The sequence below is a fragment of the Acipenser ruthenus genome, chromosome 23, assembly GCF_902713425.1.
Source record: "Acipenser ruthenus chromosome 23, fAciRut3.2 maternal haplotype, whole genome shotgun sequence".
In the NCBI taxonomy this organism is placed as follows: Eukaryota; Metazoa; Chordata; class Actinopteri; order Acipenseriformes; family Acipenseridae; genus Acipenser; species Acipenser ruthenus.
Genome location: NC_081211.1, coordinates 20,318,337 through 20,456,935, shown reverse-complemented (window position 1 = coordinate 20,456,935; position 138,599 = coordinate 20,318,337). Strand labels below are relative to the sequence as shown.

At 37.9% G+C, this 138,599-nt stretch overlaps 5 protein-coding genes and 4 non-coding genes across 10 annotated transcripts in view; 2 read left to right on the top strand and 7 right to left on the bottom strand.

Annotated features, from left to right (window-relative positions):
• The window catches only part of trnav-aac (transfer RNA valine (anticodon AAC)), a 73-nt gene extending 11 nt beyond the window's left edge, over positions 1–62 (top strand). Inside the window, exon 1 of the tRNA in view lies at positions 1–62. This exon is cut by the window's left edge and continues 11 nt beyond it. This is a non-coding gene — a tRNA (tRNA-Val).
• A 21,801-nt stretch (positions 63–21,863) lies between these two features.
• Positions 21,864–34,944, top strand: LOC117412733 (butyrophilin subfamily 3 member A2-like). Its single transcript, XM_034021284.3, has 12 exons — positions 21,864–22,015; positions 25,646–25,709; positions 25,816–26,157; positions 26,873–27,154; positions 27,719–27,838; positions 28,426–28,452; positions 28,693–28,719; positions 29,441–29,467; positions 29,701–29,727; positions 30,056–30,082; positions 30,742–30,768; positions 32,076–34,944. The coding sequence occupies exons 1-12, from the start codon at positions 21,893–21,895 to the stop codon at positions 32,441–32,443; spliced, it is 1,461 nt and encodes a 486-aa protein (XP_033877175.3). The 5' UTR covers positions 21,864–21,892; the 3' UTR covers positions 32,444–34,944.
• A 2,285-nt stretch (positions 34,945–37,229) lies between these two features.
• On the bottom strand, positions 37,230–37,302 carry trnav-cac (transfer RNA valine (anticodon CAC)). The gene has a single exon. It is a non-coding gene; the product is annotated as a tRNA-Val (tRNA).
• Positions 37,303–38,037: 735 nt separating this feature from the next.
• Positions 38,038–38,110, bottom strand: trnav-aac (transfer RNA valine (anticodon AAC)). Its single transcript has one exon. It is a non-coding gene; the product is annotated as a tRNA-Val (tRNA).
• Positions 38,111–39,253: 1,143 nt separating this feature from the next.
• trnav-cac (transfer RNA valine (anticodon CAC)) lies at positions 39,254–39,326 on the bottom strand. Its single transcript has one exon. It is a non-coding gene; the product is annotated as a tRNA-Val (tRNA).
• A 14,068-nt stretch (positions 39,327–53,394) lies between these two features.
• On the bottom strand, positions 53,395–56,253 carry LOC117431763 (protein Wnt-8-like). The gene is made up of 6 exons (XM_034053066.3): positions 56,183–56,253; positions 56,030–56,063; positions 55,724–55,862; positions 54,744–54,869; positions 54,414–54,556; positions 53,395–53,961 (listed from the first exon to the last, which is right to left on the bottom strand). Exons 1-6 carry the CDS (start codon positions 56,251–56,253, stop codon positions 53,395–53,397), a joined length of 1,080 nt encoding a protein of 359 aa, XP_033908957.3.
• Positions 56,254–58,710: 2,457 nt separating this feature from the next.
• On the bottom strand, positions 58,711–61,035 carry LOC131699627 (protein Wnt-8a-like). Its single transcript, XM_058996784.1, has 6 exons — positions 60,965–61,035; positions 60,808–60,841; positions 60,124–60,262; positions 59,892–60,017; positions 59,458–59,600; positions 58,711–59,265 (listed from the first exon to the last, which is right to left on the bottom strand). The coding sequence occupies exons 1-6, from the start codon at positions 61,033–61,035 to the stop codon at positions 58,717–58,719; spliced, it is 1,062 nt and encodes a 353-aa protein (XP_058852767.1). The 3' UTR covers positions 58,711–58,716.
• A 2,297-nt stretch (positions 61,036–63,332) lies between these two features.
• Positions 63,333–72,815, bottom strand: LOC117412759 (protein Wnt-8-like). 2 transcript variants are annotated; one of them, XM_034021322.3, is made up of 7 exons: positions 72,624–72,815; positions 66,126–66,258; positions 65,935–65,968; positions 65,626–65,764; positions 65,307–65,432; positions 64,720–64,862; positions 63,333–64,416 (listed from the first exon to the last, which is right to left on the bottom strand). In XM_034021322.3, exons 2-7 carry the CDS (start codon positions 66,194–66,196, stop codon positions 63,850–63,852), a joined length of 1,080 nt encoding a protein of 359 aa, XP_033877213.3. In that variant the 5' UTR covers positions 66,197–66,258; positions 72,624–72,815; the 3' UTR covers positions 63,333–63,849. The 2 variants fall into 2 exon arrangements, with proteins under 2 accessions (XP_033877213.3, XP_058852765.1); XM_058996782.1 differs by lacking the exon at positions 66,126–66,258.
• Positions 72,816–77,296: 4,481 nt separating this feature from the next.
• Positions 77,297–82,198, bottom strand: LOC117413066 (thymosin beta-12-like). Its single transcript, XM_034021802.3, has 3 exons — positions 82,061–82,198; positions 80,087–80,191; positions 77,297–77,589 (listed from the first exon to the last, which is right to left on the bottom strand). The coding sequence occupies exons 2-3, from the start codon at positions 80,184–80,186 to the stop codon at positions 77,552–77,554; spliced, it is 138 nt and encodes a 45-aa protein (XP_033877693.1). The 5' UTR covers positions 80,187–80,191; positions 82,061–82,198; the 3' UTR covers positions 77,297–77,551.
• Between the last annotated feature and the right edge of the window lie 56,401 nt (positions 82,199–138,599).

Below are 138,599 nucleotides of genomic sequence, written 5' to 3'. Positions count from 1 at the left end.
GTAGTGGTTATCACGTTCGCCTAACACGCGAAAGGTCCCCGGTTCGAGACCGGGCGGAAACATGTTTTTTTTTTTTTTTTTTTTTTCTCCCTCCGTCTCAAAAATTAATAATTTTACGTTGATCTATGTTGTTTCAATTAATCAGAAATGAATATCGATGTATACATTTTAGTAGAAATAGCCCGAATAAAACATAAAATAAAAACAAAAGGAGCTTAATTTGATGAGCAGTACACTTCATTAAACAAACAGTATATTTGTTATTTAAAAGCAGGATTTGCAGTATATGTGTTCTAAAGTCCTCCAGCTCTGTACTGTCAGTACTGTATTGGATGTGTACTTAGATTGAAGAAGTCACCCCACCTGCTCCGTATCGAGTCGTGTAATGACGACTCGATACGGAGCAGGTGAGAGACTGATTATAACATTGATGCCATCTTTAGTTATGGGTATTCCATGACAATTAAAAATAAAGAAATTAATGAGTAAGTAAATAAATATCCAAATAAATAAATAGACATTTCTTTATGTGTGTATTTATTTATGTATTTATTTATTTCACATTTTCCACTTTTTACATTTCACTCTGCGCTTTTCCATTTCCGCGAACGCATTTCCTTTTCTGCTTTGCTTTTTCCATTTCGAAGTCATCTTCTCGTTTTCTTCCATTTCACGTTGACAAAAGCACTTCTGTCAATCAGAACCAGTGGGCGGTATCAATTACACCATTGGCAGGCAGAGATTGGTCCACCCCGCTCCAGGCAAATACAATCGATGTCGATCTGACCCGTTTTCTCGAGGTATGACACAGGCCCGGTTTTTGGGATGGAACCGCATAACAGTCTCGCGTTTTGATTGGTCCATGTCTGTCACATGAATACGTCGTCACACGGGTGGAAAAGCGGGCAGGCATTTTTAACATTGTGATCAGATAGAGAGAGTGTTCTGCTTCCCACAACCTTACCATTAAAATATGTGGTATTACACTGTACTGATATTACAAACTATGAGGAATTACTTTATATAAATTATCATGTTATGCACGAATGTAAGAATTGGCTTTCTGTGGTGGTGTACTTATTTCTTTCAAGTAGCATATATCTATAATCGTTTTTTGCGATATATTTTAATATAAAACATATACGCTATTGCAGTTTTGTTACAGGATACATTAGTTTATCTCTAATGTGATCACAGTTTTACATATAGACTGCCCCTGTTTTCATTTACGTCGCAAATTCTGGGCCGCTTTACTTTTCAGATAATGTCCCAAATTCTGGGCCGATTTGGTTTGCAGATAACATCCCAAATTCTGGGCCGCTTTGGTTTTTAGATAATGTCCCAAATTCTGGGCCGCTTTGGTTTTTAGATAACGTCCCAAATTCTGGGCCGCTTTGATAACATCCCAATTTCTGGGCTGCTCTGGTTTTCAGATAACGTTCCGAAATCTGCATTTTCGAATTCAGGCCAGTTTTTGAGATATTCTGCTTAGCTGACAGCCGAGTTTCTAAGTCATGCATGCACAGTTTACCATAAACTAGACCGTTAATTCATTTAAGAGTACATGAATCAAAGTTAATGTATTTTTTACTCTCCTCAGAAAACATTTAGGAACATGGTATACCAAAAAAAAAAAAAGGTAATCTCATTTGCTTATGTAATGTCCATCAATATATAGTGAGGCATAGGGGTTTATCAGAACTTCTGGGTTTAAGAGACCAGTGCCCTTCAACAACTTCAAATAAATCCTATTGTATTGTATTAGTCAGCATTTCCCTTATCTATTCCTGATCATTTATACTGTAGGTCAGGGGTTTTCAACCTTTTTTTGAAACTGTACCCCTTCTATCTGGAGGTTTCAGCTCGAGTACCCCTTTACATTTTTCGCTCAACTGAACGGTACCTCAGTTACAATAAGAATTGTTAGAATAATCTGATGACCCCCCCCCCCCCCCCCTGTTTATTTAATAAATCTGGGTGACAAACTGCTGGTTTAGGACAGAACAACAAACAGTAAGCTTAATTCTTAAAACTTTTAACTACAATTATTTGGATGCACAGAATTAAAAAGACAAGTATTGGGTTAGGAGCACACCTATTTTTTTGTAACTTTGACGGCCTTTTGTAAAAGTTTGAAGGCCTTTTGATACCCAGCATACACTGCAATACCCAGCAAAGTTATACACTGATATTCTGATAGCACAGCAATTCAAATGAAGTTTGTAATTGGTTGTGTTCCTCAAATACACAATAAAAAGTGATATTTACAGGGTATACAGTTATACAGCGATACAGTGGTTTCGGACATCTAAGAACAGGTACTGCGAGCATCTGGATTTATACTCAGAGGTACTCTGTAGCCTCCTGGGACATTCACAGCTTGTTTGACACCCTCTTGTAGTTGCCCGTTTATGCATATAAAGCAAAATGCTGTTTGTCAATCTCTCTTTTTTCTTATAAATCAGTCTTTGCAAGAATCATTCCAAAAACACTTGAATCAGTTAGGCACTACCAGTCTGACACTACAGGCCTTTAAATTGCAGTACCAATTTGCAAGTTGCTAAGTGGTTGCGTTCCTCAAATTTGCACTGCAAAGTGATATCTTAAAGAATAGGGTATATAGTGCTTTTTTTCGCCTCCCCTCGCTTTTGGTGCAAAACTGTGCTCCGATACACTCAGGCTGATACTGTGATCACAAAACACTTGGAATGGACTTAAATTGGTGCTTCTGTACTCTTTTTTAGATGCACAACAATCTTAGCTAAAGAAAATGGGTTCCTTCGAGTTCGTAAGACCCACGACCGACATTAGCTGAGCCTTACCCCGATGGTATTTTTATAATGGGATTTGCCATAGGGAAGGGGGTGGTCTCTTATCGTACCCGTATCTCCACGACCCCTAGGCCAACAAACTCAGAAGGACATTCTTTGCGTGCACAAGAGTCTTAGCTAAAGAACGACATCAGCCACGGGTTCAAACGACACCCCACCGCCAGATGGTGGGCGTTGCCCCAAAGGGGTTTTATAATGGGATTTCCCATAGACATTTTTCAGGGTGCTGTATCTCGGGTTCCGGGGGTCCCCAAGACTTGAAAATCGGTACGGAGGTCCACCTCTGGGCCCCTGTCGATCCCTCCAAGTGACGTGTCCCCAGCTAGAAAGGACACCAGTTTAGACTTTTTTTTGCCAACCTGGAGCTCAAAAGCTATTGGAAATGCAACCTTGACATGCCATCATGCTGAAAATGTGAAAATTTGTTGAAAATGTAGCATTTGAAAACGGGTGGCTCCCTGTGAAAGAGGGCCCCCAGACATGACCCTAAGAAGTTCAACCCGGTTTCTAGGCCTCGGGGTCATGGAGATATGACCCCGAAAAGGGTAGTTTTTGGACATTTTTGACAGGGCGTATCTCTGGTTCTGTGGGGGTTAGGAACTTGATTTTTTTTTGCGTTGGGGCCCCATAGGGCCCCGCACAAGGAGTCACCGTTTTCATGGTTCAAATGCCAGGACGGCTTGGCAAAGTGAATTTTTTCGTCATGACATGAGTTTTTGGGTGAACCACCACACCTTTTTAGGGGGTGGTTTGGGGTGCTCCCCTGAGTCTATATCACTTTGAATGGTGGTTCTACGTGCTCGGGTTCGAGAGATATGCCTGAAAATGTGTTTTATAACACTGCCATAGACATGAATGGGGCTGAATACCCGAAAATATATTTTGCAAAGAATTGCTACGGTGGGTGTATGCGTGCAAGGGTTGCATGGTGGTGTGTGCGTGCAGGGGTTGCATGGTGGTGTGTGCGTGCAGGGGTTGCATGGTGGGTGTATGCGTGCAGGGGTTGCATGGTGGTGTGTGCGTGCCAGGGTTGCATGGTGGTACACGTGTGTGGAGGGGAATTGGAGTTCAGGTTTTGCGCACAAGAGGGGCGGGGAAAAGTCTGGGAAGGGTAGGGTAAAAGAAAAATTACTACAATCATTTTTTTTCACTTTCGACTCCCAGTCTCCTTTCCCTCACTTTATGATTTTATTTTGTGATTATTTAATTATTGTCAAAATAAACGGCCTTCATCTACTCACAGTTGCAGTCTCATTTCTGTCCAAAAAGAACCTGAAACACTACAATATATTGATGGACGTTACATAAGAAAACGAGATGTCCTTTTTTCGGAATACCATGTTCCTTCCCAAAAATGTGTTTTAATATTAGCCTTTAATAAAGGAAAACGACTGCTTAAATTAATTTTCATGTATCTATTTCAGTGCAATGTAGTTTCTTCATGTAATAAGGAATACGTTTTTTAACATTTACATTTTTGTTTTTTTCATTAAAAAAAAAAAAAAAAGATTTCTGGGGAGAGTAAAAAATACATGAACTTTGATTAATGTACTAAGGGTTACTCTCAAATGAATTCACGATCCAGTTTATGGTAAACTCTGCATGCATGCCTTAGAAACTCGGCTGTCAGCTGATTCCCCAAAACTGGGTTGAATTCGGAAATGCAAAGCGGCGCAGAATTTGGGATGTTATCTAAAAACCAAGGCTGCCCAGAATTTGGGACGTTATCTAAAAACCAAAGCGGCCCAGAATTTGGGATGTTATCTGCAAACCAAATCGGCCCAGAATTTGGGACATTATCTGAAAAGTAAAGCGGCCCAGAATTTGCGACGTAAATGAAAACAGGGGCAGTCTATATGTAAAACTGTGATTACATTAGAGATAAACTAATGTATCCTGTAACAAAACTGCAATAGCGTATATGTTTTATATTAAAATATATCGCAAAAACGATTATAGATATATGCTACTTGAAAGAAAAAAGTACACCACCACAGAAAGCCAATTCTTACATTCGTGCATAACATGATAATTTATATAAAGTAATTCCTCATAGTTTGTAATATCAGTACAGTGTAATACCACATATTTTAATGGTAAGGTTGTGGGAAGCAGAACACTCTCTCTATCTGATCACAATGTTAAAAATGCCTGCCCGCTTTTCCACCCGTGTGACGACGTATTCATGTGACAGACATGGACCAATCAAAACGCGAGACTGTTATGCGGTTCCATCCCAAAAACCGGGCCTGTGTCATACCTCGTTTTCTCAGCCAGCCGTGTGTGAGCGGTGTTGCCATTTCTGGGAATTTGTCCCAAGATCTGGCGACTTTGTAAACCCGATGGATTTTATAAATGAGAATGCGACGTATAGATAATTAAGGTACTCTGAATAAAACCTGGTGACATTCTAGCGACTTTCTATTGCAATAAATAATAATAAAATAACAACTAGAAAATACTTTACATTGTTGTTTTTTTGTTTGTTTGTTTTTTTTAAAAAAAAGCTTTGCACACAAGTGAAAACTGTCAAATTTAACTTAAATACTCAAATAAACTCCATGCCGCTGTTTTCATATCACACTAACACTACACTAAATGGGCAGAGATTTGTGACGCATGCCGGAATGAAATTTCATCAGAATGATGGCCACTCATTTGACTTGTTCCTCATTAGGTTGCCAAAAAAAAAAAAAAACCTGTAGATAGTGGCAACGTTGTCAGTTGTCTAATTTGGTATCCCCTGTGTTTCTCACTGTAAACACACCCAATATCAATCAAACCCTTTGTGTGTGATAACGGGGCACAGGCAGACACACTGTGCAAGTTTTACATTTCCAGGAGCTCCACTGCCTGAAATGCACAGGGGACACCAAATAATACAGCCATAGACTATGCTATTTTGGTATCCCCGGTTTCTCACTGTAAATACCAATCTGGTGTGTACTGTATATAAAAGAAATATATGGACAAATATCTGTAAACAATAACGTTATACGTGATACATTATGCATTTTTTATATCATTACACCACTCGTGTTTATTCCAGACATAACAGCACAAGCCACAGAGCAACAACATGAAATCAAGTTTTGAAATAATTTTACGCATGCGCAATGCGCCAGGAGATACAGATAGCTGAGGAGGTACTGAATTGGTGATAACACCTGCCCTGCCAAGGCGACTTACAGTTATTACAAAATATCACAATACAAATTATCACCTTACAAAATGTAAAGGTGTATTGGTTGTCTTTGAAAAGGGATCTGACTACTGATAAGAACTTTGACAATATTATTGTCAAATATTGTTGTTGTTGTTGTTGTTGTTATTATTATTATTATTATTATTATTATTATTATTATAGCAGTATACATATGACAATGAAAAATTAGTTACATATTATTTATTTTTCAAATATATTTTCAAATAGTTTAATAACATTTATATTATTCGTGTGTGTGTGTGTGTGTGTGTGTGTGTGTGTGTGTGTAAACACTACAATAACGTCCTGCTTCGGCTCTCAATGATGAACTTTGCTCCATCTCACATTTAGCAATTTCTTCAGTCCATGTGACTGACATATAACCTGACCAATAAAAGCAGGACAAGCGCCGCCCCTGCATGGAGCGGAGAATTACATTTGTATGCTTGATTCTCGAGGGTGTGTAATAATATAATACGGAGAACCTTTCGGCAGCCTGCACTGCGCACAATACTCTATTGGACCAAACGGCAGTCACAGCGCTTCGGTTCGGTTTGGCTCGGCTCGGAAACAGGTACAGTACATGGGAAAACCGATTCACTGACTTTTCAGATAGTCGGCTATCTGTCTCTTACTCTCCTTACGACAGAAGAAAATAAGATTCTAAGAATCTATAATACTTTCACTTGCGATTCTACATTTTCATACACCTCGCATTATTTTGCAGTTTGGTCAGTTATTGTATTAAAACTGGATACATTCTACATTAATATTCGTTCATTGATTTTTTTTTTTTGTTTGTTTTTTTTATTAAAATGTTTTGTCATTTCTCGTTTTCCAACAAGCTTGCTCGTAAGTAAAAGTGAAAGTAAAGTAAGCGTAGGGCGCGGCTCACTCTGAAATGATCATAAATGATAAACGTTGTTTTTTTTGTCGTGAATTACTGCTTTGGTATAGTATGGTCACTTTATAATTTGTTATTTTAATAGAGGATTGGACTTGATAAGCTGTGTGCATCACAATTATGAGTCGAGTCCGTTATGTTCTATTATTAGAAATGTCATGATGGCAGAAATGAGGGGAATTCCTAAAATGCTTAACGTGGCTTAATGTGCTTACATTCAAACGAACCCCCTAGAAACCTTTACAGATAACAGGCTTAACTCTTAACGTTAAGCCCTCCCTAAACAACCCTGCTTAGGTGAAATGCGCTCAACGTGAAAAACGCTTAATGTGGCTCGTGCTTAAATTCAAACCACACCCTATAACGATGTTGTAAGTAGCCTAATACAGTTTAGTACTTCTCAGTACTATCCGAAAATAAATCTGAACTGCGCTCTTACTGTGAACTGCTTCCATAACTTCGAAAACTTAACTTGCAGTGCACTGTAGAAATAAGTCGGGCACAGTGCTGGTGACGTAACACAACACCTGCAACTTATCCCCCATTTTATGGGACCGGAGCAAAAAACATTTGCCAAATGAAGATAGGGAATCGTTTTTGTGTTGGTCTAGTTTTGTCTGGGTCCGGATTTCACACACTTCACCCAGTTGTGTAAATTTAGGTTACCATTAGGTGCTAAAATGTATTCGCGGAAGTAATACTGTTTTTGTAAGTTTTAGTAATTAAAAATATCTTGGAGACTACATGTTAGTGCTGATCATACTGTTTGTTCAGTAACTTGTTCACAGTGTGTTGATAAAGTGTATTCAAAGTAATCAGTCTGCATCCATTTGTTTGATTTCTATAACTTGTCATTCAAACCAAAGACTAGTTGCTATTCCTTAATTTCCGGTACTGCCGCTGACGTTGGCACTGACAATATTCAGAGGGTGTATGTGTGTGTATATCTCTTTTGATGTTTACATAAAGCTGTGTGGAGTAGTGGTTAGGGCTCTGGACTCCTGACTGGAGGGTTGTGGGTTCAGTCCCAGGTGGGGGACACTGCTGCTGTACCCTTGAGCAAAGTAAGGTATTTCACCTAGATTGCTCTAGTAAAAACCCAGAGTGTATAAATGGAAAATTGTATGTAAAAAATAATGTAATTGTATGTAAAAATAATGTGATATCTTGTAACAATTGTAAGTTGCCCTGGATAAGGGTGTCTGCTAAGAAATAAATAATAATACATGAAATGTTAAATAGAAGTTTCAATATTAGGTGTTCCAATGTTCATCCTTCTGTGATACCAGTGTCACATATTGAAGCAGATTACTCAATTCTATTTGCCATCTGAGCATAACCTTTACAAAATGCTTGGGAGTGAGCTGTGTGGGTGTTTAAGAAGAGGTGAGGGGCAGTGTTAACGCTGACCGTAAGAACGGGCGCAGTGTAGGGGTGAGACGATGCACCAAGGTGCCATACGTATCGCGATACTAATGAAAAACACAAAGTTGTAAACCACTAGTTTGAATGTACAGACAAAGCAGTATGTCAACTAGCGTTCCTGGGATATTCATTTTAGTTGAATTAACCAAATCTCACCACATTAATGAGAGAGAAAAAAAAACAAGCAATGTATTTGATCACTATTAAAGTACAAACTTTGTTCATCAAGTTTTTCAGCATTAAGTTGTGATGTCTAATCAATAACAATTTCAATATTTTTAAAAAGTACATTATCATTTTTGCTTGCATCATACTTAACTAACTCAGTAGATTATTGTAAGACTTAGAATAATAATAATAATAATAATAATAATAATAATTATTATTATTATTATTATTATTATTATTATTATTATTATTATTATACCATACATGTTATCACTAAGTATTTGTATTTTTGAAGTTAAGGTTGAGTATATTACTTTATTTTGTATACTATTCTACACTGTGCTGTTTTTAAATGTGGTTATGACCTCCGACACTGCAGCTCTTGGGTGGCTGCATGGCACACGCTTCGGAGGACAGCGTGTGTTCGTCTTCGCCCTCCCGAGTCAGCGCAGGGGTGGTAGCAGTGAGCTGAGCCTAAAAAATAATTGGCCATTCTAAATTGGGAGGAAAAAAAAATGGCAACGACTAAATTAAAACAAAAAAAAAACAACAGTCATAGCAGCGAGTTTGTACAGACATGCTCGCTTCCTGATTCCTCTCTGTCCACAACAAACAAGGCAGGCTGCTACACGAAGGTGTATCGTATCGTGTTGTAAAGTAAACGATACACAATGAATCGTCTCACCCCTAGTGCAGTGTGGAGGGTGCTGTATGTAGAGTGCAGTGTGAACTTACAACTTTAACTAGTAGGTGGTTCCAAGCCCTTGTAAAAGCAGAGGAGAAATTTTGAAAATATTTAAGCCTGTGCTCTTAGTTCAAACCATAGCACTTCTGTGGTGTAATTGGTGCACACATTGGCCCTTTGGGTGGAAGATCGAGGTTCAAGTCCAGGTTGGAGTAAACACTGGTTTGAAATAGCGATGGCTTTAAACACTTCTAAATTATGTACATATAAATAATTCATTTTAAAATAGGGTATTAGCAAATAATGACTGGATTACAAGTAGCACAGCTAATACACTTAGAGGTACTGTGTTGTTTTTAACACATTGCTGAGTTTGATAAAGGTCAACACATTTTGTATTATTTTGTTGCACAGTCTGTGTTGGATAAAGCACTGTTCTGTATTTTCACCTGATATTTCAACAGAGTGTGTTAGAATTAACACACAATATGTGTTGTCCCTAATCACACTCAGTAATGTGTTAAAATAAAAATTCATGGAAGAGTGTATTACCTGATAGCATAAGTATTTTAGTCTAATTCTTGAGAATTTAAGTAATTTTTAAGGACGAAGCATGTTTTTAATTTCATGTTGTATTGTTGCATATCATGGTAGCACAATAGAGACTAATAGGTGATTTCCTGGCTAAAGCCACAATAAAAGCGGATCAAATGCATGAAAAACACAAGCCAAGTTTGTGTGTGTATGTATGTATATATATGAAAATGTGTTTTAGTAGCTATGAGACACTGCACTCATGAAGGTGTTTTAGTAGCTGAGGTACTGCATCCCCGAAGAATATGCGTATGCATCAAATATAATACATATCCTAACCCCTCTCACAGCACACTGTGCAGAGATAAACAAAATCACCTTCACCTGATTTGTTTAATGAAGTGCCTCCCACGTGGAAGGTTGCCGGTTCAAAACCGGCCGGTAATAAAGTTACGGTATATATTTTTTTTAGAATCTATAATCTGAATAGCCATGTGTCCATCTGCTAATCATGATACAGTTATATTAATTGATTTAGTAAAACCGTTATTTTGAACAGCTACAGTCTGGAACAAGTAAATGGTAACTATGTTTTTACCCTTGTGATCCTAGGATGGGCTGTGTTCCCATTTAAAGAGAGCTTGCTATATTTAAGGCCATGTAAAAACCGAGGACATTTTCTTTAAAATTCACGGCTGTGTCGCGGGTAAAGTATTATTATTTTTTTAAACAGCAAATATACATATAAATGCACCCGACATCAAAATGAACATTAAAGTTATTCAAACACTTTACAATAGCTTGTGAAGTGGTGTTGTAATTAACAGCCTGTTTGTAAAGTGTATCTGCAAGGACAGCTTTCAGTTCTAGTTCATCAGGTGCATGTTCACCATTTAGGTCTTGCAAAACAAATACAATGTGTAACCATACTGATTTTGTGCATCAGTCGACTCGTCAGTGTGACCACTGACAAGCAACCAGACTGTTTGACCAATTCCATAATCTTCTGCTTGTGATACTCGGCATCTTTAGGTAACGTCTCAGCTGGGCTGATGAAGGAACCGCTCCACCATTTGCTATACTCTGTCTGAAGAATTTCCGTAACTTATGGTTGTCCAATTTTTCCAAATGAATATTTGTGCAAACAAACGCCTCTGTCAGGTCAAAATTTAATAAGTGGACTTTTGGAATATGGAAGTCACCGTTTTTTGTTTCTTTGCAAGTAAAGCAGTTGCAGTACTGCTCTGGATTTCCCCGACTTGCTCTTTTGGTGAACCTATAGTAATGCCTGTCATCTGACGGTAGTGATCTACAGTAACGTTGCAGGACATACAGAAGAGCTTACCTCCATCGCTGTGTACAACTCCTGCTGGATACTGCTTTACGTGATCTGCTGCAGAGACATCCTTTCTCTTGTTAGCAGTGTGTGTAGTATTTTAATTTCCCGCTTAGATTGCATATTCATATAGTCACATGACATCACTGCACAGCACTGTGTGCATGGCTAATATTACATGCAGGCACATATCGCTGTACAGTTTCGTTAATGGGATTTATTTTTTTGTAATGAAATACAAATAATTATGATTTCTTTTTTTTATTTCTTAAAAATATTGTAAAAATTACGGTATTAGGCTAATTTCACGATTTGCGCGCAGCCCGTGAAATCGCTGTTTTCACTGGGCCTTAGCTATGGCTCTTTTTTAGTGACTGCAAAACCTCAGTTGTCTGTCACAGTGCCAATGTCAGCGGAAATACAGTAAGGCCAAGAGGAATAGCAACTCGTGTCCGGTTTGAATCACAAACTCTACAATCAAACAACTAGATGCATTACTTTGAATAAACTTTAGCTCACCCTAGGTTTGAACATATTCGTATACAATACACCGAGTATCATGCGGACACATTGCTATTCACATTATAGATTAAACATATTAATAACTGTTTTCGGACGGGGGATCTTTCCGGTAGGAGGTGTACACTACACTACTATCGATGTATACATTTTAGTAGAAATAGCCCGAATAAAACATAAAATAAAAACAAAAGGAGCTTAATTTGATGAGCAGTACACTTCATTAAACAAACAGTATATTTGTTATTTAAAAGCAGGATTTGCAGTATATGTGTTCTAAAGTCCTCCAGCTCTGTACTGTCAGTACTGTATTGGATGTGTACTTAGATTGAAGAAGTCACCCCACCTGCTCCGTATCGAGTCGTGTAATGACGACTCGATACGGAGCAGGTGAGAGACTGATTATAACATTGATGCCATCTTTAGTTATGGGTATTCCATGCCAAAATTTAAAATAAAGAAATTAATGAGTAAGTAAATAAATATCGAAATAAATAAATAGACATTTCTTTATGTGTGTATTTATTTATGTATTTATTTATTTCACATTTTCCACTTTTTACATTTCACTTTGCGCTTTTCCATTTCCGCGAACGCATTTCCTTTTCTGCTTTGCTTTTTCCATTTCGAAGTCATCTTCTCGTTTTCTTCCATTTCACGTTGACAAAAGCACTTCTGTCAATCAGAACCAGTGGGCGGTATCAATTACACCATTGGCAGGCAGAGATTGGTCCACCCCGCTCCAGGCAAATACAATCGATGTCGATCTGACCCATTTTCTCAGCCAGCCGTGTGTGAGCGGTGTTGCCATTTCTGGGAATTTGTCCCAAGATCTGGCGACTTTGTAAACCCGATGGATTTTATAAATGAGAATACGACGTATAGATAATTAAGCTACTCTGAATAAAACCTGGTGACATTCTAGCGACTTTCTATTGCAATAAATAATAATAAAATAACAACTAGAAAATACTTTACATTTAAAGCCCCCCCTAACCACCCCCATCATACTTTGATTACCTTTTACTCCCAAACCGCGAGCCCCCTGCTGTTCTGTAGGCTGTAAGGACTTTCTGTTGGTAGTCAGGATGGGACCAGCCAATCAGATGCTAGTTACCACCTACGCAGGAAAAGAAGAACACGCCCACTACTTGTCTTTGAAATACTTAAATAGCAAGGCATAATGTTATTAACTGTGCACGTTACAAAAATGTAATTATTTAATCGACTATCCGGTATTTATGTCGCTGTATATAATGAGGAATGATATCGAGTTTCGAATTTGGTGTTTAGCAAGATTAAAAAAAAAAAAAAAAAGCTCTGACACCAGGTCAAACGTAATAGGTTAATCATTTATCTAACTATACAATACCTAAGCTAATGTACGTTGCTAACGTATTTAAATTAAATGCATACAAAAACTACTTTCACACTCATGTTCCAATCACATGCTGCACAATTCCACGCTAAATCTAGCGAAATTAAAGCGATTTTCCAATACTATTTATCCTAAAACTATGTGTAAAACTGTAATATTCCAGAGAAGGTTGTGAAGGCTTTATTTTGCTCAACTGAATTAACTATAAAGCAGAGGATGTCAAAAACTCAAAATTATGCCATTGTAGTTTCTTCGCAATAAACAAAGTGGCAAATGACACATTTCCACGTAATAGCGTTACTGTTTTTTTTGTTTGTTTGTTTTTTAAAAAAAAAGCTTTGCACACAAGTGAAAACTGTCAAATTTAACTTAAATACTCAAATAAACTCCATACCGCTGTTTTCATATCACACTAACACTACACTAAATGGGCAGAGATTTGTGACGCATGCCGGAATGAAATTTCATCAGAATGATGGCCACTCATTTGACTTGTTCCTAATTAGGTTGCCAAAAAAAAAAAAAAAACCCTGTAGATAGTGGCAATGTTGTCAGTTGTCTAATTTGGTATCCCCTGTGTTTCTCACTGTAAACACACCCAATATCAATCAAACCCTTTGTGTGTGATAACGGGGCACAGGCAGACACACTGTGCAAGTTTTACATTTCCAGGAGCTCCACTGCCTGAAATGCACAGGGGACACCAAATAATACAACCATAGACTATGCTATTTTGGTATCCCCGGTTTCTCACTGTAAATACCAATCTGGTGTGTACTGTATATAAAAGAAATATATGGACAAATATCTGTAAACAATAACGTTATACGTGATACATTATGCATTTTTAATATCATTACACCACTCGTGTTTATTCCAGACATAACAGCACAAGCCACAGAGCAACAACATGAAATCAAGTTTTGAAATCATTTTACGCATGCGCAATGCGCCAGGAGCTACAGATAGCTGAGGAGGTACTGAATTGGTGATAACACCTGCCCTGCCAAGGCGACTTACAGTTATTACAAAATATCACAATACAAATTATCACCTTACAAAATGTAAAGGTGCATTGGTTGTCTTTGAAAAGGGATCTGACTACTGATAAGAACTTTGACAATATTATTGTCAAATATTGTTGTTGTTGTTGTTGTTGTTGTTGTTGTTGTTGTTGTTGTTGTTGTTGTTGTTGTTGTTGTTATTATTATTATTATTATTATTATTATTATTATTATTATAGCAGTATACATATGACAATGAAAAATTAGTTACATATTATTTATTTTTCAAATATATTTTCAAATAGTTTAATAACATTTATATTATTCGTGTGTGTGTGTGTGTGTGTGTGTGTGTGTGTGTGTGTGTGTGTGTGTGTGTAAACACTACAATAACGTCCTGCTTCGGCTCTCAATGATGAACTTTGCTCCATCTCACATTTAGCAATTTCTTCAGTCCATGTGACTGACATATAACCTGACCAATAAAAGCAGGACAAGCGCCGCCCCTGCATGGAGCGGAGAATTACATTTGTATGCTTGATTCTCGAGGTTGTGTAATAATATAATACGGAGAACCTTTCGGCAGCCTGCACTGCGCACAATACTCTATTGGACCAAACGGCAGTCACAGCGCTTCGGTTCGGTTTGGCTCGGCTCGGAAACAGGTACAGTACATGGGAAAACCGATTCACTGACTTTTCAGATAGTCGACTATCTGTCTATTACTCTCCTTACGACAGAAGAAAATAAGATTCTAAGAATCTATAATACTTTCACTTGCGATTCTACATTTTCATACACCTCGCATTATTTTGCAGTTTGGTCAGTTATTGTATTAAAACTGGATACATTCTACATTAATATTAGTTCATTGATTTTTTTTTGTTTGTTTGTTTTTTTTATTAAAATGTTTTGTCATTTCTCGTTTTCCAACAAGCTTGCTCGTAAGTAAAAGTGAAAGTAAAGTAAGCGTAGGGCGCGGCTCACTCTGAAATGATCATAAATGATAAACGTTGTTTTTTTTTTGTCGTGAATTACTGCTTTGGTATAGTATGGTCACTTTATAATTTGTTATTTTAATAGAGGATTGGACTTGATAAGCTGTGTGCATCACAATTAAGAGTCGAGTCCGTTATGTTCTATTATTAGAAATGTCATGATGGCAGAAATGAGGGGAATTCCTAAAATGCTTAACGTGGCTTAATGTGCTTACATTCAAACGAACCCCCTAGAAACCTTTACAGATAACAGGCTTAACCCTTAACGTTAAGCCCTCCCTAAACAACCCTGCTTAGGTGAAATGCGCTCAACGTGAAAAACGCTTAATGTGGCTCGTGCTTAAATTCAAACCACACCCCATAACGATGTTGTAAGTAGCCTAATACAGCTTAGTACTTCTCAGTACTATCCGAAAATAAATCTGAACTGCGCTCTTACTGTGAACTGCTTCCATAACTTCGAAAACTTAACTTGCAGTGCACTGTAGAAATAAGTCGGTCACAGTGCTGGTGACGTAACACAACACCTGCAACTTATCCCCCATTTTATGGGACCGGAGCAAAAAACATTTGCCAAATGAAGATAGGGAATCGTTTTTGTGTTGGTCTAGTTTTGTCTGGGTCCGGATTTCACACACTTCACCCAGTTGTGTAAATTTAGGTTACCATTAGGTGCTAAAATGTATTCGCGGAAGTAATACTGTTTTTGTAAGTTTTAGTAATTACAAATATCTTGGAGACTACATGTTAGTGCTGATCATACTGTTTGTTCAGTAACTTGTTCACAGTGTGTTGATAAAGTGTATTCAAAGTAATCAGTCTGCATCCATTTGTTTGATTTCTATAACTTGTCATTCAAACCAAAGACTAGTTGCTATTCCTTAATTTCCGGTACTGCCGCTGACGTTGGCACTGACAATATTCAGAGGGTGTATGTGTGTGTATATCTCTTTTGATGTTTACATAAAGCTGTGTGGAGTAGTGGTTAGGGCTCTGGACTCCTGACTGGAGGGTTGTGGGTTCAGTCCCAGGTGGGGGACACTGCTGCTGTACCCTTTAGCAAAGTAAGGTATTTTACCTAGATTGCTCTAGTAAAAACCCAGAGTGTATAAATGGAAAATTGTATGTAAAAAATAATGTAATTGTATGTAAAAATAATGTGATATCTTGTAACAATTGTAAGTTGCCCTGGATAAGGGTGTCTGCTAAGAAATAAATAATATTACATGAAATGTTAAATAGAAGTTTCAATATTAGGTGTTCCAATGTTCATCCTTCTGTGATACCAGTGTCACATATTGAAGCAGATTACTCAATTCTATTTGCCATCTGAGCATAACCTTTACAAAATGCTTGGGAGCGAGCTGTGTGGGTGTTTAAGAAGAGGTGAGGGGCAGTGTTAACGCTGACCGTAAGAACGGGCGCAGTGTAGGGGTGAGACGATGCACCAAGGTGCCATACGTATCGCGATACTAATGAAAAACACAAAGTTGTAAACCACTAGTTTGAATGTACAGACAAAGCAGTATGTCAACTAGCGTTCCTGGGATATTCATTTTAGTTGAATTAACCAAATCTCACCACATTAATGAGAGAGAAAAAAAAACAAGCAATGTATTTGATCACTATTAAAGTACAAACTTTGTTCATCAAGTTTTTCAGCATTAAGTTGTGATGTCTAATCAATAACAATTTCAATATTTTTAAAAAGTACATTATCATTTTTGCTTGCATCATACTTAACTAACTCAGTAGATTATTGTAAGACTTAGAATAATAATAATAATAATAATAATAATAATAATAATAATAATTATTATTATTATTATTATTATTATTATTATTATTATTATTATTATTATTATTATACCATACATGTTATCACTAAGTATTTGTATTTTTGAAGTTAAGGTTGAGTATATTACTTTATTTTGTATACTATTCTACACTGTGCTGTTTTTAAATGTGGTTATGACCTCCGACACTGCAGCTCTTGGGTGGCTGCATGGCACACGCTTCGGAGGACAGCGTGTGTTCGTCTTCGCCCTCCCGAGTCAGCGCAGGGGTGGTAGCAGTGAGCTGAGCCTAAAAAATAATTGGCCATTCTAAATTGGGAGGAAAAAAAAATGGCAACGACTAAATTAAAACAAAAAAAAAACAACAGTCATAGCAGCGAGTTTGTACAGACATGCTCGCTTCCTGATTCCTCTCTGTCCACAACAAACAAGGCAGGCTGCTACACGAAGGTGTATCGTATCGTGTTGTAAAGTAAACGATACACAATGAATCGTCTCACCCCTAGTGCAGTGTGGAGGGTGCTGTATGTAGAGTGCAGTGTGAACTTACAACTTTAACTAGTAGGTGGTTCCAAGCCCTTGTAAAAGCAGAGGAGAAATTTTGAAAATATTTAAGCCTGTGCTCTTAGTTCAAACCATAGCACTTCTGTGGTGTAATTGGTGCACACATTGGCCCTTTGGGTGGAAGATCGAGGTTCAAGTCCAGGTTGGAGTAAACACTGGTTTGAAATAGCGATGGCTTTAAACACTTCTAAATTATGTACATATAAATAATTCATTTTAAAATAGGGTATTAGCAAATAATGACTGGATTACAAGTAGCACAGCTAATACACTTAGAGGTACTGTGTTGTTTTTAACACATTGCTGAGTTTGATAAAGGTCAACACATTTTGTATTATTTTGTTGCACAGTCTGTGTTGGATAAAGCACTGTTCTGTATTTTCACCTGATATTTCAACAGAGTGTGTTAGAATTAACACACAATATGTGTTGTCCCTAATCACACTCAGTAATGTGTTAAAATAAAAATTCATGGAAGAGTGTATTACCTGATAGCATAAGTATTTTAGTCTAATTCTTGAGAATTTAAGTAATTTTTAAGGACGAAGCATGTTTTTAATTTCATGTTGTATTGTTGCATATCATGGTAGCACAATAGAGACTAATAGGTGATTTCCTGGCTAAAGCCACAATAAAAGCAGATCAAATGCATGAAAAACACAAGCCAAGTTTGTGTGTGTATGTATGTATATATATGAAAAGGTGTTTTAATAGCTATGAGACACTGCACCCCCGTAGAAAATGTGTTTTAGTAGCTATGAGACACTGCACTCGTGAAGGTGTTTTAGTAGCTGAGGTACTGCATCCCCGAAGAATATGCGTATGCATCAAATATAATGCATATACTAACCCCTCTCACAGCACACCGTGCAGAGATAAACAAAATCACCTTCACCTGATTTGTTTAATGAAGTGCCTCCCACGCGGAAGGTCGCCGGTTCAAAACCGGCCGGTAATAAAGTTACGGTATATATTTTTTTTAGAATCTATAATCTGAATAGCCATGTGTCCATCTGCTAATCATGATACAGTTATATTAATTGATTTAGTAAAACCGTTATTTTGAACAGCTACAGTCTGGAACAAGTAAATGGCAACTATGTTTTTACCCTTGTGATCCTAGGATGGGCTGTGTTCCCATTTAAAGAGAGCTTGCTATATTTAAGGCCATGTAAAAACCGAGGACATTCTCTTTAAAATTCACGGCTGTGTCGCGGGTAAAGTATTATTATTTTTTTAAACAGCAAATATACATATAAATGCACCGACATCAAAATGAACATTAAAGTTATTCAAACACTTTACAATAGCTTGTGAAGTGGTGTTGTAATTAACAGCCTGTTTGTAAAGTGTATCTGCAAGGACAGCTTTCAGTTCTAGTTCATCAGGTGCATGTTCACCATTTAGGTCTTGCAAAACAAATACAATGTGTAACCTATACTGATTTTGTGCATCAGTCGACTCGTCAGTGTGACCACTGACAAGCAACCAGACTGTTTGACCAATTCCATAATCTCCTGCTTGTGATACTCGGCATCTTTAGGTAACGTCTCAGCTGGGCTGATGAAGGAACCGCTCCACCATTTGCTATACTCTGTCTGAAGAATTTCCGTAACTTATGGTTGTCCAATTTTTCCAAATGAATATTTGTGCAAACAAACGCCTCTGTCAGGTCAAAATTTAATAAGTGGACTTTTGGAATATGGAAGTCACCGTTTTTTGTTTCTTTGCAAGTAAAGCAGTTGCAGTACTGCTCTGGATTTCCCCGACTTGCTCTTTTGGTGAACCTATAGTAATGCCTGTCATCTGACGGTAGTGATCTACAGTAACGTTGCAGGACATACAGAAGAGCTTACCTCCATCGCTGTGTACAACTCCTGCTGGATACTGCTTTACGTGATCTGCTGCAGAGACATCCTTTCTCTTGTTAGCAGTGTGTGTAGTATTTTAATTTCCCGCTTAGATTGCATATTCATATAGTCACATGACATCACTGCACAGCACTGTGTGCATGGCGAATATTACATGCAGGCACATATCGCTGTACAGTTTCGTTAATGGGATTTATTTTTTTGTAATGAAATACAAATAATTATGATTTCTTTTTTTTATTTCTTAAAAATATTGTAAAAATTACGGTATTAGGCTAATTTCACGATTTCCGCGCAGCCCGTGAAATCGCTGTTTTCACTGGGCCTTAGCTATGGCTCTTTTTATTTTAGTGACTGCAAAACCTCAGTTGTCTGTCACAGTGCCAATGTCAGCGGAAATACAGTAAGGCCAAGAGGAATAGCAACTCATGTCCGGTTTGAATCACAAACTCTACAATCAAACAACTAGATGCATTACTTTGAATAAACTTTAGCTCACCCTAGGTTTGAACATATTCGTATACAATACACCGAGTATCATGCGGACACATTGCTATTCACATTATAGATTAAACATATTAATAACTGTTTTCGGACGGGGGATCTTTCCGGTAGGAGGTGTACGCTACACTACTATCGATGTATACATTTTAGTAGAAATAGCCCGAATAAAACATAAAATAAAAACAAAAGGAGCTTAATTTGATGAGCAGTACACTTCATTAAACAAACAGTATATTTGTTATTTAAAAGCAGGATTTGCAGTATATGTGTTCTAAAGTCCTCCAGCTCTGTACTGTCAGTACTGTATTGGATGTGTACTTAGATTGAAGAAGTCACCCCACCTGCTCCGTATCGAGTCGTCTAATGACGACTCGATACGGAGCAGGTGAGAGACTGATTATAACATTGATGCCATCTTTAGTTATGGGTATTCCATGCCAAAATTTAAAATAAAGAAATTAATGAGTAAGTAAATAAATATCGAAATGAATAAATGGACATTTCTTTATGTGTGTATTTATTTATGTATTTATTTATTTCACATTTTCCACTTTTTACATTTCACTCTGCGCTTTTCCATTTCCGCGAACGCATTTCCTTTTCTGCTTTGCTTTTTCCATTTCGAAGTCATCTTCTCGTTTTCTTCCATTTCACGTTGACAAAAGCACTTCTGTCAATCAGAACCAGTGGGCGGTATCAATTACACCATTGGCAGGCAGAGATTGGTCCACCCCGCTCCAGGCAAATACAATCGATGTCGATCTGACCCGTTTTCTCAGCCAGCCGTGTGTGAGCGGTGTTGCCATTTCTGGGAATTTGTCCCAAGATCTGGCGACTTTGTAAACCCGATGGATTTTATAAATGAGAATGCGACGTATAGATAATTAAGCTACTCTGAATAAAACCTGGTGACATTCTAGCGACTTTCTATTGCAATAAATAATAATAAAATAACAACTAGAAAATACTTTACATTGTTTTTTTTTTTGTTTGTTTGTTTTTTTTAAAAAAAAGCTTTGCACACAAGTGAAAACTGTCAAATTTAACTTAAATACTCAAATAAACTCCATGCCGCTGTTTTCATATCACACTAACACTACACTAAATGGGCAGAGATTTGTGACGCATGCCGGAATGAAATTTCATCAGAATGATGGCCACTCATTTGACTTGTTCCTCATTAGGTTGCCAAAAAAAAAAAAAACCTGTAGATAGTGGCAACGTTGTCAGTTGTCTAATTTGGTATCCCCTGTGTTTCTCACTGTAAACACACCCAATATCAATCAAACCCTTTGTGTGTGATAACGGGGCACAGGCAGACACACTGTGCAAGTTTTACATTTCCAGGAGCTCCACTGCCTGAAATGCACAGGGGACACCAAATAATACAGCCATAGACTATGCTATTTTGGTATCCCCGGTTTCTCACTGTAAATACCAATCTGGTGTGTACTGTATATAAAAGAAATATATGGACAAATATCTGTAAACAATAACGTTATACGTGATACATTATGCATTTTTAATATCATTACACCACTCGTGTTTATTCCAGACATAACAGCACAAGCCACAGAGCAACAACATGAAATCAAGTTTTGAAATAATTTTACGCATGCGCAATGCGCCAGGAGATACAGATAGCTGAGGAGGTACTGAATTGGTGATAACACCTGCCCTGCCAAGGCGACTTACAGTTATTACAAAATATCACAATACAAATTATCACCTTACAAAATGTAAAGGTGTATTGGTTGTCTTTGAAAAGGGATCTGACTACTGATAAGAACTTTGACAATATTATTGTCAAATGTCGTTGTTGTTGTTGTTGTTGTTGTTGTTGTTGTTGTTGTTGTTGTTATTATTATTATTATAGCAGTATACATATGACAATGAAAATATAGTTACATATTATTTATTTTTCAAATATATTTTCAAATAGTTTAATAATATTTATATTATTCGTGTGTGTGTGTGTGTGTGTGTGTGTGTGTGTGTGTGTGTGTGTGTGTGTGTAAACACTACAATAACGTCCTGCTTCGGCTCTCAATGATGAACTTTGCTCCATCTCACATTTAGCAATTTCTTCAGTCCATGTGATTGACATATAACCTGACCAATAAAAGCAGGACAAGCGCCGCCCCTGCATGGAGCGGAGAATTACATTTGTATGCTTGATTCTCGAGGGTGTGTAATAGGAGAACCTTTCGGCAGCCTGCACTGCGCACAATACTCTATTGGACCAAACGGCAGTCACAGCGCTTCGGTTCGGTTTGGCTCGGCTCGGAAACAGGTACAGTACATGGGAAAACCGATTCACTGACTTTTCAGATAGTCGGCTATCTGTCTGTTACTCTCCTTACGACAGAAGAAAATAAGATTCTAAGAATCTATAATACTTTCACTTTCGATTCTACATTTTCATACACCTCGCATTATTTTGCAGTTTGGTCAGTTATTGTATTAAAACTGGATACATTCTACATTAATATTCGTTCATTGTTTTTTTTTTTTTTGTTTGTTTGTTTTTTTATTAAAATGTTTTGTCATTTCTCGTTTTCCAGCAAGCTTGCTCGTAAGTAAAAGTGAAAGTAAAGTAAGCGTAGGGCGCGGCTCACTCTGAAATGATCATAAATGATAAACGTTGTTTTTTTTTTGTCGTGAATTACTGCTTTGGTATAGTATGGTCACTTTATAATTTGTTATTTTAATAGAGGATTGGACTTGATAAGCTGTGTGCATCACAATTAAGAGTCGAGTCCGTTATGTTCTATTATTAGAAATGTCATGATGGCAGAAATGAGGGGAATTCCTAAAATGCTTAACGTGGCTTAATGTGCTTACATTCAAACGAACCCCCTAGAAACCTTTACAGATAACAGGCTTAAACCTTAACGTTAAGCCCTCCCTAAACAACCCTGCTTAGGTGAAATGCGCTCAACGTGAAAAACGCTTAATGTGGCTCGTGCTTAAATTCAAACCACACCCCATAACGATGTTGTAAGTAGCCTAATACAGCTTAGTACTTCTCAGTACTATCCGAAAATAAATCTGAACTGCGCTCTTACTGTGAACTGCTTCCATAACTTCGAAAACTTAACTTGCAGTGCACTGTAGAAATAAGTCGGGCACAGTGCTGGTGACGTAACACAACACGTGCAACCAGTGTCCCCCATTTTATGGGACCGGAGCAAAAAACATTTGCCAAATGAAGATAGGGAATCGATTTTGTGTTGGTCTAGTTTTGTCTGGGTCCGGATTTCACACACTTCACCCAGTTTTGTAAAGTTAGGTTACCATTAGGTGCTAAAATGTATTCGCGGAAGTAATACTGTTTTTGTAAGTTTTAGTAATTACAAATATCTTGGAGACTACATGTTAGTGCTGATCATACTGTTTGTTCAGTAACTTGTTCACAGTGTGTTGATAAAGTGTATTCAAAGTAATCAGTCTGCATCCAGTTGTTTGATTTCTATAACTTGTCATTCAAACCAAAGACTAGTTGCTATTCCTTAATTTCCGGTACTGCCGCTGACGTTGGCACTGACAATATTCAGAGGGTGTATGTGTGTGTATATCTCTTTTGATGTTTACAGAAAGCTGTGTGGAGTAGTGGTTAGGGCTCTGGACTCCTGACTGGGGGGTTGTGGGTTCAGTCCCAGGTGGGGGACACTGCTGCTGTACCCTTTAGCAAAGTAAGGTACTTTACCTAGATTGCTCTAGTAAAAACCCAGAGTGTATAAATGGAAAATTGTATGTAAAAATAATGTGTAAAAAAATAATGTAATTGTATGTAAAAATAATGTGATATCTTGTAACAATTGTAAGTTGCCCTGAATAAGGGTGTCTGCTAAGAAATAAATAATAATACATGAAATGTTAAATAGAAGTTACAATATTAGGCGTTCCAATGTTCATCCTTCTGTGATACCAGTGTCACATATTGAAGCAGATTACTCAATTCTATTTGCCATCTGAGCATAACCTTTACAAAATGCTTGGGAGCGAGCTGTGTGGGTGTTTAAGAAGAGGTGAGGGGCAGTGTTAACGCTGACTGTAAGAACAGGCACAGTGTGCTGGGTGCAGTGTAGGGGTGAGATGATGCACCAAGGTGCCATACGTATCGCGATACTAATGAAAAACACAAAGTTGTAAACCACTATTTTGAATGTACAGACAAAGCAGTATGTCAACTAGCGTTCCTGGGATATCCATTTTAGTTGAATTAACCATATCTCCTTACCACATTTCTGAGAGAGAAAAAAAAAAAACAAGCAATGTATTTGATCACTATTAAAGTACAAACTTTGTTCATCAAGTTTTTCAGCATTAAGTTGTGATGTCTAATCAATAACAATTTCAATATTTTTAAAAAGTACATCATCATTTTTGCTTGCATCATACTTAACTAACTCAGTAGATTATTGTAAGACTTAGAATAATAATAATAATAATAATAATAATAATAATAATAATAATTATTATTATTATTATTATTATTATTATTATTATTATTATTATTATACCATACATGTTATTACCAAGTATTTGTATTTTTGAAGTTAAGGTTGAGTATATTACTTTATTTTGTATACTATTCTACACTGTGCTGTTTTTAAATGTGGTTATGACCTCCGACACTGCAGCTCTTGGGTGGCTACATGGCACACGCTTCGGAGGACAGCGTGTGTTCGTCTTCGCCCTCCCGAGTCAGCGCAGGGGTGGTAGCGGTGAGCTGAGCCTAAAAAATAATTGGCCATTCTAAATTGGGAGAAAAAAAAAAATTGGTAATGACTAAATTAAAACAAAAAAAAAGCAAAGTCATAGCAGCGAGTTTGTACAGACATGCTCGCTTCCTGATTCCTCTCTGTCCACAACAAACAAGGCAGGCTGCTACACGAAGGTGTATCGTATCGTGTTGTAAAGTAAACGATACACAATGAATCGTCTCACCCCTAGTGCAGTGTGGAGGGTGCTGTATGTAGAGTGCAGTGTGGAGGGTGCAGTGTGTAGAGTGCAGTGTGTTGTGTGGAGGGTGCAGTATGTTGGGTGCAGTGTGGAGGGTGCAGTGTGTAGAGTGCAGTGTGTTGTGTGGAGGGTGCAGTGTGGAAGGTGCAGTATGTTGGGTGCAGTGTGGAGGGTGCAGTATGTTGGGTGCAGTGTGGAGGGTGCAGTATGTTGGGTGCAGTGTGGAGGTTGCAGTATGTTGGGTGCAGTGTGGAGGTTGCAGTATGTTGGGTGCAGTGTGGAGGGTGCAGTATGTTGGGTGCAGTGTGGAGGGTGCAGTATGTTGGGTGCAGTGTGGAGGGTGCAGTATGTTGGGTGCAGTGTGCAGGGTGCAGTATGTTGGGTGCAGTGTGCAGGGTGCAGTATGTTGGGTGCAGTGTGCAGGGTGCAGTATGTTGGGTGCAGTGTGGAGGGTGCAGTATGTTGGGTGCAGTGTGGAGGGTGCAGTATGTTGGGTGCAGTGTGGAGGGTGCAGTATGTTGGGTGCAGTGTGGAGGGTGCAGTATGTTGGGTGCAGTGTGCAGGGTGCAGTATGTTGGGTGCAGTGTGGAGGGTGCAGTATGTTGGGTGCAGTGTGGAGGGTGCAGTATGTTGGGTGCAGTGTGTAGAGTGCAGTGTGGAGGGTGCAGTATGTTGTGTGCAGTGTGGAGGGTGCAGTATGTTGGGTGCAGTGTGGAGGGTGCAGTATGTTGGGTGCAGTGTGGAGGGTGCAGTATGTTGGGTGCAGTGTGGAGGGTGCAGTATGTTGGGTGCAGTGTGGAGGGTGCAGTATGTTGGGTGCAGTGTGTAGAGTGCAGTGTGGAGGGTGCAGTATGTTGTGTGCAGTGTGGAGGGTGCAGTATGTTGGGTGCAGTGTGGAGGGTGCAGTGTGTTGGATGCAGAGTTTGTATTGATTCCGTATCGCTTTCTCTCTCAGGTCCTCACAATGAAACAGTGGATGCTCCTCCTGTGTTTCTCTGTCTTGCACAGCACTGCGGAGGGTAAGATTATTGTTCATGAAACTGAATTGCACTTCATTCTGCTTCCCTCTTCCCTCTCTCCTATTCCCTCTTCTGTCACCTATATTAACCTAATTCTCTCTCTCAGCCACCTCTTTGAAGACGTCAGACTCTCCAGTGAAGGGCATGCTCTCTGAAGAGGTCTCTCTCCCCTGCTCCATCTCCCCCATCTCCGATGCAACGCCCCTGAATATTTCCTGGCTTAAAAAACCAAATGACTTGCTGGTCTACTCGTACCATCTGGGGTCTAGCAGGGCAGGATCCAGTTTCGAGGGGGGGCGTGCTAACATTGACCTCAGCAAGCTGACCCGTGGTGACCTTACCCTGACTCTACTCAACCTCACTTTTGCTGATGAGGGGACTTACTTGTGCCAGACCACAGACAGCAAACGGGAAAAAGTGGAGAAGACCGTGGAGCTGGAAGTGTGGAGTAGGTATCCATTTCTCTCTCTCTCTCACACTCACTCCCATCTTTCTCCCTCACACTCTCTCCCCCTCACTCCCCTCTTTGTCCCTCGCTCTCCCTCACTCCCCTTTCCTCTTTCCCCTCTCACTCCCCTCTCTCCCTCACTCCCCTCTCTCCCTTACACTCACTTCTCTTTCTCTACCATCTCCCCATCTCCCCATCTCTCTCCCCTCACACACACACTCCGCTATCTCTCACTTCACCCACTCACTCCCCTCTCGCTCCCCTCACTCTCTCCCTCACACACTCTCTCCCCTCTCTCCCTCACACACTCACTCCCCTCTCTTCCCCATCTCCCTCACAGTCTCCCCTGTCTCCCTCACACACAGCATGTTAAAAGTATGCATGTTATTATGCATATTATATATAAAAATAACAGAAAGTGCATTGTTTTTAAATTCTGTCTCTTATGCTGTCCCAGTAATGCGTCCATATTTTTTCATCTTTGAGTTGCATGAAGTTTTTAATCCAGCTGCTGAATTTGTGGAGGAATGTGTCCCTTACTACAGGACAGAACACAATGCATCTCAGTCTGTCTCTACCATCTTTCACAGGCCTTATTTTGTCTGTCAATCTGTTTGGATCGCCAGGCTGTGCTCAATATGCCTGTACTTGGTCAAGATTTGTCTTTGCTTTTTTTTTAGTATAGTTTCACACTCTCTTTCTTCCTGTCTCACAGGTGTAGGTCAACGCCCTTTGATCTTACTCTCCTCCCTCCCCACCGCTCTCTCGATCTCTCTCTCCTGTCAGTCCTCTGGGTGGGCCCCCGCTCCTCAGGTCTCGTGGATTGGAGGCGATGGCAGCTTGCTGGGACGGGGGGAATCGGAGGCCATGGGTCAGGGCAAGCCGATAAAGGTGATAAACAAGGTGACCATCAATGCAAAAGACGAGCAGAAAGTGAGCTGCAGCCTGAGGAACACACTGCTGGATAAAGAGATGCGTGAGACTGTGATCATTACAGGTGAGACCAAGGGAGGGAAGCAGAGGGAGAGAGAGAGGGAGGGGCCTGACCTGCACACTGAGCAACACACTGCTGGGGAAAGAGACATACAAGACAACATTACAGGTGAGACAGAGGGAGGGAGAGAGAGAGTGAGAGGAAGAGAGAAGCAGAGGGAGAGAGAGAGGGAGGGGCCTAACCTGCACACTGAGCAACACACTGCTGGGGAAAGAGACATACAAGACAACATTACAGGTGAGACAGAGGGAGGGAGGGAGAGAGTGAGAGGAAGAGGGAAGCAGAGGGGGGGAGAGAGAGAGAGAGAGAGAGAGAGAGGGGCCTGACCTGCACACTGAGCAAGACACTGCTGGGGAAAGAGACATACGAAACTGAGCATTACAAGTGAGATGGAGGGAGCAAGTGAAGGAGAGAGAAAGGAAGGAGAAGAGCGTCAGTGTGTGGTCTACGCACTGCGCAACCCTGTACTGAACAGAGACCGCTCTCCCTCGCCTTGTCTGTCCTCTCCCCTCTATCCTTCCTCCCTCCCATCTATCCTCTCCTGCCCTCCGCTCTCCTCTCCCCCAGGTGATTTCCCTCCCAGTGTCTCTCCCTGGCTTATTGTGTTCATCGTTCTGTTGCTGATTCTCGGTGTGATCGCCGGGGTTGTGTTCTGGCAGTACAGCAAGAAGAGAGAAGCCATCCGAGGTGAGGACCCGAGGAGATGGACAAACATACAGACAGTTAGAGAGTCAGACAGAGAGACAGATAAACACATACACATACAAACAGACAGTCTCCCAATATGGGCAAAATATTGTATCAGGATGAAATCACCTGGCAGTTCAGACTGCTTAAACAGAGACCTAGGAGGACAAAACACAAGATCCAAACTGCTTGTGAGGTTAAGGAGCCAGGTTAAGAAAAGAACGAACCAGAGGTGGAGTGTCAGACAAGAATCCAAACTGAAAACATGCATGTGCCCTTTATTATACAGTGAGGCCATATATGCATTGAGAAAAGCATTATTTAAAAAACAAAAAAAATCATGCTTCACAACAGCCTTCAGATACAACTGAAATATGCATGTTCTAGTAATATATAATATATAAGGCTCCAAACAGGGTGCCAGAGCCATTAGTCAATCAATGAAGGTTCAGATAATACTGTAAAAGCCATGGTAATCAGTAATTAGCAGACAGATACAGCTGGTTGAAACACTGATAGATACCTGTAGATAGAGAGGTGCATTTGGATTTGAGTTATGTTTCATCTCTCTTTTTTTCTCTCTCCAGTGAAGGAACGCCAAGCTGCTGAAGCAGGTGAGTGTGAGAGAGAGGGACAGAGGGAGCTTACTGTAAAAAATATTCTTGAAAAATGTAATGTTGATCCCATGTCAAAACACAACTTGTAGAGGACAAAGTAAAAAAAAGAAAAAAAAAACTCAAATAGGTAATGTTCAAATGGTGGTGAATGTTCCATGCACGAGATGACATCATCACTGGGATTTAGAACTGTGTCAGTCTCATAATAATCTCTGTGAATCTCCCTTTGTCTTTCAGAACGAGAGCCTCTTCTGGAGCAGTATGGTGAGAATGTGTTTTCTTATACCACTCCTGTGACTAAATATCCAGGAGTTGTTTTTATGCTATGTCATTAAGTGAGGATGGGAGGGGTGAGTTTAGGGTGCCTCTGAGTGTGTGTGTCTGTTTTTTTTTCATTTTCATTGTGACTTGCTGCACCATTTTACAAATAGTGTTGATAATCACAAAATAGCACATTTTTTAAAAGATGGAAGTCGAAAAGTTCAAAAAGACTGAATAATTCACTAACCTCAGCCCTAACACAACCCTGTATTCTTATTGCTGGAAAATGTAATCATTCGTGGTATAAATACGTGTAATGAAAGCACATGACATACAGTGCTCCTTGCAGGTTTACATGATCCTCTCCATACACTCAAACTAAAGAAACCTGGTGCCCTTCACCACTGCAATCCTTAGTTCATACCAAATCAAGCCGTCAATAGTATGAGATTCAACACCCTTGGTATCTGTTGGATAAATGAAATGAAATCTCTGCAATGCAGCTTCATTTCTCTTCATTCTCTCTTTCTTTGCCTTTTGAAAATCACCATTTTGTTCATGTCACTCTGGGACATTGATGCAGCCAAATTCTGTTTCTAAATATCTCTATTACTAAAATATTACTAAAACAAGGTTATTTTAAGATTCTCTTCTCACTGCTCATGATGACTAAACTGTACAGTCCTTGAGCTGAAATCTAAAACTGTTTTCTCTAAATCCACAGAAAAGGAAAAGAAGAATGCTAAAGAAGGTAATACAATCCTAAGACTGCTGTCTGTCAGCCTTCTCACCAATGGAATAGAAGTGAATCTAGCCAGTCCACCCTTTTCCCTGTCTCTTGTGGTTCAAGACTACTGTCATCTCTTTCCAATACAAACTGATAGAAATGATAACATGGCAGTATTGTAGCAGGAGTCACTCAAATGAAAACTTTATTAAAACATCCTGTATGTGATTCTAATATGTGTGTATCTTTTTTTTTAGAATATGACAAACTGAAGAGTGAACTTTGTAAGTGAAATCTAAATATACACTATATCTTTCTGTTTCACTGGAATATCTACCAGTCTGTCTGTCCGTCCATTTCACTCAGGTATCTATAGGATTCGCACAGGACAATTGCTGGGTAACATTTAAGCTCAGGCATGGAGCAGGTGTTGTATGTAAACTAATACAGAACCAAGATGGACAGTGCAGGGAGGCAGTTTCCTCAGTAATTTTTAATATCCTTTAATTGTGTGGAACAGTGCTTCTATCCACCCCTATATCTGTCTAGCTATCTGTCTGTCTGTCTGTCTCAGTAGAATAACAGCCTTTTGTTTTCCCTTTTTTTCCACAGCTAAAGCCAGGGTTGTCAACAAGTCAGGTATTGATTGATATGCGCTTTTATGATTTTCCAAAGATCTGCAGTGCGAGACTGTACAAGCAATACTGGCACCTAGTGGCAGGGTCTTGCACGTACACGTTGTAAAAAAACACTTGCTTTTTTAACAAAAAAAAATCTATTAAAAAATATAACAAAAAAGAAAGAAATATATATATATATATATATATATATATATATATATATATATATATATATATATATTTGGACTAGACACCTAACCATATCATAACTCTACCCCCAAAAAATGTGTTTTCAAAAACATTCTACATTTGGCTAACAATTAATTTCTTACTTTTTATTTAGTAAGTTATTGCGTGTGTTCTCTCTCCTAATAAAAGTTGCAATTTACAGCAGCATGCCCCTGATGGTGATTTCTAAAAGCACGGGCGCACTGCATTTTATTTAGCTTGTATTAGGAGTCTTGTTTTCAGAAGCAGTGCCCCTAGTGTTGAGTGTGGCTGGTGAATATCAATGTGAGCAGCTGAAACCGCAGTAGAGAATGATACAGTCAGAACACACACACAATAGCATATTAAACTGGTAGGAACATCTACAACATATAAAGCACATGATTAGCCCAAGCACAGAACTGAGGAATAGTTTTTGAATATGAATTTATTTCAATTTGTTTTTTTCAGAATGGGCACGGGTCACAAAGAACACAAGTAAGTGTCACATCTCTGCATTTCTTTACAAACCTGTCTGGAGAAATATTACAAAGAGCTGCCAGACTAAAAGACAGCTTAAGGAAAGTGAATGCATCAGCCTAGAACAAAGAAGAAAGCAGGGGTGACTCAGGTGTTGAGAATCTTAAAAGCAGTTTGTAAAGCTAACCCTATAGCCATTACTTTAAGAGCAGCACAGAAACTAGGACCGGGGGGCCCCGTTGGAAGGTAAGTGGAGACTGTTCTTCACACGGGGGTGAGGGCATGGCATGGGTTTCCTACTGATGCTGAGTTACTGGAGTCTTTTAAAGGCAAGCGCTCCATTAGAGTTTTAACTTGTTTTCAATCTTTCCAGGAAAGACCCTTTGGGTTTGAATATAAAGCAAACACGTTTATTTCTTAGCCACACATTAATCAATATAGAGCACAAAGTTTGCTGTATAGAAAAATCATTGGCAAATGTAATGAAAAACCATCGGTCCATTCAATAAGCTAATATAATGTACAAGCTAATATATAGTACATAATCAGAAAGATTGACATCTTTAGTTTTTAACTACATGATCGCTTTAACAAAACTGATTTAACCTCTAACCTACAAAACTACAAGCACCAGCGTGTGATCAGACAGGAGTGAACGTGCCTTGTATCCTGGCACACATGTACAGCAGTTGTCTCTTTATTTGCCAGATGGAGGTCTGTATGTTCTAAATTCAAATGAGAATGTGTACTGAATATTTGAAGTGTTTTCTAAATAATGTGTTTTTGACACAAGTGGCCTTCCATAGAGCACCGACAAATAACGCGATTGTCTTTAAAAGACAAGAGGAAAAGGTTTTGAGGTCAGTCAGCTACTGGGAACCAGACGAGCACTGATAGGCCAAATTTGCACTGGACTGAAACAAAACATTGAGACTTTCACCATACAAAAGGGGCTGCAGATTTCCACCCTGTGTACAATACAATACAATACAATACAATACAATACAATACAATACAATACAATACAATACAACACAACACAATGCAGTACAGTACAGTACAATACAATACAACACAGCACAGTACAGTACAACACAGTACAGAACAACACAATACAGAACTTCAATCAGTGCCGTCCTGACTGCCCATGGTAACCCTACACCTCATTGACAGTGTTATGGCAGGTGCATTAGGAGTGCTAATATTAATGTTTCTCGCACCGAGACAAGCAATCAAAGCCTGGGTCAGCAGTCTTTTAAAAGAGAGCCAATGATAATGTTGCTAGTGTAAAAGGAGATCCTGTCTTTTGTCTCACACCTCTTCAGCCGCACCAGGCATGAAGGAAGGCTTCAGCTCTGGTAATCCGTACTGGGAGGTGGCTGTGCGGGAGAAAGACTGGATAGTAGGTGTGATTGAGGATGGAATGGATATCAAGACTGCGGTGGGAGGGAAGGACGGCTCCAGCGCGTGTCCTGAGAAGGGGGTGTGTGCTTTGAGTATGAAGGGCAGTTCAGAGCTCCGTGCCCTCCTCTCCTCCCCCTTCCCCATCACCCCCTCCGAGCCCCCACGCAAACTGGGCTTCCTGCTGGACTGGGAGGAGAAGCAGCTCTCTGTGTACGATGCCGAGAGGAAACAGAGGCTCTACACCTTCAACACCGAGTTCAAAAACAAAGCTGTACCCTTCTGTCTGTGAGGGGGAGGGGGGGGGGGTAGGAGGAGGAGGGAGAGTCTCAGAGGAGGGGGGTGGGGGGCAGTGGTCGCTGAAATGATTTTGGGGTCACCGTTTCATTCAGAAATCAGCAGAACTGTGCGGGATGGTGGTGGATTACTCCTTCCCACTCTGGTGCACGCTGTTTGTAGTTTCCAGTTGTGCTGTATGTTCTGTCCAAGGGGATAACATTAAATGAAGTTTGACAAATTGTTCACAGTGGTTGATTGCTTAACCACAGTCACAATGGGTATACCGGGAGTGTCTGACTGGATCTGCTGGTTTGGGATGGAACAACCCTTTTAAAGCTTTGTTCTTGTAAAGTAAAACTGTAAGAAGCGTTCAGCAAGTGCTTTCTTTGATATTCCTGTTAAATATACAGGACTAAAGGCATCACGACTGGTCAAAACATTTGCCTACTTGACTTCCTTTCTTACAGTTTTACCTGAACTCTGATGAAGCGTTTTGAAGTTCTGGATGATAACTTCTATCTTTTGCCTTCGGGGAGGATAGCTCAGACAATCTTAACTGCTGAGCTATTCCAACTATTCCGTAGACAATATTAAAAGCCGTTTGTTTTCAGGGATAGCGGGGCGTGCGTTGTGTTGCATTAACAAACAAAGCCATATGTCAATGCAACACAACGCACAAGCCCTGGAGCATGTTATCCCGCTTATAAAATACATTTTATTATATATCCTTCCGCTTTGGAGAAAAAAATAGTCCCTCAAACGAGGTTCTATTTGTTGTAAACATTAAACTGGAGGTTTTCAACGTTTCCATTTATTGTAATTAATTCAAATGAATGAAGCCTCCGTGCTGGTCTCAATCGCTCCGTAAACAGAGCTGACATAACCTGCAGTGTTAGCCTTGTTAGTGACTCATCATGTATTTTTGTTGATAATGAAAAGATACAGAAAAGGAGGCAAAGACAAAGTTCGCTCTCCACGCATTACTACTGCTGACCTGGAGAAGCTAATACAAAAATACATGACGGGCATTTTTAAATGCTTGGTCACTAATGGGCTATCATTGTGGTTTATGTCAGCACCGATGTAAAGTTGGTTTGAAGTTCGATATTCATTTTATATTCACATTATCACCTAGACTTTTCAAACCAGCTTCATTGGGAAGCTTATCAGTTGTGAATCTGTGCACAGCCTTTCCGAATCCTATACTGCAGGATGCTCAGAGTTTGATGCATTCTTTTGAAATATCTAGGCTTGATTATTGCAACGCCCTATTTTCAGGTATCGTAAGCTATGTTTTATCCCGATTACAGCTTGTACAAAATGCTGCGGCCAGGGTTCTAACAAGAACACACAAATGTGAACATATTTCCTGTGTGCTAGCAGCCCTACATTGGCTCCCGGGGCGGTCTAGAATTGATTTTAAGGTCCTACGCTTAACCTATAAAGCCCTTAATGGTCTGGCCCCATCATACTTAAGGGATCTTTTAGTCCCTTATATTCCTGTCCCAAGGGCTTTTAAGAGAAACACAGGTGGCCCCTGACTGTGGAACGCTCTGCCTGGCTCAATATAAGAGGCATCTACCGTTGCAATTTTTAAGTCAAGTTTGAAAATCTGTTTTTATAATCTATCACTTCCATTTTAATCATTTTGCTTTTGCTTCCTAACTGTTTTTATTTCTCGATGCACTAGAGTTTTATTACTGTTTGCATGGCTTTTGCAGTTTTATTGTTGATGTTTTGAACTGTTGTTTTCTGTTTAGCGTCTTGAAATGCCATGAGAGATGCTATATAAAAAAGTTTGATTTAATTTTATTTTTAACTGCATGGTAAACAATCCTCAACAGCCAATCGGCTTGCAGCATCCATTCTGGTTTATAAATACAAAGAGTGGATTCCCTGGCAGTTTGAATGGAAGGGCAGCTCTGAGGGTCAGCAAACTGCTTCAGAACTCCAGGACATTAAACTGGTCTCGCATTACAATGAAAGACAGGGATGTTCTTGTTATAATCAGTTTTTTTTTTTACTGTGAAAATAATGTAAATGATGTTGTATTTTGACTGGCTTAGCTTATCCGCAAGCCTTAGCGCATTGTCATTTGATTGGCTGAGCTAGTCTAATTGGTATTGTGGTTTCTTTAAATCAAATGAGGAGATCAGTTTTGATAGTTGTGCATGTGCTTGCTTAACTTGTGCTGATGTGACAGTGCAGTATAATCATATGAAACCAAGTAGTATCGAGATCTACGACCCAATGCCGAATATGTGCTTACCTGGTAACTACTGATCTGCTGTGAGGAACAGGAACAGCGAGACTCATGTGAACCGTGATATTCCTGAAGCTCCTGTATCGCTGTCTCTCACCCAGTCTCAAAGGTAAACAGGCCAGCTTTAAAAGGGAGGACAGTCTCCCTGACAACCTGTAAATGAAGAAGTGCTTGTTTCAGTAGATTGTATATACTGTCATGTTGGTTCAGCATTTACCTTGAAAATAAAGATGCTTTTTGACCCTATAAAACGAGCGTGGCTGATTTGGTAACCCTTCCAATGTCACTATGAAGAGGGGGGCACACTACATTCTCAAAATTAGGGAAAGTAAATGTTGGCCATTTATTTTATGGGAAAAGTTTTTAAATGATACTAATACAACTCTTCTTGACCTTAAAATGGGCATAATCCTCCCCTGCCTTGAATCACATGCGGTGTATGGATCATCATCATCTACAAACGGAGAAAACAACACAACACCTCCCACTTGAGCTGGAATGAGCCAATGTGTATGTGACTTTGTAAAGATCCCTGAATATCGTATAAAGCAAGTACATTTAGCATGTGTGTTTACTGCTTTGGTATCCCCATGGTAAAAGCACAGCACAGTGTAATAAAACAGAGAGGATAATGAACCAGCCCCTTCTCAATGTTTACTGCTTTGGTGTCCCACTGGTACAAGCACAGCACAGTGTAATAAAACAGAGGATAATGAACCAGCCCCTTCTCAAAGTTTACTGCTTTGGTGTCCCACTGGTACAAGCACAGCACAGTGTAGTAAAACACAGAAGGTAGGCCAGTTTGAGTGAGCAAACGGGTGTGCAAGAAGAAAAAGCAACGGTAAAAACTGAAAAACACATCTATAGTGTTTTCACATGTGAAAGTTATGGCAGTAGAGAAGACTTCATTGTTAAAAGAATGCAGTAAAATCATTGACTGAAGTAACATTTTAATAGCAAATTATTAAAATGCAGAATGCAAAAGCAGAACAGTTTTTGGGCGTTTTGGAAACCAGAATGTAGAAATCTCTGAATAAGACAGCAGTCCCAAAAGACTGTATTGCTGTTTTGTTTACAAATCTTTTTATTCATAATTACCATTTTATTTTCAATAACAAAAGTTAGTAGCAAAATGGGTGAATATACAATTGTATAATAAAAACAGTAGTAATAATTATGCACATTAGAATTGCCAAACATATCTGTTAAATATCAGAGAAAAAAAGATGGAGGGGAGAATGAGTTATCGATTATAAATGACTAACCGAGATCAGAGAAGAGGAGCTGAAATATTGCATTTTCCTCTTTCAATACAGGGCATGTGCTCGTTCTAAAACGGAGAAACAGCGCCCTCTTGTGGGCCAAAAGCTTCAGTACCGTATGTTAAAGTGTCACATTAGGCCCTAGTCACAAAACTTTAAGGAATGGTGTTTGAATATAGCATATAAATATTCCTAAAGCAGCACATACATAAAAAAAGAAAGTTAAGCATATTTCCTCCATGTAACTGATCACATAACTGCAAAAGAAGGTAGCTTCAGGCTTTTGCTATGAAAGAGTCTGCCCTGGTTTACTTCTATACCCGTTTACCCGGTAACTTAAATATAATACAGCATTAACTTAAATATACAGCTTTAACGTTGACTTGTAAATGTCAGAAACAAATTGTTTCACACAACTGGCATATCACTGTCATAATTTTACTCCAAAATGTATTTTGCATACTTGGTTAATTTTATTGAATTTGGAGTATATTTGAAAAACGAATCGATAAGATTGTTTCCTCCACAGTGTAGATAGTTTTTAGTACCCACGTTGTATTTGTTTCAGGTATCTGGCAGCAGCATACTCGCAGCATTCACTCGCTTTCTCACTCAAATCTCCAGATCAGAGGCTGGCTTGATTACTGAGGAACGTGTTCTTTATGGGATGCATTGCGGCCCAAGGTTCTACTGGTTCCATGGCTGTGCAGACGGAGTGAAAGCGTCTCTGAAGAAGTCTGGAACTTCCCAAGCGGTAATGTCGCTTCAGACTATTTTAATTCTAGGCAGTGTGCGATACTCATTATTGTTTTACCTTGGCTTCGACAGCATTAATAGTTTTCTCTGTAGTTTCAGTGGCATGTATTTCCCTGGTTTGCCCCTATTATTATTATTATTATTATTATTATTATTATTATTATTATTATTATTATTATTATTATTATTATTATTATTATTATTATAAATGAAAATACTTCCTGTTAAAAGGCTAGTAGTAAGTTGGTTAAACTCTCCTGGCAGCATTAAGCTTGCTGTGCAGTATTGCTTGAATAGTGTATGAGGATGTGTGTTGGGTGGAGCAGTTGTCGACCTCGTGTGAGCGATTTTAATAAAACTGTCAGATTGTAATCTGCCTGCGTCCAGCGGAGTTGTTAATATTAAACTTATTTATTCACCACATCCGAAATATTATATCTTATTTATTCACCACATCCGAAATATTATATCTTCCAATTTGGCTCACACTGATAAAAAAAAAAATAAAAAAAAATATGTGTTTCCGCCCGGTTTCGAACCGGGGACCTTTCGCGTGTGAGGCGAACGTGATAACCACTACACTACGGAAACATATGATGAAAAAAACCCAACACTTATCAAACACAACAAACTAGAATATTGTACCGTACTTGCAACGAGTTTATAGAATTTACAAAGTATAACATGTATTCGTAACGGTTATTAATTAAAAATAAATGACAAAAAACACTACATTACGGAATCCTGCCAACGGTAAAGTGGTCTACCTCATGATATATTAGATTACTAACTTGTTCTGGAATGAGTGAGAAGGGAGTATATTTAACTCGTTCTGCAGAGAGTAAATTAGCCAATTTGGTATTTTAAAGTTTTTATTTCATTTTTTATTATTATTACTTATTGCATAAATGAAACAACTGTTTTCTCCTATAGGTTGTATAGTATAAGCGCGTATATGTTCATGTCCATTCCTGTGCTCACATATGAAGCAGTTACATTGTCCCAGATGGTTTGTTCATGCTCCGTTTTAAAGTAATAAATGCAACTAACTACGACCATGAACAGCTTTTGGAAAGTTTTTAAGGCAAACATAGCCGATTGTGAAACAATAATAATACACACTTTAAAATAAAATAGTGTTTCCCCGAGGGACCTTCGGGGGGCGAACGTGGCAACCAGCACTACGTTCACTACCTTTGATGAACAAAAAAAGCCTAATTTACGTTTTGTTTTAGATATTCCATCTTGAATGCGAATAAGTGAAAAAAATACATAAAGAAACAATACATTGTATTATTTAAAATAATCAAGATTAAAAAAATTAAATGTTTCCGCCCGGTCTCGAACCGGGGACCTTTCGCGTGTTAGGCGAACGTGATAACCACTACACTACGGAAACTCCGCTGAAGCAATTCCTGCACATTACAGAATAGATATCTTAATCTGAGACGAACTGAATGTTGCTGGGCATGTTTTACACAATTGTCCGCTGCAGATGCATATTACTTCGTTTGTTTAACAGTATGTACAACTTAAGTATTTTATGTTTCTGCTACAGTGTCGTTGGGTGTTTTCTGCATCTAGTTTGGACTACACCAAAGTTTTCATGGGCGGAAGTGTACATGGAAAACTATTATTATAAATGAATGCCCCGTGCATAGATTGTGTAATATTCGGGAGCCATATAGCTTTCATAATATAAACGTTTTTTTAAATTTCCATTATATGTTGGTGTTTAATTTGTTGTCATTTATTACCGCGTGTGCGTTTTATATCTGCGAAAATGGACGAGTCCTTTAGGCACTGAATTGCATGCGCATGACAGTTGATTTGAATCAAAATGGTACAGTATTTTGTTTTTACAGTTAAAATAAGCAGTTAAATAATCAGACAATTCGAGTAAATTAATACCTTATATGGATTTAAATAAACGTAAAGAAATAAGTTTAATTTGGAAATGTCATATTACGCTATGGCTAATGAACATATACGTATGTTTGGGCTGCATGTTGTTATTATTATGTTGTTGTTTTAATACAAATATGACACAGTGTCTATGTGCAGTTCTGAAAGTATTACGTGTTTATTTTTCAATTTAGGAAAAGAAAACTGTAAATTGGCACCGGATTATTCAAAGCGCAGGTTCTATGTGTTTACATGCTGTAATTCCTACTAAACCCACTAGGGTTCGCTGTTTGCCTGTCGGGAGTAGAAACTGCACCTGATAATCTCGACGAAGCTTCGGTCACCAGTTTAATAATGTGAAGGTAAGAACGGTAAAACAATCAGAATCTCAAAGTAACAGGTCCGTTTATAAATATTATGTGCTTGTTTGTTTGTTTTTTTTTAAAGAAAGGTTAAGATCTTTTACAAATGTATTTGTGATGAAAGTATCAAATCTGTTTTAAAATGTGAATAAGTTATACACATGAAAAAAAAAAATGTTGAGAGTACGTTATGGTTACTACAACAGGAATTATACTATCTATTTCTAAATCGGATCCCAGTTATTTATAATAAGAAAAAAAAAAAAAAAAAAACTTGTTTCCGCCCGGTTTCGAACCGGGGACCTTTCGCGTGTGAGGCGAACGTGATAACCACTACACTACGGAAACTTCAGTTAAAAATAGCAGCCTAACTTTTGAACACATGTTTAACGCTGCTCGTACTGGAACTCGTACCTAGGGCGCTCCGTTTTTGGCTTTTAAATTTGGTCACGTGATGTGCCCCTAACGTTATATTGAGCGGGCTCTGTTCAATAGATCCTTGAAAAAGTGTTAATTGTGCAACAAATCACTTTTGTTTTTTCACGCGTAACTTGAACACAAAAAGCGAGTTCAGTTAAATTGCTTTTCCCCTATTAAAATGTGGGTTGGGGGTATAATGGATACAAAAACACCACTACAAAACTGCTGAACTCAGAACACTGATAAAGGCATTAGCCAAACCAAGTCTGTGATGAATAAGGGCCATTCTGTGGAACAGCCTTGCTGCTGTCCTGGCTGCCTGCAGTGGGGTCTTATAAAACAGGCAGTGTCATAAAGGATTCTGACCATGCAGATGAGGTTACAAGTTCTATATATACTAGTCCAAATGAATGTGTCACACTTAGGGAGATAACTTGCCTGGTATGGTATGGGTTTTGTTTATCCACTTCAGGGGTGATTCAGTGAAATTAATACAGAGTTTTTGACACTTTGTTGATACACAGTTGTGTGTGAAGGTATCCTCCTGAATCTTTTATGAATGCTCTTCAAGTGATAAATACTGCCACTTTGCAAGCCAAAGAACACCACACAAAAACGGCAAACCCTTTGGTGTAAGATGAACCGAAAATGCCCCTGCTTGGAATGAAATAACGTTAAGAGTTTGCGTATTCACCTGATAGTTTAAAATATTCACAGCCTTCATAATCTGCCTACATACTTTGTTTTAATTTTTAGATTTAAAGCCAGCCTCTCTGTCCTTCGCGGGTGTCATTAGACACATTCCACTATCAGTGTGAGTTTGAGAGAGCACTGTTCTAGATTCCTGTTGTCCAGCCAAGAAAAGATTAATGATAAACCAGCTGTATTTATTGCACTGAAACAGACTTAGCTCTTTAAGCACTAAGAGGCTGAAGTATTATTTTACTGGTCTGCAGTTTTGAGTGGAGGTAGACCTGCATATTGGTTTGCAGTGCTGAAAGGTGAAACTGCAATTAGTTCAAGTTGTATTAACAGCAACATTGCCAGTTTCTATTTCTTATTACAAAATAATGGTTCAAACCTTGCTGTGTAAAGTGTTATGCTGAAATGTGTAATGTCAAAGTATTCTGTAGATTCAAATGCCTGATCACTTTGATCTGTGTGGATTTGATTGTGGTTTAAAGCTGCAATTCATTCATTTCATGAATTTCCCTTACACCCACTTGAAAAAGGTGGATTTGTATTTTGTTCATAAACCACTACAAATAAATGCCTTGTCATGTCAGGCGCAGCGTGGCTTGTCAGGGCTGATGAAGAGATATGTTGAGGTGTAAACCTTATCTGGCTGGGTGGTATCTGTGACGAAGCTTGAGGGACTGGGCCTGCTTTGAATGCATTTGGTGCTTGTGGGGAGACTGTGCCCCATCTCTGTGAGAAAACTCCCAGGTGTCTTTAACATACCTGTGTCAATGCACCTTTTAATTGCATTGGCTTGCTGTCAGCGGCCTGATCAAGCACTCATTACAGGCCGATATTCTGAGCTGCCCCCACTAGAGTCTGTTCTTAATGATGCTTGTTTAACTTTTATGACCTGTCATTATTTACAACTCACAGTTTCAGTCCAAATTTCAAATGGACGTAAAACCATATTAAGAACAGAGACAGTTTACAATGCAAAGTGAATGCCGTGTCGTAGGATTTAAGAAACCTATGTAGGTGAATGATTGCCATGATAAATAGATATCTGAGCTTCACCGTCAGCCAGCATTCTACAATCTGATTTGTTGATCAAACTGGCTTCTTTCTTGGTTGCTGGTCCAACTGGGGACCCATTTGTTTTCAATATCTATCTTGCCCATATGATTAAGCATCTTATATCCTTCTCTTTCAAATCTGGTATATGTCTGAAGTGTGTCTTGTGAAACCACTACTGGAGAAACGACAGGAGAAACAAAATAAAGCATAGATCTAACAAGACATAAGAGAGTGGATTTTAGATTTAAAGCAATGATGAACGATGAAAAGCTGCAGGGTATGAGCATCGTCAGATAGATTTCGTTATACTGTGACACAATTGTATTTCTCTTGTGTGTTTTGTTTGTTCAGGTGTGCAGCTCAAATGTATTTCTCTTTAACTGCCCAGGTTTCTGAAATATGCCATTTGTTTTTCCTTTTGTTACTCCAATCTTGGGTTTAGGAGAAACACACACAGTCATGTGCAAATGTATTAAAACACCCAATTGCTTCTGTATTGCTTGGCAAAAATACCAGCTGTACAAAAAAACACCAGCTGTACAAAAGAAAGTGTGGATACAACTTCAAGAAAAATGAAATCTGATTACACCAGAGATGTTGAGAAAGTTCACAGACGCAATGCTAAAAAGATGCCAAGCTGTTATTGATGCCAAAGGCGGCCGTACTAATTATTAGCATTCAAGACACTTTTAGACATAGCTATGTTTTTAGTTTATAATTCATATCATGTAAGATGAGTTTGCAGAAATACATAACTACTTTCTGTAGTAAATTAATATATTTTTTGAGTGCAAAGCTCAATAAATGACAAACCTTGAGGTGTTCTAATAAATGCGCACACTACTGTATAATATTCCAATGAGAAGCAGGATTCTCAAACACTTCTCTGGGAAGTGAACGAGACAGAGATCAGTGCAAAACATCTTCCCTCTGGGCTGTCACACTCCTGAAAGGGATTTCTACCAGTCGTATATAAACAATACTGTATTATATTAAGCTTGCATTGTAACCTTGTGCCCTGTAACACCTGTAAGTCGCCTTGGATAAAGGTGTCTGCCAAATAAATTAATAATAATAATATAACCCTATATAACCAGATCACCCTTTAAACATGCTTTAAACATACTGGAATACGTTTCTTGAATGCTTTCCCTGCATCTGTTGACTTCCAAGACTGCTGATTTGCAGACTATTACTTGCAGTCAGTCAGAAGAGATATAGAAATGCTAAGAAACTATTCAAATTCGACAAAGGTTTAGAAGAGAATGCATTGAGCAAGCCAAAATATTTGTAAAAAAAAATGTTACGTTATTTCTTTCAAATTAGAGCATAATATGGGAAAGTATTTCAAATTCAAAGCTCAATAAACACTAAAACCTATTGTAGATTTTGCACTAAACCAGATAATCAATCAAAAGTCCATTAGTATTTCGCTATACAAATAAACAGACAAGATAACCAAGTGTTGACCTGAGCCACACCATTTTGAACCAGGTGTAAACAAACAGTCCTTGAAATAGGCAGTGTATATTGAATGTGATGCAATTAAATGGTAATGTAGTGTTGAATGTGCCTCTAAAATCTGTAAGCAGGCGTGTTTGCTGCAATATGTTGCTTGCTGTATATACAAGGCTTGTGTTTGTTACTGTGTTTGTTTTACACTGCTGGGTATTTCTAACACAGGTATTTATTTATTTTTGAAATCGCGAAAGGGCCCGTTTGGACAGGACAGTTGAAATGTGACCACGGCTGTCTTTGTTTTGTAAACTTCATCAGTAAATAAGCCCCATGCTGAGCTGCTGAATGGTACCTTCGTCTTAATTCAATAAGGACAACAAAGGCGTGGGAAATGGATCCCTTTTAGGTTTCCCCATTCATGTAATTGATAGGATATCTTACAGACACTAAGAGGAAGTGCTTTTAAGATATGGGTAGCATTTTTAATACAATAATTACCATTTATATGGGAACGAAATGGGACTGAAAACCTTAATTGTGGGCTAATAATGTAGTCTGCAGGACTTTTAATTGAATGTTTCTGGCATGTCCCCTTGTCATAGCCACCCACCAATGTATAGACAGTATTGATCACATTAGTATTAACCCACTCGTTAAAGTGAATTTCAGCATTGATAAGACTTTAATTCCTGATTGTGTTGGTAACTTATGCAAAGCAAAACTGGTTGCTACTTACACTATTTGATATAGATATATATATATATATATATAATTTGGATCTGTTAGTAGTGAAGTGACATGAGAAAAGCAGAGGGTTGCTGTGTTGTATTTGTTAAGTGTGTTTTCAATATGATAGCATGCTCAGCAGCCTCTTTCTCCCCTTTCTTAATAGGCTCAATGTCCTGTAGATGCACCCTTGTGACTTCACTTGTAATTGAATTGTGCATGTAGTCAGCCCTGTTGGTGGTGATGGAGTAACACCTGGACGATGCTTACATTTGTCTCTTTAAAATGTGTTTTGTTACTATCATCCTTGAATGTATCTCTGTCTGTCTCCTAGGTGATACCTGAAGGATGCATGTGAAAAATCATTTGGTTAAATGGTATCTCCACAAATAATAACAGATTATGGGCATCATTTGCAAATGAGATTGTAATTTGAAAGCTTGCATTGTAGTCAGAATTAGTAGCGTGTTTTCGAATTTCGTTTTATGGTTCTAGCTCCAGTAGGCTACTGGGCTCAGTTTCATATCAATGTGGAAGTTCAAACTTAGATTATTGATATCATTCGTCTTTACTAACTTTGCTTTTAAACATTACTTTACCCTTACAAAAGTTTACCAGGGTCAATTTTCACTATGAGATTTATGTTTTTTTTTTGTTTGTTTTGTTTTTTATAATAGTATAGATTTTATTTTCAAATCATCTTAATCTGGAAGTCCTTTGTTAATGAAGCAACAAACCCACCACAGCTATTTAGATTGCATGACTGATACAAAATGAAAGCCATTTCCCTGGACTGTACCAGGATGACTACCATAAACAAAAGCCTGGAGGTCTACATTTCTGCTGTTCCCAAAACCTCTTCAATGGAGGATTGGCTTGATTTCACAGATAAGAAGAGAAGTCACTGGCTTTCAGGCCTGCTGCTGGGCCAGATAAATTGGTTGATGTGCGTTATAAGCTAAGTACCACCGTCACTCATCTCTCTGCTGGGTGGCTGTCTCATGCCCTATCAGTCCCAGCGGTGCTCTCTGCAGGAGCTGAGGGCCGGTCCTGAATGCTGTCTGCAGCCCAATGACTCCCAATCACTGGGCGGATCTGCATGAAGGAGTCCCTCTACAGGGAACCTCAATGCATCCCCCCCCCACCAGCCAGCCTCCCTGAGTGACAGACTCATATTCTCCTACTACATTATGAGAATCTCCTCTGTCACGTTCTTCTATCTGGTGCCTTGACGGAAATGCCTTTAAAACCTACAGTACACCACAGTAGTCAGCCATACATCCCAGTGTCCTAATGCAGTCCTGGGTTTGGATAATGTATAGAATATGGTATATGGTGCTGTACGATACAAGCTGATAGCCACTGCACAAGGAGTATTTAATTGAAATGCAATTCTCCATTTCTTGAAGTTTCATATTAATAAATGAATATACAATTGAGGGCTTGTTTGTATCCACTGCAAGTTTGTGCTTTATGTTTATATTTAGTATCGGTACATAAAAAGAAATGGATCATTGCATATATATTAAAAGCAGTCCAACCAAAAATAGCATGGTGATAACAAGGTATTGAAATACAGAAGAAGGGCTGATATAACACATGCCTATTTTGCAATACAGAATGTAATACAGAATAGCTCTATGTATTGAATTAGACCATACTGATTCCTTTACAACACTTTGCAATCAAGAAAGTTGTACCCTTACACACTGTAGTGTTATCTATACGTGAGGTGAAAATCAGTTGAAACTGGTAACTGTGATTGAAAGTAATTGGAGTGTGATAATAACCAAAGCGATATGTTTTCAGGAGCTTGTGCACACTGACTCTTATTCTGACTGGGACACTTCAATGTAGTGATTACATGATCTATAATATTATTTAGAATGCATATACTGGAGAGCAGCTGGTGGGATCAGGGGAGGGGTGTGTGGGGCTTGTTTTAACAACATATTCATTTGTTCAAGGAGCAAAACTGCAGCCTGAGTAAAATGTATTGGTGCAGACGTAAGTACCAAGCGTGGATTGGAAGAATCCTGGTTTTGTATGAAAAGCTTTTCTAATTCGAAGCAGGCAACTGAAAAATATCATATTTCTGTTTGCTGGTTTTGTCTTGTGGTAACATCAAAATTGATGTATATTTAAATGTTTTGATCCCAAATCTAGATGCCCACATGCCAAATCGAGTCAACCCTTAGGCCAATCATGAAAGATTACTGAGAATAAGTGAAAATGTACGGTTTGAACGTATAACACTGGTACTTTGGCTGACAGAACCACTCAACTGTTTTGGATTCCTCCTGCCCACCCAGAGTGCACAGAAAAAGACAGTCTTATACCATGTACACGTTCATTAAAATAAACTAGTGAAATGCAGTGTTTGTTATTCTCAGCAATACCTTAGCGGTGTCTTGCCAATAACAAAGTAGCTTAACATTTGAACTCAATCTACTCTCATCAACTACTGAAAAAAGAAACCTTTAATAAGCGCTTCTTACAACATCATGGAAGTCTTAGAAACCCTGTGCAGTGCTTGTGGGTGTTAGAAAAACCACATTGAAGGCATCTTCTGTGGCATTACTTTCACAACAAGGGTAATAAAGATATGCATGGAAAGCATCATTGCCCTAAAGAGGGTGGAATTTAAGGACCATAACACTTGAGTGGCAAAAAACCCATCTCTGTGAAATCTACACTGGGATGTGAGATAAAGTGTAACACTCAGTGTCACATGCCTTAATAGTGTTACATTTGTCATAACAAACTACAGGAAGTCTTGAGCTCCAGCGAGCATGCAGCCTTCCCCACTATCAGTCTGTCTCCAGGTCACCCTGTCTGTATAAAACTGTGAGTGATCTGGTGAGCAGAACTACACTTTAAATAGCACCAACTGCCAGTGCAGAGCCGGGCAGTGATTTGTTAGCAAACTCTGCTGATTAATGAGATAATGGCAAGCTGCTATCTGGTGTGGATCTCACAATAAATGCATTACAATTATTCTGTAGCTTACCCCAAGTGTGCATACAATAGGTACTGGAGGGTAGATGGAATACACCAATGGAACTCTGGTCAGTGGAGGTTGAGTAGAATAGACCAGAAGCAAGTAAAATGTGTGCTTATCTGTCTTAGTAATAAACCTCAGATTCGCTTTCTATCTCTCCAGCTTCAGAATGTATTTGGCGTCTCTGGGGAGGAGAGTTAAGATTTTATGACTACATCCTTGGTAAGTGCTGTAATCAAGAGAACTGTGTTCCCAGACAGCAATCAGATAAAACCAATAAAGCATGGAGTCAATGCAAATCATAGTACTGATAAAGCCATGTTATTGTATATACATGTTAGTTAATGGCACTACAGCACAGCACTGCAATGTCCCTTATAAAAGTTTAACAAGGGCAATTTGCAAGGTCATTTTGCAGCTATCCTGTGCATTCCATGGTTATGCATTTAGCATAGGTACAGTAACCATGCTTTACTATGTTTTTAAATATACTTTACCATACCTCTCTAGGTGTTACAATGCTTACCTGTGCTTTACCATGTTATCACCATGCTTTATTATAGTGGAGGCAGTCGCACATACGTATGCATGTCACACTCCACCATACTGACATACCTTTAACACTTTGCTATGGTGAACTTTTATAAGAGGTTCAGTGTCACCAAGCAAATGTAATTAAGTAGACTTTTTTTTTTTTTTTTTTTTTACTTCTCTTTGGAAAAATATATTTACTGTATATTCCAGATATGTGTTGTGTATCCAACATACACCTCAAGCAGATTAGCCCTATATTGTGGGTGGATTACTGGCCTCCTGTATCTAACAGAAGGAGGAGATTGTTTTAATGTGGCTATCCTGATACGATAAAAAAATACTTGAAGTGGTTAAGCAATTGACCTAAACTTGATTAGATTGCGCTTCAATGGGTGTTAACAAGGCTTGCCTCTATTGTATTAGTTTCATTGCTCTATTCTTCCCAACTAGTTTAGTGTTTACACAGACATGACATGAGGTGACCTTAGTTTGAAAGGTGAAACTAAATGCACTTTGAAATCTCATTTCCAAGAGGTTCGTAGAATGTTTTGAAATGAAGGCAGATCTGTTACCTGGCACCAGCACACTTTGAGTATTCTTAATGTTCGCCTCTCTAAGTTTGTCCCAATTTTTTTCTACAAGGAAAAAGCTGCTAATGTCATTGTTGCAGAGCTTTTTAACTGTCCGTTTGTGTTTTTGTTCACACGCTTCCCAATCACGAGAGGATGCCATTCGACCCATCAGTGTCTACCCGGTTTCCAGTAGCTTACTGATTCCCAAACTTTGGGATTTTAAAGGTGCCCAATGATTCAGGATCAATAATGTGGCTAGGTAACCCGTTTCTCCCTCCCCATCCTTCCTTCCTCAAGGCTAAAAATAGTTTGTTCCCTAAACCGTTTTAGAATGCTGCTTCTGAAAAAGGGTATGCCAGATAAAATATTACACATAAATACAGAGGGATACATTAATACCAGGCTAAGTATGAATAAGGTGTTGTTTCACATCAGTGGGATTGTGCATGTTAACACCATTCCAGTAATCCCTGATGAAAGTCTCTGATCTTTGTCATGTTAAAGAAGGGGGGCTTACAATCAAAAGGAAATAGGTCTTTTGTTTGGTAAAACAGACAACAGCTGAAGTTGAACTTTGGTCAAAGAAACGACCTGAATGTCTTGTAGTGTGACCAGTTAGTTACAATGCATATGGAAAGCATGCTTGTCATGAAGGAGAGTGGAGTTGCTTGTTCTTGTATGTTATGATTGATTAAAAACATTGCACTTCAAGGACAGGAGACAGAGTCCTTTATAGCAGCCAGCAGGGTATGTATTCATTAGCGCCCTGCAGTCACAATGAAAAGGTGCACTCAGAGTTTGAGCAGATTGCAAGGCTGGTGGCAGAGATTGCAGGCTATTTTAATTCAGTGGAATTTATTTTATATAAATATAACAAATGTTCTTATTTGCAAATATGCTTTTCTTACACGCTTTGTAACATACACAGATTTGTTTTCTTTTCACAAAAAAGAACAATGGAAAAACTCAATATATACATTAGGGCCTCTGACATATGATCATGAATTCAATTAATATATTATTTTATATAGAATCCCTTAAGTGTGCTTTCATACATTTAATGAGAACGGTACCTACATGGTGCTATTTAATACACAGTGGTTTCCACAGTCCTGTTCTAGATCACTATGTTAAAGGATAGAGATGGGTGTCCGTCCATATCACACTTCAGTTTTACATTGTCCAAATTGTCATGAAACTGGATCAGTAAAGTCTTAAGCAATTGTGATCAAAGTTACAAAGGAACTTATTCAGCACAATTTATTGAATGTGTAATAATGCTAGGGTGTATGAAGACTTAAAAACAAAGGGACTAGCTTTTATTATTATTATTATTATTATTATTATTATTATTATTATTATTGTTATTGTGGTACTCTGCTGGGGATGCCTGTCCTCACTGGGGTATGTAGCTGAGACTGGCATATGCATGCATATAACACTTTAGTTCTACATATATCTGGAGCAGCGGTTGTGATGAAACTTGGTAGCACAGGTCATTGTGTGTGTCTTGGTAGCACAGGTCATTGTGTGGGTCTTGGTAGCACAGGTCATTGTGTGTGTCCTGATCCGGTGGCTGTTTGACCGACTGCCTGTCTGTATGTATGTCACACTTACAGTTTTTAATTGCTCTGGAGACCCCTGTAGCTACTTCTGCAGTCAGTTTATTAACAAGAACTAAAAATATCCATAACTTCAAAACGCTCAATCAAAATTGTAGGTTACAACTTACAAGAAACTCAAGCAAACATTTTGGCTACTTTTTTATAAGTCTTAGGCCTACTTAAGAGCCAAACTGAGACAACATATTGTCCCTGTGCTTGCTTCATCACAATGGGTGCCAGTAAGACAGAATTGATTTGAAGGTTCTGACATACAAGGCTGTTAATGATTTGACATCTGTGAGTTGCAAACACTATGAATTTAGGCTCTTTCTATCTTCTAGTATGTTGACAGTTTCTTCTGTCAGCCTTAAATCAGCAGGTAAGCTTTTTGTAACTCTGCCCCACGTTCTGGAACATTCTATCATTTACCCATTGTATAACTTGAATAAGGGACATACATAATAAAAACATATGTATATGTCAATTTGTTTTCAGATCCATGAAGAATGACCAACTCCTATTATATTTAGATTTACATGTTTACGATTGTACCTGCTTAAACAGCAAATACATGTATGTACTTGTAAAATAACACATATTTGATATTAACCCTCTCTATACCCTCTGTCAATTTATAGTATTGTATTTGAGGGACAGATGTCAAACAGTGGCCCTTGTTTCACGGGACTAATTAAATAATAGGCCAGTGACTTCTTTAAATGAGTATTAAAGGAAGTGCAAATGAAGAGCTGTTCTGTAATAAAGTCTTATTTCTTCAGTGTCTGCACATCTGTCACTCCCGAATGACATAGTGGGTTTGCAATTGGTTAAAGCAATAGGGGGTAGAAGGAATGTGAATATTATTGCAGTCCAGTTGGATTGCTGTCAGGGCAGTGATGGATTGAAAAGGCAAAACTTCCATTGTATCCCAGTGCATCAATCTGTCAAGAACTGAATGCTATTCAGAAAGAAAAAGAATAAGATATCGGTCATGAATTAGCTTGATCTGTTTGCATCGGAAGCCGGAAGCAGACTTCTGACCCTACAGCTGTTAGCTCATTTGATTCCACAAGTGAGGGTATGGAATGGGCTACAGCCCTGTGCATCCTGAAACATTTTATGATTTTTCAGTTTTAATTTATAAAAGTGTGGCTAGGTTGGGACAGCAGCTGGGCAAGGTATCAATGTTTCTAATTGAACGGCATTTTGAAAGATTGACTTGTAGTTTTGGAAATATTAAGGAAATAAGTAGCCAAAGTTAGCTAAGGGGGTCCAAAGTATATACATTCCTAGTAGTTGCAATTACTGTTGTTAATGATTGAAACGAGTGAGTTTGTTATGACTGTTATAGTACCAGATGTCTGTTATTAGGGGGTACTGTCCCTCATTCATCTGTTATCCCTCATCTGTTTTGTGTTCTCTTTCATGTGTTATGCATGAATCAGTGGAAATAGACAGGCTTTTTAACCCCTAATTATTCTATGTGTTATTTTTCATTAGAAACCTCAGAACCACCAGTCTGGAAGACCACTCACCGATAGCTGACCATTCAGTTATATGCAGATAGAATGTGTAGTTTTAACAAAGCAAAACAACTACATTCAAGTTACATCAAGTATACACCAACAGATCACAGAATACATTCACATGCTGCTGTTACAAAGTTATATAGCAAAGTTTGAAATGTGTAATGCCTTTTGTACAAGAGGTCAGGAATTGAAAATAGCTCAACACACTGCAAGATAAATAATTGTTATGGAACCTCACCCAGTGGAAGAGGCAGTGATGATCACATCCCAGATCATCACTGACATGTTGGGCCGTGTACACAAAACTTCAATGACTTTAAAAGTCTATTTGGAAGAAATAGGGATTTGTATGCATTCAGTTTACTAGGAACAGCTTATTAACTATAAAACAGATTAAAAGAAAAAAAAACCTTTAAATAATGCAACCTCACATTACACACCAGAACTGCCAGAGTTATGTACAGGTTTGGCAGTGCTATCAGGTTGGACTCATTACTGCCAAAAACTGTTTTAATTACCTTTGTGTTGGGTATTATTGATTGTGTGCAACCCAGTTTAAGTTTTCAGTACCATGTGCATCTGCTTCTTGACCAGTGCTTCTTAGGGTGGTTCATTGGAACTGTCAGATTGTTTCAGTTAGGTTCAATAAAGAACCATTATTATTGGACTCTAGAATAACAACAACAATTCACATTTCTATAGTGCCTTTCATCACGAGGATCCCAAAGCACTTCATGCACACACACACAATATATATATAATATAGAAACAGGGGTAATAGGTTCACTTTTTCTAGTTTTAGTCAGAATTCTAGTGGCAGTGTTCTGAAGAGACACCACGTGTTTTGGAATACCAGAGAAAAGTGCATTACAATAATCAATTCTAGATTTAACAAAAGCATGCATTAGTCTTTCAGCATCAGATACAGAATAATAGTTCTAAGATTGGCTTTATTTCTCAAATGATAAAAGGATGCTTTAGTAACTTTCCTAATGTGAGTTTCAAATGATAAATCAAGGTCAAAGATGAGCCCCGCATTTCTCATTTCTAGTTTTAGTTCTGGTGAGAGACTGCTAAAGTCTAACTCAAGTAACCCCACATTGTTTAGTAAGTTCTGAGAGTCCACTAGCACGACCTGTGTTTTATCGGGATTCAACATTAAAACGTTGTGAGACATCCAATGCTTGGTGTTAGCAAGGAAAGCAACTAATACCACCCCACCCAGCTAATATCTTCAGCGTAACAATGGAAGTTCACTCCATGTCTACGGATAATGTCACCTAAGGGTAACATACATAACGAAAATAACAAAGGACCTAAAATGGAGCGCTGTGGAACACTGCAGACAACTTCACACAATGCTGATTTCAGCTCCCCAATAGAGACAAACTAAAAGCTATTGGAAAGATAAGACGTGAACCAAGATAGGACACCTCCTGACAACAGTGTTGTATGTCATGCACATGATTTTAATATGATACAACATGGTATTAAGCCATTATAGGTTACCAAAGTGTGTCTGTGTGTGAGTAGTAATATACTAGTATGTGAAACAATGCATTAAAAGTACAATTCCATGAGGTATTTCTTGATGACGTAATGCTGTTAACGCTGGGTATTGTAGTGCAATAGGCATTGCGTTACATTTTTGTAGTTAGTTGTGTGTAGTGCATTGCAATACAAGTTCCTGCAGAACTCCCAGGGCGTTCTGCAGCTTCAGTTGACTTCCTTTAGTACAAGTTATGCAGAACGTTTACTGCGTAGATCCATTCAAGTTAAATGGAGATGTTAAAAAAGCAGCCCTATGCAAGGGCGAATATGCAAACATCTCCTGTTATTCACAGTTACTTGTTTGGGCATACGATTAACAGTGAAGGAGCAGCAGGTTACCAGTTTAACATGCCATACGTGGACAGAGCCATTGACACGTTTCCACTGATCCAGGTTCAAAGATCTGACGCCCTTAGAATAATGAAACAACATCTTAGCGAACATGCACACTTCAAAGCCCGGCTAAATCAGCCAGTTTTTGCTGCCTCGGGACGAACGGCTTCGTACACCTCCATTCAGGAGCGTATATAGCGTACATACATCAATTTTGTAGGCTACTGAAAATTTGAGAAAATGTCCCCACAAAGTTAGTAACTCCTGAAAAAACTACGTTCTGTGGACGTTCCTACTTTTTAAAATACCCTTTTAAGAACTAAATTTGCCTTAACAAAAAAAAAAAAAAAAAAAAAAAAAAAAACCCTACTACGGTACTGCACATTAGTGTAAGAAAATAGGATGGCTTGAGTGGGAAATACAATAAATGAAAACAAGCTTTTTATGTACATTTGCATCAACTTTTTAATATAACAATTATTATACAACAAATGTCAATGTCTCTTTAAAATATGCAATATTAAGTCCGCGTAACAAAACATTATTCTACAGCAAACAACTGTTTCAGTTTCCAAAACTGGTCGAAACTTTGTGAAGATGCTGTACAGGGTATAATTGTGTTTGTGCAAATACAAACAAATCCTAAAAGTGCGTAAATAAGACCAATAACTTGATTTAAAAAAAGACCTACCATTAGTGTAAAAAATGTAATTCCCTTAAAGTCTTTCACAGAAAGATGCAAAATAGAATCCCACATAAATAAAGTGAAAAGCCATGTAACGCGTACCTTTGTAAAACACACACACAAACGCACACGCACACGCACGCACGCACACACACACACGCCAGTACCATGAACTATAAATACATCAAATTGAAATTATTATTATTAAGTACATATTTATATAAAATGTTGGTGTCGCACTCTGTTTATTATCTCCCGTGGTTACCGTTTGTGCGTCTGATGTTGTTAAATTGGGTATTATTTCTGTAATTCATAGTGCAAAAGCGTTTGGTGACAACCTGCTTGCACTGCTCACATTTCACAGTGCAGCACCAATGGAATTTGCAGTTGCAGCTGCTGATGATTTCAGTTCTTCTCTCTTCCACTTTATGTCCACATTCATGGCACAGCCTCCTGCAGCTTCGTCTTTCCCATTGGGACAAGTTCCTGGCACTTTGTAGACACTCCCTACCCTCCGTGCCGTAGAGCCCGAGGCTGACATTCTTCATGCAATAATCCGGGGATTCCTCAAAATAGATGAGCTCTGTCCGCGCTATGGTGCTGAAAGCTTCAGCGATCGCCGCTCTGTTGTCGGCGCTGTTCCCTGCGCGCATTCTCCTCTTGTCCATATCCAGTTTCTGGGCCTGGTCGTGCTTTAATTTGAGGTAGTTCCCGATTTCTCTGAACTCGGACAGGTGGAGCCAGCAGGTTTGAATGCTGCAGCTCCCAGACACTCCGTGACACTTGCAGGATCTCTTCATTGTCGCTTTTACAGCCTGAAACCGACAAGGAAATACCTTTTATTAAATCATGTAGTTTTATTATTTTTATTATTATTATTATTATTATTATTATTATTATTATTATTATTATTATTAGTTTATTTAGCAGACGCCTTTATCTTTATCGTGACATCATAAGAGATGCTGTCTATTCATCCCAGTACGGTAGAAGTTGATCAATTAAAAACATGAGAGTAATGTTTCTTATAATGTTTTTTATATTATCAAATACATATTCATATTATTAAAATATTCATATATGTGCAGTACTTGTTTACTATATTTCAGATATATCCTATGATTAGCTGGAAAACTTGAGGCAGAGTTTTGACCTACAATTCCGCTGGTCACTCATACATTACACATATTTGAAGCGTAAGCCCAGAGGAAACTAAACGCTCTATAAACATTGCTTTTGTGTTTGACAGTTATGAATAAAAGGTTACCATTCTGCCAGCTGCCTTGTTGTGTAAGTTCATAGCGGCTCTTACGTCTTGCCCCGTCTCCAAAGCATCTACAAATTCTTTTGAAATGCGTTCTCCAAACTTCACATTATCACTGCAGCCTCCCCAAATCCAGCCTCGACCTCCTAAAACAAAAAAATAAAGCAACAGCATTCATATCAGTTTTGTAAATAAGTTTGGACTGTGCACCCGAAATATAATTATTACACAGAACGATTACACATTTACATCGTCACGTCCATTGGTGTACGGATGCTACCCTTGTATGTTTAAACGGGACACGCTGATCGGAAAGATAATGTATGGACTTACCGATTTGTCCATTTCTTGAATCATCACAGCCACAGTTTTCGAAATCCCCCATACTGCAGTTTCTAGTTAAAGTGTACATCACACCAGCGGAACTGATGGCGTGGACGAACGAGGTTTCTCTTGTAGCTGGAATTCAAAAGATGCACTCCTGATAAGGTTCATATAGTACAATCTATACTGTCATAGTATTTTAAGGTGAGGAGTGGGGGTGACATTGCACATGTTTAAGTGTATAACAGTGTAATAAAAGCATGGTGATGGTATTCTCTGGTTTACCTTTTCACTGCTCTTATGGAACCCCCGTGCTGTGAATAGCGTTTGTTTCGGGGGTTCTATTAAGAATCTTCAGTGCAGTACGCGGACCTGGAGCAGAGGACAGTGGAGCAGAACTGTTTTCACCTACACAAATTTATCCAAAATACAGACCAGTGAAAAGGTTAACGGTGGCTTATATCCGCCATGCTTTTTGCTAATAAAAAAACCCCACTAATACAACGGTGTTGCAACTAGTAAAACAATAATAATAACAATTATTATTATTATTATTATTATTATTATTATTATTATTATTATTATTATTATTATTATTATTATTATTATTATTATTATCAATAACAACGATAATAATCATCATCATCATTATCATCATCCTTCAGACTACGCATAGAAAGCAGCTGCAAGACTTTCAGAATGACTTTTGCAGTACATTGTGCATTTAGTTGTAGAAAGAGGTTTAGTTCAAGCTCTCTAATCTAAAGAGAGATAACAAAGTGCGTTGCAGAAATTAAAACGAGACGTACACGTCCACAATGTACAGATACAAATACCCAGATCGGTTTAACAGCTAAAGAAATATAGTGCAATGTAAACGCATTAACACTTAGTCCACAAAAAACGGTGAATACATTGATAACACCTACGACAATATACCCACTATATATGTAATGTACAGCATCGGTTAATGAAGAGAGAACCCTTACCGCTTCTTAGTCTGTTGTGAGTAGATAGCTTGAGAGCACTTTCCGGACAGTTCCACCGATCCCAAGCAAACTGGTGTTTACATTCCGCAATGCCACTCTGCGCGCCCACCTGCACACTGCTGGAGTAGGTCAGGAACGCCTGGAAGGACACACGAACGGAGCGACACGTTTAATATTAATGACTTACATGCATAACCTAATGCAGTGACCTACGTGAAATACTTTTACGGACAGTGTTTAACAATTTAGATTTAAATAACACTGTGTTTCTTAAATGTCATCAATAATTAAGAACATAAGATATACCTTGGGTCCAGTCATAAGGAAGTTGTTCACAGACCTAAACACAAGAAAAGAAACAAAAAGGGACTATTATTAACATTGTTGGCAAACACAACCCGCGTTTTAGTAGCTCTTTTAATTTTGAAGCTGAATTGTTAATCCCACTGAAATGCATACCATGCCGCTACTGAGAAGATCCTGCAGTAAACGCAGAGGACCACTGAAGTGAGAAGATGGAAGGGGACCATGGTTACAAATCCTTCTGTTTTCCCGTGATCCTGTAATCCCTGGGGTTAATCAGAACCACATACTAAAGCAAGAGGAGTGTGACTGTGAGAGGGTTTTCTCGGGAATTTATATGATCGACATTTGGGATGCATGAATACCTTCCTATTCCCTGGGAAACGACGGATGCAAGATCATTGGGTGACAGTGAGAAAGCAAAGGAAACGCCTGCTGCACTTCAAAGCACATTCACCGCTTAGAGCTTAACAACTATCATTACGCTAAGAAACACAACAATAACAATCAACAGTAAACAATGTTTACGCGCAAAAAAACTAAGTTAGAATAGGGCCCTAAGAGTTTAGTGAACTACCTGTATCAGCCCTGTATCCCGTCCGATGTATCAACTCAGTTTAAAAGATATCAATGAATGGAATCTACACTAATGGCTCTTTCATCGACCTGTTTAGTTGTAATCTACCACTGAATACATCTCTCTGTCTAAGAGGGATACAGTTGGCGTGTATGTACGTAATGCACGATGTGAATATGTCTTTACATTTAATGAGTTCAATTTTGCGTAATCCTTATGGTATTTTTAAATAACTTTTAAACTATGGAAACAAAGACATGTAAGCAATATGGAATTTGTCAATAGACATAGTGGTCTCAGTTTAACAGTGTTAATACAACACGTCTAATAATAGGGTGTTAATTTCAGAGCTCCAACACACATCATAGTGTTTATTACTAGTTCCAAATTGGACCTAATGCATATCATCTGTACACGCCACTGTGCAATACGCATCCTGAACTAGTAACACAATGTGAAAACACTGCACCTAATGTGCAAACTGATCAGCGGTAATCTAAATACGAATATACAATATTGGATGTACGTTTGTACTGTTATATTGTCTCCTACACTGTAAAATTATGGTAGAGATTCGAAGCACATTTTATTATTTATATATTTCACACTGCAATGTTTATTTTGATAACTCTTGTGTGTATATTGACAAGCAATTCAAATACACATATTTGCAGGGTCGGTTCCAAATTATTTTACATGTGGTCTATCTTTTTTATGTATTGTTTTTAAAGAGAAGTTCAGTAATGGGACATATTTTAACGAGAATATGTTTTAGCTGGACACACGTTTAGTTTGGTGAAGGTACTCAGTTAACAAAGTCTATTATTGTTATTTAACGAGGACCAGACGGCAAAGAGAGCGGGTCTTCTTGAGTCTGGATGTTTCAAACATTATGTTTCCTCCCAGCAGTCTCCTAGAGACCTGCGTTCATAACAAAGGGAAAAAAGAGAAAAAAACAATGCATGGGAAATACTTTATTTATAAACTAGATAAACTTTCCATGTTCTTTTCAGGATAAGAGAGCTTGGAGTCAAATACACTTTAAACCAAATGTTTAAGAACTAAAAATAAATCTGCAATGCAATAGATTTGAATCATATTTTTGTATTGTTTATGATGCTCGTTTTGTAAAGCCGCGTGTAAAGTGTATTCTTAGAATAAAGACCAAGAGGTATTTAAAGTTGGTGTATTTCGTGCATCCTCTTTGGGGCTTCCTATAGATCCGGGGGTTTACTCAGGTGAACCATCTACAAGGGCTGATCCTCAAAGCGAGTAAGCATCATTTAAAATAGGTAATCCTTTTTGCATTTGGTTTAAGTTCTGGCTCATTTGCAATCATTGTCCATGTTCTTGGGGATATTAAAAATTCCATATTGTTAAAGCTGATACACTAAGTGTACATATATACTGTTTATTATTATTGTTATTGCTAGTATACTGTGGTGGTATGTTTGGGTGACGTTAAAGGTCTTACGGCGTATTTAGAATAATTTTGACTGAGTTAGGACTAAGAAAATGTGCTAGATTTATCAAGATACGGAGTAGTATTCAAAACGCATCTGCCACTGGTAACACATAGGATACTACTGCCACTTGATAATCATTACCAATGATACTTTCCTAGGGTTGTGTTCTCAGAAACAGCCGATTACATGTTTGTAAACAATGTGATTATGTGATGTCTGTTTTAAAATATTTAACATTAAGTATACATTACAAAATATTTGCCCAGAACAAGAACCAGGCATTCGGGTTGTTATTCTAACTCTGTAAACCTGTACTATTATAAAACCAAGAGGTTAGCGAGATTTCCCTTTAACGCAACTGTTGATTTTTGTGAACAAAGGTGTGATGTGTAACTGAACACAAATAATAATAATGCACAACAATGTGTATCAATTCTAAAGTGCATAGAAAGAAATGACTGTAAAACAGCCCTACAATCAGTTTAGAAACATATTAAAAATTTATTAACCACTTTCACAGAAAGAGGGGAAATATCCCACATAAATAAGACGATGAAACGTATCGTGTATCAAACATTCAAAAAATCATATCATATATACGTTTTGTTAAATAATTTTGAAAAAAAAATAATGTTCCGCTTTCATCTCTAGTGGTGACGTCTGCGCTTGCTGTGTGGATTGCTTCTGTCTCTCCTCGAGCAGTAATGCTTGGTGACAACCTGTGTGCACTGCTCGCAGTTCACAGTGCAGCACCACTGGAATTTGCAATTGCAGCTGCTGATGATTTCAGTTCTTCTCTCTTCCACTTTAAGTCCACATTCGTGGCACAGCCTCCTGCAGCTTCGTTTTTCCCACTGGGAAAGGTTGTCGCCACTTTGTAGACACTCCCTACCCTCGGTGCCTAAAAACCCAAGGCTTGCATTCTTTACGCAATAGTCAGGAGAGTCCTCCAAGTAGATGAGCTCTGTCCGCGCTGTGGTGCTGAAAGCTTCCGCGATCGCCCCTCTGTTGTCGGCGCTGTTCCCTGCGCGCATTCTTCTCTTGTCCATTTCTAGTTTCTGAGCATGGTCATGCTTCAATTTCAGGTAGTTCCCGATTTCTCTGAACTCGGACAGCTGGAGCCAGCAGGTTTGAATGCTGCAGCTTTCGGACATCCCATGACACTTGCATATTCTCTTCATAGTCGCCTTTACAGCCTGCAACACAAAATAAAGGAGTTAGGAATTATCCTTCAATAGTATAACCGCGTTTGAAACTGGTGAATTTAGTGAATAGATTTCAGTTTTGCAAAAAAGTAATAATACTGTTAAAGTTAGAACAACCGTATTCTTCAGGGTTTATGTTTTGGAACATAAACCCTCTTCATTGTTTTGGAAAACGATTCTTACCAGTCTGCCTGCCTCATTGTTGTGTAGGTTCACAGCGGCTCTCGAATCTTGCCCAGTCTCCAACGCATCTACATATTGCTTGGAAATTCGTTCTCCAAAGTCCACGTTATCGCTGCAGCCTCCCCAAATCCAGCCTCTACCGCCTAAACATACAGAAAGAACGTTTTATATAATGCTCTTTTTGTTTTAGTTAAATCAATTTTCTACATTGCCATTCAAAAAAAAAGTATTGTTTTATAGTGATGTGTCCCAGTAAAAAAGTTGGAGTGACCTTGATATGCATAATGAAGTCATGGACCACCGATTTACTATGTTTTTAGAACAATCACTTGCTTCCTCACTAATGATTGGGCGACTAGCTCAAATAGACATTTGAGGACATTGAAATATTTACAGAAGCCAGGCGATATGATATAATTTGAATCGAAACTTACCGATTTTCCCATTTCTAGAATCGTCGCATCCACAGTTATCCAAATCCCCCAAACTGCAGTTTCTAGTTAAAGTGTACATCACACCAGCGGAACTGATGGCGTGGACGAAGGAGGTTTCTCTTGTAGCTGGAATTCAAAAGAAAATGCAATCAGATTCCAGCTATAAGGCGTATCGTACAGCAACCAAACCGTGCAAGACACAGAATGTAACACGTGAAAACAGAACCCTTACCGCTTCGTAGTCCATTGTGAGTGGACAGCTGGAGAGCACTTTCTGGACAGTTCCATCGATCCCAAGCAAACTGATGTTTACATTCCGCAATGCCACTCTGCGCGCCCACCTGCACACTGCTGGAGTAGGTCAGGAACGCCTGGAAGGACACACGAACGGAGCGACACGTTTAATATTAATGACTTACATGCATAACCTAATGCAGTGACCTACGTGAAATACTTTTACGCACAGTGTTTAAACATTTAGATTAAAATGTCACTGTGTTTCTTAAATGTCACCAATAAGAACACAAGATATATTTGAGCGCCACTCTGCGCACCCACCTGCACACTACTAGTCATAAGTACGCTTGGAGGGACTCATGAAGGGAGCGACACATAAGATATCCGCATGATTACGCACAGTCCTTGTTATGCAGAAAGCTGGCAGTTTGTATGTCATGTACATCTTTTATATCGAAATAATAGTTAATATTTGCACAATATATAAACCCGTGTTTCTGGTAATGGGTAAGATGTAGTCAACACCAAAAAGAGTCTAAGGATTTGTTTTAGTTGTATACTCGCTTCCTTTGTGGTGGGGTCTGTGTTGTAATGCTCGGGGTTTACATCGCACAATATTAAGCAGTCTTGTATTGATAAATAGCAATAACAAAAAAGGGGGGAAAAAACACATTTTTACCTTTGGTCCAGTCATAAGGAAGTTGTTTACTGACCTGAATAAAATAAGAAGGAGAAACAGTGTTAAAAACAACATATTTCACATTTTTCAAACATTTGGTACGGTTTGGGTTTCGTGTAAGAATCTTGTAAATGTGCCGCTCGAGCAGCGTTCTTACCAGGCTGATGCTGAGAAAACGTTGCTGTAAACATACAGAACCAGTGGAGTGAAAAGCTGGAAAAAAGTCATGGCAGCAAATCGTTCTGTTCTTCCTTATCCCTTAATCCCTGGGCAGATTTGTATTACATACTAAGAGAGAGAGAGAGGAGAGAAATGTGACTGTGAGAAGGCTTTTCGGATATTTATATGATTCACATACCGAGTGACAGAAAACCTCTCCTTTTGTTGTAAAATGGCCAGAGCGAGATCATTGGTTGACGGGCGGCGAGTTTAGCAACGGGAACGCCTAATACACTTCAAAGCACAGCCGCCACTTAACAGTTCGAAGCGGGGTTATGTTTTACGTACAACAATTGACACATTAATAACAATTGATAAATTTAATTACATTAAGTTAATTGGTCGGAGTATCACCGATCATGTAAAAAGTGGGTGAGGTATTTGTCATGCATTGTTATCTTTGCACAATTGATAAAAACTAACGCTGAATAAAATCTACACTTCATTGTGACAATTAGTTGTTTTTATGTCGCTTGAATTGCTTTTTCTATGAAGGATTATCTAGGATTGTATGTATGTAATTTGGTTTAACCCTTTTTTTATTTGGTTTACATTCTATGATAACAATTGTATGTACCCTAGAATATTGTTGCAATCTAGCATATTCACGTAAATAAATACATTCTCATTATATATATATATATATATATATATATATATATATATATATATATATATATATATATATATATATGTCAACACACGTTTAGTAAGGATGATTCTTGATGTCGAAAACCAAAACCAAAAATAGAAGGGATAGAGTGGCATCATTTTATAGAAGACTGGAAAATCTTATATTTTGCTTTTAAAATAAGCGTGGTTTGTTTTAAAATGAAAATCCTTAAATAAATAAATACAACTTCATTTTGCAACTACAACCTTGGAATATGCAACCTAAAAACATAGTTTTCAATAAGACTCCAATAAATGTTCACTTTGTCACCACTTGACCCTTTTAAAATACACAAACGCAGTGCTTCACCAGCCCATCTTTTGTTGAACTCCACAAAACTGAAGAGTCTTATCTGAGTCTTATCTTGTGGCTTGGGAGGCGATATTTTCTTATTTACAAATATTTATTCTGCAGCCAGAGCGCTGTATAAAGTTAAAAACAAAACACAAGCGCCCATATGTGCAATACACTCCCGCTACAACCAAGTGCATTAAAAAAAGTATGTTTTCATTAAAAGAATCAATTGTTTCAAACTGCCTAATGTCAACCGGAATAGAGTTCCACAAACGAGGAGCACAACAGCAAAAAGCTCTGGCTCCAGCTGATTTTTAGACGATTCTTTGGAACAACTGAGTTCTGCATTTTTTGAGCTCAAAGAACGAGTAGGAATATAAAGAGTTAATAGTTCTTGGAGATAGGAGGACCTTTTAAGGCATTAAGGCAACTTTAAAATCAATTATTTAATTCACTGGTAACCAATGTAAAGACCTGAGCACTGGAGTGTTGAGAAAGACGAGAGTGAGCTGAGATGTGGACAAACTGAAGCATCCTAAGTTTAAAGCCAATTAACACAATCTCGGTTTTATATGGGTTTATTTGCAACCAGTTTATAGGCCTCCATGATGGGATCTCAGTTAGATACTTTGTAAGAGTATGTATTGCCTATCTGCATGCGCTGGATTGATGCATACCTGTGTTTATCATTAAAATAACGGCTGGGTTCATTGGAATATTAAAAGGTACTGTGCAGAATTTGTCAGATTGATATAGGCTGAATGGTTATATTGACACAAGTATTCTCTTTGTAGGCCTACCTGTATATACACTGCAGTTAACAATGGGTGCAGAAGCAATTGGGAAACTGTTCACTGACCAAAGCGTCATCGCGGAAAAGAATGGTTCAAGCGTTGTGTTCACCAGCAGCAAACGCTCTTGAACGTCAGTTGAGCGTGGGGTGTTTGTGGAGCTGTGCTTTACAGTGTTGCCTGCGACAAGAGAACGCGCGCGTGCCTTGCAGTTGAAGAGGAGTGTTTACGGAAATCACCTGCAATGGGCCTTATTCCCTGAGCTCTAACTCAGGGGTTATTTAAAGAATGTTATTATTATTATTATTATTATTATTATTATTATTATTATTATTATTATTATTATTAATAATAATAATTTATTTTATAACGAATAAGATATTCATGGAACTGTTTAAAACGGCTGTTGGCATCTTTCAAACTGCATTTATTAATACAAAAAGATAAACATTCTTTAAATAATTAACAATTAGTCCCCACCCTCCCCCTCCCTCCTTACTTAATAATAGTAAAACCAAAATAATAACAATAGCAAAACAAAACCAAAAAACTTTTAGAAATATTTAATATAAAGCTCAGGTTACAAAAAACATCACCCTAGTATACACCGGTCTTTCAGTTCGCTCTTTTAAAATCAGACTGTCTTAATGAACTGTTAAAATCAAGATGCTCTCGACAGAATTCCCCCCCCCAAAAAAACAGGTCGGCACCGTGGGTCTATGTGAATTCGTGAGGATACTTTAACATGAAGAAAACTGTGGCTGTGCAAATACTAAAATCCAGAACAACAACAAAAGGTCCAACAACTACGTGAAATTTACAATTGCAAAACTAAAAGTGCGTTGAAATAATTTGATTGGAAAACACCTACAAATCAGTGTCAAACATCTATTTACATTATTCTTTACCGCTTTCACAGAAAGAGGCAAACGTGACCCACATAAGTACGGTAACGGATAGGACATCACAAACCACTGTCGACAGCATGAATTATAAATAACCCTTTACAATAATATTAAGTACGTTTTATATGTATAGTATTAAAAATGTTCGTGGCTCGTTTTCTCATCTTCTGTGGTTACGGTTTCTGCGTTTAGTGTTGTTAAGTTGGGCGCCACTTCTCTCTTTCCTGGAGCAAAAGTGTTTGGTGACAACCTGCTTGCACTGCTCACATTTCACAGTGCAGCACCAATGGAATTTGCAGTTGCAGCTGCTGATGATTTCAGTTCTTCTCTCTTCCACTTTATGTCCACATTCATGGCACAGCCTCCTGCAGCTTCGTCTTTCCCATTGGGACAAGTTCCTGGCACTTTGTAGACACTCCCTACCCTCCGTGCCGTAGAACCCGAGGCTGACATTCTTCATGCAATAATCCGGGGATTCCTCAAAATAGATGAGCTCTGTCCGCGCTATGGTGCTGAAAGCTTCTGCGATCGCCGCTCTGTTGTCGGCGCTGTTCCCTGCGCGCATTCTCCTCTTGTCCATATCCAGTTTCTGGGCCTGGTCGTGCTTTAATTTGAGGTAGTTCCCGATTTCTCTGAACTCGGACAGGTGGAGCCAGCAGGTTTGAATGCTGCAGCTCCCAGACACTCCGTGACACTTGCAGGATCTCTTCATTGTCGCTTTTACAGCCTGAAACCGACAAGGAAATGGATACGATGAAGTTACGATTTTCCTTTCTTCTTCTCAAACTAGTCTCAGGATTCTTGTTGTTAAATGTTACATTGTAAACATATTGTTAAAATACATATCTGTTAACCAGTGTGAATCTGGAAAGATTAAACATTTTGGTGGGAAACAGTTTTGTACAGTGAGGTTATGAGAGGTATCTGCAGAGCCCCGTTAGACGGTCTTAGCCATGGTAATAATAGGCCTACTGTTAAAGTTAGAACAACCGTATTCTTCAGGGTTTATGTTTTGGAAAACGATTCTTACCATTCTGCCTGCCTCGTTGTTGTGTAGGTTCACAGCGGCTCTCGAATCTTGCCCAGTCTCCAAATCATCCACGTATTGTTTGGAAATTCGTTCTCCAAACTCTACGTTATCGCTGCAGCCTCCCCAAATCCAGCCTTTACCGCCTAAACACACAAAGCAAAAAACACATTTAGAATGTTTAATTCTACCCCCCCAAAATAATTGTCCTATAACCACTACCCCTGCAAAAGACCTAGGCCCATCAGTCTGTATTTATTACGCCAGTTTAGAGCCGTTTGTACAGTATAAATAGAGCACAGAATATCAATTTATACACTGCAGTAGTATGCATTCACTACAGTGTTAATGGTTTATGAATACAGCCATTTAGCAACGTGTATTAACTTTTTTGAAACAATTGCAAATTGATTTTTATGATGGCTTCTGTATCTATTTAATTCTTGCTGGTTTTATAACTTGTTTTTTTACCGTTATAAAAATGTGGCTTTTGTGCTTGCTTTAAAATGAATGTTTAAAACTGCAACATGTTTACACCTTACACCAATTTGGCGATTGAATATACATTTTTACAACAATATACAACTTACCGATTTTTCCATTTCTTGAATCATCACAGCCACAGTTTTCGAAATCCCCCATACTGCAGTTTCTAGTTAAAGTGTACATCACACCAGCGGAACTGATGGCGTGGACGAAGGAGGTTTCTCTTGTAGCTGGAATTCAAAAGAAAATGCATTTAGACCACAGAATTGAAAATAGCAAATCTTACGTACATGAACATGAATGAGCAACATATTTAATGTATCTTAACGCATCCATAATATATACCGTGGGTTACACAATTTAAAAAAAGATACATCTATGTACTGTAAAATGTCATGCAGATGACGGAAACAGAACCCTTACCGCTTCTTAGCCCGTTGTGAGTGGACAGCTGGAGAGCACTTTCCGGACAGTTCCATCGATCCCAAGCAAACTGGTGTTTACATTCCGCAATGCCACTGTGCGCGCCCACCTGCACACTACTGGAGTAGGTCAGGAACGCCTGGAAGGACACACGAACGGAGCGACATGTTAAATACATATGCACCGCCCTTAAAGCTAATATAAATTTAAGTCGTGATATACTTTTTCATGCAATATTGACATGCAGGTGTTAAGGATTTCGATAAACAAATGTAATTAATCAAAGTGATATAAAAAAAGGTGGTTTACCTTTGGTCCCGTCATGAGGAAGTTGTTTACGGACCTGAAAAGAAAACAGAAAGAAAATATTGTTATTATTAATATATGAGAGAGAGAGAGAGAGAGAGAGAGAGAGAGAGAGAGAGAGAGAGAGAGAGAGAGAGAGAGAGAGAGGGAGAGAGGGGACATAAGTGTGCATTGAATGGTTAAAGCCGCCCTACCATGCTGTTACTGAGAAAACGTTGTAGTGGAGGTAGAGGACCACTGAAGTGAAAAGTTGGATGGTAACCATGGTTGCAAAGCCTTCTGTTCTTTCCTAATCCCTTTATCCTTGGACAGATCAGTACCAAAATACTGAAAGAGAAGAGCAGTGTGTGACTGTGAGAATCCTCTCAGATATTTATACCATCCACATTTGGGGTGACGGAAAACTATTTTGCTATGAAATGACCGATGCAAGACAATAGGGCAATAGGTAGTGAGGAAACACCTAATGCTGCACTTCAAAGCGCAGTCCCGCCACTAAACATTGAGAGGTCGTTTATGTTGTACGTACAACAATTGACACATTAAGAACAATCGATACGTTTAATGGTATTCAACCTAACTGGCTGGTACGCATGGAATGCACTGAGCGGCTAACATGCGATTCGATTGGAATACTCACGGACGGATGTTAACATTATTACAATAAACACAGTGAAACGAAGTCTGCAAAAAGGTTTAGAAATTATTGTGCCGCTGTTTAGATCCTTAAAAGCAGATAGCCTAAACACATAATTGAAAAATAATATTGTGCTGGGTCAGTTATTCAAGATTCCATATTCATCGTTATTGTGCAATTATATATATATATATATATATATATATATATATATATATATATATATATATATATATATACCAATATATATATATATATATATATATATATATATATATGGTATATATATAAGAGAGAGAGAGAGAGAGAGAGAGAGAGAGAGAGAGAGAGAGAGAGAGAGAGAGAGAGAGAGAGAGAGAGAGAGAACTTTCAAAAACTTATCAATTATTATTTTTGTAAATATGACTGCCACAGTAATACATGATTAGTGTCCCATTATTAGTGTAGCTCATATCAACAGTTCATGGGCACTTACAATGTTGCAAAGAAGGGTGTCCATATTCGTGCATATAGGTTTTCTCGTACTTTTGACACTGTATGTGACAAATAGCCGAATGTAAAGGGGGCTTAAGAGGAGCGACTTTTAAAAGCTAGGCGGTGTTAAAACTGCCACACATATAGCCTAATAGAGGCTTTTCTTCGTGACGTTTTGGGACCACGTTTGTTTTCTTTGTGATGCTTTGCTGCAAGCTGATGTTAAACGGAGGTTGCTCTCATTGTAAATTCAGGTTGTAACCTGTTGTGATTTGAACAACGTGAGCTCGAGGTCGTGTTTTGAATTATGATTGGGCACTGACGAACGTCTCATTTTAGTAATATGAACAATACTGGGCTTTTATGTATTGAAATACTAAATTGATACCGTTATAATAAATGGGTGAAGTGGCTTGAGTCTTGTACGTGGAAAAGCAATTTTAACCATTTATAGCCCGCAATATAGTTAACATTTGTTTATGCTATATTTTTTTATTGACATAAACAGTCTGGAAACATAACTATTTACATGTAATGCTGTTTAGAAATAATGGTTGGTCATGTTTAAATTCGCCTGAAAATGAACAGAGTAAAACATATTTGGATTTGAGATGCAACAGGGCAGTGCATTATCATGTCAGGTTATGGGTTGTAACGCTGAGGGATTAATTATCTGTTATAATACCGACTCCAAAACCATTAATGGGTGAAGACGTTTGTGCAAGGTTATATAGCTATCTATCTATATATCACCTTTACTTTTAAGAACCAATAGACAGAAAAAAAAACTATTGTATGATTTTCTGTGGTAAGATGTAATTCAAAAGTGATATGTCGCTATGTAAAAGTAAATTTGGTTTAAAATCTAAAATAGTATGAATGTACACATAATATCTATCTATACTTACGATATACACTTGCAACAGCATAGCCCTTAGTTTCTTAGAAAGATAAGACTGCTGCCAATCTCCTAAAGAGAAAGACCCTGGGTTTCGTCTGGCAAAGGTGAAAAGTAGGACACTTGTAATCGGGGGATTAAAGGTGTAGAAGGGCGAGATGTTAATGAATGTAAAGCCCCCTTAATTAAACTAGATCAGCATGAAAGTTAGCGATTTCATGCAGAGTTTCTGAATCATTAGGGCCAGAGTATACAGATCAGAACATCAAGGAACAGAAACGAAAACATTGCATGAACCTGTGAACGGCACAGCAACATACAAACAAGTAATACACGCATTTGTTATATATATATATATATATATATATATATATATATATATATATATATATATATATATATATATATAAATAAAATGTGACGAAGTGCACAGCCGGGCAGATGCCGAATTAGCTTCGAATTTTATGAAATTTGGGCATCTGCCCACAGCCACCTGGGCTGATGGCGAAGAAAGACGTTAGCGCGCCCTGTTGTAACAAATGAAAGGCTAATGGAAAGTAATTTTAGATCACAGGTCAAAGTGAAGGGGTCTCTAGATTTTGCCAGTTTCCGTAACACTGAAAATCTGAAGCTAAAACAGTGTATGAGATATTAGTTGTAGTATGTATGCCGACGAGAGCGGGTTTCCAAACTCATACAAGCTTCCTTAATGACAGAGGCACCATTAGCAGCCACAAATGTGCAGAGTGTAATACTGCAACTGAAATTACATACGATCCTCATAAAACACAACTGACGTTACGAGGGACCTATACAGTTGGTAAACAATCAAATTTAGTATGAATTGAAAGGCTGTAGTTTCAAGGTATTGGAAACTAGATTTGAGAAGATGGCCTCAAAAGCGGTCCAAAGTGTAATCAATCATGTTGTACCCATCATTATTATTGATTAATTGGTTGTTTCTTGATCAAACAATACAACTAGACTTAGAATACTTCCAATAATAATAATAATAGTTGAAATCAACCACCACAGAATCTTGACAAAATGATTGTTAGGGAATTTTTATTGCTCGTGGCAGCAGGGGCAGTATTCATATTGACATAGTGTAACTTCAAATGGAGTTTATCCATATTAAGAAACTGAAGGACATTAACATATTTACCCTGTAACATTCACAGTGGAAAACAATACGATTAATCGATCACCAAAAGGTCAGATTATCAATGTTCTCCCACAGATTCCCATCACTAATTCCTGTGTATTTGGTCCAGCAATCACATCTAGAAGTACCCATGCTTTTCTCTCAGTTTCAACCTAACATTAAAATGTACCATTACGAGAGCATCACAAGAACAACTTTTGCAATGTTTCTCAAACGCCCCAGTCTGTCCAAGTCTGGTTTGCATGAGAGGTGTGCCTGCAGGTTAACAGCACACTCCAACAGCAGCAGGAGAGCTCACACAAGAGGAATGTCTCCAAAACACCCCTGTGAGCGACACTTGAAAAACACCTCCAAACAGTTTGAGAAATATAGTCAAGATTAAATTTAAAGACACAGAATCTGCTGTTATCAGGGAAATTATGAAGATTGTCTCATTATTAATGAGCCGATAGTATGATATGCCACAGATATAGTGGCGCATAAGTTAAAAAATAAAATAATAATAATAATAATAATAATAATAATAATAATAATAATAATAATAATAATAATAATAATCTGTCCCTGTCTAAATCCTTCTCCAGTAGTTTAAGCACAGCACAGAATCCAGGACCAGAAGACATGGCTGGAAATTAACTAGAGACAGACATAGACAGAGGATAGGTGACACTTCTACACAGAGAGAGATGTGAGATTATAGAATGTGTTACCTAGTCAACTTGTTGATGCTGAATCATTGGGATCCTTGAAACCCTGACTTAACACAGTTTGAGATTAACCAGCTACCAGGAATTGGACAAGCATCATTGGTCTGAATGCCTCCTCTCATCATCAATTCTCTTGTGTGTGTATGAGAACTACTTTGCCAAAATGATCAGGTGCTATCAATATAATGAAGCCATCCTACATCTGTGCAAACTGGGTAATGGAAACGTGTTTCTCTCCATGGAGGCCTGGGTCTCACAGAGATTCAGCCGTATTGCTGGTTAGATAAACCTGTAATGTCTTATGTCAGACCAGGCTGAGCAGGAAATGGATTTATCAGCTGTTGAGATCAATTGACAGCACAGTAGGCTCAGCACAGCTCTGATGATTTCCAGCATGGTTTTGTATTACACTTGTCACCCCTGTTTATGATGGTGGTGACCAGTAACTGGGTCCTTTTGGGTACAATGTATTTTGCCTGCCTTGGATGATGCTACATTTCTTTGATTTTTCTTCCAGTGATGACTTCCCATATGTTGACTTGCTCTAGAACAAGTGGTCCCCTTGGTCATCGGCTTCCCCCCTAGCCATGCTTCTCAAAGGTTCTTTACCAGGTATGGTGGCCCTGGCCTGCTTCTGTGGTGGCACATTGTCAAGATGTTGGGATGCTATTGGTGCACATCCAGTATGTGTATGAAGGGTGTGTTAACTCTTAACCAGAAAACCGTAAAGTGATGAATCCTGGTGATATGGTTGCCAAGCAGTGTTCTAGAGCAAGGAAGTAAGCAGCCCCACTCCATGTTAATTAGCAAATATTGAGCACAATTTAAATAACGTATTGGGTACCCATCATGTATTTGCTCTTATTAGGACTGAAGTCATTGTATTTTGTATCTTGCTCTTAATTGTACTGTAATTCTTGATATTTATTTTTTGTATACAACTGTAAGTTGCCCTGGGTAAGGGCGTCTGCTAAGAAATAAATAATAATAATAATAATAATAATAATAATAATAATAATAATAATACTCATTGTATCATGTGCACTTACTGTATATTATAATGTATTTAAATATTGTTTTGCATAGTAATCTTGTATTGCCCTGTAACACTTGTATAAAGGCATTTGCCAAATAAAATAAATGAATACTAAATATAAATAGCCCTGAGGAGGTACTATAGTAAAGCATATACAAAAATCTGGCAGACCATGGTAAACTATGGAAAACACATAGTATAACCATGTTACAGCAGTAAAACCAATATCACCAATCACAATAGCCAATCACCAGAAAGCTAAGCCACCATTCTAGAGTTTCCATTCAGGTGATATGACACCTACCATGGCACAATACCATATACCAGGTGTTGTCGGTTTACTTATTGATCTGTGTGAATGAAAAAAAATGATCAGGTGTTTTGTATAGAATTGCAAGGCGATATTAATACGTGGTATAAAGTGACTCCATCAACCCCCAAAACTAGATTAATCCATCACTTTTACAGATGTATTTTGATAATAGGTATACGTTAACCTTCAAATTATCAAAATGGATCCGAAGTGCGCGTGAGCCTAAGAAAATTCTCACTCAAATGCATGCTGGATCAAATGTGGCCAAGCACAATTTCTAACTCATTGATATGGTGCCAGATGTAGCCCTATACCATTTTTCTGATAACATTGGATTATAATGCATTTTCCGGTAATTCTTCTTAGCTAGTTCTGACCTACGCACACGTGTAAACGATTGATGTTCGTGTCTGTATTTAAAGGCTTGTCGTCCTTACGATACAGAACTTCAAGAGAAATCAACCCCTCGTTCGCCCTTAACAATAAACTAGGAAATACAAACTGTGAAAAAAACGAATAAAGGGGATTCCAGGAGAGGAGAATCCCTGTTAATCAGTTATCGGAATCTTAAACTTTCACTGGGACTGCGACCCCAACGCGTCAAGTGTCTAATTGAGTACAATCAATAGCCCATAATCTCTCTCTATACCCGAGTGGCTTCTCTAGAGAAAGAGGTATTGGTCCACATAAAAAATACTTACACGGCTTTGTGGTTACGGATTTTTATGGATAAATTATCGCAATTAGCCTGTCTGCAAGACCGATGATCTTATACTAATTTGATTTGAAATGGCCTAATGCGACTTTAATTGGAACCGCTTGGTTTCAATTTCAAAACTGACACATTTACCCCAGTGCTGTACCTGTATGTGGAATTACTGCAACATACAGTAATGTATTGCATATTGTGAACTCAAGCTTGGCGATAAATTAGAAAGCTTTTTTTTAAAATAAAGATTGTGTATGCGCTCCCCTTTAAATCTGTGTTTCAAAGACGAAGTGGTGTCCGTTTGGTAGCGTTCGTGTATTTCATGTTGTAACAACTGAAGTACCTACAAAAGTATCATCTTAAAAGACGAATTGCCTAAATTGGTTGATTTCTTTAAAATAAATTCATAATGGAAACGTTCCAATAACTTTACGATTATCATACCCGAGTCAAAGAGCTCTAAACGGTGTTTTAATTCGACCCTTTTTTGCTGCAATTCAAACAATACTCTCACGACCTTACAAAGGACTGTCTGTGTAGACAGACCGCCTTTAATGAACCAGGGCTGGTTAGGTTAATAAACCACACAGTCTCATTATATGGGCTACTGCGATTATTATAGCTGCTGAATATTTCTGTTAACAGACACCTTACCATTAAAAACGTTTTGTCAGTAACATCACATCCAAGATTCTTTCTGCTAAGCTTAACAAACACACTCTAAACCAAGTAAGCAATTAAATATGACAGTACCTGAAGACCGTGGCGCTCCATTAGGACGTGTAAGGATGCACATTCCGCCAAGCTGAACTGCAGTCGGATATAAGTTAACCATGCTTGGCGCTCTGCACTCGTAAAAACAGTTCTGTGCATTTTGAGAAAACTTTCTAAAACACAGGTGGGCATTTTACTATTGAACATGCTGCTGCGTTTATCTCCTTACAACGGAGGTTCAGCAAAACTTATTATCTGTGTTAATATGTTAACCAAGTAGTTAAACAATTAAGGTACGAGAATAATAATAATTTGAAATATATAGGGATAAACGTTAACCGTGTTATATGGATAGACACGATATAATGTTGTTTTCGCAGTTCATCTGAAATATGGCATTCTTTAAAAAGCTATATAGGCCTACACACACACACACACACACACACCACGATAACGGTAAGATTTTGTACTGCAGCAAACTTCTTAATTGTTATGTATGTTTAAAATGCATTGACTATTAAATCAAATTCGTGTTTGCAATCCAGCATGTTAAAGATAATGTAGTCAATGTATTTTAAACATGCATAACATGGAGTAGTGGTTAGGGCTCTGGACTCTTGACCGGAGGGTCGTGGGTTCAGTCCCAGGTAGGGGACACTGCTGTCGTACCCTTGAGCAAGTTACTTTAGCTAAATTGCTCCAGTAAAAAAAAAAAAAAAAAAAAAAAAAAAAAAAAACTGTATAAATGGGTACTTGTATGTAAAAAATAATGTGATATCTTGTAACAATTGTAAGTCGCCCTGGATAAGGGCGTCTGCTAAGAAATATAACAATTAAGGAGGTTTTTTTTTGCCGTATAAAACCCTGCAGTTAATCGTGGAAGCATTTATGTTGTAAAAGCTTGTTTTATATAATAATAATAATAATAATAATAATAATAATAATAATAATAATAATAATAATATTTGGCAAAAGGCCCGCATCAGCCTAAGTTTTCCTCTCCTATAGGGTTACACAATTCCCAATTGTATTCAAACGTTGTGGATAAAACGATAACTGTAAGAATGGAAGAGATAATGTAAGTGAAATTAGAAATGGTTTGCAAATTCTCTGCTAGACGTTTGTTCGGTGCAGCCAGGAACAGTGACGCCAGCTACGCCACACTTCGTTAGAGGCGGGAACGGTGGAAACATGAAAGAGAGCATTTGCCAAATTTCTCGCTCCCGATTAGCAAGTGTTACATTCAGAACCCAACGTCAAATCCTGCCTTCACAATGCAGGGAGAAAAAAAAACTGATGATAAGACTAGAATGCGCGAGTCTGCTTCCTCAGCTAATGAAATACTTCCAAGTGTGTAATAATATTATTATTAGTGGTATAGAGGGCTGGCTACATTACGTGTATTGGTTTATTGCTTGGGCTATCAGTGTATTCAAACGTGCACGCTAATTGTTACAATTGTTTTACATTTACACAAATGTAAGGGTGACAAAACGTATTTAATACATTAGCATATCAATTTGACTTGCTGTGGTTACCATCATTACCATTCGCTGCTAACATATTGGTATTTCATCAAATTATAATTTGTAGTGCTGGTATGGCATGCATTTAGTGTTGCACAGTACAGAGGGCCCTTCCAAAGACTGTAAGAACACCAATATACAGTTCTCAATTAGTACACTGAAGACGGTGTCACGCGGAAAATGGTCCCCCTTGGAAAATGGTCCACCCGGTCTAATTTTCATAGATTATGCTAAGAAAAGTGGTAACCCCAATTTGAAATGAAATCTAGTCCGTGAAAAAAGGTCCCCACCAACCCCCCTATGCGAAATTCAGCCCCCCACCCCCCATGGAAAATTCTTATTCACATGAAAATACTTTAAAATCGCTGCAGAGTTAGAAAAGTTGCCAAGCTGCCTGTATGAACTGAGCATCAGGAATGCTGAAGCAGGTCATACCAATGCAAAGATCTAGACCAAGTTATGGACAATCTGAAGGAAAAAATCATCCTGTTTGTAACAAACGCATCAATGTTAGGCAGACATAACTTCGAATCGACTGAGCTGTGTAGTTAGATCTGTAAAGCGTTGTCTCTGAAAATGGCACATACTACAACTGAAGAGTAGGCTCTGAGGGAGGCTCTCTGGAGGCATGGGTCTGCATCAGGCTCATAACAACGGGAATTAGGCTGGCATTCTCAACCACATTTAACTAAAAATAATTTTGTTAATTAGATAGGATATAAAACCGTGAAAATGAAAAACGTTTTTTTCGCCATATTGTAGTATGCGCAATTGGTATATCTGTTGTACTTATTTTGAAAACACATGTAATTAACTGTATTAATAATCCGAAATAAACTGTTCTTTAAAACATCACAGAAGATAGCAGTGAACATACTGAAACCATTACTGGGTCACAAATGTGATAGAATGGTGCCATCTAGTGGATACTTTTTGCTGGTTTACAACAATTACTAAATACTGTCTAAATGTCTCGCCTTTAAAATAAGTGACTAGCGAGTACTGTACTTCAAACATGTAGCGTTCTGGTGACGTCACACGAGTCACCCTGGAAAAAGAAAACGGCAATAAAACAATGAGGCTTATTTGTTTTTGGCACTTTGTGACATGGTATTGTAGCTACTGGTTTTATGAAGATTATTAAAAAGATGTTTAAAATCTTTAGAATTAAGCAGTTTTTTTAGGGAGTTTGTGGGGATGACTGCATCAGGGCAGTGTAGGATACACCTGATTGGGCTGAGGTTAGTGTCTGGATCTGTAGTAAGTCATGTATTTCGTTTGAACTGATTGGTAGATCTGTCTGAATTATTTTTTACTAGGATTCCTGACATTATCAAGAACCCCCTTTTCTTGTGTTTCTTAGTTAGATATTTCATGTCAGTTTGTCTTGATCTTTACAATTGATTTGCTCATGTGGCAAATGCATTGCAATGCACTGAAATGATTACTTTCACACACTTTATGTGTTTTTGGGAGGCTGTGTGGTCCAGTGGTTAAAGAAAAGGGCTTGTAACCAGGAGGTCCCCGGTTCAAATCTCACCTCAGCCACTGACTCATTGTGTGACCCTGAGCAAGTCACTTAACCTCCTTGTGCTCCGTCTTTCGGGTGAGATGTAGTTGTAAGTGACTCTGCAGCTGATGCATAGTTCACACACCCTAGTCTCTGTAAGTCACCTTGGATAAAGGTGTCTGCTAAATAAAATGTATGAGTTAACTTCTTCAGTATAGTTGCAAAGCTCAAATAATATTTATGTTATTGCACAATATTTATATTCATCTTCTTATTAACAAAAGTACTGTTTCTGGAGCACTCATGCATATTTGGCATGCTTGTTAAAGATTAGCAGTAAACTATGTCAGAAATTCCACCTTGTTCAGGCTTGCTCAGCCCCAGAGGCTTAATATGCTGGTGACTTTATTAAATATGCAAATATTCTCAAGTTCAGAAACACTGTTCAATTCTATTAAGCTAGTAGTCGTGCCCCTCCACTACATACTCAGTGCTGCATTGACTGTCTGTCCAGCAGCCACCTGCTCATAGTTCTGCATTAGCCTGTAACCCAGACTGATTTCTTAGTGACCATTCAGGGCATGCTTTCTTTTTGGGGTGAATGTTTGTGAGTAAAAAGTTGAAAAAAAGTAATTGTCTAGTTGATTTACCAATGATTTGTGAATAAGAAAAAAAATCCAAACAATTGTGATGACATGGGGTACAGCAAAGATGATGTGTTTCTTGTGAACACTGCAGGAGTCCTGTAACTCTTTAATTGCAGTTGATAACCACAGTATTTCTATTCTGCTATTCTGATATTTTGCCATACAGTAGAAACTCAAAGTTATGAACCCCTCTCTAACAAAGTGACCGGTTAGCCAAACACACAACTTGAAACCAGACAAGGGGCAGCTGTAAGACTATTTCATATCCTCCATTCACTATGTGTTTGCAAAACAAGAAAGTCCAGGTGGATCAAGCATTAAAAAAATGTTTAAAAAATGAAGATGTGTTTATATGTTTTAGAGTTGTGAATTCACACATTCGGGGTTGGTATGAAATTCTTTCCCAAGTACATTAATCATTTGTCATAAATCAGTTCTTTATTCAAACCTGACGAGATCCGGGTACTTGGGGTATAGCTGCCTTCATGCTCTTTTGCACCTCAGCCAGAACAAAAGCATAAGTGCTTGATTGTCCGATATTGCAGGCGGTCCTGCAGCTGTCAGTGTGAAATGAAATGGCCATCTGTTTGTGGATTTGGAACAGGAAAAGAACTGACCAACTGTCTCTGTTGCACCAGGAGATCTTGAACTGACACCCGAACAAGGAGCTCTTTCTTCAGCCAACAATGTGGAACTGATGCTGCAGATTATATAAAGCCCTATAGTGAGTGGGGTGGGGTTGTTCTTTCCAAGCGCTTCAGAGATCTATTACTGGCACAACAGGTATTGGTTCTACTTTGTGTCTTTTAATAGATAGAAATAGAAGTTTTGCTGGTTTTGTATTGGTTGGCAAGCAACAATTGGCAAGCAACAATGCATTGGCATGTAAAAAGGGCAGTGGATAATATACAAATGTGTTTGTCAAGGTAAATACGTATTCCAAGGAAAAAGGTTATAGAAAAGTACATGGGGTGTGCAGGGTCTTAATAATAATAAACTGTGCACTAAAATACTTGACACAAAAACATATTTTGTTTAAAATTAATTTAATTTTTTAAAGCATTACCGGAAACCATAGGAAAACCAAGGTGTGTTACATTCCTCTGAAACAAACGATCCAGAATATCGTGTGACAGTCTCGTTGTCGTAATCTACCCGTTCAGTTTGGAGTGCTGCCTCTCCTGGAGGAAAGAGCCTTTCTTTCTCAAAAGTAAAGAAATCAATTAACGGTCAAAACAAAGAGCCATCTTCCAAATGGAAATAAACGTCTCTCCTGCTTCTTCATCAGGAGGCGCTTTCTCCTTTCTTTTCCTGCTCAATCGCTGTCAGAAAGAGAAAAGAAAATGTTACTCATGCTTCCCAAATAAATGGCAACGCAGTGGTAAAATAATGAATCGGTAATAATAACTATAAGAAGAAGAATGTAGGCCATTGTTTTGGTACTGAAAATGTTTTGTTGTACTGGTGGTGGAGCTGGTGTTTGGTATTGACAGTGTTTTGTTGTACTGGTCCTAGAGCTGGTGTCTGGTATTGACAGTGTTTTGTTGTACTGGTCCTAGAGCTGGTGTTTGGTTTTGACAGTGTTTTGTTGTGCTGGTTGTGGAGCTGGTGTTTGGTATTGACAGTGTTTTGTTGTGCTGGTGGTGGAGCTGGTGTTTGGTATTGACAGTGTTTTGTTGTGCTGGTGGTGGAGCTGGTGTTTGGTATTGACAGTGTTTTGTTGTGCTGGTGGTGGAGCTGGTGTTTGGTATTGACAGTGTTTTGTTGTGCTGGTGGTGGAGCTGGTGTTTGGTATTGACAGTGTTTTGTTGTGCTGGTTGTGGAGCTGGTGTTTGGTATTGACAGTGTTTTGTTGTGCTGGTGCTAGAGCTGGTGTTTGGTATTGACAGTGTTTTGTTGTGCTGGTGGTGGAGCTGGTGTTTGGTATTGACATTGTTTTGTTGTGCTGGTGGTGGAGCTGGTGTTTGGTTTTGACAGTGTTTTGTTGTGCTGGTGGTGGAGCTGGTGTTTGGTACTGATCGTGTTTTGTTGTGCTTGTGTACTGCTGGTAGAATTGGTTTTCAAAAATTGAGGTTAGCAGTCTTATCAGCCTTATTAAACATAAGAACGTAAGAACATAAGAAAGTTTACAAACAAGAGGAGGCCATTCGGCCCATCTTGCTCGTTTGGTTGTTAATAGCTTATTGATCCCAGAATTTCATCAAGCAGCTTCTTGAAGGATCCCAGGGTGTCAGCTTCAACAACATTACTAGGGAGCTGGTTCCAGACCCTCACAATTCTCTGTGTAAAAAACAAGTGACTCCTATTTTCTGTTCTGAATGCCCCTTTATCTAATCTCCATTTGAGACCCCTGGTCCTTGTTTCTTTTTTCAGATCAAAAAAGTCCCCTGGGTCGACATTGTCAATACCTTTTAGAATTTCGAATGCTTGAATCAGATCTCCGGGTAGTCTTCTTTGTTCAAGACTGAATAGATTCAATTATTTTAGCCTTTCTGCATACGACATGCCTTTTAAACCCGGGATAATTCTGGTCGCTCTTCTTTGCACTCTTTCTAGAGTATGGGCACTGGTCTCGCGACACCACTGTGTTTAATAAGACTGTAAAACACTGCAGTTTATACAAACATTATCATTCACCATGTATTATATAAGGAATAATGTACACCCAACTGTGCATAATAGGCTGTAATTCTGTTGAGGATTTCTGGTGACATATAAATCCAGAGAGTGCTAGCTTTAATCCAATCCAAATTATAGTAGACGATTATAGTAAGCTCTTTAATCCTTTGAATGGATAAACAAAAGTTGCTGAAGTAACATATGCTCAGTTACAATATTAATTCAACTATCATTTATTTTTAAATAAATAATTGTTATTGAGTCCATGTATTCATGGTCTCATGCTACTGTTACATTTAAACACATTCCATTAAATTGAAATTAGTATTATGATTGTAATAAAAAGAGATATTGTGCAACAATGAATGTGCCTTTGTTTTTAATGAAGAAGGTCGTTGCTGGTGAGGCTAGCAGTATCACAAGGTTTTCCAGGTTTGTAGTTTATGGCTTCCTGTAAAAATGATTTCTTGGTACATTGTAAACCTCATCCAGCTAGATCTGGTATTGTGGTTTCTATATCCCAGCCTTAAAAGCTGTTAGAGAGTGTCAGATGTAAGAAATAATCATCTTGAAATGACGCATCACTGCAGTAAGTATTATTGTGACTGATGCTTCCTAAAGGAAAGTGTCTGTGTGACACAGGGCTAGCATGTGCACAGTGTCTGTGTGACACAGGACTAGCATGTGTACAGTGTCTCTGTGACACAGGGCTAGCATGTGCACAGTGTCTGTGAGACACAGGACTAGCATGTATACAGTGTCTGTGTGACACAGGACTAGCATGTGTACAGTGTCTGTGTGACACAGGGCTTGCATGTGCACAGTGTCTGTGTGACACAGGGCTAGCATGTGACAGTGTCTGTGTGACACAGGGCTAGCATGTGCACAGTGTCTGTGTGACACAGGGCTAGCATGTGTACAGCATGTGTGTGACACAGGGCTAGCATGTGTACAGTGTCTGTGTGACACAGGGCTAGCATGTGTACAGTGTCTGTGTGACACAGGGCTAGCATGTGTACAGTGTGTGTGTGACACAGGGCTAGCATGTGTACAGTGTCTGTGTGACACAGGGCTAGCATGTGTACAATGTCTGTGTGACACAGGGCTAGCATGTGTACAATGTCTGTGTGACACAGGGCTAGCATGTGCACAGTGTCTCTGTGACACAGGACTAGCATGTGTACCCACGGCTCTACTTACTCTCCTTCGTAGGCAGGGGGTTCTTTTCTTTCGTCTCTGTCTTTTTCAGTTTGGCCTTGTCAAAGCCTTCAATTTCTGCCAGATCGGGTTTGTCAGACATTTTGGCTTTGAATGAAAACAACAAGAGCACACTGGTTAAACATCGACACCCACCATCTTAAAGAGCAGGCTGACAATTATACCAGGATCATTTACAGTAAATACATGCTTCTCCAAAAAGCCTCTCAGTAACCTGACCTGGTGTGTGCAGATCTCTTCTGCCATGTTGTCATAGAGAATTCATTAACCAGCCCTCCATCTCTGTTACAGGGCAGTACTGTATGTTGGTCAAATGGTTGTATTAAATCTTTTTTTGTAGGTGGTTTCCTGATTGGGAAAGTCATATAAACCTTTCTACAATTGCAATGCTACTCAATTATTTAAACGCTCCCTGGTCCCAATTCGGGTTATGATACAACAGCTTTCACTCAGGAAGGAGTCTCGGACAGGGTTTATCAAACAGGGCGTTGCAGAGAACTGCTGCTATAGGGTTATACTCTTATAAAACATTACTATTGGTTACAAAGCTGCACTTTTAACATTGCAGAAATGCAACAGACTTCTAAATGAAATAGGGAATCGCAAGACAAGCTATTCTCTTTTGATGTATTTCTAATACTTGCACATTTCTATCTTTTATTAAGTATGACCTTGTGTGCCAATGCAACAGTTGTCATGATGCTGACACCAGCACCTGTGCTGCTGTGCCCATCGATCAGGCCACGCAACACTGAAGCGATGGATTAGTCTGCAGCTTTCTGTGCACACCTTTCTGCCTATCCACATGGTATCCCTTCCTGCCTATCCACATGGTATCCCTTCCTGCCTATCCACATGGTATCCCTTCCTGCCTGTCCACATGGTATCCCTTCCTGCCTATCCACATGGGATCCCTTCCTGCCTGTCCACATGGGATCCCTTCCTGCCTGTCCACATGGTATCCCTTCCTGCCTATCCACATGGTATCCCTTCCTGCCTGTCCACATGGTATCCCTTCCTGCCTATCCACATGGTATCCCTTCCTGCCTGTCCACATGGTATCCCTTCCCCAGGATTAGCTATGGGTACACACATGTTCTCCCTAGAAAAAAAAAACATCACTATGTCAGCCTCAAAGTCTTTTTAAATGACATCTTTAACCTCTTGTGGTGGCTTTATTATCCTGATTACAATTTTATAGAAACAGCTACAGTTGCTGATGGTCCTCGTACGTGCTTATAAAGTAAACCATTCTTAAATATGGAAAATGGGTTTATTGGGGTCTATTTTAATGATCTCAGCTGTTGCAGATATAAATAATGCAGCTCTTTAATTCTGCATTCATCTAGCTGGGCTTCTCCCACTTATAACAATACTACAATAAAAATAAAAATAATAAATCAGGTTTATAAAATGCAGGGTTGACAGTATTAAGGTCTGACATGGTTTAGACCCACTGTATCTTTCAAAACATGGAAATGATATAACAGACCCATGTGATTTTCATCACCAGTAATGAATTGCACTTGGAGGCACTGCTGTCCTTTATCATAAATCACAGTCCCTTCGCTGGGAGGAAGGGAGTTGCCCAAATAACAGAACCAGAGCCTTTGTTTTCTCTGTCTAAACAAGGGGAATCCCTTTCTTATGACCTTGATTCCTTTTCCAGACATTGCTTAAAAACCGAGAATCCAAAGCATCCACTGATTTTTTTTATTTATTTATTATTTAAAAAAATTAATTAAAATGTTTGATTTTGATTTGTATATTTTTTTGCCTTCTGAAAGGATTTCATGGAAAAAAAAAAAACATTTCACAATACCATCTGCAGATTTCTCATCATATTATTTAACAAAAGAAATACTATTTTCCTATGTGCATTTGTTTGTTATAAAAGCATGAAAATAAAGCATCCACGTTTAAAAACTAGAACACAAAGCAGTGAAACACTCTTACCGTTTTGGTTGTTATTTCTCAAAGGGAGAGAGTCGGTGTGTGGTGCTTCTTGGGCGTGGGTTTAAGAGCTGCACATTGCTCTCCCCACCTCCCTTGGTATTAATATTCATGTCATGGAGAGGAGTGGCTTTCAGGAAATCTGCTCAGCCTGTGCTGCTGCATTCCTGGAGTAATCGGGAGGAGCAACTGCACTGGTGATCACACACAGAGGCATCCAGCGAGCTGCAATGCTGGGACACCATCTCAGTGTGGATGATCTCCCTTTCTGAAATCCTTGGTGATTCAATGCATGCTCTTTTTAATGCACAGAAAGGTGGATAGACTCAAATTATTTTAATATGCAAAGGCAGTTCCAAATCCATTACTGTGTACCAGATGTAATCAGAGCTGGTATTGGGGATAAGCGACATAGGCGGCTGCTTAGGGTGCCAAATAATGGGAGTGGGGAAAGAATAATGTGTGTGAATAATACTGTCCTGTGATAGTGATCAGTACAGGGATTGAATACATTAGAAGTGCAAACTAATGTATTCAATCCCTGTACTGCAGTTGTGAAGGCATTGTGTGCTGCATGAGCTATTAGAGTAGTACTGTACCTATAGCTCTAAGTAGTAATAGCAGCTATCTGTGTTCCTAATAATAATGACATTTTTTTTAACCATCTTTTTGATTGCCTTAAAATGCCTTGCACTTTGTAGTCTGTGTATAGTGTTCATGAAAGTCTGTTGGTGTGTTTGTAAGTAGCACTCTATGATCTGATGTATGGCTTCTTCAATACAGGTGGTGGTCATTGATCATTTATTGAAGGAGTGAACTGAACAGCAATTATTAAAATGAAAGGAGTTCAGCAGAATTATTTGTAGCTGTAAATGATCACTGATTTGAGGATCCTTCAGCTACGTCTGCTGTACTGTTTCCATGTACCTTCTGTGTTTGTGTGGGTTGTCTGTCCATCCCTGATCACTCGAGCAATTGTTTTATTGGCTTAGGTTACAACATGTTTTAGGAACCAGAATGAAACATTCTTTTCTAGAATTGTGATGTCATTAACCGATCATATTTCTGTATTTTTCTAGATTTGAGAAATTTTGGAAAGGCATCTGGAGGTGGTTTTGGCATTGTATCTTATAAAAAAAGGCACCCATGTTCAGAGATGTTCAGAGAAAAAACAGGATCCATTTGAAGTTGTTTTTCAAGAATAATTCTGCTAACCCCTCATTTCTGTTTTGTGCCTTGGGACCTTCCTGACTAATAGAAAGGGAGGTGATGCACACATTTACAGAGATGGGCATAAAACTGAATATCAAAGGCACAAAGACACTTTTGTTTTTCATTTTCCAAAGACTGATTTACATATTCACTGTAACGTAAAATCAAAGTGTTTTCTGATTTCAGTGCCAAACATCTGGTACCAGCATATTCAAGCCATGCAATTAAAGAGCTTTTCAATCTAAAGGAACTGATTTTTCTAAAGCAGGGTTACCTTTATACAGGCACATTAGATATTTTGTTTGGTAATTGGCTGAAATATCCCCCTTATTGTTTGTATGGTTGTGTGTGATTTGATTTGATTGGTATTACTCCCCCAAATAAATACTCTTTGTCATTACTTGCATAGTTCACCACTATTTACCAAATCTTAATTCACAATTGGCATTTCCCAACAACAAATACTGTCTTCATCAGCCAAGCAGTCTGTAATGTCGTTAAAATCTGAAAATGGTCTTCAAATCTGGAATGTCATGTTTATGTGTTCGACTGATCACGCAGCATAATGCATTATCTTTCCAGGTGCACCTATACATGCACAAGCCATTCAAATACAGACAATAATCTGTTTGTACAAACAGCAGTGTGAGATCTTCAAAAAAATGAGAGAGACTGTGTCGGCCTTCGGGTGAAGCATTCAACTAAGAAGACATGCACAGGAAGTGTGTGAAACCCCAACCTGGGTTTGAACAACAACGGAACAGTTCTTCTGCAGACTTTTGGGTCTCCATTTCTTCAAGGAACCATTGAGTATAATTTCAGTACCTTTCCCTTGTAGAATTAATGTAGTTGCAAACACAAAGTTGATAAAATAGTTATGTTAATTTGCGCTTTTAATGCATGTATGAAAAACCTCAGGGTTTGAACCTTGTTAAAAGTAACTATAAGCTGTTTAACTCCTTATTATATGAAGTGCTTGATTTGAAAGTATACTTCTGAATTCTTAATGAACACTTGTATTCCAGAATTATCTGTGACCCCTTACTAAAGAAATTGTATTTGAACAGGGTTATTTTTGCATATAAGCAATAGATGCAGAGGAGCTGTCTGTGTAGCTAAGCTAGGGAACTGCTAGCAGAGTGATGTCATCACATGCTAAAAAGTCTGTGCAGTCCAGACTGAGATTTATACAAAAGAGTTGATGTGTACTGTGTTGGAATGAAATGTTGAACCTATACTTAATGCTAGTAAAACAGTAGTATTTCACTTGTACTGTATTTAAAGGCATTTTGGGGGAACTATATATATATATATATATATATATATATATATATATATATATATATATATATATATATATATATCTCCAATGAATTAGTATTTAGTCTAACTGTATTGGAGTGTATGTGAACTGCTTCCTCACAATGATTTTCTAGGTTTTTCCTTTCTGTGTCATTAGTATCATTGTATAATAAACTGCTACTATATTTTAACCTACTTTGTTGTGGTTGAGGGTGTTTTGTGTGTTCATTGTAATTACTCAAAACCATTAAATAAAAATAATTATGAGGTTAATGAGGTTTTAATTAACATGAATGAATATTCAGATTATTTAATGAGTAACTAATAGATTATCTTTGTTTAGTCGGTGGTCTAATATGGTAATGGTCATATAATATTCATTCAGGTTAATTAACGCACTTAAATTTAATTGATTGTTTAAATGTATTATCCAACAAACGAATGTGATTAGCCCCGCATCAGGAAGTCACTATAATGAATGTCCTAGTATAAAGAGATGTGCATGATATTGAGGTATAATAATGATAAACCTTCAGGAACTGTTATATCCTTTGTTGTTTTATATTTAGGAGATGGAGACAGTCTCTAGTTCTAGAATCAATGTATTCTGCATATATCAAGCTCAGTCCTTCCAGGAAGGTATTCACTGCAGTCAGAGCAACAGGCACAGTAGGTGCTCGTATGTACAGTTCATGCATATACTTCACATAACTGAAATGAAACGTGGCATGAAGATTATTTAGCTAAGTTACTGAGAATAGCAGCGTCTGGGGATAGAGGGGATGGATTTTACTGACATGATTAACACTTATTTATTTAATCACTTCAGTAAGGTCCTTTTAACACCATTAAGTATGCCATCTCAACTGTCCGAATCATTTAGAATTCGTCCATTTCAGCTCCTCCAGCCATGTAGAAATTGAATGTCATTATTATTAGTATTATTCTTTAATGCAATAGGAAGGCTTGTTTTCAAACTCTTTGGGTCAAATTCTTTTGAAGGAACGAAACATTCCTGGGAACGTTAAGAATATCACTTGTATTATTGTGTGGTACGCATTATAACTTGAATCTAGACACACTGCCCTTGACTCAAATGTATTGCGTGGTCTAATCATTCATTACTAATGACTAATTATAGGTTACATTAAGTGGGAAGTCAGCTTATCAAGATGTGTGTTTTTTGTTTTTATATTACCCCCCCACACCCCCACAGAGAGTGGGGAGTCACTAAAACCGGAGCAGGAGTGACCTTTAGCTCCTCTACAGCCATCTGGTATTAGCCTTTCATTTCACATAATGGCAGTGTAGGTCACTGTGGAATTGAAAAGGTCAGTTAGATTTCAGATAGAAAATAGACATCGATTCCATGATTGCTTTACTCTGTAGCAGGGCCACGGGGGGTCTTGGTTTTAATGGATTCATATGTGTATGCATGGATATTCCCCACTACTGTAAAATGCACCAGTGCTGGGGCTCATCCTAGCGGGGTGGGTACCTCCATTGCCAGCAGTTTCTAGTCATAATTCCTCTGCATTCTTCACATAGAAATCAACCCCTTGGCTCTCTGAGATGCTGCAGTCCTGTTTATTTAAAGGTTACGATGACCAGCAGACTCCAATGCCTGCAGCAGGAGCCAGGCTCTGTGAAGCACAGGAAGTGAGACACCCGGGTTCCAAGTGCAGCCACCCCTTTAACAGCAGTGCCCCGTCTGTGGGGAAACATCCCAATACAAGTGTGTGAACTTCACCAGTATCCACATTTTCTCTTAAACTTCCCTTCCTTTTCATATTCTCGTTGCCTAGCAACACATGCAGCTGCTACAATTTAATTTATTTGCTGTGACTTAAAACATTTTCAAGCGTTTCCTTTTTTTGTCAGATGTGGGTGACAGTGAAAGCCACTAGGGGGCAATATATGCTTACATTTTTAAATCCAGAAGAAGAAATCCAGTCAGGATTTTCAAGGAAATTTAAGAAATGCATTGTATTTCTAACTTTTTTTTTTTTACATCACCTTTGAATTGGCTTGAATGCATACTTCATAAATGAGCTGAACCAGTTGAGGTAGTAATTTAATATTTCTAGGGTTTGTATAAACACTGCATCTCAGTGCTTTGGTGATCTTGACTTTGGCCTTATATGGCTGTAATATTGAGGTCGTTTTCTGCTGTATAGAGGTAATTTGTTTATATTTGCTTCACAGCTCTAGCCCATCGCTGGTTTCTATCATCGCTTGCGTCCAAAACTGATATGGACACAATGTAGGATCCATAATGCCTTCATAAAGGCTGAAGAACACTGTATAACTGTGTGCACAATCCTTCAGAATCACTTTGAAAACTGAATGCATGCATGCGAGTACTGTATTCTTACAACGTTGTCATAACATTTGTTACAAACCAAAAGTACTAGAATTGAAAAATCCCAGTGTTTCGAGTGTGGATTTCATCTATAAAGTCATTTTTCTTTCATTAGAGTAACACATGTTATGAGAACGTGTTACACATACTCCTATGCACGATAGTTTGGCTTTCAAAGTGGCTATGAAAGATAGTTATACAGTGTTATCTAGCCTTTGTGAAGGTCTTATAAATGCTACATAGGGTCCATGACTGATTCAGTAATGCAGTGCTTTAACACTTTGACAATGTGTTTTTACTGTATGTACACCAGCTGTATTCTATGATTCTCTCTAAAAGTTCCATTGCAGGTGGTCTCCAGTAAAAGCAATGAACCGTTTCACTGCCACATTCTTTTCAACTATTTAATCTCATACCACACCATTGTCCCAGAGGACAAATTACAGAAAGGTTTCAACCGTGCATGCAGTACAGTCATTCCATTTAAGTGAACAACCTGCCTTCATAGTGTCAAAGTCAATGTAACAATACGAAAGATTGGAGACCACTAGGGTCCAAGGTTAGCGTTATATCCAGATTTATTTGGGGAGAAAGTCCTAGCAAGTTTGTAATTAAACACACCCCAAAAAATAAAGAACCTCCATGAGTCTTACAGTATCCCACAACCCACTGCATAAAAAAAGAGTTAACTGACCTGAAGGCATTTCTTTGACTGACCATCTTGGAAGCAAGATCCCCTGCTTGTAAATGTCTGTGAGCTCAGCAATGTGCTTGCATTTTAAGTGTGTTTTCTTTTTTTGGCTGAACAGCTAGAAATGGTCAGTAGGGTTAACTGACCCCACGAATTGATCATTGCAATTCAAATATGTTTTTACATTGTTTTGTTACATTATGCATTTTATTTACAGCTAACTTACCACTGCATACAAATTATATACCGTGAAATGTGTTTTATTTGATGGATTTTAATTTACTGTAACATATCTTTTATGTAAAATAAAAATATACTGAAAGGGTTGTGGAAGACAGTAGCTGCATACACATCTGAATATAAATAATATATCCTAGAACTATGATTCAAATACAGTTGAATTCAGATAATCAATTAAATGTGACAAATGAAAGCCATTAAAAATCTCATTTAATAGCTACTTATTTTTTTTAATTGTCCTATTTTTGTCTTCACACCTTGTGATGCAGTACGGGTATTCTCTGTCACAAAATAGGAATAGAGGATGGGAATTTTAAAGCTACAGTATACATTGAGAACAAAACCTGCTTAAACCTTTCAGGAACATTTGTTACAATTAAGAGTTCCACATAATGTACATGCAGATGCCTATGACCGTCTTTTTAAAGTTGTCAGAGCTGTTTACTATCCAAGGAACAGAAAGGAGATACAGAAATAGAAAGGAAATGCCTCTCTTTGTGAATACAAACAGTATGAGAGCAACTAAAGAAAACGATACCACAGGCAGCCGGACAGAAAAAAAGACACAAGCTCCGGGAGATACAGGAAAGAGCTGTTGGCATGGCAACAGTGAGAGGAATGTTCAACACCACAAAGAGGAGAATGGCAGGAGACCATCAAGCATCTGTCTGCTAGAGAGGATGGTCCTGACTAATGGAATAATTTACAGAGGTAATACAAAAGGTCAAACACACTGAGAGCTTCCCACAATCACGCCCTCATTCCAGATGGCCTGTTAGATTGTGCTGATGTGGTGTTTATTGAAGTCAGAGTGGCTGCTTTTGAATTATGAATGTTTTGGATTATTGTGCAGAAAGGCTAGTGTTTTTGTTCCAGTGGAATCCACCTTGTGGTCTTTAGGAAATTATTAATCTCGTCAACCCCGAAGTGTAGAAAAAAAATGAATCCTGTTTTTATTTTTTTTTAATCCCCCACCCCTCTTTATATACACAGTATACGTAAAGTCCACAGAATATTAAACACCTGTCATCTGCAGAACATATCTTTTGTGTAGCCTGCACTGCCCCTCACACGACTGATTTGTTATATATATATATGGTTGTGGCAGGGTACACCCCACCCCTGTGTGTATTTTGTGTTATTTTGTTTTGTATTTGTTGTATTTTGATTTAAATGTATTGTTTTAAAACACAATGTTTTTGTATTGTTATTGTTTTACTGCATGGATGGGTTTAAAATCCCCCATCCAGCTAAAACTCATGCGTAATGTTGCCATCTCCCAATTAATCCAGTAATGAGCAATTGGGAGATGGCCACAGATGTAAAAGCGAAGCAGCCATTCCTGTTGGGTGGATGAGAGTGGGAGAGAGTTTGGAGAAAGGAGATGGAGAGACAGTAAGAGTTATACAACTAATATAGTTTATAGTTTTGTTTGTGTCAAAGTCTTTGTTGAAATACTTTTACAAATAAAGAATTAGGAGCGCATTTGCGACTCTCCTCTGCAGTACTTATTGCCTGTACTTCCTGGTCTGACGTTCCCACCAAGCCATCCATGCGACAATGGTTTCTCATGTCTGTAATCTATACAATCTGCATCTCCCTGGTGCAAGGAGTTTCAGTCTCAGAGGAATGGGCTCAGAAGTAATGGGTCATTTAGAAATGGTAATGTACATCTCCAGAACAATTTAAACATCTTGTATATCTGTCACATTCAATCACTTTCCAAGGCCCTATCAAAGGTGTCTTTATTTTTTTTGTCCAACTCCTGTATTGCTACCTGAAGACGGAGGTAGTTGCCATATTTAAAGAGCACATACATTCAAATTACATTTGACCATTTTCTTTTAGATATTGTGTAATATTGCTCAAGTGTTGTGGATCAAACATTGCAATTTTGTTTTCCAGATGACCTGGGAGTGTGCTGTAGGCTATCAAAGCTTCTTATCAAAGCAACACTAGTGTATGTCTTTCCAATCTCATTTACTGTTCAGTCTGGGTTGTACTTGTTAGATCAGAGAGGTAAGAACTGACAGAATCTGATTGTTTTTAGAGCAATGTCAACAAGGGTCAAGGGGTGCTACTGGTAACCATGGAGATAGCATTACTGGAATAAACAAATTCCACCAACTTCTATGACAAGCTGGGCTTTTCAAAACCACTCAAAGCACATTCCCAAGTCCAAAAGAAAAAAATACAAGTTCAATATACTATAGTGGACACCGCACAGAAACTAGGACCAGAGGACACAGCTGGAAATGACATGGAGACAGATATAAGGTAGGAGAGTGGTGAGGGTAAGGAAGGGGTTACCAAGCCATATTAGTGATGCTGAATCATTGGAATCCTTTAAGACCTGAGTCGACAAAGTTTTGGGATCTTAATGGATTATAGGAACCAGGCAAGTGATGGGCTAACTAAACTCTTCTTGCTTTGTAAATTTTTTTATGTTCTTACATAGTAAGTGTCCCGGGATTCAATAGCAGGGTTTAGTAGTGCTTATTGGGGCAGAACTTTTTGCCAGAGCTTTGCTGAAAAGCTCACGTGCCAGCCTTTACTGTGCCAACTGCCGCAATTTATTAATTCACTTTTCAAAAGTGTTCCATTTCCAAACATTCAATTCTAGAAAGATAACTGGATTTGCTGTGCTTCATACAAGTAGAGAGATTTTAGTTCTGTATCATTTCAGATATATCCTCTCTGAAACTGCTGTTGTTGTGTTAGTATAAACTCTTTCTTACACTCCCACATTTTCAGATACCGCTGGTACTAAAGAAGGGTTTACACATGATGGACTCGTGAGTCTTCTGAATCTATTCTCAGGAGATGAGGATATTCGTCTCAGTGCTTGTATGGTTGCCAGATATCTTACAAATCCTCTGTTTACAGCAATCAAATGGGGAGGTTTAGCTTCCAAATCATTACAGCCAAACCAGAAATCCATTTCACTGATGAGATGCGACTCGCATGATATGGCATTGCATTTGGCAATTTACTGTAGTGTGAGTTAACAACAGGCTCCATTTATTAAGACGTTACATTGATAGCATACAAGCCTCACAATTAAGTAAACCAGCACTACACAATGGTGTGCATGTCCAGTGGCATCTCACCACAACATTTTTTATAGGTGTTCTTAAATGATTTGTTTGAGAATAAATTCCCTTCCCAAAAGGAATGGAAGGGAGGGAGCTAATCAGGGTCTGTGGAATCAGACAATAACTAAATTGCCTTCTTAAAGAAGGGGCATTTATTCCATAACACATTTTCATGAATATAACATTTGTCACATTGTACACTTCTATAAAATTACTGAAGAAACACTATCATTTACAAGCTAATAGTGTTACCAAATATACTATAGTTTGTGTGTACTCTATGGGAGTCGAAAAGTTTTGAAAAAACATATATGCATTATAGATACACAGATAGAAAACTTAACATGGAACAATTATGAACTGTTTAAGAACACTGTTCATCAGTTGTGCAACTCTGTTATACACTATGCAGTAGAGTCTAATTCAACTTTTTTTGTATCAAACATGTTGCATTTTTAAACAATATATTTTAAAGACTTCGATAGATTTTGTCTATTCAGTTCAGAGAGCAACACTTTATTTTTTTTTGTGAAGACTGCTGCGTCACCATTTTTAACTTTCACTAGTCTTGTACTGCTTAAAGGTACTGTCATGATTAACACCAAGGTACAAATGATTCCTTGCTGGTTTTGTGTTTTGTGGCACTGACAGAAATTCATGCACTCTGAGCTTGAAACAAGCTCCATAAGGGGAAAGGTGTTCAATAAACCATGAATATAAATGTACAAAAAGCAGGTGGATTATGTAACAGATTTAAAATATGACTGAGATCTAAAACTAGGCCTGCAGTGTACACTCCTCTACCATACCAGGGGCAGTTACCATAGTGATTGTTGCTATGTGGTTGTAAACAAATATATTTACAATTTAAAAGCATATTTTGGATCTATTTTTTATTTATGTACATGAAAGACACACCTAGTTGTGTGGCTGGCATTATCCTTGACTAAACCTTGACTTTCATTGTTTTCGAGACTGATTTTGTTTCTCTTCATATAAAATGTACTTTTGTAAAATATTGTAACTAATAGCAGTTAGGGTGTATTTTATTGTATTTATTTATTCCATAATACTGCACTTTGTGCTGTCTCAGGCTCTTCATTAAAATAATATAAATAAAATATAAAATAATAAAATAATTAAAACCTGTTAAATGCGCAACAGGTTGGCGGTAAAGACTTTGCTACTCCATGCGATTTTAATATTCAATTTATTTGTTGTTTAAGACCAGTAGGAGCACATCCTGACTTAAGTGCCTTCTGGAATGACCTTCCTACAGATGTCAGGACTGCCCAGTCCCTGACCATCTTCCGGCACCTCCTCAAGACTCACTTCTTCAGACAGCACCTGTAGAACTCCTCTTTTCCCTCTGGACACTTATCACACTTATGCATTTTGTCATATACTTGTACTTGCTAGAACCAGAGTCATTGTATTTTATCTTGCTCTTAATTTTATTAATACTTGTACTGTGGTTCTTGAAATGTATTTTTGTTTAATACTGTAAGTTGCACTGGATAAGGGTGTCTGCTAAGAAATAAATAAATAAATAAATAAATAATAAGTGTAACAGGGGTGGAGACATCTAGGAGAGTAAGCAGACAAGCTGTGTGTTGATCATGTTTAACTGGATTTACCAGGGAATCAGAAAGAGGAATGTCATGTTCTCCTTCAAATGTATGTCCAGTAATTATTATTATTTGTTTATTTAGCAGACGCCTTTATCCAAGGCGACTTACAGAGACTAGGGTGTGTGAACTATGCATCAGCTGCAGAGTCACTTACAACTACGTCTCACCCGAAAGACAGAGCACAAGGAGGTTAAGTGACCTGCTCAGGGTCACACAATGAGTCAGTAGCTGACGTGGCATTTGAACCGGGGACCTCCTGGTTACAAGCCCTTTTCTTTAACCACTGGACCACACAACCTCCTATATCTCACTAGTCACTCCTGCGACCGACACACAGTTCATCTGGGTCAGATGTAATCCGTACAAGATGAAATGCCTTGGAAGAGCAATTCAGACCCCTTCTATACCATGAAGCAGTGTTCACAAAACATGCTGAGCGTACTGGATAAGAATCACACAGGGTAGTGGTCAAAAAGACCAGGTCTTGATAACCCGTAGCCTTCAATTCCTTACGGTGTAAAGCAAAATAAATCTCAATTACTGTAAGATGACGGCCCTAACAGAATAGCAATATTAGGATTATGAGCTACAGCTTGGCAGTCCACACTTCTGCACTGCACAGTTTGACAATTAGTTGCAGCTTTTAATTTCCTTGTTACTAAATGGCCTGTTGGTAATGTCTTCCAGAAATGGATACCTCGGATAAGCCCAATTAAAAGCGCAGTAAGGAAGATCAAGTGGATTTTGCTTGTACTGGCGGAATGAGAGGTAATAGTATTTACTAATTTTGTTTACCTTAAAATGTACATATTTTCTTTCATGAAAAATATTTTGGTTGTATATATCAATTATTTATAAAAATGAATATCTCTGAAATGAATGTGTAGTCCAATATCAAAATATTTATTTTTATACCTGATCCAGTTGAAGTCTTCTCACTACCTTATTTAATTTGTTTGTGTGTGCGAGTTTATGTTTTGCTATGCACTAGATGGCGGTGGCGCTTACTAATATAAAGACACTTTGACTGATCTAGCCTACATTACAGATGTCTATGCCAGGCAACTACAACTGAAGAGCAACTTCTGAATTGAGATGAAAGCACCTTAAAAAACACAAGATTAGAGTCACTGCAATGAAAACACCATAAAAAAAGATAAAGGAACCGAAAAAACCCTCCATTTAATTTGAAGCTGTTACTGTTTTTGTATGCTCAGAAAGATATTCAGCAAAATGTCAATGTAAAAAGTGTTAGTATCTTAAATCTCCTGTTCCATATTACTTATAAACACCATGTGTGTTATAGTTTCATAAATTAGAGGACCATGTAATGAGCACCAAGATAACATATTGTTTTATAGTCTGAAAGTGAAACTCTTTCAAATTAACATCAGCAAGTCATTACAAATGCATCTGTTTCTGGGAATTGCAGTGTTCTGAAATGATGCTGTCTTCATTTAGCAACAAGAAAAGCAGAACACAACAAATTTGTAGCATAGTTCCTTAATTACAGCGTATTAAATTGCCATCATCATATAGTCAATTAACACAGCTCTGCTGTAGTTAAAATGGACTGGTTTGAGATTATAGCACATGCAGGTACGTTGTATATGCAAATCAGCTCAGGCTCAGTGGCTAACTTCACAAGATTGAGTGTTGCTTTTGCATTAATGTTGTGCTTGTGAATTACTTGGAAATACAAAAAGAAAGAAAGAGCATAGTCGGTCAAAAAGCAGCCTCACCTACTCAAGCACATACACCATGCCCCATGCACAGAACTTAAGACTTGTGTATCCCACTATATCATTTTACACCTTTTACTTTGCATTATATTATACCCACCCTTTCAGCACTTTAGCACATGAATCAAGACCAGCTCTTGTAGAGACAAAATACTATTCTGGTTTGCAATGTGTCTTGGCTCCTAAACTCACAAACAGATCCAGGTTTGTAGCACAAAGCCTGAATCAACACATCATACATTTCCCCCCCCTCCAGGTCATAATTTCAAGTTTTATGTTTCACCAGCTTTATATATTTCCAATTCAAGTTAAAAATACTAATGTGAAAACATTGAAATTGGGAATGCACTAACCATTCTTTTTGTGTTGACGGTAATGGAATAGTTTGGAGTGGTATTGTGGACCCGGATCAGTTTAAACTGATAATATGATTTTGCTTGGTCGTTTATTCTTTGATCCAGTTCCCTGTGAAATTGGAAATTGCTTCAATGTTCTAGTATCTGCCAGGGAAAGGCAGCTCAGATTAGGTTTTTTTATTACTCTGTACTGATACATTTCTAGCAGCACAAGCAAATCAAGTCAAGGGTGTTTGAAGTAAGGGATAAACAACGAGAAGCATTGACTTCACTGTTTCATGAGCTGTTGGATTTGAGTTTTGCTCTTTTTTGTTCCACTTCAAACAGTTAAAATGTTTGTCTTTCTCATTGTGGGAATGTTCCTCGGAGTTTGAAATCCCACTTACAACAGACAAAAGCAGATAAAATTAGTCCTGGTACCGGTGAGTACCGGCAGAATTTCACCCCATATATAATATCTATCTATCTATCTATCTATCTATCTATCTATCTATCTATCTATCTATAATATATAAAAAATATAAAATTGTGCTTCAAATTAACACAGGAGCCTTTGTAATTTTTTTTTCAAAGAACTGCAATGCACAATTTCCAAGTGAGATAATGTCTGTTACTTTTGAACCTGGCAGTTAAAAAAAGTAGCACCCTATTGCTCAAAAAAGTAATCTGATTACAAGTAAGGTAAGTACTGTAACTAGTTCCCAATATGTTCACTGACCCAACATCTTACTTTAAAAATGAACAGCTCCCTGACATGAAAGATTCATTCGTTCATGATTTTTTATTTAAGACAAAGAACTCCATTCAATTCATTTAAACATGTGGGACAGATCTTATTAACACCATTCAATAGATCTAAAAATAAGATGACTTTGAAATTCGATCAAGTTTATTAGACTTGGGACAGACAAGGTCCTAACACATCCTCCTAAAATGATTGGTAGCCTGGTAGAAATGTAATTTAATCTAAGTTACATGAATAATAGTTAAACTTTTCAAAGTCATTCTTTGCCCAGCACCAATTCCCCCTTTTGACTTTTATATACTTTCAATTACCATGCTAATAATTGCTGAGAAAATGTTTCCCACTGCTAAGTTTTGCATTTTGCAGTCAACATAGAAGATGTCTATTGGCAGCTAGCTGGTTCTTGCAACTGTAATATCAGCATCGTCTGGCTGTGAGATCCAGTATAAAATCATATAATAGCCTGCCATGACCTTTCATCTGTTTTGCTGTAAAATCAATTTTCTCAAAATCTTCTATATAATAAAGTCTTGGCCCACCTCTTCTAAAGGTACCAAATCTTCTAACGAGGATGAGGGATAGCATTTTTCTTTATAGACATATGTAGTGACCTTGATTTGCAGTGGCTTCCATACAGTATAGGTTTCAAGTTCTCTGCTTGTGGATCTGGGTTTCGTTTTCTATTGCTGGTGTCATGAGCTGCATGGCCACCTTTGTCTATCCGTGTTTTAACATAATCTTCAGGTTTGAACAGTGCCAGTGGTGAGCTGACTAATTGGATGAACCCGAGCACTAGTTTTTTGGTGTTTTTGCCTTTTGGGGTTAAACAAAAATACCTGAAAATATATTGTTACCGGATCTGGTTGCAATGATGATTTATTAATTGGCTACTGTAAAGGGCGGGGAGCTGTGTAGACGTGCTCCGGATGTTTGTGGAGTATTGTGGGTTAACTACAGACCCCCTATGTCTGCTGGTTTCATTCCAACTGAACTCTCAATTACTTAACTTGACCCTTAATTGAACTGATAATTTGCTTAATTAGAACTTTTTCATTGTTTTCAGCTCTTAAACAGTTGCAGAGTTCATTGAGTAGTGTAGACAAAACGAATGGAATAAACACTAGACACCAAGGCATTATATTGCGGTGTACACATTAGGAAGACTGCAGCATTCACATAGAAGAATCCCATGCGGCCGGAGCTGAATGGACTGGCAATCTGATCCTAATTACCAAGCCAACGGGGAAGGCAATTAATAGGGGGAATCTGTACATATGTCTCTTAGCGTATGCTAATTAGAACCCGTTGGGGGATTGAAAGGGTGTCAGTTGTGGTTAATTACTGTCTTGTTGTGGAGATGCATCATCTTCATAAATGCCATAAGAAATACTTGGTATTTTCTGAGACATTAATTTTCCTTTTCACTATCCGAGTGCAGAGGGTTTATGTAAGTAGAACTAATTGAGCATTAATGATGGTTTTATCTGAGAAATTGCACATCCATTTAATTAAATGTTGTCTTTCTCTCTCTCTCTCTCTCTCGATGTGTGTGTATATACTGTATATATATACTGCAGTTTTGACCCCTAAACTAATTTATTATTAAGGCCCAAAACCCCAAAGTGCAGATTGTACATGCCATGTTTTGATGTTAGAAATGTAATAGACTCTTCCCTTGTCAGAGTGAGGAGAGTGAGGAGGGCATTTTCCTGAGGGAGATCACAGTCCTGACCAGCACTGGTGTATGCTGCTCAGAGCTGGTAGTTGTGCTGGTTCAGGAGGCCTGGTGCGGGTTAAACTGGTCCTGTTATCGACTCCCAACAAAGACAAGATCACATGATAATTATCTCAGAATCTCAATATTTCAAACTGATACAAATTTTGTTAGGATCTTGACATGTTCTCAATGAGCCACTGTAGCTTCTTTTGAAATGCGTGAAAACACCAACAACGTAAACACAATTTTATGTTGCTTCCCTGAATTAAACCATAGTTTACATATGCTGCTGCAAGTAACAGCAGGAGCATGTATGTTTGCTTGACAGACAAAACTCGTAAACCGACATTATCTGCACAGACAGCTAGACTATGAAAGAATGAAGAAACAAATCTCTTAGGAATTTTAGTGTAAAATTCAACATGCTTCTGGGACACAACTGCTTCAAATGGTAAATAGATTATAAAGTCTGTATCAAGATGAGCTTGAAGCTGCTTTGTTTAACAAAAACAGTGAAAAAACTGTTCTTGTTCCCTTTTCACTATAAGACCTCTGACTCACTACATTGCAGGTTCAGCTGTTCCGCTGTAATGCACACGCTGTGGAGAGGACACAAGTAATGGTACAGGCTCAGAACGAGACTGATGGGGCTAATCAAGAACAATCAATTGGGAATGACCATCTTCATGCAATTTGAGGAGACAGGAGGTGAAAGATGTCAGTGTTTTGTTTTCAGGGAATAACAATTTCAAACTTAAATGTGATTCTTTAGAAAGGCTGTTTGAGCAATATGTCCTAATTAAATCTGAAGGGTTTTAATGTAGAAACAAAAATGGATCTTCATTTATTGAGAATTTAGATTCCTTATCGCTTGGCAGCATGCCACATGCAACCCAGATTCATACAGTAAATGTCTTGAATTATTAGGATTGACAAGTTTGACTTCATTAGGTCTATTTGACATGCACACTGTTATTTCATTTATTAACTATGGAGAAGTGATTGCTGCAGTGTTGCTTGTATATACAGGAAAGACCATTGATTTGACACAAGATGTGGTTCTGTGAACAGTAGAATGTCTGACTGAGCTGGAAGTAACACTGTTGAATTACAAAGAATCAGACCGGAGACTAGTGAAATATATAGTCATTTTTGATGGTTTGAAATATTTAAAAGACAAGTGTTGATGAATGACAATATCAATATGATTGCCCGGCCCTTTGAAAGGTTGGTGTCAGTTTTTCATTGTGTGTCTGGAGGCTGAGCTGTTCAGAGGTTTCAATGTAAAGCTATATTGAACTGAATCGAGATATCATAGAATATAATTACTTGAGATCCCCATAGAAGTGAGGCAATCAATCCCATTGTTTTATAATCTGTGATATACATTGCAATCTACTTTTAGTCTTGAAGGATCTGACTTTGTAAAGGGCCGATAGGAAGTGATTGGTTGGCTTCCATTTTTAAGACACTGATGTTTCAAGAAGAACATTCTTATTTGGTCTGCAACTGTATGGATGTAAATGCATTAGAAAGGAAGGTATTGATAGCAGCTGAGATTTAATCCCAAAGCCCTGCAGACATGAGGAAACAGACTAATGTTTTCCAGACAAAATTTTCCTTGTGTATGCTGGATGTTTCCAGAAACAAGGAAACATGATTCCCGAGCAGATCAGGGTTCTACTTTGAGAAACATTTTTAAGAAACATTTTGCCATTAACCAATCAGGAGAGACTATGTGTTTCATCAATCATGTCGTTCCAATGATAAGTACGCTGACGCATTGTAGTGTCATTTTGGGTTGTTCGTGGTCCTACAAGCCTCAGCAGACCTTCAAAAGTTTCAAACTGCACAGGGCAGGTAATAAAATGCTCTGTAGTGTGACTTCCACACTAACAGAGACTTTTAAAAACTATAGACTGGAATGGGACACATGCCAGTCATCTGAATTGATTGCAGTAAAATTGAAACCCTGTTCTACTCCTGGCAGCCCGTTTATGCCAGCAGCAAGTTGGTCTTCCAACTCTGTTCTTTACATGAACAGTGCTCTGCAATGTGCTTCATTTATTAGCAACAGCAGGAGTGTGAAGAGTACCAGCAGGATAATCCATTAAACTGTCTTCTGCACACCGGGCATAGCAAGGATATTCCACTGATTACATCCACATTGTAGTGAAGTCTATATTAGCAACACAAATTAACCACTCAATTTAAAACTGGTGTACTGGTTTAAAAAAAATATGTTTTTAATATTGGTATATATTCGCTGTCTTGGTACAGTATGAATTACCTGAAAATGTTCTACCAATAAATGTTTATATAACAAATAAGGGCAAATAGACACATTAATAATAGTTTATTACTGCTTGGGATCTTTCTGCTAATCGAAGCACCTGTTTTGTTTCCTGTATTATTCTATGACGTATCACAAAGAAACCCCATTCTCACTTACTGAGCTTCAACCTTGCTTTATTCACAATATTGGTAATGGCAGCCCTACCAATATTGAGAATAAAACAAGCAATTAGTAATAATGTACTGCTGCTTCTTAGATAATATACTTCAGAGTTAATAAACTCAAGGAAACGCTTGACAGTTAATCAATAGAAAGATTTCAATTTACAGTAAATTAAAGGACAAATACAAGGCAGTGTTTTAGGTACCTTGATGAACCTTGTTGACACACACAAATATTTATATGCATGTACGCAGGAGCAAGCAATGCTTTTATATGGCAGGTTTAGACAGCATAATTTGCATTATTTTAAATAATACACCCCTATCCTTAACTTGTTTGAATTTGGACCTTGCAAGGTTTTAAAGCATGTATTTATTGACAAACATGTGCTACATTACCATCTGCACCCAGAAACCAGCCTGTAAAACTCAAATCTCATTCCCATATCAAACAGTGTTTGCTGTTCAATCTGCAGCCTACAATCCAATCTGCAATGAAATTATATCATGCACTCACACTGCTTCAAATTGTACTGGAAATATAACCAACTGTTTTCAGCTTATCCCATGCCTAGCCTGCATGATTGTGGTTACAGAAATCCGGGGAGAATCTTAAAATCTTGTGATTCACAGGAGACACAGCGATTGTTTGTGTCTTGCTCGGGTTATTGAGAGATACAGTAGAGCTCCCAAGAACAAGACCTTCTCGCAGCCTTTGGAACAGGTTGCCTGGCCAAGTTTCAAATACAACCCTGTAGAGTACAAAAAGAGATGTCACATGGTTAGATTATGTGAAGCGTGTATTGTCAACTATCAATTGACCGAATATTTCGTTTTCCAGAAATGTCTTCTGTGAGCAAAAAAAAGGGCCTTGCTAGTCATCCATGGTGTTTTACATCAAACACAAAAATGACTGCCAAGCCAAATCTGAATTAAATAACTAAGTCTTTAGTCTTGATTTCTCCAGTGCTATTACTGCTCATATATATTGTAAATATATACATTGAATTATCTGAGAACCAATATGAATGGCCCAGGCAATTCAAATGCAAGAATTGGGGTGATTCAGTTGGCTTATGACATTCCAGGGGTTAATGATATTTAGTGCAAGCAACTTCAGTTTTAATTGTTTATTTTGCAGCTCAGCGAAGGACCAATTTGTTATGACAGTAAAGCTGAAAATATCATTCAACTGAAAGATGGGAAGCATCTAATTTTTTTTTTCTGTCAGCATCTTATAGGTCATATTAGAACAGATACAGAAGAGCTCTTGTCAAACAGACTTCTTAATGGTACTGACACACTGGCAATGATAGACAGCTTTGTTGTGACCCCTTAGAATTCGGTCATAATAGAAGAAGAAAGAGAAAAATCTTGGGGAATCTGACATAGGAAATAGGAACTGTATTAAATAAAGAATGATCTGTTTGAGTCAAAATATCTTTCTTAGGCACTAAACTAATGTGACAAGTTGAGTTACAATTGAATACTAAATAATGCATTTATGGGCCGCGCCCCCCTTCCGCTTGTCTGTGGTACTTGACACCAGTTTTAAGAACCTGTAAACTCTTATGATGAGCATTTGCTGTCTCTCAGTTTTAAAACTATGGTTCACAACATAACACAGTGGAATGATCACAGTACTACCATGCAGTAATTGTAGGGCAGTACTGCCACGTGTGAAATCTTTGCCAATAAAGCCAAAACGAAAATGCTTTTATTTGCTTCGAAATCATTTCAAACTGGTTAATAGACTAGCAAACACTGGCAAAAGCACAGTTTTATATAGTGCAAAACATTTTAAAGTTTTGTTTTGTTTCTGGACTTGCGATACCTGCACGATGCCTACATTAACCTACAACGTATCGACAATAACAATCAACCATTTTGGTAAGACTTTCAACAAGTCTGACACAAACAATTTTGGCTGTTACTTATTTAAACCCAAAACACAACACAAAAATGCTTAACATAAGAAAGAACAGTCCTACTACAGCAGCAGGCAGTTTACAGTGCCTCTGGGTTTCTGATCGCATCATCAATTCCACATTTTTTAAATCCATTGATGAAAATGTCCGGTCTACTTTTAATGTTTTCAAGCAAATTGGCTTCATCATTACCATTCTCATATCCACTTTGATATCTGTCACATTATTCATCTTGTCCAGCGCTTCTTTAATCTGTTCTGTATGCCAGACTGATAGAGGGCGGGATCCCTATGAGTACTGTATGCAACACTCTGATTGGTGGAAGTTTATTGGCAATCCAATCAAAATAGCCAATAAAGCCCAAATACGGTATAGCCTAGGTTAAGATGTGCACTGTAGAATAATGAAGTCCTAAATACGAATCTGTCCAGTTTTCCATCTTTAGCATTGAATTTATAAAATAACATATATTCACAATAACTTATTTGCCCCTAATGCTTATAGACATGACTGGTCTGATGTGTTGTATAGTTTTGCAGTTACTGCATTTTACAATCCGGCTCAATAAAGATACATTAATCTTTTTTTTTCAGGCACAGTTGCATCAATTATAATACATAAATCATGCACATCATATACTTCAAACTGCCCCTTTTTAGGTCAATCTAATGATCTACATTAATCTAATTTTCCATCAGTGCACACCAAAACATAAACAAATAATTTAGCTTTAAAACCACATTGACAAACTGATGAATGCCATATTAAATGCTCTTATTGCTCTTAACTTGCTCTTATTGTATTACTTGTATTGTAACACTTGAAATGTATTTGCTTACGATTGTAAGTCACCCTGGATAAGGGTGTCTGCTAAGAAACAAATAATAATAATAATAATAATAATAATAATAATAATAATAATAATAATAATAATAATAATAATAATAAATGATGTACCAGCCTTTGTGTAAGCATATTTGAATTGGGAACAAATGGAAGATGATTTTTAAAAGGCATATCCTGCTTGGATAATCTTTTGTGACATTATGTTGAGCAGTCTCAATGTGATGCATGCAGTACAGTGTGTGTTTCCAATCTTCTCAAGCTAAGCATCTTTGAGATTAAACGATATAGTGATTTTGACTTTGTTTATCCAGCATTGCATCTTAAATAGTCAAAAGAACACAGCATTTTCTGTTATATCTTATTATTTCAGTTAAGAACAAACCTGTTACTGCTGCTGTCAACAAAAATAAATAACACCGTACTGCTGAGTTCCCTGCATCAGATTAAGAAACTAAAATTGAGCACATGTATTACAAAATTAAAATGTCTTAGTCAGGAATTTTATTGAACAGTAGAGATGGTTTCTGAGATTATCAGGATCCCGTATTCTTTATTTGCCGGGTTCAGCACCATGAAGAGTGGCTGGGAAGAACACTTGCTTTTAGGGTTTCAGCACCACTCACTGCTGTCCATGTGAACCAGCACACTAATACTCCTTCTCCACTGGCACATCCGACCCGTGAGGGCTCAGTATGGTACGGGTACGGGTGGTTCTCCACTGGCTATTCGTCGAGCCGAGCGAGAACCAAACCGTGAAACTCCGGCCTCAGAAGGCATCTGAATCTGGCGTTTTGTAAGAATTTTCGTCATTACGTTGCATAAGTCAGTACACTACAGAAAGAAAAAAAAACAAACGTGGTGGGCAGCGAGTGTGATGAGTGAAAAGTACAGCCTGGGACGCTGAGGAAGTGCAGTTTTTCTGTGGGCAGATAGTGTTCAGGAAGGTCGTGCGTCAGAAATGAGAAAGTTGCCAGAATTTCTGACGATTTGAAGCAAATGGACATAAACAGCAGGTACGGTACACTTAACTCACACACTCACACAACATTTCTACCAAATTTCTCATCTTTGACCTTTATTATATTAATATAAAAATGCCAAAATAAAACAATTCTAAACTTTTTTTTTTTTTTTTTACATAAATAGTCAAACAAAACACTGTACAGCTGTACAACTACGGCTCTCGTTGCGTTCGCGCAGCTGATTCTTTTTTTTTTTTTTTAAACACACAAACAAAAAACATCTAGAAAAAAACAACTATCTAAAACGGATATCTTTGGCAAATCATATTTTTAAACCTTATTTTTTCCCCTTCAACAGAACTAATTGAACTCTAGTAAATCGATATAATCCGTAACATTTGTGGATTATAAAGACATTCCTAAATATCTTTATAAAATATGGCGATACAAGTTACAGCTGCACCGTTGGTCTATTCATTTTTGAATACCATTTGTTTGCGCATCTTTTGGCAAACTGAGTTAATTAATAACAATAATTAATAACTGTCTTTCGTTGCGTGTGACTCCTCTTACCCGCACCGTGAGGGCTCGGTTGTACAGTGGAAAAGAGGCGTAAGGCATAGTGGGCTGGAACAGACTCCCTGTTACTGTAGCTGAAAGAAGAGGGACTAAATAGGGAGCTACTAACTAGGCATTTGGCTCCACTGCATCCCTCCTGCATATGGAAACCAATCGGCTGCAAGGGCCTCTCCAGTAAACAAAAGCCAGTCTGGTAAATTGGTATAACCTGAAGAGAGTCAAAAAAGAAACACTGATACGTCCCATACTAATTCATATTACAAATCCGACACCATAAGATTAATCTGACATGGTATAGCCATCCTGAATGGAAAATCTCAGCACACCTTTAAGTAGTAAAAGGAAACATTTAACTTTAATCAATTTAATCAATTTCGTGTCCCAAAAGTTAAAAAGCAAAAGCAACTGTAAAAGTGTACATGTCCTAAAAATAAGGCCAGACAGCCTTCTTATTAAAAACAGATGCAACATTTTCCTTTCATAAGTAAAATACGTTGAGTTGGAATAATAACTGCCCACGTCTGCCACGTCTGCAGTGAGCAGATTGGAGGGAGCATTAGGAGCAAATGCAGCACTAATGGCTGAGGAGCATTTATCTTGTCCTGGGGCCCATCGAGACCAATTATTAAAACCATCAGAGCCTGACGGAATGATTTTATGCATGATGGGAAGACCGAGCTTAATGTTTGTGGAAATGATTTGACACACAGCTGGCCCTTACAAATGTACAGCATCCTTTCTTTCTGCTGTTTTGGGGGGATTTAGGAAGAACAGAAACCCTTGAGATTTTCCTTCTCACTTAGCTTTCATATTTCTTTCCACTCCATTTTCTGGTTACTGATTTCAAAAAAAAAAAAAAAAAAGTGTATATAAAAAAAAGAATCGTTCTGGGTAAAATGTATTTTATTGGAGGAGTTAAATACCTATTTTGTGCTTCTCAGCTCCAGGAGGCACAAAGCAGTGTGAAAAGAAAGAATATTGTCATCATTGGCTTTATTGACAAAACCGTAACTGACTTCGAGCAAGTAGCTTTAATGTTTTTTTGTGTTACTTTCTTGTACATTTTTTCTGATATTTGCAATCATTCTGAGTAGTTCTGTGTGCCGTTGTTCAATTGTATTGATTGTAGGACCTGGGGAAGTGAATTAAACTGTTTTGTCTTGCAATTCTATCACAATGGCAACCAGGAGCGTTTATTTAGTTTGACCCCTCACAATATCAAACTGTATTCTATTCAGAAATACAGACTATGAAAAAGCATTCTTTAAATAACTCATAAGTTAAAGCTTTGTGAAGGACCAATATATATTTTTATAGAGTAAATTTGAATAAAATGCATGAATTTGTGGCAGTAATCTCTCAAAGTTAAAAAGTGGTGTGAGAATGAACCTGTTTCTCCCTTATTAACTTGAGCAAAGTGGAGAAATATATTGGGCTTCCTGATCGTGCAGGATGTCAAGTCTCCAAATGGCATCTCAGTTTGTAAGGCAGTGCCCGGTGCCCTGTTATTGCAAACCCTTTCACACTCCTAGAAAGCCCCTTTGCCTTTCTAACCCCTTAACATTAGTACATTTAATAGAACTGCAGTGAAATTACATTTCAGATTGACAGCATTAGGAATCGCTACAGTCCTCCTGCTCTTTCTTCCACCTGCATCCTAAATTACTTCATGGAAGCAATTCAACCTCCTTCTGATCTTAATCAGTATTTTCAATGTAATAATACAATATAATAAATTAAAGGCAGCATCTAAACAATCCCTAACCTGCTCCTTGCATACATAAATATTAGAGAATTACAAAAGCCTTTACTTACAGTGAGTTTCTTCTTGAAAATAAAGTTACAGGCTCCCCAACCACTAGACTATGCTGAATACAATAATAACACGGCAGTCATTTGCTTTTATTTTATTGGTGTCACACACACACTGACCTGAACTGCGGTCAGGCTATGACTGACATCAGCAGAGATTGCTGGGTCAGATCCTTTGTGGTGTTCAGTGGAGGCTGCTGTGTGTCCTGGAAATGTTACAGATTGGTTGCACCAAGGGGAGTTAGCTGGAAGTTCAAAGACATTGCACTGTGTCCCCCAAGACCCTTCAGTTGAATAAACTTCTCATTTGTAGGGAATCTGTGACAAAAATGTTTGCTCTGGTGAATTTGCAAAGGGATTTTGTCTTTTACTGCACTGTTCACATGTTTTTTTTTTTTCCTTGCCTTCTCTGTGCTATACTGTTATTAACCATGATTCACCATATCTTCACTATGATTTACTAAACTGAGCTGTGCTGGTGTACTGCAAGGAACTAAACACATTTTATGTTTGAGCATTTGGATCCAAAGAGCGGGAAGAAGTAATTGGTCCTGGTATTGTGTATAATAGATTTAAGGTTTTAGGTTTTTGCTGGGTGAAAATGTCTTTGAGTGCTACCATATTGAATTTTATTGTAAAGATTTGTGTTATTTGCATTGTTAAGTAAATAACCTGCTAGTTAATATGTATTAAATTATACAAAGTGTCTGTTGTAAGTGAAGATAGTACTGTTTTAGATGTAGAATATGAAAGTGGCATTAGAAAAATAAAATATGCACAAACAAGGAAGTTATTGATTATTTTCCCAAACCTAAAACCTAAATATCATTGCCAGCGATTGGTTTTTGAGAAGTACGTAAGTGGACTGTAAGCTTGTTTGAACAATGGTTAATGCTAAGAAATAATAATAATAATAATAATAATAATAATAATAATAATAATAATAATAATAAAGGAAAGAAATGCAAAAGCTGATGGTGATTTCCTAAGTGATATTGAAATTGCTGTTCCTGAACCTGTCCAGAAGATATGTGAAATAAAAATGAGAAGGGGGATGTTTATGTAGAAGTGAATTTGTAATATGAAATGCTAAACTGAAATCACAAGCCCTTTTTTAAGTGCTACATCTGAAATGTGTAATATTATAATTAACTAATTGTTGAAATGATTGTTGCGTAATAAAATGGTATTTGCTTTTCTGTTGAATTGTTCTGACTGTGGTTTAGTTGATGAATCAGCAGTTTTCTGCAGATTCGTAGCACAAACTGTGAATTTGTTAATAAACAACATATCCGTCCCGCACTCCCTTTCTCCAAAGTCACACAGACACTTTGTTAGAAGATTCATAGAATTAATCAATCAAAAGATCAAAGGCTGACAGAAATGTTTGAAAGCACAAAACAACAGCATTGTCATTCAAAACTGATCATTTTCCCTAGAGTTATATATTTAAATGCTTAGCTGAAAAATAGTAAATGATAAATTGTTGAATATTTAGTTTCTGTCCACCTTTTAAATACATTCTATTTCCACCACCAGTGGATTATCAACAAAATAAAAACATACATGTAAAAACAACAACAAACACTTGAAGGGCCCCTTGTACTGGACAGAGTGATCTTTATCAGAAACATTGCCAATCTTTGATGCTGCTGGTGTCTTTTTTAAAGAAAAGTCGTGCAGCTCTATGCAGCAAGATAAATCATTTACTAGTTCCTAAATGCAGTGTTACAGGTAGATATTACACTGCAATTGGTGCTTTTCATGGAAATCATTAAATCTGGGATAACCGTGAAAAAATACAGCCTTAATTATGAATTATTCGTAATATTTTTAACTGTGTCCGCATACTTACTAGCAAGGTGCAAATCATCGACTTAAGTATTTGGCTAGGCCGCTCTCGCGCATCTGTTGAATTCCACACAAATGATTGTATTCCACACAAAAAAAACGTTATTATATTTCTTTTCATCGGTATGCTGAAAGAGAGTCTACTATATATTCCACAAAGTGGAAACTTAAAAGAGATGCACTGTGGTATTGTTTATTATCTATACATATTCAGCCCCAAACTCATGAAATCTCAAAATAATTGTACATGTACATAATGATCTAAATAACAAATAATGGTCTGATCAATATTTTTTTGCCCTCTACTGAATCCATAATCTTGGAAAGACTCACTAAACCTAAACCTAAAACTATGTGACTATATTTTATAAAACCTTGCCACTACATGGTATAATGAAAATAACAAACAGGTTATACATTTTAGAATCTTTCAATTTTAGTAAACCCTATACACCCCTGCAGTAATATCTGCTGCTGTTCAGTAAATTGACTCATAAACACAGCATGTCTGGAACTTACCTCTCTGCTCACTTGCATTTCTGCAAGCAAAACAACTTTCTTTGGTGCCACAAAAAGTCTTGTAAATGTATTCTTTTTTGTGTTTTGTTTGTTGAGGAGCCATAAGGATTGAAACAACTGCAGACTCTATAATATTCTGGGATAAACCATAGCAAATAAAACATATCACAAATATATACAGTTTATACATTAAAAAAAAGCAGGCCAAAGAGGGCCAAGTGACTTTACCCTGTGCATTATTTAATTCAGCGTGGCTGAGTCTGTCAAAACAGAAGAGCTTTTTCTCAGACCATAAACTTTCTGCTTGTGCATGTTGCATGGCATGTCTTCAAACTGCTTGCCCAGATTGTAATTATGCAATGTAGAACTGGCTATGCCTGCAAACTGGTCTTGGATTAGCATGCTGCTTACGTTTAGAATGGGACTTTGAAATTGACATGAAATGTAGCCTGTGGTTGTTTACGGGTATTATCTGCATAGACCCTCTGGCAATCTGTATGTCTGTAAAAAAAATGATCATAAAGACCCCCAACACACTTTAATAAGGCTTGCTAAGCATAACTTTACTACTATTGAGAGAATTTGTCAGGCCTTTAAGTACATTTAATGACAACAGGAAGTGGCTTCAAAGCTGAGCGCTAGAACATTAGTTAAGTACTGTGCATTTATATACAGATACATTCATTGCTTCTATATAAGGCAAACACCCTTAGCGAAATGCTATTTATCTGACAGCCCCTGTGGCTCTGCACAGATTTACAATTACCACATCCAGTCCTGCTTAAATACAATATGTACTGGTAACAATTCAGACCCGATATTAAAAAGGTAAAGGATAGGAATCCCAAAGACTGCTGGCAGGAGAGAATCATTTCCCATAACTGAAAACTAAACGGTTCCTTGGAAGACAAACCTATTACTTGAGAAATTAAATGCAGGACTCCCCAGGTGGCTTACCTGGTAAAAACATGTGGTTTGCAGGCAGAGGAGCGCAGGTTCTCAGTGTGGTTTTGCAAAGTTGAAAATCTTGTCAGGGAATTTCACAGCGGGCATCACGTTGGCACTGGCGATCCTGCAGGTTAAGGAAGCCAAATCCGCGGGGACTGTTTCTCCTCACCATACTACAGCAGACCCTACTGGCCAGGCACCTGCTGAGCATAAGAGAACACTTGCAGATCTGCCCTTTGTCCTCCAAGGGCCGGTAACTTACCACTGTAGAGCTCCTGGGTGAAAACAGGCAGTTGGCATGTTCTTGCAATTTGAGGACACCTACTGATAATATTAGAGGAATAAGACCCTTTTGACTGGTGCACTCTGTCAATACAGGTAAGCAGTCATGTATACTGTGAAATAAACAGTCACAAATACAACATTTAAGTTTAATGTAATACTTCTGCAGCAAACAAACAGTATATTGGATTTTATGCTGGGCAGATTTGATTTCAGGTAATTGTTACCGTGCTTCCTCTTGCAGATAGACTCCTGGAAACTACAAAGTAGCTGCTGGGGTTCCAGTAATCTGCCCTCAGCTGTCAAGAATCATTTAACTAATACTGGAATAGTGGCTTTGTTTTCTTTTCCAATATAAAAATCTTTGGTGACATTTTATACAAAGCATTTCTCAATTGCACTTAAAGTATAATGTGCAAACAAAATAATTCTAGTAAATCTTACCAAATATGCTTCACTTCACTAAATAGATCTCACATTTTACAGCATGCTCACTTTATGCTAAACAAGGATTTGTTCATAACTGTTAGTGAATAGAAATACTGGCAAACATCTTTTGCAGTTTTTTTCCCCCAAATGTTTTATATAGAAAATGTGAGACCTTTGAAATTATCATAATACACATTAGGTCATTTATATTTTGTTAGCTCTATGTACTTAATGCACTGTAGTAAAACAATATTTATATTGCAATAAAGATTTTACTTTATTACAATAAAAAATTGAGACAGATAAGTACTGTCAAATGGAAAAGTATGGGTTTTTAAAAATGGTTTAGAAAATTATAGTATTGAACATGCCTGCAGCAGATCAACATACTGCATGAATACCATTTTTTTTATTATTTATATTGTGCTGACTGTGTTCACGCATATTTCCAAAAGTAGTACTTTTGTTCCAATGACAAGAAAAAGCTTTTTCCTTTGCAAATACAGTAATAATTTATTGATGCCCACACAGTCTGTCAGAAGCCAAAGGTTAAGTAAGTTGGGTTTGTGTTGCCAGATTTATCTTTTGCTGTTATGTATGTTTATTAGGTCACCTGTTTCATTTGTCAGCTAACAGTGTGGTGGTGTTACCATGGTAATATTTTTAGCAATGGAAGCAATAAACAATCACCCATATAGTGCACAGTAAGGTCTTGGAAGGATTGAAAAACATTCACCAAGTATGTAAATAGATGAGTCAGTACCTACTTCAGTGTAAGATACTGTTGGGGGCCTGTTCCCAAGCTTTGAACACATGAGTTACTGGTATTTAAAATAACATTTTAGACATCAAATACTGATAGATATTCATGAAATTATTCCAGACAGTTCTTGATGTCTTTTAGTCAAAAACACTCTTTTTTAAAAAGAACAAAAAACAAACAAAAAAAACAGTACTTAACTGGAATAGTTGCAATGGCTTCATGTTTTAATTGCTAATGTTATGGTCATTTTATCTTGCTTGTCACAGATGATTGCAAGTAAAGTACGATGTAGAAGCAACAAGATTAATGGGAGGTATAGGGTGTGTGTCAGTTATACAGAAAATCAGCAAAGACGGTGACAGACTGAAAACTACTGCAAGCGTGTGCATTGAAAAGCAAAACTTTGCCAGTGATGGAGCCCACAAAACTCAGATGAACATCTAAACACAGTTGTCCTTTTTGACTGAAAGCCATGCCAATCACAAGGGTGTTATTAAAGAGCCATACAAAACTAAACACACCACTTCACTATTTTTACGCTCAATAAATACGGTTTCCTCTTGTCCTGTTGCACAACATCATTTGTTTTTGCATTGCTGTTGCTGTTGTAATATAAAATGTCTGTATGTTAATCACACAGCTAGATTGTTACAGCCTTATTGAATAGCTGTACGACAGACTATGGTTCGGTATGTGTACAACTTTAATCACAGTCTTTGGTGGTGAAGCTATTACCCTCTTTTATCATTGTTCATCTTACGACTACCACAACATGTTTTATTTCTACTTCCTTCCTAACCTGTGACACTACTATTAATCATCTTGTACATATGAAATCAATAAATAACTCATCTCAATGCTTTAACCATTAACCAAGTATCAAAGCACCAAGAAACTGTAAACCAATTGTCAAAATGTCTTGAGAAGTATAATAGAAATCTGTTCTTTGCACATGGTGACATCTATCCATGGGATAACGTGGACTGGGAGTTTGACAGAGCTGTGACCGGTGTGTTTTGTTGATTTCTTCTATGTGTTTTTATAATGGTGTGTGCAGTTGGGTTTGCAGCAGTAAAAGAGGAGACGATGGGAGCTGGCATGGGCTGGAGGAGCGTGGCAGGAAACATATTGTTTCTGAACTCACATGGCTTGAGGTGCATTACTGCTCATGTCCTATTGTTTCTGAACTCACATGGCTTGAGGTGCATTACTGCTCATGTCATATTGGGCCGAGGCCCAAGACTCACTCAGGGCACAGGGGATACGTGGGTCAGCCGTGTTGGAAGAGCAGGTCTGCTCCCATGGAGAGGTTTCACTTGCAGCTGTCCCAGCTGTCAGGAGGTGATTGATTTGATAGGGGATTTTGACAGAGGCTTTGGGCAGTTAAGAGGAGCAAGCGGAGAAGCAGTATTACTATTTTTTGTATTTCTTATTCAAATTTGGCCTGTTTATAGTGAAGGTCTCTTATGAATGACATCAAATACATGTGTTCCTGTTGAAATATCTGAGCCAAAAATACTGTGCATGATTGCTGGTGATGAAAAGTGCTGCATTACTAAAAAATGACCTCTGTTTTTCCACACAGCTAGACTGTTACAGCTGTACTCAGTGTACTACAGAGTATGGTTCTGTATTCATAAAACATGTAAGTATCGCAGTCTTCGGGGGCGCAGCCATTCCCCCCGTTTACATTGGCATCTTGCTTGTATACACCTGTCTCATTTTGGTACCTGTTGTCTCATTATACAGCAACTTGGCTTACATTACAGAAGGCGGATAAGAGCTAACGAGATGACATGTGATCACTTTTCATAAGGACTGGAATTACCCATTTGATTGACTTTGCAATTTTTTTTGTATTTGTTAGTTTATCTATTAGTATGAACACAGTTTTTGTACAAAACCCCTTGGGTGCTGCATCCCTCATGTTGGATCAGAGTTTTAGACCCTAGGTGGTAGAAGGGAGGCAATTAATTGTATAGATGACATTGTCGGGACCTGAGCTGGGTACTTGCCAAAGAGTAAAACTGTATATGATACTGCACTCATAAGTATACTGTAAACTCTGCTCTTGAAAAATATACAACTCTACTGTGTTTGCCCTGAGAAAATCTGTTGCAATACTTTTTTTGTGGTGAGTTTTCCTTCAGCTAGCCAGGTACATTTCCAATCAGAAAATCCATGTCACAAATACACACAATTCAAAATGCAGAGTTAGTAACAAAGATGCAGCTGTATCCTAGCACTGAATACTTTTTCATCTGCTATTAGCCGGTAGTAAGCCCTATCTCAACTGTCCTTCCATAAGCTGCCTGTGCCCTGCTCTGTCATTAGGTGTCACCACAAGCCTTTAGCATTCTTATTCAATTGAATTCAATTGTAAAGAACAGAAATGAGTAGTTCCAAATACAAACGTGGTCATATTCGTACATGCGGCCAGGGAATAGGGAAACTTGAATGACTTCATATGTTTGTTATGACTTTTGATTACTTTTATTTGACCTGTGTTTTATTTCCCTTCTGGACCCTCAAGTATATTGAGACAATGTGTAGTACGAGCTGCAGAGGTGAATGTTAGAGACTATTTCATTTCCAGGTACGTTCTGTTTATTTTGTGCTGATAAAAGACTAGGATTCAACCTGTTGAACATTTTTAGCTGTAGTGCTTATGAGAGGTACCACTGCAATCCTATCAGGTGAATGAAGGATTAAGCTCAAAGGATCATTTTATATGACATTATTGCATTTTGCAAGAATCCATATAATAAGTGGGGTAGCTATTTGGGATTTACCACACTTGCCGTAAGGAATAACCAGATTCTTGTCATTTTTTTGTAATGCTTTAATGCCATCAAAACCCCCAAAACATTGTACTGTACTGCAAATGCTTATCAGCCCATAATGATAACGTCTTAGCATATATGTGAAATGTTGACAGCTTAAATAATCATTTTAATATTTCTATTGCTGATACCTGACAAGCTTTATTCCAAACTGCCCTGTATATTTATCACAGCTACTGTATTTCTACTTGGCTTCTTTTCTACTGCCAATCCAAACCAGCTCCCCGAAGAGCCTTTCTCAGCCTGCCCTCCCCAGACAACCCCAGAGTCTCTCAGCCTGCCCTCCCCAGACATCCGCAAGGAGTCTTTCTTAGCCTGCCCACCCGAGACAACCACAAAGAGCCTTTCTCAGCCTGCCCTCCCCAGACAACCCCAGAGTCTCTCAGCCTGTCCACCCCAGACAACCCTAAAAAGTCTCTCAGCCTGCCCACCCCAGACAACCCTAAAAGGTCTCTCAGCCTGCCCTCCCCAGACAACCCTAAAAAGTCTCTCAGCCTGCCCACCCCAGACAACCTTAAAAAGTCTCTCAGCCTGCCCACCCCAGACAACCGCGAAAAGCCTTTCTCAGCCTGCCCTTCCCAGACCCTTTCATTTGTGCTAGTGATTGAACTGCACTTGATCTCCCAATGTGCTCCTTATCATCTATTTTCAGTTGTGTGTGCCATCATCATGTGTTAATGCTCACTCTCGAAGCCCCCTCTTGTATTTTATAGTAACGTGCACTTTTTGAAACAGAACTGCTTTTGTATAATATAACATAGGAGGATAATATAACATAGGAGGCTGTGTGGTCCAGTGGTTAAAGAAAAGGGCTTGTAACCAGAAGGTCCCTGGTTCAAATCCCACCTCAGCCACTGACTCATTAACCCTAAGCAAGTTACTTAACCTCCTTGTGCTCCGTCTTTCAGGTGAGACGTAATTGTAAGCGACTCTGCAGCTGATGCATAGTTTACACACCCTAGTCTCTGTAAGTCGCCTTGGATAAAGGCGTCTGCTAAATAAACAAATAATAAAAGATTTATTGTCAAAACCTACAATTAAATGTTAATTATGGCACCGCTATCCTTACTGCCAATAGCTAAACAAGCACAGCTGTGAGAAAGTAAAATGTTTTTTGACATGGCGTGCAGTGCTTAATAATTGCATACAGTTGGTAGTTTTTGTCACTTGTTAAAATCCGCAATAAGATTAGAAGTGCTGTAATTAAAATGTAATACTAACTTATTTTTATCCGAAGAAATGAAGCATAGCTTTACACAAGTAGAATGTTTAAACAGTATAGGCCTCCAATATGAGAGAAGAGGAATTGGATCATTTATGCTACTTACCGGTATTAGAAATAATCCAGTACTAGGAAATTCTAGTCCTGCGGCTGGTTTCACAGGCCACGATTTAGCACTAATCTTGAACTTCCTTTTCACAGTTAATATCAGGTATGATATGTGCTAATTGGGTCTGTGAAACCAGACGTCTTGCGTCAACCAATATTTTAATCATTGAATCATAAATCGTAATGCAACAGAGACTAACCTTTTAGTTATTGTCTTCACCAGCCACTTGATTTATTTAATCTCTTCTCTCTAGGGTTTTCTTTCAGTTTCTCCACCTTGCTACTAGTTCTTACTGATTTCCATGTTTGCCCTTTTAGAAATTGATTTCTATTTCTATTATAAACCTGACAGAACATTGCACTGGTTGTTCATTCTTTAGAAATTCCTGGTACACAGCAGCAGATTCAAAGTTTGAGCTCATGAAATGAACACGTAGCACAGGTAAACAGTTTAACCTGTATCTTTTAATAGCTATAACAGCCCCAGGCTTTTCTGGAGGAATTAATAACAGGCTGGGGTTCAAATTCAACTCTCCCTATTGATCAGTAATCCCTAGGAAATGCTCTGGACCATCTACCTCCCCTTTTTTAATACCTAATTTTAATGCATAAACATATACCTCTGCTGGACCCCATACAGTAGTTGCAGAATGTTTATCTTTTCTTCTGTGAATCAGGTTACAACACTGTGAAGTTGAGTGTTGCTTAAGTCTATGGTCTTGGAAGAACTTTTTATCTTATTTAATTATATATATATACCTGCTATATATATATATATATATATATATATATATATATATATATATATATATATATATACATATTAGGCTCTATGTATTATTAGGTTTGCTGAGGTTTTGTATGCATGCGGTAGTACCTCATTATAATCTAATCTAACTTTAGTACCACTCAAAATTCTCTAGATACATTGCACTACAAAATTATCTGGAAAATACATCTCGGCAACAGATAGTCACTGCTTTTTAAAAACAAAATTCTTCCATTCAGCCTATGTGTGTAACTCGTGGTTTAAACAAACAGGGTCTGGTTGCAGGATGATCATCTCCAGGTTTATTTATTAATGCAGCTATTGCTATCCGGATTTGAGCAGAGTAAGCACAGGCTATAGGCTGTTACAGCTGTATTAAGGGCCAGTCAGAGTGACTATGTATAGGTTTTTATTTTTAATGAAAATAAATTGTACATTAACTGTATTAAAGATATAGTTAAAGAGAGGGTATTCACTGAGGAATGGACACATATTCTGGTTAAACCCCTGTATTTCACTAAGATCAAATAACTAGAATTCACAAAATAACATTTAAATGATGATGATGATGATGATGATGATGATGATGATGATGATGATGATGATGATGATGATGATGATGATGATGATGAAGAAAAGGTCAAGGCCTTGCAAAATGCCCCTCGGAGTATTACAGCTGTTTTGTAAGAGATTCAACAAACTACTGAAATTATATCTCACATATGCAACATCATCTTGACAATGGGTTTGCTGGGCACAGCTGAAAGCTATAAACAACATATGTTCCCATGTGTCGCTTTGGAGCTATCAGTAATTGAGAATAAATATCTTGCTAAAAGAGTTTTCCTGGTAAGAGAACAGATGAACCCTTTAGTGCTTATAGAGCACTCCACAGGCTGTACAGGGAGATTGTCATTCTAAAGCATAAGCCCCTGACAAGATGTCTGATTGAAATGATATCCCCCTTTGGCCCCACATCCATACGCGAAAGAGACAGGAAACAGGGTTGAAGCTTTGAGACACTGAGGTGACGGGTATCTGAGCCTCAGACAGCATTTCAAACAAGAAACCAATGCAATCTGAAACAAGTAAATAACCGTACCACTGTGAATGAAGGTGAACACTTTACTCTGAAACCACACTGGGGTTCAATCAGTAACCCTGTACTGCCCAAGTGAGCACTTTAACCACTGCTGCAGAGAGTCAGGCTTGTTTGCACAAGCACTAGACAAGGGTCTAGTGATCTAAAAAGCTGTCGTTGAACTTATTAAAATACTGACGGTTATAAAAAGATTTCTGATTGATTTTCAAAACCTTTATACATTGTGTAAACATTGGATCCACCACCGTTCAGATCAATTGAATAATCCCACAGCCTCTTATATATCCTCACCTCATCTCAGTCAAGGATCGACGCTCACGCTGCACTTTTACCTTCACGTCCCTGAATGCAACACACTTCATGTAATCTGAATATTTGTTAAAGAATATGTTCATAATGAATCCAAATATACACTTGGATACTGACTCAGGACTAGTCACACAGGAAATTTTAAAACTTTAAAACTTTAATGGCAGGGTCAATCGCTTTCTCATGATAAAAATAGCTGTAAAAACCCATGTAAACCGGAGCAGGAATCCTGCTTGTGGCTCACAAGATTTCAGCAGTCAGGATCCAGTTCTTCTGACTTAATCTCATGTAATCTCCAGCAGAAAGGCTGTACAAAATATACACACACCCCAACACACACACACACACACACACACACACACACACACACACACACACACACACACAATGTACATTTATGGACTACTTTAACACTAGAAACACCGCGGTTATACTCATACCTACAACCACCGACGGCAGTCTTCGTCACGGTACATTTTAAACAACATCAATATTAAAATGAAAGACAAACTATCGGATACAACTCATAAGTTTTATTCAAGCACATCATATCAAACATCTGCATTTGCACAGCTGAAACGCTGTATTTAAATGAATAATTAAACATAAAAGGGTTTGTTTTCTAACTTACCACATATAAAGAACTACTTCTTGAAATGAAAAACTATAATAAAATAAACATTTCAAAAGAAACTAGTGTGTGAACAGGTTTATGTACATACAAAACGGTAAAAACAAAAGTAGTAATATAAAATAGCTCAGAGACAAGTTCTTTTCGCAGTATAGCTACTAAACAATCAATAAACATGCAGAAGTGACAGCTTCTCTTGTCAACTCTGATTTTATTGGTGCCCTAATTGAAGACTGGTGTCAGGCGGAAGATCCACTTCCCAGTTACCTTTCTTTTCCAAGTCAAGCTCGCCACATAAATCACATGTGTTTCTCACTTTTTTTGCTCGTTTTATGGTTCAGCATCTTTGTTATTGATCACCTTTCCAAAACTTGGTACCTGCTAGGATTTTCAATTTGGCCTAAAGGATAGAGAACCACACTACGGTCATACTTATTTTTTTTTTTATAGTTTTATATTTTGTGTGATGAATTGTGGGGTATCCAAAATGCTGTATTACCAGCACTTGGGACTGGATTCTGCAAGAGCAAACATAGCTCCAAGTGTGGTGACGTGAGTTTCCCTATATTGGCCCATTAGCATACATCATGTCTGCCCTAAAGTGATTACCTTTCTCTTAGGTGATTAGGGAGTTTAGTCTCTGATGGCTACAGAATCTCTGATGGCTACAGTACTTGTGCAGGAAGGCATGTGAATATTTCAAGCTTTATAAAAATGTAATCTCTTTTATCAAAAAATGTATGCTTTCAGAAAATGTCGATACATTTGGACAGCAACAAATATGTGAAGAAAAAGCACCATTCACAACTCAAATACAGTGACTCTAGATTGTGTGTGTGATGCCTGCTGCCCAACTTGGGCTCTGCAGTGGAAAAACAACCAGGCTCCTCCTAACCCTGCTGGATCGGCGCGGCCCCGCACAGCTCGGCTGTACAGTGGAAAAGGTAGAGGCTGAGGTCAGCAGAGTTCAAAGGTCATAATGTGATAGGAAGTTAGAATGAGACTGCACTTTAAATAGGGCATTACATTTTTTTCTAGGTATAAAAAAACTCAGACTTATTAATTGTTTTGACTGATGGCTTGAGTTGTTACCGTGACAGTTACATTAAAATTGGCAAGGTTTGTTTGTTTTGGGAACCAGCCTATATTCAATCACAGATAATTTGCAAATTTCCTAACATGCTGTTCGCTCCATTTGCACTGTTTAATTATTCATTTGACACCTGTCTTCGTTTAATGTCTAAATATCTCACTAAAGTAACCTTTGCCCCTGAAAGAAGGCTTTCTTAATTATTTACTGTTAATCAGCTTAGGTGTTTCTCACAATGATGAAAATATATTCAAACATTTTTTTGTGGCATTCCACTTTCCTGTGTACTGTAGAACTATCCATTTTGATATAAAAATTCCAATCCCTGTAAACGTGTTCCAAATGCATCATGTCTCCACTTGGTCAAACAGTGGCCAGACCATTACTGTCCTACTTAAGACAATGTATTTTCTGACTGATCTCTACTTCCCTTCTTTATTTCGTTGCAACATGTTTCTAGAATCATGATGAGCACTGTAATTAGTCTCCTAGCAACACAAGAGTGCCATGATCAGTGTGTAATTCATGTCAGATGAGGGCTCAACCATTTGTTATGAGCAGCTAACCCCCCTGTTTTCCCAGATACTTCTTTCATGTTTGAACTGTGATTTTACTATGGTAAACTGTTGCCAGATTAGGGTTATCTGGCTCAAAACTAAAACCATGTTATTCCTTTTCAGCTTGGTAGTACACCATAAATTGTTATACAATCATGGTCAACAGTGGTACCATGGTTTATTGAATACCTGGCATAGAATGTAACAGAATTGAATTATCCTATCTCAATCAATGACATGGCTAACAATGACTTAACTTTCCTAGCTTACGTATTTTACAATCTCTTGTCACTAACTTGTCCAAAGCTGTGGGTCAGATTTATATTATGAAATTTGATAGTGTTAGCAGGCAGGCCACTTTCTATGTATTAATGCGTGCAAAAATATCAAAATTACAATAAGCACTACTCTCTTTTTTTTAAAGAGATTGATAACACAATTTATTTTATTGAGCTTGCAGTTTACTGTGAAGTGCTGATATCCCTACAATCACAGCCCTGGATCTTGGTAGTGAGTGAGTAGAGCACTGGGATCTAATATAATAAATTGTGAACGTGCAAAACCACCCTGTCTCATATTTCAGTAGAACAGGCTGAGGGGTTGCAGTGCCTGTACTGTAGAAAGTATTTGTCTGTATGTTTGCTGATGGTTCCCTGGCACATAATCAGGTCAGCTTAGGCTAGAGGGTGTCTGCTACTGAGTTGTTTCTTGATGCTGTTTTACTAGTTACAGTTTTTCAGTAAACTGTTTAATTATTTTTAGAAAGCTTGTTTTAAAAAAGCCATTTGGGAAAAACAACATCTATTCTGAAATACGTCAGAAATATGCTGAAGCACACACTACAGCTATGGGCAAAGGTTTTGCATCATCTTATAGAATTAACTTATTGAGCTTCATAGGGTCGAATGAAACCTGCTGAATAATGTTACGTTAATATATTGAATTACATACCATGTAGTAGTTTTCCATATACTTCTACGATATAATTTTGTAGTTTCTTTGATTACATGATGTTAAATAAAATATCTAAATTATGTTCATATAATTTTTATTATGTCTCAATCCTAAAATTCTAGGTGATGCAAAACGTCTGGCCATAGCTGTATAGCGAAAGAAGACAAAGTAAAAGAGACACTCTTAGCAAGCCTGTGTTTACAGAGATGAACACTGGACGTATACATAATGGTCAGTCAACACAAAATGGGGTATAAAACATCATCTCATCAAGGAAAACATTGTTACAGACTACAAAAGAAGCCTAGATAAAGCAGGCTCATTGACAAAGAAGAGACAAGTGAAAAGAAACCAACTGACATGGTTTCTAAAATAAGAAGTTCTTTCTCCTGAGTTGCTGAAAGTACAGCAGGTGGGTACGAACCAACAGTGAGAGTAAGGCAGCAGCTGGAAGGTACAAAAGCACTATTGTATATGGTCTATCCATAGTATTTAAGCAAATTCAAGCTTGCATAAATATTATGGGAATACAACTGAACACAAATGAGAAGATGATAGAAAATGACAGAACAAGCGAATCACTTACCTTCTAAAGTAAAGTGCCTGACTTAGAGGGCAGAAATGTTCAGGGATACAATTCCTTGAGCAAGTAAGTTCAGTTATTACCACATGGATAACTTGGTTACAGTGAATCAGAAAGGATCTGATTCTGTATGAAAGCCCAGTATCGCCATCTCAGTACCTTTGCCAATGTATTAGATCATTTCTGTTTCAAATACTTTGTGTGTCCATTTCTGAGTCTTCTGTGTTCTGCTATGGTCTTGTTGGGTTAATGAAGTTTTACTACAATTGTATCCCAATGGGATTTTTCTCTAACATTTCTATTTGGGCAGGCTGCCTAGAGTTAGTAATAGGGCAAAGAGCCAGCAGTGGGCAGGTAAAACACCCTGGGCAAATCATACTGGCTGATAGTCCTGAGATGGACTTCAGAGTACTCATCTGTAGAGCCTTTGAAGGTAAAAAGTTGGTGTGCTGTAATTGCTTGAGAGCCTTCCTGCAGGAATGGTATTGTACCAGGAGGGGGTTATTTGTAAGCAGCAGCTAGTTGCCGTGAGGAAACAGCCTGAGCTGCAGAGGTAAATGTCAGCCAGCTGATAATGCTAGCTCCTGGGGAGACAGGGGGAAGTTCAAACCCTGTGGCAAAGCTCGGGCTAAGGGGATATTACTTCAAGGCTTGGTGTCCTGTATTTCAGCACTGGCACAGGAGTTTTATTTCTCAATTTAGTCTGCTACATTCTGAAGCTCTTCTTTATGAGAGAGGATGGCAATGTAGAACAGAAATACTTATTTTTCAAAACAAAGTCTTGATAGGAGGAGAAACAATGGCAGCCGTGGAGAAAATATATTTAGAAAGCTGCTGTGTTGCTTTATGACTTGCACGTCTGCTTTGTAAACATTATTTGAATTTAAATATGGGGCGTACTTTTCCAAATTCCAACATTACCTCAACCTCGAATCACTGCATCGTGGTGACAGTTTGCACAGAACTCCACACAAAGGCAGCTGCATTTGTATATGGCAAACTCTTAATTTGCAAATGCTCATATATAAGCAAGGTTGGGCCTGGTCAGTATCTGAACAAGTGATTTTAGTTGCTGCATTGTATGAAATGGTGTTGGTGACTTTGTAGTGGGTCCCTCTGGGTCAGTGATAGAGGGCACTGTGATGTACTAGGTGCTGTTCTTCAGATGAGCTAGTATTAAATCCAGACCCTGTAAACTGTGGACAGTAAAGAGCCTGTGGTACCTCAAAAAAAGCAGAGTTGTTAACTCCAGTGTCCTGTCTAAATTCACTTTAACCTGGCTAATTCTAAGGTAGGGTGAAGTAGTCAAAACTACACTTATTAACCTGTTGTAACTTGAAATTATAATTATTTTAAGAGCACTCCCTTTACTTGTAAAGTCTTGTCACATGATTGGAATGAGGAAGTCTGTTCAGAGCAGCACTTAGGATTCTCCAGCCAAGCTCAAAGCAAGGCAGAAAGAGAGAACAATCTAAAACAACTGGGCATGCAAACGAGATGGATCTATTTAGCAGAAATATCCCTAAATAAATAACAAATGATTAAACTTGCAACACAGATACAGAGTTGTGAGCAGAATATGGTTGGTACTTGATGGTACATAAGGTAACTTTTTTTTTTTTCTTAAATGCCTACCTGCCATTTTTAATACGAATGCAGTCAGTATTGCATCCAGTAATTGTGTCAACGGCAGGGCCAGGATGAGTCACAGCTGTGGTGCCAAGAAGTGGGCTGAGGAAAGATGGAGTTTGCATGAAATTGAGTTCTGATTGACTGGATAATATCCAGCACATTCTCACATATGTTTAGTAGTTGAGTAACTGAAGTTGAAAATGCACCAAAAAATGAGAACTGACAGGTTTGTTGGTTGTAAAGATGAACCCTTTTATACAACTAAGCACTCGCATTAACTACAGCGTCTTCTTAAGACAGTATTATATTTACTCCTGTGTTGTTCTGGCTCTTCATGTTGAGTTTGTCATTTTTTTGTTTTAATGGTTCCATCCTGGCAGCTGTTTACACATGTTTTCATAGGTTTCTTCTGTACTGTCATTGGTAATTAAACAACTGTGGAAAACCCTCTAAAATAGAATGGCTCAGAATTCCTTTGGTCCAGATGCTTCTTCTTCATTTATAGTGTCAGGTTGTGTGTCAGGGATACCCAGTCACACAAGTCCACCCAAAAATGCAGAACTTGTACTCTGATGGCATTCACTGGAAGATAATGCACCTATTCACCATGCCAAAATAGTGCGATGGATTGAGGAGCACGAAGAAAACATCACATGTCTTCCATGGCCGCCACATTCCCTGGATCTCAATCCAATTATTTTGAGGTGAACCTGAAAGATGCATTTGTCATCAGGATCCTCTGCCTACCTCTCTCCTCCAATAGTGTGAAATAGTAATGACAGAATGGATTAACATCCATCGAGACAGCTTCCAGAACCTTGTGGAGTCTATTCCGTGTTGCGTCAAGGCTGTGATTAGGGCAAACTGTGGTACCAGCAGATAGTATGTCCTAATGAAGAGGCAGTGTATATGCCAGCTAGCTAGTCATACAAGTACATTTGCAAGAAAAAAAAATAACCTGGCTAATCCAATATCAAATTACAATATGGCTTGATATTTTGCTGGACACCCTTGATTTAACACATCTTATTTGTGCTTCATTAACTAGTGCTTAGTGCACCTTCTCCAACTTTATTTAGAGATTTCAGCTTACAGTATTTTAACACACAGCACTTGCTAATGAAAGTAAAGTAAATCTTAACGCACTTGTCTTAATGGAGACAGACCCATTTACTAGTTTACACAGTGTCAAAGCACTAAAATGGTCTACTATAACACAAGGATTGTTACAATAATGGATTCATATTGGCCAATAGCATTTTACTCTATAGTACCATTAATCTTTTGCTTGTAAATTTTGAAATCTATGTAGGTGTCTAAGAAAGAAGCATTGTTTAATCATTCGGTTTATTCATGCTTTATTCTACCAATATCTGTTTTTACAATCCCAAGAGAGGAGCCAGGGGTATAAATTAGAGATGTTCTTTTTCACTTGTTGTGATGTGCAATTGAAGGGAATGCAGACCGACTCTAAAGTCTCCAGTGTTTAAATAAATCTCATGTCAGGAAGGCGAGACGTCAAAGGAATAGATTTTTGCACCAATTGTTGCACATTCAGTTTTGACATGTGTCATCGGGATCCTTCATTGGTGACCCTGACAAACCTTTGTTACACTTAAAAGAAATGTGACAGCTTTTTATATAATCATTCTATACTTATCATAGAATGGGGAATCACAAAGAGGCAGGAACAGAAAAGGGTAGAAATAGACTTGATATTGTAATCCATTTAAAGCTGACATATTTCATGCTAATCAAGATTCAAGCCTTCAGCAGTAATAACAGTCCATGATGTTTTGTTGCAATATGTAGAGCAGCTGTAATTGAGATCCGGGGCACATCTGTGAATGGTTTTTCAATTTTGGTAAATTATAAAAGCAAACGCTTTTCTACAAAAATTAGTCCAGATGCAATCACCAGGGAAGTACAACACTAACTGAAAAGAGATTATATATATAGATTATAGATATAGATGATATATATTGTGAGAGGCACTGCTCCTCTCGTGTTCTTTTTCAGCACTCTGTTGACACAGACACACACAGGTACTTGTTTTCAAAGTGTTTATTTTATTATTATTATTTTTTTGCAAACAAAATAAACAAACTGAAAACAAAACCTAACTTCGTTCGGAGTACTTACTAAACACTTTTCTGGAACCTGACTATTAAACCGGGCAGCTATTCTGCTTACCGGTGTCCTGGGGAATAAGTAGACCGGGGAAAAAGTGGATCGCCATCTAGAATTTAAAGGGGGGGGTCCATTATTTACGCCTACTAGTACTAAGTCTGGGGAATTAGTAGATCAAGCCCAGGGGAATACGTTGATCGGATATATTAACTAAAAATAAATCATTTAAAATTAACTTTCTAAGTGTCATTTATATGTTTGTTTGTTTAACAGTACTGTAAGGATAGGTATGCAAGCAATTATCAAAAAGTTAAAGCACGATTTTCAGTCATGGACAAAACTGAGCTCCATGCTGCGGTTACTAACTTAGGCCACGATGCACAGCAATCACTGATGCACTTGTGTTATTATTATTTATTATGCGCTTTGTTCTTTCATTTATATTTACAGGCAGCACTCATTTTTATTATCCAACCTAGGTATATAGGCTACATGACAAAGCTCCTGTTCCTATTCAAACAAAAAAAAACGAAATGTGTTTACTAATTTAGCTGTCATGTTTGATGTCTTTTTTTTTTTTAAACGACATTTCGTCTTTGTAAACTGTGATAGTTAACTCTAGGCCTACTGACAAAATAATAATAGACCTTGCAATACTACAATAATATTGTATGATTGTATGTCATTAGAATATATTACTAAAACACTTTAATTTCGATTTAAAGATTGACAACATTTTGACGTGTAAAACCTTTTAATATACAGTAAATAAATCTTTGAGATCACACATCAACTACATCTGATTAACAACAACATTTTTACAGGCAGAAAAAGCTGACAAGCGTTTAACACTAGGCCTAGTATAAAGAGAGACGTAAGTTACAGTATAACTGAACGCTTTGCATCGCACTTATATTTTATCCACCAAAAACGAATAAATAAAAAAGAAAGTGGTGTGTGAACACATTCCCATACGATCTGGCAAATAAAATGAGCAGATAGAAAATGTTGATTCATGTAGTTAACCTCCCCTTTAATCTGCTGTTGCTCCTTCCTTTTGCCTTACTGCGCTTGTGCGATCCACTTTTTCCCCGGTCTGCTAATTCCCTACGACACTGTTAACAAAAAGAATACACACAAACAACCACTTTAAACAAGCAAAAGGTTTACACTCTACCTTTTCTCTCTCTCTACGGTTACTCACACTCACAACCGGGCTCTCCACTCAGCAGCCCTGAGCAGACTGACTGCTGTTCTTATATACTGCAGCTGGGTAGCAGTGTGGAGTAGCGGTTAGGGCTCTGGACTCTTGACCGGAGGGTCGTGGGTTCAATCCCTGGTAGGGGACACTGCTGCTGTACCCTTGAGCAAGGTACTTTACCTAAATTGCTCCAGTAAAAACCCAACTGTATAAATGGGTAATTGTATGTAAAAATAATGTGATATCTTGTAACAATTGTAAGTCGCCCTGGATAAGGGTGTCTGCTAAGAAAATAATAATAATAATAATACTGCAGCTGGCTTTCATTTACAATTATCGCCAGCTGGCAAACACTTAACAATTTAAGATACTCAGACCTGTGGTTTTCTGAGAACTGTAGTCCTGTGCTCCCCAGGACTACATCTTCTCTGCTCCCTGTCTCACAATATATATGTATATATATATTTAAAAATAGAAATGAACCGTAACACACGTTGCTTTCAAAACTGCAGATCTGGGGCCTATACAACAAATGGAAATGCACCATAGGTAAGATTTTACAGAACTATTTTGTTATCTACACCCACAAAAACTGCATGTGATGAATTCCCTATTCTACTTTGCTGTACATTTCACTTGTGTTGTAATGAAAAAGTAAAACGGAGTGTTGAAAGATGCCTGCTGTCTTTCTCTCTGGCTTGCTGAATAAACTTTATACATACAGATATGCTAGTGAACACCTTTCCCTGTTACATCTTACCATACCACACTTCTGTATATTAGATCATTTGATTTTTATAGTCGTTTTTAAAACAGAACGATTCTTCACTCTGACGACTGTGCTGTTGAACTCTGACAGCTTCTGTTCAATTCTTCTGACAGATTGGGTTACCACTGAAAGCCTGAAGCTGTTTAATTGCCAAGGATGAAGTGAAACAAAGGGAAGGCTGCCCATCTCTCACAGCTGATGCTTCCCTTCCATTTGTGAGTTCATATAATAGTTATTTGTTCCCTGGGAAATCTTCCTGCAGCCAGGAGATGTAATGGCCAATTATTTCTCAGGAGCAGGGAAATAATCCTGTCTCTCTAACCTCTGTATAAAGGGGCTTAGAATCAACTTTCTAAAAGAGATGATCAGGAAACATAACACACAAAATAATTCTATACTGCCACCATCTCACAAAATAAAAAACAAGTAACTGGACTGTATGAAATAAACTAATTAAACATTAATTAATGGAACATTTCTGTTTGTTCTGTTTAGCCATATTTGTGTTGATTTAAGACACACCATGAGTCAGATTGCAGCAGGGATGAAGACACATTTGCTCTAATCGATATTTGGGCCGACGATTCAATCCAGAATTGCTTGGATGGAAGCATCCATTAGTAGCACGCCATCTTGAAAGCCTGAACAGATGAAATGGTGGTATGAAAGAGGGAGGTCTGTGCTGGCTTTCGGGCGCATGCGTGAGCTTGCAGGGGGGGTGTCAAAAACCCTGTAGGTCTCCAGCTGGAGGTGCGTTGGCTGGCGCTCTGTGATTGGTAAAACAGTATTTTAGGGGTGCTGGTCGTTCTTTTTATCAGGACCATACTAATGGTTCTGTGGGGTGGGATAGTGGGATTGAGCGGTGGGGGGGGGGGGGGGGGGGCGGACACGAAGGGATTTGGTGGTGACCTGCGCTGACAGCCTCCACCTTCCCTGCCCTGGTGTCGGTGGACATTGCATTCCTTAACATTATTCATATGGAGCTTTCTATCACTCGGGTTCATGTGGCCAGGGAGGGGACTGTACAGGCCTGGGAAGTGATTGCAGATACTATTAAATTTCTGATAAACCAGTCCTCAGTTCTCAGTATCTGATGTGGATTCTCAGGGTCTTGTGTAGGGGGATGGGTTGTGAGGGGGTTTGCCACCAGGGGAGGGGGGAGGGGGGGGGGGGGGGGAATGGGAATGTTTTGTTGTTTTGTTTTATTTTTATTGTATTTCCAATTTCCAAATAAAAATTTGATCACAAAAAAAAAGAAGTGGGTGGAATTTAAGTCATTCCTGTAAAAGAACAGATACTGTCTATGGGCAGATGTAAAACTTAAATGAGATAACACCAGGAGAAGAAATGCAAAAACATGGCATACAATTTTACTTCCATTATAATAGTAGATGTTTTACAAAAAAATAATTGCAACATTTTATAATTACCGTATTCCTTCGAATTTAAGATGCAGCCTAAATTTAACACCCTCAACTTGAGGGAAAAAAAAAAATCAAATAAAGATGCACTTACAAAGAAGCATTTACTCATAGTCGGTGCCGCCTAATGGGGATACTGATAATCAGGATTGCTGCTTAAATGGGATACAGCTCTGGGAGACGATTCTTCTCAATGCTATTTATCATTTAATTGGGACGTCACTTTGTTTATTTGGGATACAGTATTTTCTTACTCCCAGTTAACAAAAAATAAAAAGACTGACAGTGAGAGCTGGGTATAGATTAGCTCCAGCTGAAGTGCTGCTCCAATCAGGCCAGTCCTGATTGCATTCTGCTGGTCTACAATTCATTATCATATATTCCACACAGCTGTGTGTTTAGAACCACCAAGTTGCAGACCAGTGGCCCCTAGTGGCCATGCCAATGGTACTGCATCTAACAACTAACATGGGATATTTGAGTGCGCCTGAGAGAATAAGGCCCTGTCCAGCTGTAGGCTGATATATATATCTACCCTCAGCCACCACGTTACAATATGTTTACAGACCGAAACACATGAGTGTAGTGCCCCACATGGTAGAAAAATACATTTTATTATTATTTTATTATTTATTTCTTAGCAGACGCCCTTATCCAGGGCAACTTACAGTTGTTACAAGATATCACATTATTTTTTACATACAAATACCCATTTATACAGTTGGTTTTTACTGGAGCAATCTAGGTAAAGTACCTTGCTCAAGGGTACAGCAGCAGTGTCCCCTACCAGGGATTGAACCCACGACCCTCCGGTCAAGAGTCCAGAGCCCTAACCACTACTCCACACTGCTTTACAGTAACTATTTAAGACAGTTACATTATAGCTTGTGTTGAAATTATCAGTTCTGCATCATTTTGTATCAATAATAATAATAATAATAATAATAATAATAATAATAATAATAATAATAATAATAATAATAATAATAAACATTGAAACAGTAGAGCTTGCATATGACATTATGCTGCAGTAGTTGCTGAACACGATTGATGATCTCAACAGCCTCTTGACTTAGATTTATCATTGCTTGTAGATCAATTGATTTGACCACTCCTATGTTTTAGCTATAGTTGGTTAGTTAGTGTGGACTTTTGTAGCATCACATCAAACCAAATTTCCAGGTAACCCGTAGATCCTGCCAGTTCCTAAGAAGAGTTTTTTCATTATGTAGGATTCATAACATCTTCATGAAGGCATACCATTGTAAAAAAATGTGCGTAATCCTTCAGAATCACTTTGAAAACCAAAACATGCATAAACGTTTCAGAACATTTGACGCAAATCAAAAGTATTGCAAGTGAATTTACTGTAATATATGATTCAATAATATGTTCGTCTAGTACTGTAATATAGTAACATGTTATTATAAAACATTTGGTAACAGTGTTACTGCATGTTATATCAGTTTCAAAGTGATCATGAAGTGTTATACATGTACTGTAGCTAAACAGAGGTAGGTAGCTTTTGTGAATGTTATGAATCCTTCATTGTCAAGTCAAAGAACCATTATTGAATTTTCTACAAACCAATCTCAAAATGTACAGAAACAATTGTTAAATGTTATTGGAGCTTATTTTAGTTCAAATTGAGTGACAAATCATTTGGAAGCTGGCAAGTTTTGAGTAAAAGGCCTTGGCACTTATAACCGAAGCATTGTGTTGGCTGCTTCCCAAGGGCATTCTAGAATTACAACACAAGCACAACTTGATAAACCTTTCAATAAGGCAGGCAGTTTTTCTTTTTGACTTGTATTCTATTGTTTGGTTAAGAAAATGCTTTCAGAGAAATAAAATAAGGAAAAGCACTTAAATCAGTAGATTAAAGGATTTTTTTTTTTTTTTCACAATAAACTGTTGAAAGAATTATACAAATTTCCCATTACCCGTATGGATCATTAAACACATAACAGTGTGGCTATGTTCAAGTAGGTACACAAAACAAGGGTTACCATGTGGCTCCAGATTAACCGGACGCTGTGAGACAGAACGGGATTTCAAACTTGCCCCTAAATTGAAATAAATGAAGGTGTAAATGAACCATCCTTAGCTACAATTAATAATGGTGCTTAAATACCTGCATGCGCGTCAAATAATTGTATTATACCAAGAATGAATTGCAGCCAGTCGCTATTTTTTTCTGTTTGTTAAAATTCAATCGCCCATATTATTCTGCAAATACAATTTCATCATCATCATCTCGTTGCTCTATCGATAAATTAGCTATTCGTTCATTAAGATCTGATCAGAAGCAGCTGATCCGTGTGACTTGTTTGCTGCGCCCAAGCAATTCCACCACAGCAGGATTAATCTCAGCAAAAGTGGAGCTCATTTATACGTGAATTACTTTCAATTTAGGGGGAATTTTGAAATCCCGGTCTGTCTCAAAGCGTCCGGTTAATCTAGAGCCATATGGTAACCCTAACAAAACGAATGTGAATAACATATAAACCAAGCTTGCATGCTTTAAAATGGTTACAGCTCCATTTGTACAGCGTGGTAAAGACGTGATCTGGGGATTAAACAGCAATGCTGAAGAAAAGGTATGAGTTCACAGAGTCGCCACATCATTTCAGCATCCATCCAGCTGGACATGCGGTGCTGCTGTCCATCATTCAATAAATTGGAGCCACAGTGGAAGTGACAGGGGACCCAACTTCTGTTTACAAACAGTAGAATGAAATTACAGGAGGTGCTCGCTAAAGCACGGGGAGGCAAAACGCTTGCCTGCTTACTCTGGACTGCATTGGGTTACACAGAAAAAAAAACAAAAAAAAACACCTTTAAAATAGAAGCTATTTGGTTATTATCAAAACGTTTTACAAAATCTGTACTGTACATTGTTAATACGGTTTGCCTTTGGAGCCTTATGATAAAGCACAAACTTATGAATAATGTATTAGGGAATGGAAGAATAATATGATTAAATACATATTGAATGTTTGCCACATATTCTGACAGCAGATTAATTACAACAAGAATCCTAATTTATTTTAATACTGAATTTATCGGAGCATATTTGTAATCTAGTCTACACATTGAACTTTTTACATCAGCCTATACAGCTATGGCCTCAAATTTGAGACATAATTTGTTTTTAAAAACTATATGAACATAATTTAAACATTTTATTTAATATCATGTAAAAATCATTTAAAAAAAAAAAATACAAAATGATATTGCAAAAGTCTACCGGAAGCCAAAACAGTAGTACAGTATTTAATTTTAGATTTCGAAATGTCACATTTTTCAATTTTTGTCAGTTTTTCATTAAGTATATGGAAAACTACAAAACTGCATTATATAATTCAGCTTTTCAAAGCTAAATGAGTTTATTCTATAGGGTGATGCAAAACGTTTGGCCTCAGCTGTAGTTATTATCAGTTAGTGTTTACAATTTGTATCAAAATATTTTATATTACTGTACATGCAAGTAAGCAGAATGGATAGTACAGTACATGACTACCTCGCATTTATACTGCAGATCCCCCATAGGAACCAATTTTACAAATCATATATATTAATACCAGAAACAAAACCTTTTTTTAATGAACTACATGTGACATGTATTCACACTGAGAAGTGCCCCCACACGCAATATGACTATCTATGAAAGTATTATATAGGGACAAATAATAATATATTTGAATGCAAATCAAATAAAAACACAATACAATGAATATAAGAGTCACATTTCTATTGCCCTTTTGTATCGGGGTGTGACGTCACGGCAGACCTGACGACCATCATTTCCCTGCTCCAATTCTACAGTGAGTCTTTCTCCAGCATTGTCCTTTATTCCTCAAGTGACTTTGTAACCACCCTGTATAGATTACTTAATTCACAATTAATTATGTACATTTTTAAATTGCTTTAAAATAGGTATCATTTAAAAGATGCGTGGCACAAATATATATTTTAATTTGAAACAAGTGTTAAAATAAAGACCCCTCCTTCCCTCACCCAAAATGATCTTTAATCAATGATCATGAATAGAGTTTAAAAAGTCTTTAACCCTTAGATATACAGCACTGGCAGAGTCTGTAGTCTTTAAATACACCCCAGAAGGAAAGGAAATGGAAACGAAGCAAAGATCGTCACTCTACCATATCTGAATACTACTGATGTTTAAATATCAAAATAGTACCCTCTGGCGTTTTTTTTTTTCCACACTGACAAACAAGAAATCATTTCTCATGTGCCATTAGATGTTTGATATTTATTGGTACACAAAAGGAGGTATTTATGTCCACCACTGTTTAGACCAATTCCACACTGTATATGTAGGCATTTTTAAGAAATAGATCAATAAATAAACATTTGAGTTTAAATTTTCACCAAACTCCAATAGACTTTTCAGATTGCATTTGGCTACAATCTGATTAACCCTTGATTTTGTATAAATATTTTTTAACTTTTCAGGCACCATTATTCGGTATGTGCTTGCACTAGTTAGATTGTATAACTTTAAAATATAATTTTGCATTAAAATGAAAGTGATATTATAAGTGTAAAACATTGAATTTATATTGATATATTTTTTTACTAAAGTACCTGCTCATAAGACTTGAAACTGTTTATTTGTCTTTCACGTCTGTATGGTTAAAGAGGTATCACACTGATAACTGAAACTGCAAAATGTATTTATTCCTTGGGCCAATCTTCTTTAAAATCACCTGGTGAATTGCTTCTCCTTGGTTTCCTGACCATTGCAGAAAAGAAAACCACTGTCCATCTTTCTCTGTGTGGTCGAAGCTTGGGTTTCTTATCTCTGCCTTCGAGTCCCTCAATTCATTCTTGAATGCCTGACTCTTTAGATTATGTCATTGCACACCCTCCCCTGCTTTGAGCTGCCTGCTTCATTTCTTTCCACATTAGGAGGAGGCAGTAAAACCTTGGTGGAGAGTGAGCTGGGTAAGGTTAAAACCCATCTTAAAGGGTGCAAATCTGAAATTTGCCTAAGGCCATTTTTATATTTTTGCAGTATAAATACTGAAGGACAGTGTTTGTTGCTATCTTTTACCCCACTCTGGCCCCTTGCTTACTTATATTGGTATCCCCGAATATTTCTCCCTTGAAATATGTCCAAAAGATTTGAACGCTTTTTACTGTGAATTTGTCTCTCTTTGGGTCACCATTGCAGTAGCTCATTTTGTGGGGTAGTTGTTGAAAACTTGTTTATTTAGATGAATTGATATTCTATGAATGTCAGCTGACATTTTTTGTATTATGTTATATAATATGCTACATTTTATAAAGTATAAATATTGCAATCTCATTTGAAGGGCACAACTTGGATCTCTAGCAATCGGCTGTCTCCATCTCGCAACATAAATTAACCTGGCTCTCATTCAAGGGATTTTGCAGGTAGTTTTGTTTTCTTTTAAAATGACCATAAAACTGTGAAAGCCTGAAGCACACTGCAGAATGATTGAAGTTACTTCTCTTTTCAATTTGTTTTTCTTGCCTTGAAACGTTGAAGTTGTAAAGAAAACCAATGATATTTTGTAACTTAAGTGACACCCATGGTAATTATTAATATTCAATGTGTTCATAGACTGCTGTTCCGCTAGCAGGCCAGGTTAGGGATCAGACAAACCATAGAGAGCTTAAAGAATTGTTTCCTTGCCTTACTCTCTCTTACTGTTTCACTTCCTAGCTCATGTCACCTCAGCAGTGTCTTTGGGTTCAAAGCATGTTACTGGCTACAAAGGATGTACATCAAGTCAATAGAGATCACACCCCCTTACTACCCCCTGCTGGGGATGTATATCCCTGATAGAGGCTACGTGGCGGTGGGTGTAGGCATGTCACACATCTAGAAAACTGCTAGTCCAACTGTCACAAAACTTGCTATGGATCTTCTTTAGCACACATATTTGACTATATCTCAGGATATATGGAGGCTGTTTGCCTGTCCATCCTACTGTCTTTCTTGTATATCATTTTAGAGTTTTGCATAGATCTTGAAAATCCTTTTTGTCCAATTGTGATTTAACTTTTTTAATAGCCTTCTTTAGCCAGAATCTGGAACACAGGTGGCGAGTACATTAGGGAAATATTCAGGACTCATGGATAAGTTGGTAATTAAACAGAAAAAAACCCCAAAACCTCTGAATTGCACTCCTGCATTATGTGTTGGAGATAGAGACAGTATCAAGGTGGATGAGCAAAAAAGAAATTGGAAGCAATTCCGCTGTAGGCTTCTAGAACCAGCAGTGTTGTAAAAAAATGACTAACAGACGGGACCAGTCACATGGGAGACACAGACCATGCATTACACGACTGATACAATGGGACAGGGCCAATCACAGGGGAGACACAGAACATGCTCCCATGCGCAGGCTAGGGTTACACAGCAACAGAGACAGAGTTAAACAACGGCGGGAAATACAGAGGGGGAAGGGAACGCAATTACAAACAACAGGAACAACATAAGACCCACACAGCACGTAAACACACATACACAGCAGAAGTACGGTACAACACAAATACACAGATCGTGTGACTATAGAGCGAGTCGACAGGTCGTCACACAAAGCGCGACGGAAGAGAGCACCAATACATTCAATGTTAATTTGTTTTAATGGTTTTTATATGACGTACTGCTCAAGGAGAGGCTGATAATGCATTAAAAGCTTTAGTTGACATGTTTTCTATTGAAATGGTACATTCATTTGCATTACAGTTCCCCTTTAATGAATATTTGTCATGTAGAAAGGATTAAAATTAATGGAATTCTTCAAAGGAACATTTTTGTATCTACTGTGCTTTGAAACTGATGATACACAGAACATAACTCCCTGAGTTATGCAATGACAATCGGAATGGCGTTTTCTAATACTGGTACTATGGAAACACAGAGCTTTACCCAAGGCATTGTTTTTATGTATTATACAGAGCGTGCACAGTAGGGCAATGGGAAAGAAATTTGTTTTCAGAGTATCTGGCACAATTTTATTAATTGTCATCGATTATAAAATGCATCCTTCATTATATTGTGTTCAGTAGCCAATTGATAATTAAATTTGATCCTTAAAATAATGTGCTATGCCTAATTAGAAAACCACCCTGATTTTGCTGGAGCAGTGACATACACATGTCAAGCATTTGTGACACACTGTACATGACTGCAGAAGAGGCTGAGGCAGGATTCAGTGACTTGTGTAATAGAAGATTAGAGTATTACTCTGTGGCACCCAGCAGTTCTGTCAAATGGTCCTCTCCACATTTTTAGTAGGGACCGCTGTGCTGAAAAAAATACATAAATAAAGAGCTGCTATTTAGTTGAACTGTTAAGAGATGCCAACTCGTTTTCAAAATCTAACACTATGCTTCACTTTGACCTCAAAGCAAAGTCATGTGACTTTTTGGTTTCTGGATGATAAAGACCAAATTCTTTGAGATAGTGGTTCATAATCAGGACACACAAATGCTCAAGGTTTGATTGTGGGAATCACAAAAGAAAGCATATCCTTTCGTCATTTTACATAGCTGTATTTCATTCTCTGTCAAGTCCCATTACGGGTATTGTCCAGTAGAAATAGAAATTAACCCTTTCACTGCTGCAATATTTTAACCTCTGGGAATATCAATGATACAGATCGCAAGCTTCACATGCTTATTTTACTTCATGTCCATTCATCATAGATTTCACAAAAAACCTAAAACATTTCTAGTTTTCAGTGTCATCACTGGAATCTAGTACATTTGCATGAAATGCACTTTTTAGGATCCTCATTAAAAAAAAATGGGGACCCTTATACACTGATCGTGTCTGTCGATCTGTCGCACTATACCAGGGAAACACAACAACTGCCTTAGTTTTGCATCAATCTTTACCAATCCTTAAGAATCTTGTTTCTCCCTTATTTCAATCTGATATATCTCTCAATGTTTTTCTTAATACTACTGTTAGAGAAACTAACAGAGATACAAATGTCACTTGTATCTAACAAGTCTTATTTCATAACCTTGAGCAGCTGGAGAAATACATGAGATAATCATGTGAAACAAACGAGACACATAAGACAAATGAAAAAACTTGTACCTGCTTTATTAAATTGTGTGTATATACATACTAAAATATGTCTGAAGATGTTCATAACCTGCAGCTTTTCATCTTGAAATGCTTGATGTCCAAAGAAACTGCTCAAGTTTCTGAAATAGATTCAGATTCAAGAATTTCTCAAGTGAAACAGGCACTGAGAAAAAGCCATTATACATATCTTCTGTAACCTCTATTTGATATTATAATGTTTTATTATTATTCAACATCTATTTGAATTCTGTTTGTTCTATTTATGATGGCAAGTGGGTTGCATCTACTGTAGCTGTAGGCTCCAGTCTGCTGTTCAGAAATTTCTTGTATGAAGTTCAAGCACAAAGGATGTTAAATAAGTACCCCACCTTCAAATCTTAGTAATCCAGGGTGACTGATCCATTTACCAGCTAAGCTTTCCAAACCTCAACTCACTATTTCACCTGTTAGGGAAAATGTGTTCAGCACTTAAATTGACTAGGCCAGAAACTGTCAACTTGAAGTATATGCTCATGCTTGGGAAGGGAAAAATGTCTCTTTGTGTTAACAATAAATAAAGAAAATCTAATTTAGAGAGGAAGAGAGACATTTTGTCACAGATTTCTCATTATGTACATTGATAAAAAGCCAGCACAAAGCCAATCAGTTTAACTACTGTTAAACCCCTTTATGTCAGCAAACCTTTAATTTCTGCAAAAGTCATGTATGGTTTGTGGTTACTGCAACATCTGTACCTAGCTGGGTTTAGGACCCAGGGGAGCCCTGTGGCAGGCATGCATTCAGTGCGCAAGGCAAGCTCACATACTTGGCCATCTATGGCTTCGCCTCCCGGTACAAAATAATTCAAATTTCAAGATTCTTGTGAAACAACGTATTCTCACATAATCCGAAGCTACGTTGAAAAAGTCATACTTGCTGTAAACTTTGCAGGACGGATTTTAACGGTGGGACATGGGAGCAAGAATGATGTTTGTGGTATAGCATGAGAGATTACAAAAACACCAAAAAGACAGATACGCTCAGAAAACCAGGGCTTCAATTAATAACATATTTTATTGCCAAAAGAAAAATGGAGATCAAGAAAGTTACATATGCAGAGACCTTCACATGTTGTGACTAGTTCAGCAAATCTGTACTAGACATGTTCCCAGACTCCACAAATTGCAAAGTATTCTGCAGAAAAGTCTGAAAGTCACACAAATACTGAAAGAGCGTTTCTATTACATATTCAGCATCAACATTGCGTTAGAAATTCAGATTGATTGATAACATGTTTATATACAGCAATAGCATGTTAATTTAAAATAGAAGATAGTTGATCTTGAAATGTTACTGACAGTGGTATTATTGATCTGCCACATGCAGTGTAATGAATGATGTTGCAATACCACTGTAATGTGTTATTTATTTATTTATTATTATTTATTATATTTTTATTTTCTCCACGGTCTGAAATTGAACTGCTGCTGCTTGGCACTAAAGGCAGACACGCTAGAGTTTCACTAAAGGGGAATCCTCCCTAGTGGGGTTTACATTTCTAGCTTGGTATTAAACTACAACTGGGGTAAAACAATCTCATTTACCTGCAGTTATAAATACTTGTTAAACCTTTACCCCTATACTGTCTTTAACTTTAATGACACTGCTTGCATTTAAATGTGTGCATTTTTTTTTAGCGCTGTGGGAAAAGTCTTGCTTAATTAACCTAATTAGCATGTTTAATTATGTTTAAATTGCATTGTCTTTTCCCGAATAGCACACTGAATTTAGCACAGAAATTTGTCGTAAAACACACGCATTTTCTTTTTCTTTTTTTCTGATTCAAAATATGCATTTAGATTATATCAGGTGGTTAGACAGTATTACTTATTATGAGTAGCTAAGCAAAGGAAAGCTCAAGGAAACTCCATTTCAAAACCATGTTCTGGTCGTAGCCTGAAATACTGTCTATACTGATATGCTAGCTCTTTTTCTTATTATGACCTATAGCCTTTTGTACTAGTTATTAAATTCCAGTGTGGTTTTCTATTGCACTTTTTGCTGTGGTATCAGATAGTCTGTAATGTCTGAAATGTAAGAGTATTGCTTGAAGGTACCTTGACATCTCTAAAGGAGTTTATATAATTGTACAGCAGTGCGACAGGATGGCTGGGTGGTGACTTAACCTGACCAGGAAGCTGACACACACACAGGTACTACGGGTTGAAAGCTCTGGTGCGCATATTTATTAATTCACACCAAAAAAGTCAAATGAAAATACAAACACACTGCTCACAAGTCTCGTAACACAACAAAAATACCTCCACCAAAACAAGTATCGTGCTGGTCCTTCCAGCACGAGTAGCAATTGTTTACTTTGTACTTTCTGTTTCATTCTCTCTTCTCTCCTTCAACACCCACAAATCATTATTTTAAATGCACCTCAAAATAATACATTAATAACAATACCCCATTCTTTTTTAAATCACAATGTATAATGCCCCATTAAATGCACGCAGGCCTCTCTTCTGCCCTGCCACATATGTACATTCAGGGCTCTTCTGCCCTGCCACAAGCAGGAAGACAGGCTACAAGAAGTGAAACAGCAATGCTAGCTGGAGACAGACTAAAACAAGATGTCACTAAATGATCGGGAGCAAACAAGAGCCAGGGAG

Bases quoted from the DNA above. Each gene is read 5' to 3' on its own strand.
- LOC117412733 (XM_034021284.3), top strand. From the start codon at position 21,893: ATGCTTGATTCTCGAGGGTGTGTAATAGGAGAACCTTTCGGCAGCCTG. The intron at 22,016-25,645 runs GTACAGTACATG...TTTCTCTCTCAG, and splicing joins TTGGCTCGGCTCGGAAACAG to GTCCTCACAATGAAACAGTG. The intron at 26,158-26,872 runs GTAGGTATCCAT...CCTGTCTCACAG, and splicing joins CGTGGAGCTGGAAGTGTGGA to GTGTAGGTCAACGCCCTTTG.
- LOC117431763 (XM_034053066.3), bottom strand. From the start codon at position 56,253: ATGGTCCCCTTCCATCTTCTCACTTCAGTGGTCCTCTGCGTTTACTGC. The intron at 56,064-56,182 runs GTATGCATTTCA...TCTTGTGTTTAG, and splicing joins ATCTTCTCAGTAGCGGCATG to GTCTGTGAACAACTTCCTTA. The intron at 54,557-54,743 runs GTAAGTCCATAC...TTTTTGTTTTAG, and splicing joins TTCAAGAAATGGACAAATCG to GAGGTCGAGGCTGGATTTGG.
- LOC131699627 (XM_058996784.1), bottom strand. From the start codon at position 61,035: ATGACTTTTTTCCAGCTTTTCACTCCACTGGTTCTGTATGTTTACAGC. The intron at 60,842-60,964 runs GTAAGAACGCTG...TATTTTATTCAG, and splicing joins GTTTTCTCAGCATCAGCCTG to GTCAGTAAACAACTTCCTTA. The intron at 60,263-60,807 runs GTAAAAATGTGT...GTGTCCTTCCAG, and splicing joins TCCTTATGACTGGACCAAAG to GCGTTCCTGACCTACTCCAG.
- LOC117412759 (XM_034021322.3), bottom strand. From the start codon at position 66,196: ATGGTTACCATCCAACTTTTCACTTCAGTGGTCCTCTACCTCCACTAC. The intron at 65,433-65,625 runs GTAAGGGTTCTG...TTTGAATTCCAG, and splicing joins TCACAACGGGCTAAGAAGCG to CTACAAGAGAAACCTCCTTC. The intron at 64,863-65,306 runs GTAAGTTGTATA...TTGTGTGTTTAG, and splicing joins TTCAAGAAATGGAAAAATCG to GCGGTAAAGGCTGGATTTGG.
- LOC117413066 (XM_034021802.3), bottom strand. From the start codon at position 80,186: ATGTCTGACAAACCCGATCTGGCAGAAATTGAAGGCTTTGACAAGGCC. The intron at 77,590-80,086 runs GTAAGTAGAGCC...TCTTTCTGACAG, and splicing joins CCCCCTGCCTACGAAGGAGA to CGATTGAGCAGGAAAAGAAA.